Genomic DNA, 142,897 nt, shown 5'->3' with positions numbered 1-142,897 from the left:
GCAGCAGGTGGTTCATGGTTAGGCCTGCAGAATCTATGGGTATAAAATGCTGGTTGAGAAAGCTCAGGCATCATTTGCACTTTACCAAATAATAGAAATAATGAAGCAAGAGGGGGGGAGCTACCAGAAACCTGTTTTTCAGCAACCTATATGAATATCTAACTCTGCTTGTTTCCCTTTGTGCTTCGTATTCTGTTAAATGTAGCTATGTCCCTTTTATGCTGCTTAGGTGACCTCAAATGACCCCGACCTCTTCATCTTCAGTAGTCCCCCAGTTTCGCCCTCATTTATCAACTCCATTTCATGTCCTCTTCTATCCTCCATTTTTTTTAGTCTGCCTGTATAGCGAGTTACACTAAAGTTTAACTCGCTATTTGATAAATTCTGGAATGTAATTGGCAGCAGGCTAAGATCTCACGACTTCTGCATACCACAGTGGGATCAGTAATCTGCACTGGAAATTGAATGATAATGGGAGATATAGTCATTCATGTGTTTCAGTCTAACCATGATGACTCGACTGACTGACCCTTGTCACAGTAGTGACAGGCAGAGGAATAGCTGAGGTGATGACAGTGATGAGGGAGGTTGGGTTTTACTACTACTGTGAGCATGCAAACATCTTTCTTATTAACTAAAGCTATGACTGTGAAACAAATGATTAAACATTTCAGTTCAAGTTCAAGCATAATTCAAATATGCTTTTCAAGAAATATGTGGATTGACACCGTTCTCATCATGTAAGGTAATTATAGCAGTCAGTGAACTTAGGCCACTGGAAACGGGTAATAAAATCAACCTACCAGCTCTTCTTAAGATCATTAATCTGCAAACGACACTTTGTTTAATCTGTATAAAACCATATAATGTAAAAATGTAATTTTTTGGCTGGCTGTAGTCGGAGTCTTGCTGTTTGCGAGGTTGATAGGTGCTACACAGGGAGTTACACCACTAACTAGGCAGAAGTTAGCAGGCTGTGCTCAGCTAAACTAACTGGCTTCTCACTGTGCCTTAATATTTGCTGTGGCACGAGGGACACACAGATTCTCTCTTCTGTATATACCATCAGCAAGGGAACAACAGTTTGAGGCATTTGATTTTTGTGAGCCACACTGTAAGAGAAGAATGACATAAAATGACTTCTCACCTGAAAGATGTAGTCTCCTGGTCGTACATCTGTCACATCAACCCACTGACAGTCAATATCATGGCGATAGGTATCCCAGCAGCCTACAGAAATGCCTTGATCGCCCATGTTATAACAAGAGAACCGCTTCTGGAGTCCTAACACACATACAAACACATACACCAACAACATTATCCATCACAGTATCAAAATTAATTTAATGCTTGGCACTCCCTGTCATTTTTAAGCGCTTCCTGTATTGTGTTAGACTACATGTGAATGCTGCTTTTTCATATGAGCCATTTCATCCATTATAGAACAAGTTAATGGAGAGTGAACAAACAACAGCAGCGATCTAATACATTAACCACAAAGTAAAAATCCAAATAGGCATAGCTGAAATACTGATATTAATTTCCTTTCCCTAATGAGAAAGAGATTTGCCTGGGATTCATGAATAGTCGTGAACATTACCATCAGGGCAGTATGTGTCCTCCAGACAGAAACTGGCCTTGTGTCCCTCTGCAACCCTCGTTCCATTCAGCGTCAGCAGGTCGTAATGTGTGAACACCTCAATGCTGTGGTAGTGCCTAGGACGACAGAGGGTAAAGTCCGGGTGAGAGTGTGTGTGTGCGCGTGTGTCTGTGTCTGCACATCTATGAGTGTGTTCATTTACATTCACTGAACACTGGCTCCCTATGGCTTGTAGCCTTATGACCTCACTGCTTGGACATGAGTATGGGTGTCACCGTAACACCTCTCACAGAAGCTTGTTTTAGCACCAGCTTGATTGCGCTATGTGCTCATTCTGAGTGAATAGAGGCTTTTGAAACACGCTTCAGTTGCTCTGATGTGTTGTAGAAACAAACTGAGGTGGACTGGATGATGCTTGGGCGACACTGTGAGTTGTATTACAGCCGACGGAGGTAACTGGATTGGTTCAACTGTCACAGACATGCTGTAGGGCGCTTAATGAATTTGGAGAGACGATAACACTTTTAGGCCAGCGTAACTTACTGAGACACATCTCGCACAGCCAATAATGTGGACTTCAAGTCACTCCTTCTTCTCTGATAACGACAGGCTTGAAAGTACCCCCATCACCTGACAAGAAAATAACTAACGGTAGAAAACTACCAGGTAGAGTGGGATGTGTTAAGACTGGACCTGAGAACAATTTCTCATCGCTTCGCAACTAACTGAAAAATCATGCTGAATCTTGGATTTAGACAAAGACTCTTAGATCATGTGGTCATGTTGCATGCTGCCTGCAGACCTCTCATCAAACCATGCATGCTGGGACATAGATAACACTTGAGTATGTTTTCTTTCCTTGAATGCAGTAATTTAAATATAACTTAAATTGCTCAACATAGAGGGAGCTAGGTCATTAATGCACGAACAAGCAATTTTAAACCTAACAGGTGTTTGTCAGAATATTTTTGACACGCTCCAAAAACCACAACTCCCCTGTACCCAGGACACTGTCGACCACATATAGCAAGTATTTCAACTGTTTATATTTAACACTTTTTATTGCAGCAACCCACCAGTCCTAGTAACCAAACACCTCCATAAACTACTCAAGCATACCTGTGACACTGGTGCCACGTCCAGCTATCTCTTGTAGCTTTGGGTCTGAAGTCAGACCGACCAAGGTTCATGATGCGGGAGGAGAAGCGTAGCAGTCGTCGGTGGCCATAAGGCCAGTTCATTCTAGCTGCAGATGAGGACAGACAGTTCTCTTCGTTGGCACAGGTCAGCAGGTGGAGGGGTCGGTCTTCCAGGTAGGCTGTCTCTTGGACGAGCTGGGCATCCAGAACTAGGTCCGGTGCAGCTGAAGCATGTTAGAAATGAGAGGATATGTTAGGATTAAAAAGAAGAACCACAGGAGACGTTGGAGAGCCACAGGAAGAGGGCTCAACTTACTGTCAGAGCAACTGACTCCAGCAGCTTTAGTTCCACCTCCGCGAGGACAATGGACATGGTTGTTGCGACGACACTGTTGAATTGAATGCTCTGTGCCCATACAGTGAGTTCCACTGAGAATCACATCAGCTGCATTTGGGTCACCTGTCCAGTACCAAGTCTCCTATCAAAGGAAGAGCATAGGGTCACGGGGCACAGTAAGCTTGTTGGGTTTTTTGTCAATTACCAGCATCATAGCTCACTGTCTAACACAGTAGTACAGGGGCTGGGACTATGGATTGACCTCCATGTGCTGATTTGTTTAAACATCACTTTGGTTGTTTTTTTTGTCAATAACTCAGATAGTGATGATGGGATTTCGTCAAATCTTAGAGGATTGATGCCTTTGACTACTATAGTCTGACTTTTTCAAAATTAAATCAAAATGGTCCAGTATTTGCTTCTTCAGGGCATAATGCGGATCATTTGACAGTAATGATAAAAGGTTGACAAATTGTTGATGAAAATGTGAAGGCATTTTAAAAATTATCCAGGTTAAAGACCGGCACTATACTCAGACATCAAAATGAAATACTGCCAACTCACATCATCAGTTGGGAATCTGTTGGTCAGGAGATTGTTACCTGATGGGCGCTGGCAGCAAAACCCAGGCCAAGCTGTCTGCATACCACCATGGCCTCATTGATGCTCCAGTTCTCACTGCAGACCGAGCCCCACCGTTTACGACCTCCAATGTCTATCAGCACCTCCACACGTCCTTCTGATGGAACTCTGCCACCAGCCAGTCGTACCTAGATTTAAGTGAAGATTTAAAAGGGTGATGTGTTATCTGTGAAAACTGCTAAGTGTGTGATTTGCAATGGTGTCGTTTTCATACCGTTTTGTCTAAGCCAGTCTTTGGGACATTACAGCGTACAGAGGCATCCTGGCTGTGTTTGAATGTCCATGGTTGAACTTCCTGGAAGTGACAGTCTAGGATAGACAGTTCTGACCCCACGCACTGGACACTGTTCATATGAATTGGTCCTGTACCTGGAGAAGAAGGTTGTGAAAGGTTGTGTTTGAAGTAATAAAAGCAATCAAATAAGGAAACCACGGCGCATGCTAATAACTTCAGAGTAACATCTTTGTGTATTGTTTGAGGCCACCCACTGTAGTTAGCAGGTTTTAGCACACTTATCGCACAAAGGCGTGCACCCACATTTAAGTGTGGTTCTGTATTCCCTTCACATGAATAAGCTTTCTCTACTTTGGCGTAAATCAACAATGAAAAGTTCCTATCTGTCATGACAAAATGTTCCTGCAAGCAAAGCAGCAGCACCACCAACATCTACTTTGGACATCTGTCATACCTCATTACCGCCATTATGTTGCTTCTGGCGCAACAACAACAACACTGTGTGTAGTCCACCACCCTGGGTGAGCAAATAAGGCCAAATCTGTGTCAACAAAAGAAAACATTTTCTCTAGGAATCATTTGTTGTACAAAACTAGACAATCTCAAAACAACATGGATGATGGTCGAGACAAAAAGAAAAAAAGAAAAAAAAAAAAAAGCCTTTTGAAAAATGTTCTTGAAACAAACCGCCATAATGCTGGAAACATTGAATGAACTATGGCTTGATTATTTAAACCTAAAGTCACAAACAGCAAACTTAGAATTATGTTAGTATTGAAATACACAACCAAAACCACAAAGTGGGGAAAAGAAAGAAAAACCAAGGAGGACGAATGAAAGGAAGATAACTAAAAAGGATAAAAACCAGACTTCAGCCAAACCCAATGTTTCTGTGTTGGGATGGTAGATTGTAGGCCTGCCACCATACTGGTCACCATGCGTGGGTTCATATGTATGCGAAAGACACATCTAGACCACTTCTGCCTCTATCTAAATGGTAAAGGCCACAACCTTGATCCAAACTTCCACAGTTTAAGTTATCAAGACAAACAGTGGGCCTTGAGGGATGCTCAAAATGGCGACATGCTGTATTTAAACTTTAGTTTGGGAAATCCACAAAAGCCTGATGTAATTTCCAAGAAACTGGCCACACATGCACAAACACACATGGTCATTCAGGGTGCTTTAGTCTCCAATATATGTATAGTACACTATAGTGAAATACTGTATGAGTACTTCACAGGCAAAATTACATAGTAAAATAACAATGTTGGTCAAAAAAGGAATGGAAACATTGTCCCTGTAATTTAATACATTGATGGTGATAAATGTAACGATGATGAGAGTTAAAGCGCTGGCAGATGAAGAAACAGAGCTAAACTTCAGTATAAAATGTCTAAGATGAGAGCATAAACAGCTACAAGAGAAATAATGGGTCACCATTCAAATGTGGCATTTTAAATTTAGTATTTACAAGACATAGGTTGTAGTTTGATTACTGTATAATTAGAATTGGCAGATGCTACAGATCATTTGGACACATTAGAGAATTTGCTTTAGAGGATGGAAACAGGGCAAGATGGTTCACATTCTTGGTGAGAATAGCACAAATAGTTGGTTCGTGGTTACAAGGGAAACCCTTCTCTTTTCCTCTCTGAAATTACATTCTGTTTTAAGCACATTAATGTAGTGCGAGTAGTGTTTTTCCTTCTGTGGAACATGTTTTTCAAATGTCCCTTACAACAATGTTGTCATTCAGTAGCTCGGTTTCTTAACCAAACACTAAATCACATCAGTTTGTCAATTGTTGTACTTCATCATGTATCATAGCCAACTATTATAAAAATAATGTTGCCTTTGTCAATGGGATTTTAAAATCATCTTTGACTATGTTATTTTTCACTAATTAAAGCAGTAAATGTGTTGCAAATCTAATGCGAGACAACATTTGAAGCTAAAATAAGTGCAGACTGTCTACTACTTGGCAAAGGGTCCGAGCCAGACCTCAGACACATGCAGCGGCAAACTGAGCCTAAATGGTATGTGCTCTAAAAGATGAGCCACTGGGATGTCCAGAGATAATCATTTAAAGAAAAAATCAGTGTAAATTAAACAACTGTTAAAAATTTTTGGAAACAATTTACTCTTTTAGACTGTTATCCTGAGTGACAGTGTGTTCAATCAAAGAATCTAATTTTGGCCTTTTCCAACCAAATCTAAAGGTCCGTGTTTATGTGGCCTTCGAGCACATGGAAAATTATATGTCCCAGTAAAATGTAAAACAAAATGCATGTTATAGAAAGGAAACTGTGAGAGAGCTTTGAAGTCCAATCATCCTGAAATGGCAGCACATATGTAAGTGTGAGACAAAAAGGGAGAGTACTGCATGGTGAGTGTCTGGGAGGAAAGAGAATATGTACACAGTATATGTATGTAAGGTGTGTTAGGGCCCTATTTTAATCATGCAAGTCCAACAACAAACTCAAAGCGGTAGGTCTCACACGGACTGTGTGGTCGTCTTCAAGTTCACTCTCTATTTTTGTTCATTTATTTCCAGCAGCTAAAAGTGGAAATGGACACTGCTTCTGGGCATTCATCAGACAGTGCGTGAATTAATCTATGTGCCCACACTGATTAGATTGATTAGATGACATTGATTAGTACAAAGGGCATATAAGCAAATAACTGTTGAGTAAAGTTGTGTATACAAATGCATCAATCCGAAGTTTTCTAAAATGTTACACACCAGCATTTGTTTTATAATGCACTTCAAATATCCATCATAAACGGCTGAATTCTTATTTTTTTAAGCATTGAAACCAACTAGAGATTTGCACTCTAACCTCCAAGAACAGGCATCATTCATATCACAAGTCAGGAAACGGGCAGAAAAGCCATGGTAGACCCTCCTGACACAACCTGTTCCAAATCCTCCACTGTCAGTTATACAACACAACCAGGCCTTTTCTTTTCACACAGCAACAGGTACTGATCATCATCATTACAGAGGTATAAGATGAAGTGGAGGGTAAATCTGCCATTTGTCAAACCAAACTACATCTTAATGTTTTAATACCGAGACTGATTTTATTACTTACATATTCACATAACCATATATGATATAGACATGCCAGCACTTGCACGCTTGCGACACATGTCGCTTTGTGGTTTGATCTGTGGAGGAAACTATTCTAGGTACAAAAGTGAAAGTTTTTCAGTTACTGTTGAAAATTATATGCCTTCAAACCTTAATCCTGGTCCAGCAACAAGGTTGCTGATTGAAACCAGATGTTGAGTGCAATATAAGTCGTCTTTAAAGAGCCAACCAAATTAGAGTTTAGCTCTGTTAGACTCATCACAATGAAAGGTAGCATACGTGACATCATCTACAGTAAACCTAATTTAAGTGGTCAAAAGGTAGAAAAGTAACTAACACAAGACAGATAAAAATATCCGATATACCATCCATGGAGAACAAACCAGCAGACTATCCTCCCTCATTTCACTCAATCAGCATGATTACAGACTTGATTCTAGTCTGAGCTATGGGGAAACCGGTCTCACAGTTCATAAGGGAGGGGACACCATTGGTATAGCAACTAACTGAACCTCTTTGTCACCAATGCTGAAATTTGGAATTTGAAGGAAAAATTACTCAAGCACTCAGTTAGTGAGTGAGAGATTTGCTTTAAGTTAGCAAGATTATGTTGTGGTTTTTCTTCCCAAATGCCAAACCGCCATGGAGAACCACCATAGCTTATAGTGTTACCCTTTGTGTGTGAGTATTTGTGTGCATATGTGTGGTGTTTATGCAGCTGGTAGCCCTGGCACATGACTCATATAATCACATTGGGAGAAACTGCAATCAACACATTTGAAGCCTCACAAGGTAATATACACAAAAAAACAAGCACATGGCCACATATTATCTAATCAGCTTGGTCCGACGGGTGTGGCATTTCAGATAAGCAAAACACTGGAAAAGTGTCCCCATCCTCTGTGGAATATGGCATGACGGCGACGCGTGATAAACACATTCAATCATCTAAATTGCAGACTCAAAACAACCACATTAAATGTGGAGTTTTGCAGAATTTCCAGCCTATATGTATATCTGCCTCTTACCTTGGCCCATGTAGGCTCCATGCAGGGCATCCCTGGCTGTACCAAAGCCCAGTTCTCTGCACACCACACTAGCTGCAGTTAGATCCCACACATGGTCCACAATTGTACCCCATTTACCGTCTCGGAGTACCTCCACACGACCTTCACCCAGCCGGGGGCCTGCCTTCAGACGCACAGGCTGCACAGAGCAGCAAAGGAAATATAACTCAGACTATTCTTATGGGAAGTTTCTAAATACTTTATTGCGTTGTGCTTGTTTAACCTGAACTTTATTAAGCTTACCACAACTGGATAAGGGGCCTGGGGTCTTCCTGAGGAGATGCGAGCAAACTGGGGTCCTGGTACACACTTGACTACTGCATGTCTCCCATTCTTACAAGGGGAAGGACTACGGGGGATTGACAGCTGAGCATGACACTCTGACAGACTGTTCTCTGTGCCCAGGCAATGAACTTTTTCTACCCAGAATCCCTTCTTCCTTGCCATGACGCTTAATCTGGAAAGAAGAGAAATTATATTTGTGCACTTAAATACTTGAAAGTTTATGATTTATAATCCAAGTTGAGAGAAAACTAAGTTTGTATGAAGAATTTAAAACTCAAATCTGAGTTAATCTTTGACATTAGGACTGCATGGTTTCCATTTGTAACACAAACAAACCCACATTCAAATGTAGCTAAACTGAACTGATGATTTTACACGAGATCATCTGTTATTCTTGGAAACCAAATGATAAAATAATATGAAAGCCTTAAATCAGGTTGAAGCTTTTCTGTCAGTTATGAAACATAGCTAAGAAATATTTCATTACCTTGTTGAGGGGTCTAAAACCTTGGTATCCCATATTTTCCTGCAAGACAACAAAAGAAAGAGATGAATGGCAGTTCTGTCAGGTTGCAGTTTTTACCACAAGAAGAATGACTCATGGTAAAGTTAACTACAGTGATGGTGGCAACTGATACAGTTTGAAAAAGAGTTCAATGTTCTTTCCTTTCAGCATTTTCTGTCTCTCTTTATTACCTCATAGTCTCAGCTGTATGTGGTATACATCCATTTTGAACATGGGTTGCTTGCTGTTTGCGATGCTAATGTTTAGAAAAGTGGCCATTGTAACTTGTTCCTAAATTGTTCAACTTCAATGTGACAATTTTATCCAAATTACCCACCTTTATGGTGTATAAACTAACAAGGCTTTTAATATAAAATATTTGTATTGGTTGTTGGAATACAAGAAAAACTGAGTAAAAGGACTGTAAATGGATAAAAAAAAAATAGAATAACAACAAAAAGTTAAATAAATAATATTTTAAACTATGCACTAACCCTCCAAACCACTCACAGTCCAAAAAATCCTAACATTCAACACGAGTTATGTACAACATTTCTGGGAAAGCAGGGTTTGCCCAAACACGATATGCAAACAAAACCTCTGGCAAAATGCTGCTCTTCACATCTAAGAAATACAAGAGACCAAGTAGTCAGGCTGACTCAAGAGCGACAGAGGGGAAAGCCTTCTGTTCTCTTGGCAGACATGCACAGCAGATGTGCCAGACCATGCAAGACGTCCTCAAACCACGGCAAAGTGCATGCATCATCACCGACATTCACATCAATTACATCTAAACACTCACTAGCGGATACACACAAGCGCAGACACACAGCTTTAAAGGTTTCATTTAGACAGAGCTTTACTTCCAGCATTGCATCACAGGTGTGGCATGCTCAAATGGTTACTGGCTTTTTTTGGCTTCAGTGAAGAAATGTTAATTAAAATAGACCCCATGTATGAACGCCCAGGCAGGTCAATATTTGTATTTCTAACATGAGCTCTAAACATTGCCATAAAGTTAAGGCAGGGAACATTGAAAACAAAGTGATCCGTAGTGTTGGAATCAAGAGATTCATTGTCACTGCCATGTTGTTATGTCAATGGTTGCATGAAGAAATGGGTAAACTGACGGTGTATTTTCCCAAATCATATAACAAGTTGTTTCCTGATTCTCTGCATCACCAGAAGAGACCTTTCATCAAAAATATTTCATTTGGAAAAAGAAAGTACTTGAATTACGACTTGTTGAAAATAAGTATACTTTCATTTCATCAATCATTTCGTAGGTAGAGGAGGTTTGCAAATTGCACATGATATTTGCTTGTCAAATGGACTTCAGGTCATATCTCTCGGCCATTTGAAACACAAATACAGCTCGGTACAGTAGTTTAAATTATAAACATCTGTAAAAGAAATCTCAACAGTTTAAACAGGCTTGCCTGCTACCTTTCAAAGCTATGTCAAACATTCATCTCGACGAGGCAGAAAAATCCCATAATTTTATAACGTGCTTGGTTCTAAATAAAGAGACATCTCGAGACCAGCTGTAAATTGTCACTGACGCATTGTATAGAATTCAACATTTATTCTTTAATGTGTCTCGAATTACACTTGTAAACTATCTGAGATGTGTCTACCATATGGGCCTGCAGTAGCATGCCACTGAAGAGTATGCACACACACTTCCATTTTCTCATAAGGCAAAGAATGTCTGTGACTTGTTTGTGACCTTACCACAAACCAACAAGTTAACCATTTTCCCTCTTGAGAAACCAACTGCTACTACACAGACTATAAATGACAGCGTCAGATCTTTCATTTGACTGAATCACATCAATGTTTGTTAATGGTGGACTTCATTCATATGGCAGTAAGGCCACTTTTGTTATTTTGTTAACAATTGAGTATCCTTTGATATTTCTCTTAATTATGGGGTATAAATAATGCCATGTCAGTTTAAAGTGCGTCAGTAATAGTTTGTTTTCCACATCCATAGCATTCATGAGTCTTGCTTTAGCAAAGAGCATATGCAGCACTTGCTGTGGAGCCAAAAAAACAGGCTAATGATAGGGAGTCCCACCCAGCTGTTTAAAGACAAGCATTACACCACTGTTTGGGGTTTGTCACACTCACATTACTCACTGGTGTTGTTAGTAGGTCTTTTGTTTTAATGTTAAAAACTAAATAAATGTATATTTTTACTGATATAATTTTTTTTTTTTTATTTTAATCAGCGTTCAAATCAAATAAACAAATAATTTACAATGCTAACATAAACAGCATCCATTTGCAGCATACATAAAAAAATCTAACAGTGCGTACCAACACTCAATTACATAAAGAAGAAAGGTACAGATAATTCTTCTAAGGTGTCTTCCACATTCTGTTACCAACCAAAAAAACAGCTGGCATGCAAGCACACACTGAAATATGGAAAAATAAATTAGAGAGAAGGTCACTGAGGAAGATCAAAAGGTTTCAGACAGGAAAACCAGACTTGGTCACAAGTGTCGCCCAAAAGCCTAGAAATGATACCTTCATAAGAAATTTTTCAGCTGAATCATAATTAAACATAAAATGCTGTTTGACTCCCTAAATCACTATGGTGACAGAGGAAGACAGACAGCTGCTGACACAGCAGGCTGTGCAGCAAACGGCAGCTGTAATTGAACATATTTCACACAAGCAAGCGAAAATCTGGCTCGTCTAACTGCTGTTCATGTTCTTCTCCATCTCCTCTGTCTTTCCTTACGCTCTTCCTACTCATACCACACTCCATCTTACTCTCACTCACACAGCTATAATTGGGGGTGTTTTTTTTCACTCTCTGCAGAAACCCTAGAGAGCCATCGTCCTGACCAACCTATAATTACGGCATCTTCAGAGTCTCATCCAAGAAACACAGAGCTGAGAGACATGGCATGGTCTACGATATCCAAGAATGGACTGAGAAACATATAGTAAGGTGGAGAAACAGTGGGAGTGTCACCAACTAAATTTGGTCAAACCACGCAATGCAGTCCTAAACTGTATTGGCAAGTGGTAAAGTGAAAGATGTTACATGACAGCTGAACACTATACTGTCTCAAACGTAATTGTTTCTCTGTGACTTTGCTCACATTTAGTAATTATAATTACAGTGACAATTCAGTCAGAGTGCAATCCTGACAATTACCCATAAGTCCAGGCTGAAACAAAATGCACTGCTGTTCAGATAGTTTTCGTGTTAATGTTGGTTGCATGTAAACATCTAATTTACAGCAACGCAGCATCCTGATTTGGAGACCAAATGCTATATAATAACTGAAGTATATCACTGGCAGCATATAGACATATGTTCATTTTGAAACAGGCTCAGGAAAAACATAGTGAGAGATAACAAATATGCATTTGTCAGGATAGAAAACAACCACCATTGTGGTTTAGACCAGTATGGCGCCGGATGTTTCACCAAAACACCGGGTCATACACAGGGCGGGCCAGACCAAGATGTATAAAGTCACAACCGCCTCAATGCTAGTGTCTTTCATTTTACATACACAATACAGAAATCAACATAATGGCCTGCCCAAACTTTTCATTTTACATCTAAAAGCAGATACATCTCAAGTTAATAGAATCATCCATTCTGTTGCGGCTTAGGTCAAGGACTGAACAAGTAGATCTGCTATTGTTTGAGTGTCTTTTCCTCAACCTTAGAGGGAGATTTAAAAACAGCATCCTGAAATAGCCAGTGAGCAGCTTCCCTACAGGCTTCACTCCAAGTCCTTCAAGCTACAGCAGCCCTGTCCTTTGTCATATCTTTCTTCTTGGTGAGCTGCCAAATCCCTTGTTGTAGCTATTCAAATCCACCCATCTAATTCCTCACTCGACTGTTACTTTTACCTCTCGTCTCCCCTTCTTTGCATTAAATGTCAAATCTCTAATATTACCAAAAAAAAAAAAACAAAGAGGGCATGGAGAACATCCCACCTGCAGTGCAGGGAAGCCTTGTTTTAAATGATCCCACACAGCACATGAACAGAGTCAGGCCACGCTCATTCTCAGGACGTTTTATTACAGAAGATATAATGCCTGATGATGTGCTCCTACAACAATAGAATCCAGTTATTGACTCACTGTGTTCCCAATAACAGTCCAGCAAAGACAGCTCCATTCAAGGTTAACGCAAAAATGCTTTTAGTGGGGGAGAGTGATCAAATAGGACTGGTTTTTAAGGTCATGTAAAAAATATATATGACAAATATGTTACCCTCTCAACATTTAAAATCTGTTCAGTAGCTTGAGGAATCTAGCACATTTAGAACAAAGCAGATGTTGTGGTTTGTCGCCAGTTGAGTCAGAATGACTCTGGCAATGAGAGCGAGGTAATAGCTAAACTGTGAATCACCGAGCGCCAGCAGCTCTCTCTGAACAAGATCCAACTGGGTCTCCCTTCCACTGATGACAGCAAGTGGTCAGTCACTAATCATTCTTTTAAAAGAAACTGAGTAATCCTCTGCTAATTTGTGGTCCTCCTGTGGTTTAAGATCAGCTCCAGATCAGAAGCATTTTATTACTTTCAAACAGGCTTTTTCTTTCTCCTTATTTCCAGTCTATATCCTAAGCTCCATATTTATCACATAGAGTCAGATCCATCAGTAATAATTGGTTTTCCACCTCCCAGTGCAATGGGAGGTGTGTGTGACACACACACTAGTAGAGTAGCACTCACAAACATTGGAAAATTTACAGTACCGAACCTGGGAATTCAACGTGTCTTGTATGAGTGTTTGTGTTTCACTCAAAACAGTTGTTTAATTGTTACTTTGTGTAAAGACAAACTGTAACACCGCTAAATCAGTTAACTAAAAAAGAAAAAAATTCTATGTTCCCTACTGAAAGTGTTGAAATACGTATTGTCGTATTGTTGAAATACGTATTATTGTGCAAAAACCACTGTGTTTGTTTGGCACTGGTATGAAACAAGCTCAGAGATATGTCAAGAGATGTATGGATGATTCAGGCCTGTCAAGACCAGTCACATCACAAAAACCCTCATCCAACTCTCCAATAGCAAACTCTGTTCCACATATGGCATTGATGGGACAGTTAAAGTAAGCAGGGATATTACACCTAGGCATAGGAATCTAAAAGCTAAAGTGGGCCTGTTTGTCTGGGACTTGCAAGCTGAAGATAGCATCAGAGAGACACAGGGAGGGAGAATGAGAGTGAGGCAATGAGGTGAGAAGAGGTGATTTGCCTAGAGAGAGGTGTAGAGAAAGGGCAGTAGAGAGGTGAGAGAGATTCCTTTATCATCGTCGTGAGGCTGAGGATGGGAGGGGGAGCACAAAGGGACAGGAGCTGGGGGAGGAAGATAAAGCCAATGAAAGGCCTTTATTCAAAGTTGCTTTAAATGGGATAGCACTGATGTATTTTTTATTTGTCAGGATATGTTCTTATTTATTCAACAATGGGAGTAATGGCATAACATGGTGCAGTTCTTAATTACAGTCATCGGATGTATGTTTTGGAATCTAATAACTTTAGTTCATAAAGGCAGGCTGTGCTGTTCCCAGTGGAGCAGAGCAGTAAAAGATATTGATACTCACTTGTATGTTCTAACATTGTGTTGTGTAGCCTCAGGAAAGCCAAGCATCCCGCACACAACCCGGCTGCTATTGAGGCTCCAACCAAGGTCGCACACCTGTCTCCATCTCCCAGCATGCTTCACCTCCACCACACCCTCTGTTATCAGGTTCTTCTTCTTGGTCGCCATAAGGATGGGACGAAGACGCACCTCTTCAATTCGCACCTTACTTTGACCCTGGGGAAAGATGCATATCACATCTACTGTTAATATGTCTTCCCAAGAACAACATAGAAATGCATCAGAGTTAAAATGTTGTACCGGGTAGAGGGGGTTTCGATAGAACCTCGCAACATCAGATGGATGTCCGTTTCCTTGGTAGACATGTCCCGGATGTCTGCGGTTGTTCACAAGACCCTGCCACTGAGGTGCAGGGCTGCCATTGGGCCTGGCGGCAGTGGTGTGGCCTCTGCTAGCTGTCTGATCCAGCCTGCGTTCAGAGGTGCACACCACCCCCAAGTCTTCGGAGTGCTTACAGTCATTCACGCCCCAACCATTGTGTTTGCAGTCTTTCAGGGACTTCTCTGTGCCCTCACAGCGTACATTATCCATCCATATTGGACCTTGTAAAAGGATAAACAATTAATTACTTAATTCATTGTGATTTTCATTGCTTGTTCAATAGGAAACTTGGCAATGCATCTGCACAAGAGTCTGAATCAGTTCCTAAGGACCTAACTCTTGACTTTTACTGGCAGGTTGATTTAGGTTGCACCTTAGCGGTGTGTTTAGCACTAGATACACAGTATTTTACAAGGCATGGTGCTGTAGATCCTGCTCCTTGAATCCATTCAACCTTCTCTGTAATTTGGATTTAAAAGCAGCAGTAAAGTATGTCCATGAACCACAGCAAGTGTTGCATAACTCTGGCAAGTGAATGCTATTATTATTGTAAAACAAATGCCCATTTTCGACCCACATATTTGCGCTGCCAGCCTGCCAGGCGACCTTAACAAGATGTAGACTCTGGGGAAAGTTATCTTTGTCACTTTATGATGTTAGTTATGCCTTAATTGGTGGTCTTTTCATGAAGCCACACATACACTTAATGAGTTGTGGGACAAGCAGACTGTAGCATTTGAGTTTTGGGGGAGATAGGATGGTATAAAATGGCCCCGTAAGGATGGATGCCATTAAATCCAAGACAAAATAAATAAATAAATAAATCTATCAACTATATTAATCTCAATGTTCCTTTTCATGAAGATTTTTTTTAGCTGTCATAGCAGTAAAGGTACATGCGTAAATTTACTATGATGAAGTAGGCTAAGTTGGTCTTGTGCTGACCCCCAGTAGTCTCACTAGTCAGCAGCTACTAAATGGACTGCAGCCTTACATGTGTTGAGTCATGTCAAAATGTGGAGACCTAAAATTAGACTAAGTTTGGCCTTTATTCGGTACATTTCTGATTCCCAGAACTGGCCTAATTGTATTAAAAACAGGAAAAGCTCTCACCCTGTCCTTCTCCATACTTGGCGCTGTGTGCCCACGTTATGCCGCCCTGGAAGCCGAGCTCCCGGCACACCACGTTCGCCAGCTTGATGTTTACCTCGTCGTCGCACACCGTCCCCCAGGTGTTGTTGTGCAGTACCTCCACGCGCCCCTCGTGCGGCTCTCGCGCGTAATTGCCCGCCAAGCGCACCTTGGCGAGGGGCGCGCGAGCCGACCTGAGCTGCGAGGGGGTGGTCCGCCGAGGATCGGCGCGAGCGGCCCGGAAGAGGGACAGCGAGAGGAGGAGGAGGATGCTGAGGCAAAGGATGCGGGTCATGGTGGCTGAGAGGAAGGTAGACACAGGCCGTGTGATGCTTTTGTTCAGCTAAACGCACATCGTTTGTCTGATTTATTATCGTTATTTTTACTTTATTGGAAACCCAATAGTCCATTTAAAGACGCATACTAATTTCCCTGCAGTAAAAAGCCCCTTATGATCAATTTCAGGAACCAGAGACTGAAACAATTATTCCTCAAACGGCCCAGCCAGCAGGGAGCCGGAGAGAGCCGCTGATTAAACGGACCAACGCTGACATCCGCTGGACACCACACTTCAGGTAGTGTGCTCCGTGGAAAAACACATCCTGACACACACACACACACACACACAGGTCCTTCCCTCGCTTTGCATTGTTAGTTCACGTTTTATTATAGTCACTGTTGCAACATCGTGTGGCGGTGATTCAATGGATGCCAAACCGCGAAAAGCGAATAATTTTCTCCCCCTAAGTCAAACGCAGGCGTATAATTAGAGACAAAGCAGTAGCACGTTTCTGTCCCAATTCACCTGAATAAGCACACCCCACGGCAAAATGCCCAGACAGAGCTGGGGGTGGGAGAGCAGACAGTGAGACACTATATTACTGAAGGTCACAGGTCAACACGACAGAAAATACCCCAAATCTATTGATGCTGCTCTGATGATAAAATTATACAAAGAAAAAAACCATCAACAAGCAAATATTCTATCTGGGGTAAATGTTAAGATGTATCTTTCATTTTTATATCTCATGTTGCTGCCGAAAAATTAGTCCTCTAAAATGTTTAACTATGGCAACATTACAGCTTACTGATTTTTAAAGTAAAGAATTAAAAGCACACAAGTGGCTGTGTCTAAACCTCTTAAAACACCTGTTACCCTTTTACACAGATGCCTGTATTTAATAAGAATAAAGGATAAAAAAAAAATAATAGGAAAATCTATCTAAATCAGTAAGGTGAAAGTTCACTCACCTGGCAGGCAGGAAATGTATGCACTGGGGGAGAGTGCCTGAGGAAGGAGTGTGTCTACTAAATGCTCTCCTTAGTCAATCCTCCCTTCTTCCCTCCTTCTCCCTATATCCCTCCCTGCCTCCCTCCCACCCTTCCTCCCCCCTCCTGTTCTCTCCTTCTCTCCAGGTCTCCTTTTGCTCATAAAGAAGTATTAATTCATGTTCAAATGCAAAGCTGGTTTATGAGATAATACTCCATCAATTGTCATAATAAATCTTAAAATATCATCGGAGTAGACTCCACTAGGTGATTTGTAATTTTAGCTTATTCTCATTCTCTTTCTTTACAGACGTGTATAATTGTCTCTTTAAGTGTCTAAGATTGTTTCTAAGGACAGGTGTTCCATACAAAACAACAAATCAGATGGGGTTAGGGTGAAAAACTGAGAAATCAGCAGCCACAGACCCATCGGTTTCAGGACGGGATGTTTAGTACCTTTGCAGAAATAGATTTCAAACATAATGGAACCCATTTTCATCATCAAATCAAGTAATTTACTCTGATTGGGCTTCTCTACATTTCTCGTCTCTGATAGGCTGATGATGCTTTACACAACTGTGCGTTTAGAGAGTTACACAACTTTAGGTCTAAAGTGTGTAAAAGTAACCAACAGGAAGGACTCTGGTTCCAGAATAGTTTCAAACATCACGTTCCAAGTGTCTTAAAGAAGCTCCCTATACCACAGGGTAGATATTTCCTTGTTGAGACGGCCACAAACCACAAAGTCTAAAATAGGCTTAGCCTCACCGTAGTCATGGTGAACGTGACCGATGAGAATATACCATACCACCCCTGCCCAGGAGAGTGTTACTACAGTCCGCCCTATCATCATGGCTTCACAAACATACAGGTTTAACTTATCAGTGTAGATCTAAATAAAATAGAGGAGAAAAAGCCCTGTTTATGGATTATGTATTTCTAGATGGGGTCAATTCAGTGTTCAGCCCTAATCCACTTTCCTCCAGATGTCTCCAAACACCTCTCATCTTGGTTTAAACTTGTTTATTTATTTTTTAGAAATTTCTGGAGGATTCGGGACAAATTTAGCTTCAAGAAAATTTTTGGCCTCAGGGTTGTTGTGTTGATAAACTGTATTTCAGCTTTCAAGCAAACCTCAGTGGGCACCTTTTTATGGCACCAACATTTATTCATAGACATGAAAAATGACAATCGTGAGTCATGAAAGGAGAAGTAAGTAACTGAAACATCCACAGGAATGAAATGGCTGATTCCAAACATGGAGAGCAAAAACTCTCCTTAAGCAGATTTTTCATATTAGGCTTATATGAAGAATCATACCTTACATACAGTATGTGCGTATATGTGTGCATATGAATTTTGAAGTTGTAATTGAAATGTTTGTGTGTGCCAGTGATGGTGCAACTGGGTGGCAGGATGGTGATCCCTCCCTGACTGGTAAACCCGAACAGGAACAGCAGACCCCCTATTAGTGGGGCCAACAGTGAGAAGAAAGAGAGAGGTAAGAAAAAAAATGAAAAAGAGGGGTGGTGCTAAGGTTAGAGGTATAAATATCATTGCTGTGTGTGACATATTATCATTATAACTTGTGTTGTACATGTAGGCAATTATACTAGGCTAGACAGGTACTGGAACCCAGGTTAGGGGCAACACTAATTCAGAGGGTATGTGTGCAAGAGAGAGTGCGTTACAGGGCTCATGGAAGGCTCACAAGGCTTAGAGTATCTGTGGCAGTGTTCTCCCTCTTTCTACCTCTCCACCTCTCTAATTACACCGACCAAGTCGGCTCTGCCCTTACCCACAATCTGTAGAGGCATGAAATAAATACACGCTTTCCAACAATAAACAAGTGCCTTTTCAAACGACAGCACCTCCTCATGCTCACCCCCACTGACATCCCTCCAGGCTTTAATACTGCTTTTACTTTCAGCCTGACTTCAGGAATATGCTTGCACATACTGTAGAGGATATTGTCTACAGGTTGTGAGCTCTTTCTGGTGGTTGACCTCATTAAATTGAGCATCAGAGGTCAATGTTGCCCTAACCTGAACATGGACTGGAATTTGACTACAATAAAATTACTGTTAACAGGACTAAATGTAAAATGTTGGCAATTTTCTTGAATTTGGTATGTAAAGACAGAGAAATTAGCCAATATGTGGAAGGACTAGAATAATTAACCTTGTATGCACTTTGTGCCCATCAATATTACACTTAAATACAAAGAAAATGAAAAGCCAAGATAGCAGCAGAGGCCAAAATATCTGGATTTTAGTCCCCCTTTTTAGTTGAAAAGCCAAAGAGAAGACAACATTATCGTTTCACACACAGATTTTTTTTTTATTAAAATTTTTATTTATTTCTATTTTCTATGGATCACCGAGCTGTCTTTAATAAAGTATAACTACTACTTAATACAGTTGTTTTCACAGTAGGTTAATACTCACTTTGCTGAGCATGCAAAATGAATATTCAAAATCAGTTGAATATATCTTTAATTCTACAGCATCCCTTCATCTTAATCTTTCGTATGGCACGGCATCACGTCTCAGTTTCTGTTCATAATGGTTGCTTTCCCCACACATTTTCAGTAATGTTAAGTCATGCCTCCATCTCCCACTGGTCTGGGTGGTTCAAGATTTCCTAACTCCTCTTTCATGCTGGGCACGCAAGTGTCGCCTACTGATGACAGGGTTACAATATTCCCCACACAACATGGGTGAAGCCTGGCCTCCTTTGATTTACCTCTTCTAGATTTTGAGCATGAGGATTACTCATTGATTTAGAGCGATGTCTTGGTTCTTAAAGATAAAAAAAAAGATAAGTGTACAGTGGGGTCGGGAGTCTTCGCATAAACTGGTTGACCGGGTGGCATAATTTAGTAAAAACCTTTCAAGAGCAACACTGCCACCTTGTGGAAATCAGGAAAATTCAGCTCCACTCAAAGTAGAAGTCAAGTTAGTATTTAGACAAAGTAAATGCATACATTAGACAACTTTCATTCAGTTTGTGACAGTACGCATGTAACGAGTCAGAAATAGGTGGGATAGTTGGTTCATTTATTAAAAATAAAATACTCTTTTTTGCAGTGTGATAATACAAAATAGTTGGGGGATTAACAGGATTGCAGTGCTCTGATTATCATTATGTACATCAAGATTATAAATTCATTTTCCTGAAATTTTTTGAAAGTGGATAAAAAAAAATAAAAAAAAATTAGAACACACCAAATGGTTGACATTAGATAGAGGGGAATCTTTAGTCCAAATTGAATTTTCTATTTATCTATAAATGAAATTAAAATCCCACTTTAAATGTCCAACAAACTTCAAGTCTGTATGAAATACATTGTTCACCCATAGTTAACAGCACCAGTCTTTTACAAAAGTTCAATCTGCGAATGCGTCTGAAGTTTTGGTCTCCAATTCCTTTTTTTTTTTTTTTTTTTTTTTTTCAAGTTTCAGCAACAGGACAGAAAGTACTATGAGAAAAGCAGAAGTGCGGCATGTGACAGTATTTGTACCAAAGGGTTTTCAACAATGTTAACTTCTCAAGACAGAAATAGAGTGTGGCCTTGTCTTTCACCTGGCTTAAAATTAAAGACAAATAATCAGTGATTTAGAATTCAACTCTCAAAGTATGCTTAAAAAAAAGAAGAAATAAACTGGTATAAATAACTAACATAAATACTATTCTAGTGAATGTAGTGTGAACTTAATCCAAATGTTCTAGCAGTAACTGTTGTTTTGTGGACAATACAGACACATGGTGATAGGTCTTAATGCACCGTTTAGTGTTGAAACTCATGAAAGAATTTGTTTGCTGTCAGTGCAGAGAAATGACATGAGGCATTATTTGTTTCATTGAAATACTGGAACGGAGGACAGATGATCAAAAACACTGCTTGTCTAGTTTTAAAAGGTCTCTTGATGGATTGTGTCATACACATGGCCACATATGTGTATGTGCACTAATTCTGTCAGAGATGTGTTGAACTTTTCTTTTGCATAAACATGAAGCACTAATGTTTTCAACTGTCTTTGCTAATGCTAAGCTAAATGAATAAATGAAGGCTGTTTGCACGTGGTAAAGAGATCAGTGTCTGAACTAAATTACTTATACGTCACAAAAGAGTAAAAAACTTCACATCTGGCACTTCATGTAATGCAACACAAGAAAACCCCAACATTTCCTTTGAGTTAAAACAACACATCTCAGGCAGAATCTCACCTAAAAAGTCATCTTCAAAGATTGCATGATATTGTCAGGTGTTTCTATCACTCTTCATACAACCAACAAACACTATTATAAGGGGCATTAAGGCCTCCAAAACATGTCATGACAACTTAACAGACTTGCATGTTCCCTCTTTCTCAAGTAATGCAGACAGTAAGTAAAAGTGAAATATATCTAACTTAATACACCTGACTCATGCATTATACATCCTGCAATCCCTCAATTTCCATTTGATCATCTAAACTAAGGCTACATAGGGTGTTATAAAGGCACCTCTTTGGGTCTCTGTGACCTATTGGCTAGAATAAAAACCTCATTATGCATAGGGGAAGTACTGAAATTACGTTGTACATCTTTGGTCAGATGAATAATGTGCTGGCACACAAGCAGTAAGTAGGAAATGGCCCCCCCACATGAACGTCACACTGACATGAGCAGTTGTGACCTGCTGATAAACTTAAAATGTTACAAAATAAAGTTTACAAACTACAAGTTAAAGGATAAAGGTTACTTTACTAAAAAATGTTGAGGAACACTGCTTTTTGATGGAATTTCTAAAATAGGAAAGTCCCCAAAATAATCACTGAGAAAAAAAAAAAACAAAAAAAAAAAAACCCCAAAACAAAATCCTTTCTATCACTTCTTTATATGACAGTGTCATTACTTTTTTTTGATCTCAGGTAGTTTCACTTCCTCTTCTGTTGGGAACCTGTCAAGGTCTTCTCTTTAAAGCAGGAGTAAAACACCATGTATCATTAAGGATTGCAAATGTGAAGGTTTTCAATTGAAACTGTAAAAAATGTATCTGCTGATTTTGTTCCTCCCATCTAGTTTATATTTTAGGTTTAAGTAACGAAATCCAGAACAGCCTTTGGTTGAAACAAAAACCTCTATACTTCAAGTCCTCTGTGGCACATGTGTCCCTATCTCGTCTTTAGAGTCCAACTGTTAGTTCTGTTCCTTTGGCAATTTGGGTCCATTCTACCATTAATATTAACTCGGAAAACCAGGTTCAGTAAGTGCTGGCTCCTTTGGCTCAGTCTGTGTATCCAAATTTCCTGCATATGACTCAGGCAGGGTGTAAACTGGGTTCAAGGCTGCCAGGGCTTCCTATCCTTGCCTTTCTGATCAGGAATGTGTTTGTAGCGACATTTGTCTCCAAAATGGCAGCCAGTAGTTCTCCAGAAGTAACACTCGTCTCCATTCACTGGGCCACGTCGTCGAGGTCTGAGAAGAGAGGATAGTAACATAAGTGGAGAAAGAGTAGAGGAATTACAGAAATCATAACTTTTGAGCCAGATGTTCTTCATTAAGGCTAAAGTGGTTCTTACCCAGCAGCTGCCCCTGCCTGTTGTGTGACAGGGAGACAGTTCTTTAGTGGAATGGGAAGGACTCTCTGAGTGCGGCGGTCAGGATAACGAACCACTAAACGGGTGTTCTCAATACAATAACCCTGTGAGAGGAAAATGACACACAACTGTAAACCTATAACCTTGTTGTTTAAAAACAGACACAACATTGAAGACCCACTAACTCACATTTAATTTCTCCATGGCACGTGTTGCCATGTTTGCATTCTTAAAGTTGACAAAGGCACAGAATCTCTCATGCAGCACACGTATGCTATCTATCTCGCCATACCTAAAATGGAAAGCAAACAACTTAACAGAAAAGTCAATAAGGGCCCTGGTTAAATATTAGATTTTCATGTTGCTGTTCATAAAGATCACAACAATGATTGCTGAAGTGTCTATGTACTTAATAAATCATCTTATTTCAAGTCATTAGTAAGCATTACTAATTCATACATTTTAAAAAGGTCCCACAGATGTTTCTCAGTTAGCTCAGTTGTCACATTTCCCACCCACAAAGATGGGCAAGGGCTTCTGAAAGGAAAGAGAAAGAGGCAGAATATGATCTAAAGCAGAATAACAGAATAACAGTCCCATTACATTTATCCTTTTCAAAAGACCACTTAAAGTTTGACAGATACGCATACTAACGCTATGGTTACTTACCCTGGTTGCACAACTGATGGATCTTGGCACCCAGCTGGAAAAAGATGGGTTTCATCAATAGAATGTACCAATAAAATCTGATGTATGATTTTGGCAGTCAGTCTATTCTTTCAATTTTTATATATATATATAGATAGATTTTTTTTTTTTATCAAATATGCACATGCAATCTTACCCCTCGCAGCATCAGAACAAGCTGCCAGAACTGCCTGCACAGTTGAAAACTTCTCCAGAAGATGGACACTTTGCATTTCTTCGAAACCAAGTTCCTTAAAGAGGAACAGAGAGAAGAAAAAAAAAGAAAGAAAACCAATTCAGCCATAAAAATTCAAACCAGGCCTTCATATCAAGATCACTAATTCGTCAACATGATGTAATTTCTAAACATAAAGTTTGCATATGTATGTGTGAGGTGTATTTACCATTAATTGCAGTACTTTACAGTTAAAAAGATCAGTCATAGCCTCCTCACAGTCTTTGTCCAGTCTCAACACCTGCTCCATGGCCTTCTCTGCCTCATTGTACCGCTATAACACGTACGAGAAGAATTAGCACATGCTAACCTTACCACATGAAGCTATTAAACAGACATTTCTTTGATTATATGCTGTATCTCGAGACCGCAGTAGCCTGTATCCACCTTCATGCCCATGAGAGCACTGCCTTTGCGAAAGTGTCCTTTGGGCCAGTCTGGGGCTAGCTGAATAGAGCGTTCAGCATCTGCCAGAGCTTCAGGGTAATGCTCCAAACAGTAATAGCAATAGGACCGATTCCCAAAGAACCTACAGGATTAAAGCAAAAGGATCATGTAACATGTGGCTAATACCATTTTGTTAAACTACTGAGGATCACAGATGACATACCTGTTATCCTTTGGATCACATTGTATGGCCTCTGTAAACATAATGACTGCTTGTTCATATTGCCCCTCTTGTACCAGCTTTATACCTTTTTCTGCAAGAAAATGAATAAATAAAAACTTTTACATAGTGGTGTGGCAGTAGCCAAGGGCTCAACTGAATGGTGCTACATGCTGAAATACTTGTATAAAGAAACATGTAATTGATAATTCCCTCCCATGAATAAAAAGTCTGATTATCTAATCTGCTATTCAGAAATAAGTCCTTACCTGTCAGTGCTGCACTCTTCTTGGTTATGCTATCAGTTCCATTTGTCTGCAATAATAACAAGTGGATTTTAAATTGTTATTGCATGTGGAAAACACATGACTCCAACAACAATAAAGAAGATTCCGTCAGCTTGTTGATTATAGTCTTAGGCATCTACTCTATCTGTTGTTGATAAATGCAAGTATATGGTAATCAGACATACAGCATGCATTTTGTCAACCAACTCAGTGGCTTAATTCAAGAACTATCACAAAGGCCAAAGAGTCCTCCTAAGTCAACACACACAAAATCAGTAAAAGTGACCAGAGGCAGAGAAAAGTTTCCAAAAGTTCACTTTTCCACACATCAGAGTTTGGAACTACCTGAGGAACACAATACAATAAAAGCAGTGGACATGGTTCATGGTGGTACATGACAGCTAGATCACCTCTCTCCTGGCCTCATTCTCTTTGTTTTCTTTGGACTTGCGACTTGATCCTTTGGGTTTGATATGACTAGCAGCATTAGCAAAGAAGGCACTGCTCACATCCCACTCAGGGTCCTGTGGGACACAAAAAGTCACAGCCTTCGCTGCTCAGTTTTTGTGCCTTCAAAAACTACAAAAATACAGGCTCTCATTTTAAGCAACTACCACACCAACAAGCGATTTACTTTCGCTAGAGATGTGATATGTAATTGTGATATTTTCTACAGGATATGTCCTATTGAGCACCAATGGCAGCACACTGTTACCTCTTCTGTGGATCTGGCTTGGCCCTTCTGCTGTCCTCTGATTCCTGGAGGAGCCACTGGAGTGGCAACACATTTGTGTGAGGCAGATTGTTTTGCTTCCTTTTTTTCTTCTTTTTGGACTCTTTGTTTCTCCTCCTCAGTACCAGCTTCTGCTTCCGACTCGCTTTCATCTAGTTCAGACTCTGCACCTCCATCCTCATCCTCCTCATCCTAATGTAGCGGAGTAAAAAAATTATTCAGCCATCCATAGCATCGAGGGTTAGGGTTTGATTGATTCTTGGATGGAGTAATATGACTGTTACCTGTTCAGCACTCTCATTTTGCTTAACCTGCTCTTGCTTCTTGCGTTTTCGACGGCGCTAAAACAGATGCAGCATTTCACACATCATCATCATATGGAGTTTTAATTGACTTATAAAACTCCAACATATGGCTCTTTACTGAGTAATGGATTTGTAAACTCACCTTCCTCTTGGCTTTGCGTCGCTCAGCCCTCCGTCTGGCCTTCTCCTCCTCGCTCAAATCCTCCTCGCCATTTAATGCATCCTAAGAAAACACACAACATTGCCTGTTGTGCTTTCATTTTCTCAGTGCTGACATTGTCACTGTGAGACAGGCACCATTTGCTTACCGGTAACAGAGTGGCATCATCACTTGGGTCAAGGGTTGCAGCACCACAGTCCATCTGCTCCTCTTGCTGTTGGACTGTGGGCCCTGTGGGGAAATGCGCAGCACAGAAAACGGCTTAGTGTGGCTCTTGTTCTTATGAGGATGCAGCTTATAAAGCTGTGCCTGAAAAACAAGTCTATATTTACATTTATTTACTATTGGATGTTCGTGTGCTGTGTCGCAAGTTTGAATACATCATTTCCAGATTAATTTCCCTACACAGTGAAAGTATTCGATGCCTGTGAACACTAAAATAAGATGGACAGCATTACAATTTGATATAACGACTCTCTTCCCTTTGCACCTAAATCCAATGCTAATCTTCCACCCACCATCAGCTATAGAGGCTAAATATAAAATTACAAAGAAAAACAATTATGCTTGTAAAAAATATTGAAAAAAAATCTCCAAATTTACAAGCAAGCGTCCTAACCTGACAAGCAAAAATATTAATGATGGTATGGATAGCAAATGAATTCCTCCTTCCTCATTCACTTTGAAGTCAAACGTGTATGACCTTTAGTTAGAAAAAGCTAAGATCTAAATGTGGAGACAAGAAATGGGATGTAACGCTGTCTTGAAAGGGAACCCAGGAAGTTCAATGGGAGACTAATCTGCACACATCAGAAAACTGCACAGAGAGATTGAATCAAGCTGTTTTTATTTGGTTTTGAGAGCGATATTTTTCCATCCTTTCCCTTGCCACAGGGCTAATGTGCAACACAGTTGCCTCTGGCACTGCTGTTTCCAGAACATCTTATCTATTTGTTGAAACTTCTGAAAAATAACAGAAAACAACCCACTGCCCTGACTGTCAGGTTGAGCACGTGTGTGTGTGTGTGTGTGTGTGTGTGTGTGTGTGTGTGTGTGTGTGTGTGTGTGTGTGTGTGTGTCCACCTGTCTATCTTTATGCTGGGGCAACATAGATAAGGTCAAACCAGAACTCAGTGGCAGACTCACACCAAATGACAGTAGACTAATCGGAAGACAAAGGGAAACCTATCACTAGCTCATACAGAACCCGATGTGGTGTCATATTTCCATTTGTCCAGCAAAGATTTTCAAAGCAGTGGCACATTCAAACTGTGACTCATGCTGTGACTCATGAGGTAGCGATGGGAGGGACTGTGTCTCTCCTACCATGCAGTGAGGTTTTACATACACTGTATCGTTCATATTATATGGAGGAAAAGTGGCTCCACACGTACATTGAACGCGGAAGGAACTCCAGTCTGACCCAAAGAGTTTTCTCTTTCTCAAGGAGATTGCCTAAATTTGTGTTGAACTGAGAGGTGAGCTCTATCCACAGGAATGCAAAATACTGGTGTTTATCAACTTAAGTTTTAACCAAGAAAAATCTGTTTCCCATCTCTTATTCTCTCTTGATCAGTTCTTCAATGCATCATTACTGAGAGAAATACTCAAGCCACATCTCTGATGTACAGAACTAACCCATTGTTGTGTAACCTCGCCTGGAAGCTGCATCAGAAGGTTGGCTTCTTCCACAGAAACTAATCCAGTTTCCCCATGTTCTGCACAATGCCAAAAGAATTGTGGAAGCAACTCGTCTTTCTGCTCTGAACTATGGTGATATCATTTCTAGGCATGCAGCATTGTCAACATTAAAACCCCTGGACTCAGCTTATCACTCCACCCATAGATTTCTCCTAAGTACCAACTATGACACTCACCATTGTTTACATGAAAAAAATTGGTTTGGCATCACTTGCAATGAGGCAAGAGGCTCGTTGGTTATCGTTCCTTTTTACAGCACTTCTTAGTAAATCACCAGACTACATTTCTTCGTTGTTAGCCTAAAGTACCCACCACTTTTTCATTCGTCATGACGCGTGGCTTTTACTTGAGGTGTCTCACACAGATCTTGGCAAGACTGCCTTTTCACTTGCTCACTCCTGAAATTTCCACCTCTTAACCAGTTTAAGGCAGCATTCAGTAAATTCTGTGGATCCGCATGTTTTTGTCCTGAATGATGTTTTATTTGTTATAATTGCACACCCTGCCCCTTTTAAAATGAGGGTCTCCCTCAGGAGGCCTCCAGTTGTAAATTAGGGTTTGAAATGAAAAATTTCAAAAGGGAATAGATATCCTTTCGTTACTAACATAAGTTTTCCTATAGGAGGTGTTAAAGCAGATTTTTTTTTTCCCCCTTCTCCTTCTTCTTGGATTCTGGACTCCCAGAGGAGGTTTTTATGAAGTCAATAAACTGGCCTGCTCGGCCTATTAATGGGAAACTAAACACACGCAGAACAAAGAAGAGGAACAACATATGCGCACATGATTCATCAAAAACTTGATGCTCATGTCCAGATGTAGCTACCAAGTAGCATGTCGCAGGCTGCAGGGCTGCTGGCTCCTCTGAGCCATTGTTACCATCCCAACATGTACCAGGAAAAGCTTTCCCTTCGTTCGCGTTCAGTTTTAGGCTTTGAAACGCACTCGCAGTCAAACAAAGCGCCGTTGAACTCGTTAGTTGTGTGGCAGCTTTATGAGTGCATGTATTTTATGAGTAAATAAACGACATGTTACATCAACTTTACGGCTCCAACAGCGCAAACTTGGAAGTGGTGCAAGTCTGGGTGTAGCAGGCAGGAGAGGAACTTTCAATGTCTTACCAAGGACTCAGCAACAAAGACGACCACCAGCTACTGTCACAAATCTACACTTTAATGCTCAAGTGTCAGATATTAGCCACTATTTCGCTGTCTCACACGGCTCAGCGTGACTTAGGCGATCGGTTTAAGATGGCAATGAGTTTAGAAAGTTTTTGAAAAGTGGGACGCTTCTTACCGCTCCCGAGTCCCAAGAGTCTGCAGATATTACTGGTGAATTTCATGAGCGCGACCATCCAGCATTATTATCTCAGATACCCGACACGGGAAACGATGGAAATGAATGTTTAATTCAGCCTGGGCACGTTTGTTACCATCGGGTCAGCCGCTATCGGATCTGCGGGAATCTTTGGTGGTTTAGTCCACTTCCTGAGCGTCAGGCGCCGACGCTGGGTCCACCCTGAGCGGCGTCTTAAAGGCACAGTACCCCGTCATCTGTCACCAGGAAGCAGGCAGGGCTGTCATTCATCATTCAGTAAAAAAAAATCATTAGATAATATTAATATCAGTAGTGTCTGAGACACATATCAGCATGTTGGGCCTTGGACTGGTTGTTTCATTAAAAGAAATATATGAATGGTTTTCTGTCAGGGCAAGTACCACACCCATTAAGCCAAAATCACTGAAATGGAAATCTAACATGAATTCATCGAGTGTAAACTATACATTAAAAAAAAAAAAGGCTTCCTGACTGTCAGAATCCGGGCACTTAGCATGAGTGGAGAGAAAAAAGTATAAACCACACTCGTAACAACAGTTATGGATAGTTTAAATGAAAAATTAACCACTTTTGTTTGAATTTATTCATATAAAATTTCAAAAAAACAAAAGTCCATCATCACATGATTGCACTAAGAGTTCCAGTTATCCTTGTGATGTCATCCTAAAATTGAGTTTGTATTTGACCAGCATGTTGTGCTGTGTCCGTTTCCATTACTTTCTTTTGGCTCAGTGTAACGATTTCATAAAGATGTCACACCAGAATTTGTGTGATGCTATTGCACTAACTGCAAAACAGATACACAGCATACGGCTGATCAAATACACACATGGAGTGAGCGTAGAAATGCATTGCTCAAACTAGTCATATTCACATCCGTCACACAAAATGGAGGTTTCAACTTGTTAAGGTGACAACACCATGATCCTGTCTGATGTTTTAGCGCTGTTTCAGGTCTCCCATGACAGTGAGCGCTGCATTCCATCCAGGTGAACCCATCACACCACCACCTAAAGAAATATTAATCATACAAAATGGTTAGAATTAGTCCATTTCATTCCATGGAGATCAATAACTGTTTATTCAGCCGCCTATCATCATCAAGTGATTCTGTTTCTTTATTGTCAGCAATAAGGATAAGATTTAATCGAAACGGTCAAAGGTTCATTAACTGCGCTTGTAAAATTACACAACAAAACATTAACAATCATACTTACAATATAATACGCAACAGGCAACAAATAACCACATTTAAAAATAAGTACTCATCTGAGGGTTGAACATTAAAAGCAAACCTGGATGACAGCCACTTCCACACAGATATAGCCCTTTAACTGGTGAGCGGTAGTCTGAGAGGAAGGGCAAAGGTCGTGCTAGATAGAGCTGGTCAAGTGACATCGATCCATGAAAGATATTCTGTAAAGAGGATACCAATATTTACGTTTCCTGTTGTTTCCTGGTGTAATTTTGTTTTAATAAGAAAGTGAGTCTATCATTTCCTGTATAATAAACAGACAGAAATACCATGTAGTGAGTTACTCGTTCCATTACACAGTGAGTCGTGGGTTTTGATAAAACTGACTGTAACCATTAACTGCTTATATAACACATCTGTGCCTCAGTGGATGGTGAATTATTTCTTTCTCATCCAGTGAACAGGTGTTTGTGTTCAGCAAAGAAGATGGGTATCAAAATTGGTGGCTCAGTTCCTCAATATATTTACTGTAGTGCACGCACCCCTCCAGTCAGCCCAAAGATCTTCTCCAGATCAGGCGGGGCCAGGATGTCTCTTCCAACAACTGACTTTTTAAAACCAGGGGCATATTTTTCCACCCAGTCAAAAGCTAAAGAGACACACAAACACATGCTTTATCAATGAAAACAGGTTAATCAGCATACATTTAAAAAGTACAATTCACTTATATGCTGTTTATTCAAACTATATTGAGTTAAGTTCTTGAGTAATAACTGTAGTATCAGTATACACTTTTTTAATCCTGTATTTTAAGAACTCCTTAATTATTGTGTGTGTGTGTGTCCAACCAGTGTCTGCGAAGGCCTCTCGGTCCTGGTCAGTCCACGTCCTGCCCTCGATGTGGTAGGGGGTGAATTGGGTGAACAGTGACACAACGTGGCCGCCAGGGGGAGCCAGAGTCGGATCCAACACAGATGGGATGGTCATCTCCAGCATGGGTCTGCAGGAGCAGAGACTCATGATGGATTAAGATGGAGGTGAGCAGAAGGGTGAGTGAGTTACTGATATGACTAGCTCTTATCTGACTCAGAAGAATATATCAACAGCAGGTCTGGGTGTGCAACTGTACACAAGGAGGTGAAAGCAATGTCAATGTGTAAAAATGCTTGATTATGTTCGTGTGTGAGGACACACCTACCTTACTGAGGGACGTCCATTCATGGCCTCTTTGTATGCAGTCTCCAGTACCTCTACGGTCTCACAGTTGAGATGAATGGAGCACTGGTGGTGGGGCCCAGGTTTACCATCAGGTGTGGGAGCTGCGAGGAAGTTTGGTAACCTGTCCACTGCCACTGTAGAAGCAACAAAGATAATGACATGTGTTTGCTTTGAGATAATATATCACTCCAGAAATGCCTTTATTGGTGTAGTAAAGAGCATGCTTAAGTTTAAATTAATCTTTTAATTCCATATGGAGCTACTAATGCAATATATTGTGCTCACCTCCACTCAATCCCTTACCCTTAAATCTAAGATTGTTAAAGTAATGTCTACAAAACACAGTAGACTATAATTAAGTTTAAGAGGCAACTCACTACAAAGGATCAGTTGGCAGTAAAGACTTCCTGAATAATAAAGGCCTGCAGCTCACGGTCTACTGTAATTAACAAGCTGGAGCTACAAATGGCAACACACTCCAAACAACTTAGTTCTGCACGCTTTACACTGTTTTTAATACCCCAAACTTTGTTTTCAGTAATATAATATACACTTGTCAATATTGGAGGATTATAAGATGATCCCCCCAATACGCTACACATGTTTGTGCCTCTTTGACTATTGGTGTATTATCTGTAGATACACATACCAGAATTAAGCTTTTTTTTTTTAAGACTTTAATGTGACAGTCAGCAATCTTTACATCTAACATCTTAGACACAATGGATATTTTCTTCTTTTCTTTACCTGTCAAAAGTGAGCAGCGAATGAATCTCTTTTCATTCAGGATTTGCATTCGTCACAGGAGAAGCAGAACAGGCTTACCGTTGATCTTGGTGACAGGGGATGTGTAGTCTATCTGGTCTACAGCTTTGATGAACTCTGGAGACAGGGCAGCCTTCAAGGGCATTAGGAAACTAGAGTAAACCATACTATCTTCTGCCATGATCATATGTGGTATGTATATTTCTCTGTTACCTGCGGCGTGAGGTCCTTGAAGGTGACGTATGGAGTAGCATTTGATAAAACAACTTTACTATGTATCTCTGTACCATCCTTTAGCACCACTCCCTTGGCAGCCCCATCTGAACCGACCAGGACCTGTCCTACATCCTGACAAGGATACAAATATATGTCTGAATGCATATTTACAGATGGAAGTATATGATTTCTACTGATTTCATTTCAAATTAATATAATGAATCAAACTGCACTACCTTCTCAGTGAAAATGTCTACACCATAGGACCGAGCAGCACTAGCAATAGCCTGAGACACACCTCCCATGCCTCCCTCCACATAACCCCATGCTCCTTTCTCCTTTTCCAACTCTCCCATCACATGGTGTAAGAGCACATACCTTTGAGGGAAGACCATACAGTTTTAGACTGTTGTTTATTTCTACAAATCTGTTGCAAAGAGTGTTTGTGTAGCGCAGGGTGCCCTAAAACACGTCTCACCCACTACCAGGATTACTTGGGCTGGTCATGGCTCCAATTACAGCATCAGTGGCCAGGGTTGCTCTGAGTGGCTCAGATTCAAACCACCTATTGAGAATCTATTACAGGAAACACAAGTCAGTCACAATGCGGTGAATACAAAAAGAAGTTAACAACAAACTTTGTGTACGTTGTAACAAACCTTCATTATTGGTGCCGTTATTATCTCGTAAAAATCTGGAATGTGTCTGCCCAGTTTCAGACCTTAAATTCAAAAACATAAATCAGCTCATTGTCAATTAGCTACTGCAAAAAAAACCAAAAAAAAAACAACTGAATCAGCATATGTCCTAAAATTACTTCTTTTAATGTATTTGATAGAGCTCCCAACACTTCATCCATTTACGCACCACATTTGACAACAGGCATCAGTGTTTTAGCTGCACCCATCCTCTTCCTCAATGATCCCGCAGTGATGCCTGGAATGTCAACAGGAGGAGCATCCAGCAGAGGGTGAATAGCTGCTGCTAGCTTCTCCAGGTGCTCAACAAAATCTGGAAAAGCCTGAGCACATTGGAAAAAATAACAGATAAAAGTCAAGAAACGGTGAAGAAGTGTTTTAGCTTTTTTTGCGCTGGGGTGTAAAATGTTCAGTACAGCCAACCATTTGCTGAGGATGTCATACTGTTTATATCACCTTTGCATCCTTCTGGGAGAACTTGCCAATTTCCCTTTGGTTCATAGTCAGATCTGAGCCCAGGGTGAGAGACCTTGGTGGAGCACCTTTCACCCCCTCTTCCAACATGGGGGTGAAAGCATGAGGATCTCTCATGTACACCTTCAGCCCATGTTTCTGAATTTTAATCCAAAGAAAATGAAACAATTAAGAGTTGCACATAAGGTCACTTCCTAAACTCAACTAATTCGAATAAAATTGTACAAATTTCTTTGGAAATTTTTCGCCAACCACCTGCATTTACCTTGAGCTCCAGGTCTTCATATATGTGGGGTCTTAACAAACTGAGCAAGTAGGAGCACCTGGAGAAGCGGAAACCTGTATCCAATGCAAATTTATTGACTTTTACAGGAATAAATCTTGATTATGTACATGAACCTGGAAATTTGGTAATTACAAAGCAATTTAATACCAAACGTTTTTGGTTTCATTTGGGGGAGTTGTGTGCATTTCATTACTCTATAAAACCATTAAAAATAATTTAAAAAATGTCAGCTGCTCAATTTGACCTTTGGTTGGTTCGAAATTAATTCCAGGATACAGTATCTGTATCAAAGGGAGTAAGAAAAGGATGCAATTTGTGAAGACTGAACTTCTAGAACTGAGCTCAGACTTTTCCAGGCAGAGGCCATCCTACCAGGGAAGATCTCCTCTGAGACAGCTGCTCCTCCCAGCACGTGTCTGCGCTCCAACACTGCTGTCTGCAGCCCTCCCTTCTGGAGATATGCAGCCTGCACGAGCACGCACGCACGCACGCACGCACGCACGCACACACACACACACACACACACACACACACACACACACCACCTTTACCCTGTTGCACACCTATAGAGTGTATTATAGGATATAACAAATGCATGAACTCACTGCCACCAGTCCATTGTGTCCTGCAAAAGAAATACAAAAAATGTCACACAGTTTTTATTCATGTTAATTCTCCATCGAAATTGCTAGAAATCACAAGATTTAGCTTTTTGCTGACATTTGTAAGTGTCAACAAATTTTTTCTTGAAGCTTCTTAGTGTTTTATAGAGTCCAAAGTTGAACCATATGGATCAAACTGTGGCCCTGCAGACAAAGAACAAAACACCTTTTGCTACTTTCAGAAACTCTTTCTCATTACTTTTGCAAACTTAGCTGAACCCTTCATGTGAAATAAATGTGGCGATGCATGTTTGAGACAGCTGCTTGGATCTGTGCAGGTTCTCGGCCAGCGATCGGCGGATCTCACCTCCTCCGATGACCAGAGCGTCATACTGGGCTCTTAACGCGGTGTGACCGGACCTGGTCACCGTCCGCACCGAAGCCACGGCCCGCCGGGCTCCGGCAGTCCACACCGCTGCAGCCATGGCTGCACTCCGAGGCTGCTCCCGCAAAGGTCCCTCCCTGCAGAAACTAGATCCGGGTCTCCTGGAAAATCCTGCACCGCAATCCAGGGGGTGGGAAAACGTTGGTTAAAGTTCAAAGTGCATGTTTCTGTGTGGATTAACTGACAGTGGTGTGTTAAATGCTGACTGTTGGATCTTAAAACACAACAACTCTGGCTCACTGTGTCACCATGATCTGTCCGTCTATGTTGTGAAACAAAGGCCCATTGGGTGGCAGTGTTATTCCATTTTTGTCAAACTTTAACGTCAATTTTGGATCATGTATGCGGCAGTGAGGTCAATCAACACCCACATTATATTTGCATTTGGTGTTATAGTATGAAATATATTTATACGAGGAAAATATATAAGAGGTGAGCAACCAGGAAATGAATGATTAGTGGAATAACTATTTATATGTGGCCATTATTTGTTTGTCTGGAGTCTCTTTTCCAGGTTTCTCACACATTAACTATGTATGGTATGATACAAACACACACACACACACACACACACACACACACGTGTGCGTATATGTATATACATGTATTTTATCATCAAGAGCAGTTCAAGACATCCTCTCTGAGCTGGGTCAGGGGTTGGATACAACTCATCTCACAGTAAGGGCCTGCCTTAAGAGTTTTAAGATGAGCTCTTACACAGATTGTTTTTTTAGTGCTGCTTTTGAATGTGTCACATCAGCCTAGTGCTTCACTTATCATGCATTAATAAGATAAGAGGCCATAGATCGCAGTGGGTCTGAGCAGCAGTCCAGGGAATAGACATGAGACACTGCTGTGATCTAAGGAAGGAAGTGTGTTAATTGGCAGAAAAACAACTAAACACAGCAGAATATAAATAAGTTATCTTCTCATCTTGTCTATATAATGTAAATTTTGACTTTGTTTTGCTTAGACAGTGTAAAATAATTCCTAGGGTCTGTATAGATTGTGCACTCTCTTAGTTGAGGGAATGAAATGAGGTGTTATAGTGATCTAGGGTTTCCTGCTAGAGCTAACATCGCTCTCCCTTGGTGTATTAGAGCATTAGTTTCAGGGAAGAGAAATGATCTTGATATGCAGTCTCCTAGGTTTTCCTTTAAGGAACATCTGCAGACAACAGCCAATCAACCATAACTAGATCAGAAGCAGAGATTTTGTTCTTGTAAGCAGAAATTTACACTTCATTTCCCTTTGTCGGCAGAAATTCAACACTGCAGCCCTTGAAGGCTCTCCTAAGCAATAAAGAAGAAAATTCAATTATGCCATAACAGTGCCGCACCAAAACACAATTATCTCATTTTCTGGAAAAAAATGTGATCCTTTGCCTCCAGGCAAAGAGGCTCACTAGTGGCCTTTCAGCATTTATAATTATTAAATCATTAGCTACTGTCTCACAGCAGAATAGAGGTGTTACAGTGTAGGATCCTAACTCGTAATACACTTGGTCAATTCTTGTGACCTAATAAATTCAGAATAGTTTTTTATGCTTTCAAAATTTTGAAAAAAACAAGGAGGACAAGTAATGCAAATAAACTGTATGGAAACATTATATAGATAAATAGATGCTTTATTGTGATTTGGAAATACGATGTAGTGAATTTTGGTTTAGCAGCAGTCCCTCTTACCAGTTCTTAACTATAAAGTATTAGATGGCAAGATAAATAAAAATTAGACAAGTGGTTGAAAAGGCGACATTAATCCCGGCAGCTATAAAATGGGAATACATTAAATTAAAGCAATACTCATACACTTAACAGTTTTCCATAGACTGACCTACACTGACCTGTAAGTGTGTGTTTGATATCTTTCACAGATGTTATTATCGGGCTCTAATATCTCCTGACGGGAGCCACATGACAGGGTTAGTCTTCACCCGCACACAGTCATGATTGACATGTGAGCCATCCAATGGCGGGGCAGGTTTAGGCTTCAGCAACCAATCAGAGTGGAGCTTATCGGCGCGGCCTGCGGAGAGCTCCGGTGTGTGTGTCCGCCTCGGCCTGCCCTGCTGGACGCTGGCCGGGAAGGAGAGAGGCGGGGAGGGCACGCTTTAGGAGTCAGCAACCACCCAACCCGGAGGGAATGTAAAAAGTTAAGGGCCGGAATTATCCACCAGGACGCCGCGTCTTCGCTTGTGAACACTTCCCGATTTCGCCCGGTTTCTCATGGAAGCGGATGGATTTGTGAGAAGGCGTCGGATGACAGCGGAGACTACAGGCAGCGATACCGGGGTTGCTGGTGCCTCTGCCGGGGCAGAAGTTCGATGGTTCGGGGGCAGATTCTGGGGAGTTTCGGAAAGTATCGTGGGGAGCCTGTCGCCCCGGATCGGAGGCGAGGCAGAAGTACAGACTGTTGATTTTATCCGAAGTGCTCAGGATGCAGAAACAGAGGACTCTGAACCAGACTATGAGGGTTTGCCACAGGGAGCCTCCACCAGCACCCACATGTTGGCTGGAGCCGTGGCCGGGATCATGGAGCACTGCCTCATGTTCCCCATCGACTGTGTCAAGGTAGCATAGCTCACAGGCTAACCCGCCGACCCACAACTTTGTAATGAAGGTCTTAAGCGCTTTCACGGTCCGCTCTTCCCCGTGTTATGTGGATGTCTTTGGTGTAGCCAACGTGTTTGGGTGGTAGCCTAGCTTATTAGCTAAACACGCTGCAGAGCTGTCGGCTGAAGACAAGGTCAGTTAGCGCCCCACATCCCTGCTAGCTAACCCGTTAGCATGCTCTAATAAGTCAGACACGTTACTTTAGCTAACTATTATGAATCATGGTACTGTAGCGGGGGGGTCAAACACTGATGTCCATCTGGACACGTTGACCTAAACTGCTAATTGTCATCAAAACAATCTGCAGTGAAAACCCTCAACTAATGTTACATAACTAACTTACGTGTAAGGAAAAGGAAAGGGATGAGATTGAGGGACTGCAAAGGCTAATGAGAGTAACTTCAAAATCAATTTAAAAGTTTAGAAAGACCAATGCTGGGGATTTCTGTCAGTAACACAGGACCTGTTTCAACGCTGTTGTTTCCTGCTCCATGAATACAAGGCACGGGAATGAATCACACTGCCGTATTTAAGACAGTCTGGCCCTTTCAGTAAACACAGTTGCCACTTTCCCAGCAAACAGTGTGGTAATTGAACTTACCAGCAGGCTCACTGCTTCACAGACTATGAACAAGTGTTTGCAAAGGTCATTTGTGAGTCAGACAACTTCACTGGGCCAATTCCTATCATCTGGTCACTGTTGAGCAGGAGAGTTCAATTGTGTTGTTACTATCAACACATCTAAGGAGACACAACCTTCGTCCCAAGAGGTCAACTAGCTGTGATCATCTTACATGTGGGTTTTGTGCAACAGAGGGCCAGATAGATAGAACAACTGACAATGAGGTCATTATGGTCAGCTGTCAATGTCAGGCTGAAAAACTGTTCATGTGCCTTATTCACGTCTCTTCCATCTGTAGTCTACCTCTGGTGCATCCCTGAACTCGGACCAGACCAGTGTCTGCAGCTGAGAGTGTTTGCAACACTGCTAATGGGGCTCAGCATCTTGCCAAGCAAACCGCATGATATTTGGAGATTTGAGGGATTGTGACTCAGTAACATGAAGTTTACTAACTATAAACACCATAATACATGATTTCAGCAACATAAACACAGATAAATATTTCAGAATCTCTTGATACACACTCCTTTGTTTTTATACAAAGTTAATGCCCTTTGCTCTTCAAAGCTCCATCTAGACCATAATAAAGCTTTTCCTCCTCTCCCATAAGCTTCTCACTTAAGAGATTGGTGTTTGATTATAGTTTAGAATAGACTGACATTCCCCCTTAAAGTATTCTAAATCCTAGTAATTGGTTGTGGATTGGAAACTGTTGCATTTGTAGGTGTCTTAGACTGTATGAATGGAATTTCCAGTCTTTTTTTTTTTTTTTTTTTTTTTTAAATCAAATAAGTTGTGAAAATTGTATTTACATTGCGCTAAAAGGTCATTACTGTCTGGATATGCAAATGCATGCTGAAGTTAAACACACCAGGCCTATAGCTGGTAAGGCTTCCATGCATGTGTATGTATTGGAAAGACATGAATGAATGAGGAGCAGAGTACTGACAGCGTGGGAGTTTGTGTCTGATAACTGGCTAATATTCGAGCCTTGAATCCCACAGCTTTTGTATAGAGTGACATGAGGGCTTTTGCACATTTTTCTAGTGCACCACTTCCACATACACAGTGGGGTGTAATATTGTCCATTCAGCTAAAAGTTTTTTTTATTTAGGGATTGAGTTGCTGCTTGTTTCTCACAGACAGACCCACTTACCCAGTCCATCCAAGCGCAGTCCTCTTTAAATACCAAACGGCATCTGAGTGAAACACTGATCCCTCACTTGCGTCCTGTAGATAATGGTGAAATAATCCATCGTTTATCTTAGTGTGTGTGTGTTTACCAAGAAGAGAGAAAGGTATGTTTGAGGGTTAGTGGGAAATGAGGCTTACAGGAAGTCAGTTTATGTCCCCTTGTGACCTTGGAGCTTGTAACACCAAACTTCCTTCCTTTTCTTTATGCATTTACACCAACACACAGAATGTAAAACAACACTTTTTCCTAATTTTATTCTTTATGCACGCTGCAGGATTGTTGTGCTGTAATAGGCAGACACATTGTAAGATTTAAATTATGCATTACATATTATTTTCATACCAAATTCAGGTCAAACACACTGAATATATTATGAATCTTAATACAGAGCTAATACAGAGCTCTGATGGATTGGAAGCGAGCACACAGTTAACTTTGAACTTTGGCATTCTCCCTTTTACTCTTTTCCAGACACGAATGCAGAGCCTCCAGCCTGACCCCGCAGCCCGCTACAGAAATGTAATGGATGCTCTTCGCCGAATTGTAGCCACAGAGGGAGTCTGGCGACCAATGAGAGGGCTCAATGCAACAGCAGTCGGGGCGGGACCTGCCCATGCCCTCTATTTTGCCAGCTATGAGAAACTAAAAAAGACTCTAAGTGATGTCATTCACCCAGGGGCTAACAGTCATTTGGCTAATGGTATCGCAAAACATGCATATATACACATACACGTATGGCAGATATGTAGGACTTGAGCAACTCCATGGCTAATGCAAAGCACCCTCAGTGCAAAGATGCTGACTCAGCCTAATCCATAAACAGAGCAGGCATGGGCTGACTGGTCATGGATACGCCTGGCAGGCCATCAAATCCTACATAGATCCAAACCTAAGCTACAGTAGTTCACTCTAAGAAGGTGCCACTTCTTTTGCAGGCTTTTATGAAAGTTGAACATTTTGTCTTATTTGGTTCAACTACAGTTGCAGAAATGGAAAGATTCAATTTAGAAACCTTACTCTGAATGTCAACCTTTTCCTTATTTCCTGTTCTCCCTACTCTCTCTCTTCCTTCTTTTCCAGTTTAGTGGGAGGCTGGGTAAGTCCTCTTTCTCCCATCTCATCTGCTCTCCTCTGTTGGTCCTGTCTTTGAAAGCGTTTGGTTTTAAACCTTCAAACAGAACAGTGAATGGCCTTGACCACTAGGTGTCTCTCTTTGCTCAGGTTTGGCCTCCTGACTTTTGTCAGGAGGGGCTACTACTTATGACCTCTGTAAATTGCTGAATTTGCAGAAGTTCTTCTCTGATATGTTGTTTTGAGCATGAGATGTGCAAATTTTAGGAATAAGTCGCTGAGCGCTCTGACACCAGAAAAGGGGATTCTTGCTTTTGCATTTCGGTTCAATGCCTCTTCACAACATTCCTTTTTGGTTTCCTCCATATTTATTTCAGTCTTAAGTAATTTCCAAGGTGTGTTTATTCCAGGAGCCGCTGGGTGTGTGGCCACACTGCTTCATGATGCTGCCATGAACCCAGCTGAAGGTAAGAGCAAACTATGGACGATGCCATTCGCCTTTGATACCAGATAACTAGCAGTGCCAAGATGTTTACTTCTTCTCAGAAAAAAAAGATTTCATTCACAGAAATTTCACAGAACTAACTTGCAGGTGCTACATCTGAGCTAACCCCCTTCACATGTTGGCCTTAACCCTGCAGCCTCGCATCTCAGCTTTAACAGCTGCCTCTAATCCACCTGCCCAAACATGTCAGTAGAAGGACACTGGTCATAGTCTTCATGTGCAGCAGATAGATGGGGCACAGCTGTCTGAGCAAATGCTATTTAAATAAAACTTAACATTTCTTCTGTGTTTATTAAAAGGGTCTTTGGTCTTGGTAATGGCTCGCTAATTTCTTTTCTCGTTTTCCATCTTTTCCACATTTGCACTGGCCAACCCTGGTCACATTTGGTCTTCTCCACCGTGTGCCTCCAGTTGTGAAGCAGCGCATGCAGATGTATAATTCGCCCTACCGCGGCGTGTTGGACTGTGTACGCGCTATATGCCAGAAAGAGGGCCCTGCTGCATTCTACCGCAGTTACACCACCCAGCTCACCATGAACGTGCCCTTCCAAGCGCTCCACTTCATGACCTATGAGTACCTTCAGGAGAAGTTCAACCCCCACAGAACTTACAATCCCTCATCCCACATGTTGTCTGGAGCATTGGCTGGAGCCATTGCAGCTGCAGCCACCACACCTCTAGACGTCTGCAAGACCCTGCTCAATACCCAGGAGTCTTTAGCCCTCAGCTCCCTGCCTTCTGGCCAAGGTCCCAGCAAAGGCCAAGGAGCCCACAGACACATCTCAGGCCTGGCCCATGCCTTCCGGACTGTTTATAGGCTGGGCGGCCTGCAGGGCTTCTTCAAGGGAGTCCAGGCAAGGGTCATCTACCAGATGCCCTCCACAGCCATCAGCTGGTCAGTGTATGAGTTCTTCAAGTATGGACTCACCAAGCACCAACACAACAAAAGGAGAGCACAGCACATGGAGGCTGAGATCTAGATATCTCCTCAATTTAATCCCATCTAATACTTTCCATGTGCAAAGGAAACAAAGTTAATACGCACATAGAATCTGACTAAAGTCCACCTCAGTTGTCCCTTCGCTTTCAGACATAGCAAATAACAAAGACAGCTGTATTAGTTTCATTTCAGCTCCACTAGCTATGATTTGAGTTACGTTGATTTTTTTTTTTTTTCTTCTAGGAGAGACTATTTACACAGTATTGTAGAAATATGGATTGATCTGAGACATTTTAAAACCTTTCTAGTCTGTCCCAGCTAAGGATAAATGTGAACGCACAAAATTTTCATTAAAGTTACTCAGCAGAGGGCAGTAGTGTTTTTTTTTTTTTGTTGTTGTTGTTGTTGTTTGTTTTTTTTTTTTTTTTTTTTTTTTGTTTGTTTGTTTGTTTTGGTCTGTGTGTTAATTATTGAAGTTTCCTAAGTGTTGCTTTTGAAGCACTACATTTTTATTTTCACCCACTGAAAACTTGAGTTTATAACTATTAAAACAAAGAAGCTTTAGAATTCGTGACCTGTCTCCAGATTCAAGACCTCATTAAAGACAATTGCAATTAGTAATCCTAGACAAGTTCATTTTGCTGTCTAATACAGGCTACACTTAGCAATTCAGTCAAAAAATATTGTTTTGATTCAACACAAGTTTTTCAGCTATTTAACATCAAAAGAAAACTGATGCTTTCATTTTCTGACACAAAGCAGTACAAAAATAAAAGATGAAATATTCTGTGTTAAAAGGCCATAGATCAGATTTTTTTCCTTGTTCTTTGACAGTAAAAGGAATAAATAGAATTAATCAACTAGTTCCCCTTCATTCAAAAGTTTTCCCAATGATGTCATAGACAAATAAAGGACCAGTTCTCAGTAGGGCCAAGGTAACTCAACTGTGTGTAATTTATTTTTAACTACATTGACTCATTATTTCCATCAAATGTATTATTTCAGACTTTTGTTTGTTTTGCCCCTTCAATTGATTTATTGGTTATTTGATCATTCAACAAAAAAAAAGAAACTAAATCCAAACAGAGCAGACATTTGAACAGCCATTTCCTGTGCATCAACTGTAGCTATGAGCCTGTTTCCAGCTTGTGAACTACTGAGTTTTGATGTCTGTGCTTGACAGCTAAGGTTGTGTACAATGCACTGTGCCCATAAGAATAATTTGATTCTCCCCGATAAGAAAGCTGTCATTCTTATTGATTGATGTCTGATTGTTTCTGGCACTGAATTGCACTCATTGAATAAAGACAGTGGGACACTACTCACTGAAAATAAATGATAATGGCCCTCGCTTGTTTTTTTTTTTTTTTTTTTTAAATGTACCTATTTAAATATAGACTGACTTATGAGTAAATTCATGCATAATATAATTTTGATCTGGGTGTGTAAAAGACTTAAAGTCTTTGTTTTCTTGGTGAATGGAAGCCAAAGAAAGAGATGGATAAAAAGGCGGCAGTGCCCCAAGCCACATCTGTACTGCCAGAAACACATGGTGAGTTTGTATGTGTGTTTTCAGGTATTTATTTTTAGTTTGAGGCAGGTACAGTTGTTTAGTCTTGAACACAGGTGCAGATTTCAACTCTGACCCTGAAGAGAGAAAACACAATTTGAACTTGTGGACACATAGCTTGTGTTTGAGACATACAAAGAGAAGTTTTGTAATTCAGAAAATCATGTGCAACACACTAAACTTTAATTACTATTTAAAGCTAAATTTCTCTTTGGTGTTGAACTGAGGGACAGGATAAATGGAAGAACTATTTTGATTGTGTAACTTAAAACATAAAAACTAAAGCCATTCATTAGAGCTGGGACTACTGGGGGGATTTGCCCACTGGTGTCTGACAGTTTGCTTAAAATTTTCATCTTTCATCCTCAAGATTATAAAATTTTGCAGCGAAATTGTGTCTACAACTTGTACTAACTGAATGTAACATGATAACTGTATCAGGATTTTTTTTTTCCTAAAAGTTACTGTCTCTCACGCTATTTGATATTCTCATATTTTTGCTCAAAGTAATATGTATATATGGAAACTGTATGTAAACAGAAATATTTTGGTTAGAATCTATGCACACATCATGCATATTGTTGTGACTGCTCCCTCACCCCAGCCTTGACATATACACACACAGAGATCCACATGAGGCACCTGTTCAAACAGGGAGTGTTAATGAACCATATCTGCCACTCTCTTCGATCATTACATCCACTGCATACAATATGTGTGGCCACTCATACTTAATACTGATGATCCATTTTTGGATGTGTGCCTGTGTTCTCTCTTATATCACTGGTTGTCAAGTCAGCTAGATCATGGACACTGTTGATTCTTTCCACATGTAGCCATGAAGATCTTGAGGTACAGATTGATTGACAGATATTATGAAGGTTATGGGTTGAAATGGCAGATGTGAAACAACTGTGGTGAAACTACAGAGAGTAACTGAGCCTGTGAGCTCCAAATCTCAGCAGTCTGATAAAAGTAAAGTATTTAGTCTGGTCCTTTGCATCTTTCTTTACAGTGAGGAAACCAATTAGACTTTGAGATGAGGAAGTTTTACATTCTGTATCACTGTCCGCAACAGCAAAGAGATGCAAGCTTAACGGTCGGAAATATATCTAATCGTTGGGCTCTGACAATTAAGTGGTTCAAATTGTTTACTCTTCTGCATATTGGTGTCAGGTGGTTGAAAAGCTGTTGGACAATGTGTAAAAAATACGGCATGTCAAACGGGCAACCTTAACTTATTAGTGACTTTGAGGCAGCAGTCAGTGCTTCCTCAGTGTTGACATAGTTTCTGTGAATGCCAACAAAGTTTACTACAGCTGTTAGTTGGGTTGGGATAAGTCATGGCATGAAAACACACAGATCTAATTAAAAACATTAAACATTAAGACTGGCTGCTTTCCATGTAAGCATGCCATTATCTGAGGACTGATCTAGACTTGTCATTGGCTTTAAACGTTATTACATTCATGTGCTTTTCCTGCTAAAACAAGTTGAAAAAGTTTTGTGCATTGTCTCTAAGGTATATTTAAACAATAGCTCACAAAAGGCCATGGTACATAGTGGGAGCTATCACTTTTATAAAAGGGTTATAAAGTACAGCAAAAAGGTTGAGCTATCAGACATACTATTTGATTTTTTTTATTTAATCCATAAACATTTTTAACTAACACAAAAAGTAGGCCCACCTATATGCCTTATGTGCAAGGCAGCCAATTAGTTTGTGTGTCTAGCTACCACACATTTCATTTCAACATTTCAGATTTTTCCCCAGTTTGTCATTTGTTTTTTAATTTCCTTTAGCCTACTTCCCTAATGTTGCTCAAGAACAGCTATCTAAACCCGTTTGTGTTTCTTTCTATGCTGCTTTCTCAGTCGCAGAGTAATTCTTATTGTTAACAGCTATCAACCAATCAGATTGCGTGATTTGAGCTACCAGAGTTTAGATTTTTAGTCATCTGACCTTGTAATTGTTTCACTGACGGGCCTTAATAGCTTCCGCTGCCTCCTAAACTGACCAATCACAGACCACTGTCAGTTTAGCGCAAACAACCAACTCCGCCCACTTTTTAGTTGTGTCGATGAAAAAAGACGAAGAAGAAGAAGAAAAAAGAAAATGGCGTCGGATTTTTGGCGTTTCCGTCATGTCAGTTTGACCCGGGGGAAAAATGGTGGAATATTTTTTTGGAGGAAGATAAAGCCAGAGCCAGAACCTGCTGGTTGGAAGGAGCAAAATTGTGCCCGTCATGGAGTTTTTTGTCAGTGGACGGTGTTGGAATAAAGGATTATAAAAAAATGACGAATGGATGAACTTCACATGCTGAAAAGGTAGGGAGACGCCAGGACTTGCAGAGTTGCTGTTTTGTGATTCAAACCTGTATTAGCTATTCCTGTTTGCTTATAGCAATGGGTGAAAAAAAACTAAACTAAATAGTTAAATTGTGGATAGTTTGTCCAAACTAGCTCGTCCTGTGTTCCTATCAGAGCAGCGCCTTCCTGTCCATCTTCACCCATATCCCGAGAGGCCTTGCTCTTCTCAAAACCTAGCATGTCCTACTAAAACATACTTGACACGTTTGCTCCTTTTTCTTATACCACTGCCTGCACATATCTGACAGTAACAGTAAGATGCAGGCACTGAATACTTCCACAAAGTCATTCTCCTGTGCTTAAGCAGTAGTGATGTCCTTCAACAGTAATGTTGTCTTTCAAGTCTCTCAAAAGTCCTCTGGATGTGTGTGTGTACCAAATTCATGAATTTAAACCGAAATGTCAAATTTGATAAAGATTAACTCTAATTATCTTTGTGCTGGTTGAAACGCTGCTTTAGCTTGATCAGACCACCAGCGTTCTGTTTAAACATCATCACAAGTCTTAATGATATCCATAATTCAGACCTATGCCAGCTCCCAGTTTTTTAAGCAAATGGCACTTAAATACTGTACTGTTGGTAGAAAATACAAAATGCTTTTATTGATTTAGGTCTTAGTGTCTCCGTTACTAAACTCCCTGGCTCTGCTTTACAGTAGTTGTGTGCAGTGCTGCTTGCCAAGTGGGATGTTGTGCTGTTTATCTTGCAGTGAAGGACATACTGATATCAGTAGGTGTAGCAAGTCGGCACGGACACCTTTACATGCAGTGTACAACAAAAGTGTTGTCGTCCATTTTAATTTATTCCCAAGGCTTGTTGTCCGCAGACAAATCATGGAAATTGGTGTATCTTGTTGACACAAAATCTTCCATAAACGTTGGCTGCTTTGCTCTCGTTTTCCGTCTAGTTGTGTCCCCTGACCCTTAATGGGATTTCAGTCTGGAGATTCTGCTGCTTTTCCATCTGAGGAAGCTGCTATCGTATTTTGGGTCATTATCTTTGCTGTAGTATGAGCACAGAACCAACCAGTTTGTCTTCCTTTTGTTACTTGGCTTCTTCTCACCATTATTAAAGCTGCTTCCTGTGGTTAAGCATTAGCCTTATAATCCATCAGAGGATGGAAGTTTTTCAAGTTTGTAAATCCTCAACATTGGTTGGGGTACCTGCAGGGACATCTCTGTATATATGCTGAATTGATCTGTGAAGTTTAACTATATTGTAGAATGTTATTTGTAATGAATATAGTTTTATTTGAAAGCTTTAACGAAGACTTATCACTCCCATGTGCTTATTTTGGGTTCTACTGGGCATACATTGTTTTTCTGTATTATCTACAACATTTATTTTTGGAATTCAACCAGTGCTTTCCTTTCCATCACAATGTGCACATGATTACTTTGGTGAATAGATAACATAAATTCTCGGTTATTTGATTTCTCTCATGTTAATTCTCTTCCTAACCTGTATTTTCATACATGCCCTTCTGTCTGTTGATTGATTGATTCGACAACTGCTCATCTGACTAATTTTGAAACTGCAGTATGTCAAAACAGCAATTCCATCCAGTAAAAAGTTTACAATTCAAAGTCCAAATAGAGACGTAGTTGTCAAAGAGTGGATAGTGGCACCATTTATATTGTCAGTTATAATCACCCAGAGTATGACCAGAGGGGGTTTACTATGTGTGTCAGTGCTTAGATCTTAACAAAGACTGAACACTTTCTTTTCTCAACTGAATATTAGCAGTATTGCAGCACCATCTCAGCTGACTTTAGTTGGACAATAAGACACGCACACTTTGTGTGGAAAAGACCCTTACAGGTTGATGAAGGCCTGGCAGAAACACGCACACATACACTTCCTTGTGTATGTGTGTATGGGTGTAAACCCATGTTTTGGAAACTCAAGCCTTTGGTCAAAGTCCCTTACAGCAAGCACCTGTGAAAGGGTGTATTTCACACACATGCTCACAAACACACACTCCAAAAGTACTTAGGAATGTGAATGCCTGAAGGACTCAGGTCCTCTAAAACAACTCTCCCTTAGACACTCGCCTTCTCTCGCTCTCTCTCTACATATTTATGGCTCTTTTGTTGCTCCTCTTGTCAGCTCTCTCTCCATATATTAGGCTAAATCATGACTTGCCCACTCAGCATGAATTACAAAGTGATACAGGATTATGCCATAATATCCACTTTATTCCATCCTTGCCAGCAGTTAATGGATGAGGTGTGATTACAGGCTCTTGGTCTAACTCACTGAGATACACACATGCGGGCTGTGATCTCACGCTCCTTGGGGTGCTGCTGGATAAAGGAGCTGTCGTAATCCGTTTGGCTGCTGCAGTCTCTCCCACTCTGGGTAGATAGAGAAGGTTTCAGAGGAGGAGAACAGTAAAGCCAAGACAAGAAGAGAGTCAAGAAAGTGAAGCAGACATACCTTATTGACTAATGAGTGTACACCAAACAAGGTTCTTAGTGCATGTATTCAGCAAATAAGGGAACATGAGAGACACATTCATGGAATGCTAGGATAATTTTTTTTTAACTTGCATTCTGTAAAATATGATCTTGTAAAACGGTCTGCAGGTGATATAAGCAAGATGAGATGTTGTCTCTTGTCATCCTGTTGCTTTCCCATTATTGACCAGTGGCAAAGTGCTGATTGGATTTATACAATCTGATATTAACTGTATTTCTGAGAAAAGGGGGCTTTTCTTTTGTTGAGGTGATGCTGAAATAATATCCTTCAGCCAACCCCCTCACTTAGGGCTTCATTGACCAGCTATGGGGATATCATGGTAGAAATGGGCACAGTTGCTCTTAGTTCTATATTTGAGAATATACACTATTTATGAAAAATGCATGATACTTAGCCAAGACTTCCTTTCCTGTAGTATTCCTGCTACCATGACTGGAATAATGCATGGTAACAGTTTTGCCTTTGAGTTGGTAAATGATGCAACAGCTACAATTTGAAGTTACAGTTTGGTAGGATATCATTACATATCTTTTAATATGATTTAGGGATGTGTGAATCTATATTTTAACTTGAGTATACTTCTGCATTGAATTTATGGAGCTCTGGTGTACCTAGATCATGGGAGAGCCATCAATCCAGCTCGCCCTCATTAACTGTTCATGACCATGATCTACTTTCTCTGCCATAGTCTTGGCCATATCATTAGGCCAAATGGTCTAACGATAGACTTAACAATCTCTTTATTTTTTTGTTAACTATGGCATGAAGCAGACAGTGTCAGATTGAATAATGAGGCATGGTAAAATGCAAGTTCCAGTTCAGGGCTAATCAAACAATTTAAGGTTTATCAACTTATTGCACCATTTTGGCTTGAATCTCTCTTGTGGTGCTGTGCTGTGGAAAATTAGGATGCGGGGGAGATATGGCCCCTGTCATCACTTAAGAGAACAAGTTTGAGATGAGAAATTCTTCCCACCAGCACCACCAAGGATACAAGATGATCATTAACACACAGTAAGTACGTACACAAGCTCACTTGCACAGCAGTTCTTTTGTGGGAGAAAGTTGCAACAGAAGAGCTGGGAGGAGCAGCAACAGCTGTTATGACAGAATTTCTGTGTGATGTTAAGCCTGCAGAGGACAACGTTAAGATGTGCGTGTGAGTTTGAAACACAATCCTTCTCTCTTCTCATGCAATAAAACATGTCATGCAAGACCGGTATTGAATGGAAGGCTCCTCAATGAATCTCAAGTGTTTACATTAAGATGTCATTGCTAATGAGCCAGAATAGGTAGAAGGTGAAAGGAGGAATAATAATGCTAATATTTTTACATGAACAAACAAAAAACATACAATCAGTGATTACATGAAAATCAGTTATGGAGGTTTTGTACAAAATGTCTGCAGTGTTTTTATAGCGGAAATATTTCAAATTTGTGGCCTAAGGAAAGATCCCCAATTGAAAAGTTAGGCTACCACAATACTTTCATGATCAAAGCAAAAAGCAATACACATGCACACACACACTTACCATCCCTTGGGCCTTTGGGAGTAAAGCTTTGGCAGGATCTGATGAACTGCAGCATTGTTACGGATGATTGCCCTCTACCCCAAACCCTCCCCCAAGTCTCAAATGTTGTGACAAATTCTTCTAAAAGCTAAGCGAGGTCATAAAATCTTCTTAGGAACACTTTACTAAGAGGCAATTTAAGACAATGCAAAAAGAAGCAGCCGCAGTTCAGACACTGCCTGAGACCAAAACTGAAGTTGTCTGTCAGTGCCGTGGCCAAGATTCCTTTGTTTGTGTGTGTGTGTGTGTGTGTGTGTGTGTGTGTATTGAAGCGACACAGGTGCAGTCAGGGACGTGGAGGAAGAAACAGGCCTCCTGCCCTTTGAACTTGATCTTGAAAAGAAAGCCGTCTTCCCCTCCTGTCAAATAAGCTTAACTGCTGTGCCTCGGAGCTGTACTCAGCACAAACTGGTCTGGCAAAAACTATGAGCCCTTCATTTATTCACCAAGAGCATTCATATGTTACCAGTTCAAAACCTTTCATCACACACTTGTCTGAAATAACTTCAATGACAGATGCTGACAGCAGCAAGCCATTTTTTCCATGCATGTTGATACTTCATTTCATTTCTGTTCTGCACAGTTCTTGTGTCAGTCCAGCTGAATACTATGTATTTGTCCTCAACACATCCAAGAAATTTGCTTCTTTGGCAGCCAGTTCAGGGAGGATGTGTCCAATTCATATTGGGTTTTTTTTTTTTTTTGATTCTCTGTCCTGATCCTGTAGCCCTATGAATTTTTTTTTACTGTTTCATTAATGATATGGTAAAAAATATAAAAAATAAAAATATGCCTAAAATTAAAAAAGAGAGAATGAGACAGATGTGTGAGAGAAAACAGGACAGCCCAAGCAGGGGTGAATTTAAACTGTTGAAGGCTAAAAGTGTAGCTTTAATTGGAGTTGTGACATTAACTAAGAGATGACACCTGGCCTCAGTGGTTCCCACATCAGTGATGTGCGTCTCAGGGTGAAGAGGAGGAGGGAAGTTTGAGAGGCCGTAAGTGGGGCCTGAGTAGTTCCTTTATCAGCCCTGTGATAGGAGAATGCTCAATGTTCTCCTTGTCTCTGCTTATCACTGCTAATTAAAACATTTGGATTCCTCCGGCTGGCTCTGGAGGAGTGTGTGTCTGTCTTAGCATGTGTGTGGGAGACACGAGTGGAGAGGAGTCAGAGGAAGGAAATGTAGCTGCTTGGAAGACTTCCTGTCCATCTATGGACAGAGGAACCCAGAGTATACACTCCCATTGACGAGCAGACAAGCTGCTTCTACAGATGCATACATCAGTCTGCTGCGGCTCCACTTTTATTTCACATAATTTTGATACATTCAACTTAATATATAGTATAACAAAAATGCCAAAGTATTGAAACCCCTTGTGAGCTTTTCCCTTATTTCACTTGGTGTTCAGACACGGTTAATCTCTTAGCCCTGAACATTGTGTATTTGCTCCTAATGGACACAGAAACACACACACACACACACACACACACACACACACTATGTGTACCAGACCTGTGCTACTTGCATTAAAAACGAGCCTGTCCTTTCTAAATCCTGGGTGGGCTCATCTTTCTATCCTTTCTAATCCTCGTCTCGACCCCTGCCCCTGCTCCTGACAAACACAGACCTGGCATCACGCATTTTATGTACACAATAATTTGACCACTAGGCCACTACACTAGTGGGTCCTTCTTACTCTGCTCAGCTTAAAATAAAAGGCATTTGGTAGCAAAATATTTTTATGAAATAAATTGCAGTGTGATCACACGAGACAGAACAATGTGAGTTGATTAGACTGAACAGTTCAAATTGTGCGCAAAGGTGTGATGTCTAATTCAGTTTGAAACTGGGGGGCTTGTGAAAGCTGATGCTGTTGCCATGTGATGGATGTGTCTCCCCCAGGGGGAGTTGATGTCTTATAGCTTTACTGTAAATGTTTACATTCCTACATGCACTGATGCTATCTGCTAATAGTTTCTGGGACAAGCCTGAAGAGTCCTCTGGGTGGGATTATTGACTTGTGTGTATGTGAGTGTGAGTGTAAGAGAGACAGAGACAGAGAGCGAGAGAGAGAGAGACTGGGTCAAAAGGAGCAGATCTGTCTTTAAACAGAGTTATATTAGCCATGACCTCTCTCCTTCCTGATTCCTGCATTATGTCTGCAAATGGCCAACACATTAAGGGCAACAAAACACACAGCCCTATTCTCCCTGAAGCAGACGTTCGTCTGGTTTAGTTGTCTGATAGAACAACCAACAACTGGCAGGATCTGTGTAATTTTCACAGACGGAGGCCTCTCCCAGTTAAAGATTTGTGTGTGCTTGAAATCTGTTCAATATTGCATTCAGATGTTGGTGCCAGCAGTTGATACGTGAAAATTTATATTGTTTAAATAAACAAGGCCCTTGAGGAATTTATTCCTCTAACAATAGATGCATCGGAAATGCATGTGTAATTGCACTTCAGAGCCCTGTGAGAACTCTGTCAATGGATCTGTATCTGAAAAGTGCAGCCAAGCGCGGATTAGGTGAGCACTGCCATTCCCATGTTGCTCACCGTAGCTCAGCCCCACCCTCAGTGCATTCCTCCCAGCTGAGAAATCAGCAGCAACATAAAATACAAAAGGAAATGACCTGTTAGCACTGGTTGTAATGACTCCCATTTACATTTGCCATTTAATGCTTTGTTAAGTCGTGGAAGCTGCTGCTGATTGTTCAGAGAGGCAGACAAATATATTATTCTGTCTGGCTCCTTTCATTCTGTCTGCTTTGTGAGCTAATTCATGCGGAGAGACAGCTCAAAATGTTTACATACTTTAGCATTACAAATTTACACATACAGTAATGCTTGACGGCTCAGTGGTCAACTGGCTAGAGCACATTCCCTACCAGAAAGGCAGCTAAAGGACTCCCATGAGTGTGACATGACTGAGGGTCAACATGAGACATTGTTGTGTTACATCTCTGATGTAACTTTGTTATGATTTGGTGTTATATAAATAAATCTGATTTGATTTGATGAATCTCTGAAGTGCATGCTTTAGTGTTAAGATTGTATTATAGATAAAAGGAACAAGTGTTTTAAATTACACCCACTCAACACTTTTTAACGGCCACTTGATAATTGTAATAGAAAGTGCAGTTTAGACACAGAGTTTAAAGCTGAAACTCGCGGTAGTAATCCTCGACACTCATATGTGAACATTGCTGGAGTAAAATTGGATTCTTTATGGACTTTTATTTTCAGGTTTTTTATTCCTTAATCCTCTGTCATAATAAAACTGTACTTCCAGTAGCTGAGAGGACAAGTTGAGACCTACAAGTCAAAAAATCAGGTCTCTAAACTTGATTGCTGATATATAATTTGATTATAAAGCTGCATAAAAAAAATCATATTATATTTTATCAATATCTATGTTTGTGAGTGAACATACTTGCATTGATATTTATTCATGGATGTTTGGCTGGAGATGTTGAGCCCTTTGACACATTAATTAAGTCATTACACAAATGAGCTGCAGAGTGTTTGTCGGTCATCTGTCATAGGATATCCTTGTTTTCAGTTTTAATCTGTGATTGTGTTAGTGCTTGTGTGTCTTGCCCAGTTAGACTTTTCAAAACAGTGCTGGAGTTTTCCTACACTTAATCAGTTATACTGATCATTTTACCATATGAAAAGAATAATGCCAACAACACCACCACCAACAAAAAAACTAAACAAAACAACAATAATAATAATAGCAATTAGCCATAGTTGTAATTTTAGTTATCTAATGTAAACTAAGAATCAACATTTGACTTTGTAGATTTGGCCATTAGTTATCTTGATTTTTTTTTTTTTTTTCCAAGTAGTTGAAACCATAATTGAAGAAGAAATTGAAACTAAGGAGGAGTGATGGGTTGATCTGTGCTTTATCCTGATTTTTAGGCAGGTTGCAGTGTTTGCTACAGCCAGTCTTTTCCTCTACATGTAACCATTTTTAAAAAATGTTTAGTGTTTAGTTCATGTTGAGTGAAGAAGATCTGAAATGAGTTTGAAAAAATAAGCTCTTTAGGACAATGTTTAGTGATGCTATTCTCAGGTGAGAAGAGGGACCATTTTCCCATCGAGTTCAACTGGCCTTCTTTTTGTATCCGGGGTCTAAACTCAACTCTTCGTGGTTGTGTTGCTCTCTGCTTTTCTTGTCTTTGTCTTTCTTTCTTCTCTATAGTTTCACATCAGTGTGACATCAGCTTGGATGTTGGAAAAGAAAAAGGCTTATCTAGTCACGGGAGACAGGAATGACAAGAGCAGTAATGCTGCAGCACAATGTGAATAATGAGAGCTCATAGAAAGTGAAATACTTGGAGCCTCAATGCAATGGCCTTTTATGTCACGGTCTTAGTCATCAATGTTTTGAATAGCAAATATAACTTGAGCCAATACAAAATAATTACTTGATTGTGGCCTGCTAACTTAGATTCAAGAGGTGATGTGTTATTTCTTCCGCCCAGAAACTTTTTGTGCACAATGCCAACCACTTAGGACAACTTGAAGTGTTGTTTTGATGTTGAGAGATAAATGAGGTTTGGGTTGGTGCCAGTATGTGGCAGACGGCGATCTTGTCGACCAAAGTAGCTTGTTGTGGGAACTGGGAAGTTGAAGTACTTATTTCAGATCGCATTTCTTTGATGTCACAGCCTCTTCAGTATTGTAATATTGTAACAATATGTTCTAGGTTTATACAGCCATATTTTCCTTATTGTTGATGCACACTGGCACACGCTTCGTACATAACATTTTTGTGTCAAAGTGATGTCACAGAACATGCTGGACAAGTATAGTATTTGTGTTTTTTAAGATTCCTAAACGTATGCAAAACATGTTTTATCTCTAGTGCATCAGTCGAGGCAAAGTATTTTCTGCAGGCTCCATTTCTGCCACACAACCCTGACAGTTCATGCCAACTAGCTGGTGAGTGCAATCAGTTAAGAGCAGTCACCTCATTGAAGAGTTATGCTTTTATTTTCCTATCAAGTGTGGCTATTGTGTTTTTTACTTTGGGATGAGGGCACAGTCTTTTCAGTAGGGTATGATTAATGTGCGCTGTCTTGTGCAGGCCAGCTGGATGGTGCAACATCTCCACAGTCTACTGGCACTCTATGACTCATGCAGCACACAGAGGGTAAAGGCAGATGCAGCAGGACGTGCTACACACAATAAGAGAATTCATCTTACAAAAAAAAGGAAGCAGTAAATACTCACCTTCTGTATTAGTCAGTTAAGTAGGTATTATGTTCTTTGCTTGATGAATATCACATCTCCTTCCGCACAAACACACACACACAATTTTTAAAGAACATATAGTAAATTATGCGTTCGTGCTTCCTTAAGGCAACCTGGTGACTTCTTAAGCTGTCACTTTGCTTTTGTGTACACACGGACAGACCTGTGAAACCTGAGTAATAAACCTCATGTAAAGACTGTCTTTGAGGAGTACTGTTAAGCTTCATGATCAATAAAGATGTCCCATAAATGAAATTAATACCCACTAAAAATGTCATACTTCTTACACTTTGAGAAAAGTAACTTGATGGGTGTATATAAATGTAGGATTCCTCTCAGCTCTGTCTGGTTGTTACACTGTATTCACATACTCTGTGTAAAATTAACAGTTTAATTTAACGTACCTAATCATCAAAGCACATACTTACATTTAACAAGAGGTTATTTTTCATTTTCATTTCATTTGATATTTAAGGATGGTACAAAAATCTGTGTGGGGGAATACATCTTAAATCTTTAAAACTGAAAAGGTTTATCCTAGAAGAGAATGCTAAAATATAAATCTTAGCTGATTAAGTAGAAATATAACACAATGAAATATAAAGTGTCATTGATTATGAGAATATGACCCAGAAGACCAGAGTTTTAACTTTTTAAATTATTCTGTTGTCGTAGTAAAACATTGCAAAATAATGTCCACATTCAAAACTTGGCATTTTAAGCTAGAGAGTTCCTTACACAGAAATAATTAATTCAGCTGACCCTAAAGAGCTTCCTGACACGCCTATGTCATGACATATAATATATGAACACCTTTTTTTTAAATAGTTTTACTGATTTATAATAATTATCAAAGATTAAATTTAACTATCAGATGAAAAAATCTTGTATTTTAGGAACCAATCAAAAGCTCTGATATTGTTTTGCTTCAAAAAGGAACAAAAACACCAAACAGACAAACTATGTCGTCAACCAGTCAGAAAGCGAAGGTGACAGAAATGTGCCAAGAAAGATTCTTCCTACCCAAACGTCCCCTGTGGCGCATGGTTAGTGCCTGAATGGAGACCAGTTCAAACATTCAGACAGTATCTGGAGTGTGTTTGACCTCAGAGCAGCCCTCCACAGGGAATGCTGTTGATGCTGCAGGGCTGGCAGCAGTAGTACAGGTGGGGGTGGTGGTGGTGGTGGTACTGGTAGGCCTGGTACAGCGGCACAGTCACCGGGATGTGCAGCCCGTTCTCCGGGTGGTGGTACTGCGTTTGGCTGTCCCTCACCAGCACTTTGACTGCCACTTTCCCCGGCGAGCTGCACGCCGCCATCTGTCGGCGTTTAGTCTTATATCTCCGGTTCTGGAACCAGATCTTGACCTGGGTCTCTGTCAGTTTCAGGGCTCCGGCCAGGTCGGCCCTCTCGGGGCCCGACAGGTACCGCTGCGCGTTGAAGCGGCGTTCCAGCTCGTGGACCTGCGCGTGGGAGAAGGCCGCTCTGGAGCGCTTCTTGGTGCCGGGCCTGGACTGCTGCTCATCGGATGAACAGCTGACCGTCTCCCCGCTGTCAGGACATCCATCCTCAATCTCCCCTTCCTCCACCTTCTGTGTTTTATCCCGCTCCACACACCGTGAATGCTGCTCCGCGTCTATAGGAAATACAATCATAATGTCTAAAGTCAATGAGTTTTTTTTTTGTTTTTTTTTTGCGCCAGGTTCAGAGTGGGGGCTGCAACATGGCGCTGATAATGAGCAATTTCTCGTTTATCACCTTCACAAAGTTAGAGGATATTCTGAAACAAATTCAGACACTGGCGACTTTTCTCATAACTACAAAACTTAATCTGACGCAGCATGTATACAAATGCATAAAATAAAAATAGACCCAAATTTGATCTTTTTTTCCAGAGCTAAATTTTAAAGTTTCAAGACAGACCTGCTAAATTAAGTTATTTCAAGATGTTACTGTGTGCAAATATACTCTAAATTTAGAAAAGCATCGTCCTGCTGTCACATGAAGCCGCAGACTCTTTACCATCCCAGATAACATCACCTTTTCCGGGCTCAGTTTCCTCTGTGGCCTTCTCGCTGCAGGTATCAGACCGGAGCTTTCCAACAGACACACTTAGGTCTGAATCAAGTCTTTGCGGCTGGAGGCGGTTCTCCTCCACATTGAGTGATATTACAGGAACTCTGGTGCAATCTTGGGTGGTGCAGGTGTTTCGCTTCGGTGCGCAGACCGTCTCCGGACTACTGCCATCACGTCCGGTGAGGATGTTTTTGATGGAGAAGGACGAAAAAGTTAATGTCATGATTGAAGTAAATGTACACAAACTCCGTCAAGATCTTAGTAGGAGGCATCAAGAGTCGAGCTGCTCTACAGCAAACGTCCCTGCAGATTCGATCTTGTCACCGTTCTCTTTAATTGCTTCATTTAATTGTGGGTAACAAACCTCGGTCTCCTAATGAACAGCCTGTAGCAGGTCCTGTCAAGTGTATTACAGCAGCAGCAGCCCCAGTTGATTTGTGATAGGCTGTTTTCTCTGCCCGGTCCCTCCCATGCACCGCCCAGCTTCATCCTGGAGTCTGCTCCAATTCAAACTCAGGACGGGCAGCTGTGATTTGGAAGAAGAGCTATTTCACTTTGGAAAATGTGATTTTTCTTTATTACTACGTCACTTCACTAATACGAAGAGCAGCTTAAATTGGCTGATCGCTCCTTATGGCTACACTTATTTAAGTCTTTGCAGTATGTGGAGGGAAGTGGTGAGCAAACATGAACATTACCATGCACATTAGACTTTAAACAGTCAAACCGGATGCTCGGTGTGAAGTATTTTTACAAAACGGAGTTGATCTGCCTCCTTGTGTTTTGTCAGACATTTATCATATGTGGATTGTGCTAAGAAAAGAAGATGCGTGAAGATCCTCATGCGTGCGTAAAAAAACAACGTTGTGACAAGGTTGTTTTAAATCCCCGCACTATAATGTGCCAGTCAGCTTTACATTTGTTATACAGGCTAAACTATAGTTATTTAACTTTGATTTTAGCCTCCATTTAATTCTGCAGCGCTTTAAACATGACGGTATCGACCGATCTAAAATTTGCTTCGCAATTCTCCAGATTCATTGATTATTATTATTTATTTTTTTTAGGCTAAAGCCAAAACCCATGTTAGAAATATGACTGAATGACTTAAGAGTCCTCATAGGTGGTGGACTTTATTGTGAAAAGGGACTTATAGTCCTGTTGCTCACACAGGGGGTCAGCGCCACCATGTGGTGACCAGGCATCATTTCTAAAGTAAGGTAAGGACTAAAGATGACAACTATGATCCTCTCTTTCTCTCCCTCTCTGTCGGCTCTTACTCAACAGCAGGCCTATCCCTCGGTGAGAGGACGTGATGACAGATGCGGTGATCTTCCTCCTCCGTGTTGTTTTGTTTGCGTTCTCTGACTAAACACGGGAATCTCTGTGCTGGCCACAGAGCTGCACGGCTCCAGGGTGTCAACATAGCTGGGTGGAAGAATGGAAGTTAACACAGTTGGTATGATAAACTATCTTACTGTTTATTTCTGAATGGATCAGAGTCTTCTTCACCTGTGATCACTCAGTTATTCATATCGGATTTACAATCAGAGGCCAAACACATGCATATTTTAAACTCCCGTCTTTTGTCCTCTAAATGGCTTCCTCCCACTCGTGGCCTCTGAACCAGTCACTAAAACTGCAGATCACAGATCAGTGAAAATTTGTTAAACCGCGAGGATGAAGAAGGAAATAAAGTATTTATAATATTACACACACAAGACAAATTCATGTTTAAATCTTGCTTCCACGCTCAAGTGAAATCTTTTATGTTTAGAAACTCAAAACACTTCTTTCCGTTTTTTTTTTTTTTTTTTTTTTTTTACGGCCTGAAAAAAATTCTATCCTTAAACCACCCCAAATCTAATTTTAACAGAAATACAATTAAACTCGTGGTGTGTAAATGTAACGAATTGAAGTAAGAAGTTGTAGTTTTCACTGTCAGATATGCTCTAAATTAGCTGAATCATTGAAGATCTTTTTCCTTAACCACCCTGAGCCCTGCTGGCAGCTGGGTGCTTCTTTGGAGGCCCGCCTAATGGAAGAGCCTTAACTCCAACTTATCCACTTCTTCTTCTTCTTCTTCTTCTTCTCTATATTTGGACCCTGGCTCTTTTGTGAGCTCATTGAGTGGTTGCCGTTGGCGACCTTGTTTTGGGAAACTCCAACGATGAGCCCAGCTGCTATCTTTGGAAACAGCAGATAGCGATCGCAGCGCCTGTCAGAGCAGCCGTGGCCCGGCCGCGTCCTCAGGCATCGCCGCCCTGTCGCCAGCTCTATTTACACTTGTGACTGTGCAGCACTTAGAGCTGACACCAGGTATGTCCTACCGGCAGTGCGGTAGCCAGGGGAAGTGGCCAGTGAGGCTATCAGAGGAGACAAACACTGGCTTTATGCTGCCATTCATCTCCATTAATAGTGTCTGCGCACTCGACCGTGTCTGGGAGGTGAAGGTGTTTGTATAATCTCCAATTTGTGTGTGTTCGTGTGTGTCTGCGCGCGTGCGCGCGTTTGCTCGCATATGCAAACCTGAGTGTCCGAGATGAGGATAATTATGATGTAATTATTATATAAAGTTAGCCAAGGCGCAATAATAATCCAGGGTAATTCATTTATTTGGATATTTTGGGTGTAGTTAGAACATACTCATATTTCATTAAAAATATGAAGGCTGTATTTTAGGCTAATGCATCAACCAAGAGAAGATTTTTTTCCTTGAGTATTTATCATCCGCAGCTCTGTGGGTCCCGGGATGTTGGCTGTCTGGTTAATGTCCATTTGTGAATACTGACCGGACATTAACTTGCCTCTAAATTCTCTCTGTTTCTGGTTCTTGTCTTGACAGACTTACGTCTCCTACAAGCTTTCTCTCAAGAAAAAACTAAACTAAACTAAAAAACAAAACAAAACTTTAGGCATTAGAAACGCTTTGAGACGATGGAAAACTATACGTTTTATAAATAAGCGCAACTCAACATAAATTAATTTTCCACATTCATATGAATATTGTAATTTACTGGGCACAGCTGTCACACCACTTTAAAAATATAAATAACGTCATTTTTAATTTTTGTATTTACCTGATGTGTATTTGCTGAGGTGCCGCGCTTTTCTGTATGTTCATAAACTAACAAAGAAACACACCTAAAACACAACACAGTAAAATCACTTTTATCATTTAATTACATCAACATTGATACGTTTATAAAAAAAGTTTTTCTTAAGTAAAAACAATAGCTACTGGTCAAACACAAAAAAATATGAACACTTTATGAGGTTGCATTATCTGGTAATTGCGGTCTACTTTTTATAATTTGCCATTTATTTTGAGATCTAACTGGAATAGGCCAATAATATGTTGTGGGCTGAGTGTGTGTGTTTGTGAGAAAGAGAGAGAAAATGTCCATACTATTTCCCTTTTCTCTATTTCTGAAGCACAAGAGGCCACATTATGCGCACACTTTGTACAGACAGTCAGCGGGTTGGAGTGTCCTTACAGGCCAGCCTTGAGTTACAGCCACCTGGCCTATACTCTGCCATCTTATTGTTATAAATTGTGCTCCTTTTGCACAGTTAATCAGATTTGCATGTTTCAGTCAGTTCCGCCGTCCAAATGAGTCCCTTTCAGATGAGGTTGCTCCTGAGGACTGCGCTACCAGGCTCGGATGCCCTGCAGAGTCCCTTGGCAGGGCGTGACCACTGCTCCTTGTGGAGTCTGGCTTTGCGTCTGTGCGCCAAGGTTTCCCAAATTCATGTTCATAAAAGCATTGGCGGTGTTGTTGCTGGGCGGCAGAGCAGGTAAACTGGAGTATGTACAGGAATAGGTGTTGGTATACACTGAGCTGTTGTAGCTGTAGGCCGGATAGCCGTTGTAGCTGTACGGGTTTGGAGCCGCGACCGTGTAAGACGGGTTATAGTTCTGTGATCCAGTCAGACAAGGCCTCCCGTCCCGGACCAGCACCGGCACGGCCACCCTCCTGGGAGGAGGCGGCGGTGGGTGGTGGTGGTGGTGGTGATGATGGTGATGACCCGCCATCTCCAGGGTCTTGTCCTGCCGCTGCCTCTTACATTTGTACCTCCTGTTCTGGAACCAGATCTTGACCTGGGTGGAGGTGAGCTTCAGGGAGCTGGCCAGGTGCTCTCTCTCCGGGGCCGACAGGTAACGCTGCTGCTTGAAGCGCCGCTCCAGCTCGAACACCTGAGCCTGGGAGAAGAGGACGCGGGGTTTCCTCCTGGTCCTCTGCTGCTTGGTGGCTGGTTTCTCCGGGTCTGGATCCTCACACTCACCCTGCAGGGCCCCGCAGCTGTCTGCACAGAGGAGGAAATTCTGTTTCTCAAAGCTGGAAAAAATACTTAACCAACAGTCTTCTAAATTCATCACTCTATCTAGATTTTTATATTTATGAAAAACAATAACAACAACACACAATTTATTTCTCTATTAATTTCAAATTGTTTTGTTGCGGATTTTATATAATAGGTATTCCCTACATCACACACACACACACACACACACACACACACACACACATACATGCATACATAGATAATGTGTGTGTAAAATATATACCTATATTTATTTATTAGGAAATAAAAGTTGGTTTCACAAGAGTTAACTGAAAAGTTTAATTTGGACAATTCATTCTGAATTTAAATCAAGAATTAATTTTTACTTGTATGAAATTTAAAATTAAATACATTTTAGATTGACGTTTTTAATTGAATATACATGAAATTAGATTAACTTTATACACTGCTGAGCTGTAATTAACAGTCAGCTGCTTAGTATATTTCATCCAGAGGAGTGTTTTAAGATATAAATAACAAATCGGTTTTTAATTGTAATCATTTAAAACGTGTTTGGCAATTTTTTTGTACAGCAATGAAATTGGAGCTTATCAACAGAAAAGAACAACCCTTGTGCGTCCAGCATGTTCAAGGTGTGGTTCAGTCAGTGTTTATGTTGGAAGTTACAGGCAATATGAAGTTAACGCCTTTATATTTAATTTGAATGCTTTATTCTTTGTGTTAAATCGTGTGATGTTTATATTTACCTCACATTAGCTAGTTAACAGGAATTCCCCCTGAAGAGAAACGAGGACCCGTTCTTTCTTTCTTTCTTTGCTTTATTCTTTATTCTACACCTATAATTGAATCAACAATTGATATCTACTCAGTTTCTCTGTTAATATCTGTTGAAGGCTTTGGCAGAAAAAGAGCTACCCGTACAAGAAAACCGAGTTTTTAGACGCCAATTGTTTTTCCCAGTTTCTCTGTCAGAGCTTTTAGTGGTGCAGTTGGGACTCAAACGTCCCCCCTCTTTGGATGGAGCCGGACTCAGCCTCAGTACTCACTGCTGTCTTGCCCCTCTTGCTCGGTCTCCAGACGGAGCTCTGCCGAGTGGCTCTCCGCCGGGTTGCCGAACATCTCCACCTGCAGGCCGGAACCCGCCAGCCGGTCAGTCATCGTGTTGAGATAAGACATCCTCTCCTCGCTCTCCGAGAGGCCGGAGCTGATGGGGCTCGGACTGTCCCTACGGGCCAGCATGCAGGAGGGGGGTGAACGGGAGCGCAGGGGTTTGTTGGGGAAAGCTCCACCGGAGAGACCAAAGCAGGAGATGAACTGGAACTGGTGCTGCTGAGACTGCTGCTGCAACTCCAACTTCAATATGTCCTTCACAGAAAAAGGCGTGGTGGAAGAAGTTATGACAGGACTCGGAAGCATTATTACCACCGACGGAGGGGTGACGGATTAATAGATCCAAAATTGGACCCGTTTATCTTCGAATGGTGCGTAAAAGATGGAAATGGCCTGCGTGTCAGGAGCGTTGTCGTGCCGCTTGTTTTCCGAGCACACGGAGGAGGAGGACTGTCCTTCCCTCAGCTGGGACATCCCTTTCTTCGGAGACAGAGAGTGGCTGCTTCTGTAGGAAAGCTAAGATGCTGTCCTCTCTCTTTCAGTGACGTTCTGAGTCTGGGAGGGAGTCTCCCTCTCTCTCTCTCTCTCTCTCTCTCTCTCTCTCTCTCTCTCTACGAGTGTGTGTGTGTTTGTCAGGAAGACATATGGGATGGGCCCAATTTATGGGATAATTTTGGTACCATCGACTCCCCTCAGACTGTTAAAGGTGTCACAGGTAAGGAGGTTTTTATTGTATGTAAAGAAAATTAGAATCGGTCCAAATTGCTTCCAAAAATGTTGACAATGCAAACTCCTTCAGTCGGTCCAGCACCTGAAGGTGGATTGATAGCTTTTTAATGCCCGGTGATTCCAATAATATTACATTTCCTCTTGTCTCTGCTAAAAACTCCCAGGAAATCACAACTCTTTAAATCATCACTAAGGTGGCTTTAAAACGACTCATATCTTCGTTTCCTGTCTCGGGAATCCACGGATAAGATAATATGCAGCGACTGTGGGAAATGAGATAAAGTTGGCAGCCCAAGAAGACTTGAATATAAATTTAGCGCTATGTCGTTTATTTATAATTCTCTAATTTGAGAAAGTTTTCGGATTTTTTTCCCAACAAAATTCCGCTTTCCCTTGACATTAGTAGATCACCATTTCCTGAATAAGACATGGATAGCCTATACTGTTAGAAGCTTAATTGAAATTTTGTTTTTTGTTTTTTTTTTTCCAAAAATAGTTCTAATTCAAATTCATTACCACCACTACTAGACCTACTAATAATAAAGGTTATATGTATAAACACATACACACACACACACTAAATTAACATATAGGTTTAGCCTGCTGTTTTAATGGATTTACCTCGTTATTTTAATTGATCAGGAAATGCTCTCTGGCATAAGACTCCAACAGACGAAGGCACAGCTTCATCTTGATGTAAATTGCGTTTGTTTTTCATTAGATATTTGAAATGTGTGTACTTTCTATTTCTTTCTTTGTACCTTTGCTTGCTGAAACGGGACACCTTTTTCCTATCTGTGTCCAAGTGCAGGCGCCAGGGCTTGAAGGCCCGTGGCTCCTAAAACCGCGTGGAGAGAGAAGGAGGGCATGCAGACATAATCTCATCCGCTCGCCATCAACAAGAGGCTGTTTAGATTAGGGCACCCCCCCCCAACCCCCACTTTCTGCTGATCTCGGTCTTTGAAATGGTCCATTTAGCTGAGGCGGGAAGCCATGGAAAGGAGTTAAATCTGCGGAATAAATGTACGTTTTCCAACATGAAAACGTATCAGTTCCAAACGTTTCAAGAAAATTGACATGGAGGCCTGAAACGTGTCTTCGTAGTCAGATTTACTTATTAGGACAAATGCTGGCGGTTGTGCAGAAATTAGGTGGAATTTATTGGTTTCAAAATATTTACCCAGCTATGTTTATTGTGCAGTGATTCAACGGGACAACAGACCAAACACAGTGATCAATGCACGTATCGTAATGACTTGTTTGACATGTGAAGTGTTTGCATGTGAAGAAGACCGAGGTCGAGAATCAGAAGCCAGCAGTCTCCCACTCGTCTTGTTTTTGTTCCCTCCGTGTCAGTTTAAAGCGTCAGCGGGTCAGAGCTGCAGGTTTCACTTCATTCAGCCTCTTCACGCAGAGCACGCACGCACCCGCGCGCGCATGCACGCGAGCCCCCAGCTGACCATCAGCCGCGGCCTTCGCGTGCTACCAGCAGCGCCGAGAGTGGCCAAGCCGAGGAGCGTGTTTACTGAGCGGAAGAGTGTGTTTCCTGCCTGTAACAAAACCCAGACTCCCAGTTAGTGTCAGTGCTGAGTGCGACTCTGCAATTCATCACCTTCATCTCTGAGAATTATCGCGATAAGTCGGCTGAGGTCAGGCCCTCCGCACGGACAGTGCTGCACACCTCTGGACACAAGACCAAGACACTTAGAAAAAAATATGTAATAATAATAAAAATGGATCGGTCATAAAGAAATAGTACTATTGGGCAGCAGTCACATTTCAATCATTCCTCGCAGCTGACTTTCTATGAAGTTGGTGTGTTGCCAGGCAGTTCTGAACATGTTTCTTCTTGTTCCTCTTCTCTCCACATCTCGGCCTAGCTAACCTGTTGAAGCAGTGTTCCCTGTAGAGTGGCAGGTGTACAGTCATATCCGAGGTTGCAGGCCCATGAAAACCAGCCCTTCTGGGAAATGTACCTCAGAGACAGCAGAACCCCGATGGTTTGGTAATGACTGCAATTATCTTTGTCCTGTGGTCTTTGCTCCTGTAAAGTTGGTACCGCACAAGTAAACTCCGAGTAAAGGAAGCGTCGACACCTCGTCTGTCTATGGGTGCACAGGCTGAGTGCATGTATGTATGTATGTGTGTGTGTTTGTGCTATTATGACATGACAGAGCTTCGTAAAGTAGCACTTAACATCCTTCTACAAAAGAAATTGTTGTTTATAGGTGTTACCATAACAGCCTGGATGTGTGATGAGGAACTGAAGTGTGATTACCCAATTGTCTTACAGTGCTCAAGATAAGCTAATAACAACAATAGATTGTTACTTTAGGAAAATAGATTAGCTCAAGTGTGTCTGCACGATCTGTTTTCTTCGTAGCTGAATCCAAGAGAAGGTCATTTAATTGGGTGTGATCACTTTTCCCCTGCATCTTGCCTTTGGAGAGCATGTTGCAATATCGAAGTGATGAGGCCATAAAGGTTAGAGGACTTGTATAGAAGAAAGCACAATGACATGTAGAGTGTGGTTGCCTCACATAGCTCATATTGTGCTTTCCTTTTTCCTTTTAATTCATGGTCATTAGTAAGAATGGCAAAGGACCAAACTGTTGTGTCTCAGTAATGGCTCAGTTCTTCTAGGTCCCGGAAGGTGAGTCTTATCAGCAGCCCATGTGATGGTGTCAGTAGCCAGGACCTAGACTGTGCTATTGTGCCCCTGCCTGGGTCCAAGTGACGGATGACAGCGCCTTCTCACTGGAGGAAATGAAGAGGCCAGAGTCAAGCCCGGGGCCAGATTTTTTACCAAAACCTTGTTCTCACCCACTTACATTCGGGTCCGTAAGTGCCAAGTATTCTACAATAGCAGGCCGAAGGTGATAGCTAACATGCATGTTGCAACAGTCCCTCACAGGCTCATTGTGTTAACTCGGTCAGAAAGATTGTGAGAGGGTGATGTGTTTGAAGACCAAAACCTTGTTTAGTGTATCAAGGGTCTAACTTGGAGACCATGAGAGGAGGAAGTGAAGTTGGGCCAGTCTGGGTTCCCTGCCCTTTGGCCTCCCCTGGGTCTCATAAATTAGCCTGCTGTAATTCTCTCCCAGACGGCCTTGCCTCAGCAGGTGTGTGTTTGTATATATCGGCACTAACAGGGGGATGTAAGGGCTGTAATGTCCATGATCTACGGTGTTGGGAATGTAGTTTGAGAGGAAACATGCAATATAAATATGCTTATCCTCTCTGCTGCCACACAGCATATGGAGATAAAGACGCTGTAGAGGCGGACTTTTGCTGAGTAGGATGCATGGGCTTCGAATGTTCCTTCTTTCAGCTTGTATGTTCTGTCCCACTTGGTCAGAGTGAGTGAAAAAATCTTAAAAATATCAAAAGGTTGAATGAAGTTCATCTTCTTACTGCAGGGACTTTCTCTAAATTGCTAAGGCAGTAATGGCTCTCTTGGGATAGACAATGTTGCTGTAAAATAGAAGTATGCATGCATCCTGGCCTCAAGAGGTAAACATCCTTGAGGGGAAAATGCTACTGTCTCTCCAGCAACCACAGTGGAATCTTTATCAATGTGACAGCTTGTTTTGGCGAAACTGCCTCTTTCTGAATTAGGTTTTATTTTTTTGTAAACTGTTACTGTATAAAATACGAAACAATGAATTTTCAGTGTCCAGTAATGCTGCTAGAGTCATAACAATGGCAGTTGATATTGCTGTACTGGCATTCATTGTCAGTGTAAACAGGGAGACTGTCCTTCAACTGGACGACAAAGGTCCAAGCCACAGCATTGGCAGGAATCTGCTTTCAAAAGATATTGAGTGCTGGTTCTGTGGCTGAACCTGGACTCTGACCTCTCTGCTCTCTGTAAATGGGATAATGAAATCAGATAATTTCCTCTAAGAAATAATAAAATGTCACATTGTTAGAAATCATGAGAGACACATTGGTGTTTCTTGTCACCAGTCATTTTTGTGTCAGTTTGCTTTATACAAACAAACAAAAAAAAAAAAAAAAATAGTCAGGGTAAAATTTCTGACATGAGTCTTCCACTTCCTGGCTTTGTTTCTTAACATGCATATTTGTATAAAGCTGAGGTCTGGAGAGCCTAAGCTGGCCAAAAGACAACATCAATCAAATGGAATAGCACGGTCTAGAATAGTAGACCTTGTATTTGAGGCTCCACCCAGCCTTGTGGGGTAAAGGCCAGAACTGTAAAAGGCTGTGAGTGACAAGCAGACATTTACAGATTTTGCCATCCTGTCAAAAAGGATGACAAAATAAAATCTTCGTTGATATATATGAACGGTATCCATTTATAATTATACATGATAGAATTTCTATGTTGGTGACTTAAAGCAGAAATTTTCACTTCCGATTTACTCCTGTGTTTACTGGATGCATGTTGTACCTTTTTTATGAAAAGAAATATTGATTATTCAGGTTTTTATTATTATTATTAGAATTAATTTATTCATTGTTGCTCTCAAGTTTGTTCAAAGACTATAAGGGCATCTCTATCGATAATAATATCATATAAAATCTCATTGAAGGAGCTAACTTTAGAAGGGCAAATAGATGGATTTAGTTTTTTAGATACGAGGCTTGCTCTTTTCAGTTTTTGTGCTCTGTATATCCTTCTACGTTTATGGGGCGCGTGAAAATTATTGATTGTCTCATTCAACTCATGGTGAGAAAACAAAAACACTTAATTTCAAAATGTCAAGCTATTCCTTCAGTGGAACATATAATAGAATTGTCAAGATTCATCTCAGACCATCTCAAACCATCTCAGCTGTTGTGTTTGGTTGTGTTAAGTTTTTTTTTTTTTAGCTGTGCAAACAATGTGGTTTCAACTTTGAAAATCAAAAATTAGCCCTCCTATCAGAGCAATAGCAAATGGTGTGCTACTGAGGAAAAAAAAGAGAAACTAAGAAAATAATTGTAAGTTTTATTTGGAAAACTACATTTGTGTGTAATATGATTACGCTCAACCAAGCAACTGTTGTCACTTAGATGGTTATCTTTTCTCATGCCGGTGCTAATACATAAAGATCAGGCCTGCAGAATGCAGAAAGTTCTTGGCCTTTTGTCAGATGTGTTTGACTGCAGAAAAACAAAACTGATGTTGTGTCATGATATCAAATGAAGCACATAAAGGTATGTACACATACACAAACTTGCACAGACACACACAAATACATGACAGAATGTAGTCAGATGTACAACAGCCCTGATGTCTGTTATTGTATGCACACTCCATCAGTCACTGGACGATGCAAGGCGTAACAGGGAGGTCCTGTGCTCTTTGTTGTTGCTATGTCTAGTCCCTTGTTAGAGAATTGATGACACTGTCTTTGGAAAACAAACAAAGCGGGAAGCTAAAAAGGTGGTCACTCACCAGAGCTCTGTGACCCAGAGACGCAGAGGCCATTGCAACATGTAAGCAACGCTGCAACAGCCCCCTTGGAATGTGCTGCACTGTGTGTGTGCACACGCTGCTGTTTTTGTTTCACTGATACCACTGCTGGAATGTGACTGTCTTGTGGCTCAATGTGTGCCTTTGTGTGTTTCAGTGACAGCGTCCTACAGTGGCAATGATTTCCTGAATGCAAAATGAAAACACTACATGGAATTAGGAAAAAGCCTTTTTGGCTCAACTCTTTTCTGTTAGATTTGCATTATAGTGCTAGACGCCAAAATAAATGTTCCACATATCGACATCAAGGAAATGAAGAGGAAGGGAGAAGGTACCTGTGAATGTTTGGCTGACTAATTCATTCATCTAGATGTGACACACTTCTCCTTTAGGCACTGTCTTGCTAGAGGCTACTGCTGTCACTCTCTGCTGTGACTCACACTTCACATCAGTCCAGACTATTGCCCAAGGACCTCCCCACTACACACACACAAACCTCGAACTAGGCCCCCAAGTGTTGTTCTGGGAGCTCAAATCCCATAATTGCAGGGCTGACAGTGATAGCTAACATGCTAGACACCCTCACCTGGTTGGAAAGAATGAAAACATCTACTGTCAAAGTGAAGTGAAGAGATGGGTGGGGGTGGTAACAGGTAAGGGGAAAGTGAGTAACATCTGGCACAAAACAGGTGAGAAACATAGTAACTTAGTAGGCTATGATAGCTGGCATTAGAATGACCTGTGCCACATTTGTAAACGATTTTTGAAGGCATAACTGATTCTTTTTTTAAAAATGGATGATAAAACTGATTCACGGATTCCTTAATCCCAAATCAATATTCTAATATTCTACTAACTGCTGGATGGTGGGGCTAATGGATTTTTCGTGAAGAAGCATGAACAAAACTTTAAGTATTTTCTGACTTGATAACTAAAAATTTAATAGTTCTAATTATAAGTTCTCACTTTTTTTTATTCTGCCAGTTTCCACCAAACTAGTGAGTAAAAATATGCCTCTTTAGTACATATTGCTAGCAATGGTTGTTGCTTACTTTGAACACAGTTTTTTAAAAAATCTTTTTCACAAATTTTTATACTCTTCACTCAAATCTGATGCTTTGTGGTGGGTCTTTTAAACTAAAACAAACAGCTGAAAGATGCTAAAACACGGAGTATAGCAAAGTTGGTTAATTTAACAAAATAAACAATATATTTCAAAGTATATGTAGTCAATTAATCCATTATTAGCCAAAAATGGTTAGTACAGTTGTAACTACATAAAGATCCATATCATGGTCTAATTTTTTACAAGGGCAGAAAAATCCACAGCAATCACAAACTTAAAACTGATTTATAAACCATCATACATCGTCTCTAGGCGACCCTAACTCTAGGACAATAGATTTTCAAATTTTGCTTAATTGAAAAATCTAGTTTACGTGAACATGACGATTTCGTTTTTAATATAACTTGGACAAAAATGTTCACCAATTGTCTATTCTAAGTTAACGTTAGTACGCGGAGGATTCCAGATTCCACACTGGATTTATGTAAGTTGTATATATGACAACAGCCGGTTTCCACACTTCGTCACAGCATGCTCATACATTCAGCTGAGATTTAACAATAGAGCGGGGAACTTTTGCCCCTTTCAGCAGATGAATGGGAAAACCGCATTCCAGTGTAAGTTTGATACTCTGCATAGTGAAAGTCAGACATCCAGATGACATGACAATCCACAAAACATGCTTGTTTTTGAGTTGACAGCACCTTTAAATTATATTTCCTAACTATTATAAAAGATATTAGCTGCAACTTATAAGAGCCTTATAAAGAAGGTGTATACTTAACTAGGTTGGTTATGCAAACTCAATAAATGCAACTTAGTGACAGTGTAATAAGATGCATGTAAGAACTTTCATCAGTGTTATCAGGGCAATGTATTTGATATCAAATGTAAACAAGCTTTTCTATTTAAATGTACGTTGTAGTTGTATATGGAAAGGGGAGATAATTCAAATTACATTTTGTTAATGAATGCATTAATCAATACTCCAAAAACAGTTTAAATATTTTTTGTGTAAAATCTGCAAATCAACTGCTAACTACAGCTATAATAATTGCACTGGTATCACACTGTAATCCAAAAAGCAGTAGAAATTAAAGTATATTATTACGTACATGCACTTAAAAACTAAACAACCGAAAGGATGTGCTTTGTTACATTTACTGCTCCTCTAAGAACGCGTGGCTGTTTTAACATTTTGCAGCATTTGAGTTTAATCACACAGACTAGCTTAAGCCAAGCTGCAGCCCCTTCTTCACCAGACAGAGACATTAAGACCCACCAGTGAGGCTGTAAACACACTGAGCTCGGCCTCCTGTGGAGCTGAAAAGCCTTCCAAGACAGTCACGCTCCTGCTAGATGTGGAGCAGACTGGAGTGCCCTTCATTTCTCAAGCACTCCTGCTTCTGTAGACAGCTGTGGGGAGAGTTCAGAGGAACCAGCATGTTTACACCATAGCTCAGCAGAGGCCCTCAGCACAGAATAGATGGAAATCCTTGGATATAGTCATTTGAACAAGCTTACGTGCAGTCACTGAAATAATGTGGAGCCAAAGCAAAGTCATTGTTCAGTTCGAGTTCATATGTGATGACGTGCAGATTCTTTTTATCCGACTGGTGAAGATGAAGCAATGTGAGACAATTATCTCTGAGTAATTTCACCTATACATGTATTATTATATCATAAATGGAAGTTGAAATACTGCAGGAAAAAAAAAAAAACAGCAAAAATAGTTTTATCCCGTTCCTGATGGGCAGTTGTTTCCTTGAATAGGGTTGTGGCACCATCTTGTGCTGAAATCTTTTACTGCAGCCAAGTCCAGAGCCACCCATTTTCAGCGCTCACACATTTGTTGTGACGTTTGTCAGTCAAGCTTCGCCGGCGTTCATTACGCACTGCGCGTGTTTTCTTGACCTTTGACCCCAGGGAGATCAGTGCGGTGATTGGCTCGCCCCCCTGCACTCAGATTTCTATTGGTCGATCCCGACACACCCATTTTCCTTTTACCCAAATCCACGCTGACAGTGGAGTCCTCTTCCATCCCGGCCGCTGCCCGTAGCTCTTCGTGTGTCGGTAAACCGAATATCAGCCATGTCACTGTTCTCTGAGGTTCCTCAGGCGGCCCCCGTAGCTGTCTTCAAGCTGACTCAGGACTTTAACAACGACCAATTCCCCAACAAGGTCAACCTCGGAGTGGGAGGTAAGCAGTCCACATAAAGTCTGATCCGCGGCCATGTCCTTATCCATGGCAACGGTATCCCCGAGCAACCATCCGATACCTGTTTGCCCGGAGCTAACGAAGCTAGCTGCACAGAAATAACAGACTATTAATATTCATTTACTGCCCATCTTGTCTTATTTTGAAAGCGGTGGCTCAAATAGGCCCCTTTTTATCATTCAGATAGGGAAAAGCCTGATATATTGATGTATTAATTCAAAGTTTTGTCCCTCAACATTAATATTTATCGCCCTTTGTGTCCGGTGCAGGACTGGCTGAAACGTTTGTGTTTCAATAGTGTGACTGAATGGAGTTGGTGAATACTAATTTCTTGTGAACTCACTCATTCATGAGAGTAAATAGAAATGAGCAGTGCATTCATTACACAGTTACGTTGTTGGTAACGTTTCATTCTTATGTAACTCCTTCTCCCACTTGTTGCCTTTCTGCACAATAACCTCCCCTGCGGTGGACTATGGAGTTGATTGGATTACTGCTTCATCATAGCGCAAGAACAAGCAGGCCAAGCTTAGTCCTGTTTCTCCTTAGAAGCTAGCAAATGGTGCCTTTCAGTTCTCAGTATAACTGTTTCGTGTGTTAATCTCTTTTAATCTAGTAATCCTTGCATCAGATATTGCAAAGAAACACGTAAAGGAATATTGCTTAACTCTGTTGTGGCTGCATAGTAATTGAGGCTACCTGTGTCCCATGATCAAGTACACTAGGCTGAGGCCTGATAATCCCCTTCTCTCTGCAGGACACAGTACACCACAGATGGTGATCTGCCACTGGGCAGTTGGGAAATGTAGGCCACACAATGTCTAGTGGTACATTTTGTAAAACTTGTGTTTCATGAATCAGCAGCTGTAAAACAGGGGGTTTCTTATGAACATTGATATTGTATATTTAAGCCCCTATCAGGTGGTGAAATGGAGTACACCCAGCAAACATGCACAAGAGGTGAAAGTGCATGTTTGTGACACTACCTTTGAAATTATCTTTCCAAGGTCAGTTCTGCACATGCTCAAATGCATCAAGCTTCTTAAAATGAAAAAAGCCATGCAGACTTTTTGGCTAAGTGTCAACAAACATACAGCGAGTCAAGAGGCTGAAGAAGGCAAATATTAATTCCTTCAATTGTTGCAGCCTACCGGACAGATGACGGTCAACCGTGGGTTTTGCCAGTGGTGAAAAAGGTGGAAAAGATCATTGTTCATGATGACAGGCTAAACCACGAGTACCTGCCTATCCTGGGACTGCCTGAATTCAGATCTGCAGCCTCAAAGATTGCACTGGGGGATGACAGTCCTGCCATCCAGGAGAACAGGGTTTGTGCTCTGCAAGAACATGTACCGTTTCTGTTTCTAACCTAACAATTGAGCTAACTCTCCATCTGTCTCTGTCACCTGCAGGTGGGAGCTGTCCAGTGCCTGGGAGGTACAGGTGCTTTGAAGATGGGTGCTGAATTTCTCAGGCGTTTCTACAATGGAAACAACAACACTAAAACACCTGTCTATGTGTCGGCGCCTACCTGGGGTACACTCAAGTGAACACACAAGCAAACAGTGACGTATCAGAGTGTGAAAATAAACTAATAATCCAGAGACTTTGGTCTTTGAATAAATTACATACCTCCATTGACTATCTCTAGACTTTATAAGCTGGATGTTAGTGGATTGTTTTATTAAAACTTGTCAGCAAGCTGGATTTGTTATTAGTTCAGTTGTGAGAGGCATTAATTAAACAGTGTTCACCCTTGTGTGGAGAGGAAATATAAACAATGAAATGAGAACTTTCCGTTTCAGAAAATCACAATGGTGTATTTGCCAATGCTGGCTTTGAGGATGTCCGTCCATACAAGTACTGGGACGCTGAAAAGAGGGGTCTGGATTTGGCTGGTTTCCTTAGTGACTTGGAGGTAAGTGGTGTGGGTTGGTCATTTTGGCCATCAGTGCATTTCATTAGGATATTACAGTACCTCTTTATCTCATCCTGGTTTCCTGCAGAGTTGTCCAGAGCACTCCATCTTTGTCCTGCATGCCTGTGCCCATAATCCAACTGGCACAGACCCCACTCAGGGGCAATGGCAGCAGATTGCAGAAGTTATGATGGTATCATACACGCACACTTATGGATACGAACTACCACACTGTTTTCTTAAATCCGCTGTCACTATAATGCACGTGCCAATCACATGATGATTGCTTGTCCTTTTTTCAGAGAAGGAAGCTGTTTGTCTTCTTTGACTCAGCTTATCAGGGCTTCGCCTCAGGCAGTCTAGAGAATGATGCCTGGGCGGTGCGATACTTCGTCTCCTTGGGCTTTGAAATGTTTTGTGCTCAATCATTCTCCAAGAACTTTGGTCTCTACAGTGAGTGACTCCTGGGTGCAATCAAGTTGAACCTTATATACTTGCATAAGAGTGATACAGAGTGACATTGTTTATGACTAATTGTGATTAAGGACATATCAAAGTGCCTTTTTAACAGCACAATACAAAGGTAAGACATTAAATTGGAAATGCAAATCATTCTATGTAGTGGCTATACTGGCCAATTATGACAAGTGAAGTCACATATATTTACTGGAGAAAAGAAACTGCATAAATCATCTTAATCAATACCAGTGTCTTATTTTCCAGAGGGGGAGCAGTTTAGGCATTGTCCCTCCTGTCAGCCTTTATGTTCTATAGTAAAGGTTGTAGTACTAGTTTAGACAGGTCTGTTGTATTTGTGTGTGTGTGTGTGTGTGTATATATATATAAAGAAATAAAAAATTGTTATATTGTTTTATGTGTGATCTGTTTGCTCCAACAGATGAGCGTGTGGGCAACTTGACCATTGTGGCTCGTGATGCAGACAATCTGAAGCGAGTTCTGTCCCAAATGGAGAAGATTGTTAGGACCACGTGGTCCAACCCGCCCTCTCAAGGAGCTCGCATCATTGCCAACACTCTTAACTCACCTGAGCTCTTCATTGAATGGTCAGCAGAAAAACACAATTCAAAGCACTCCATGGGGAGTAACTCTAAAAATACAATGTACTTTTTTATGTAAAATGACTTGAATCTTATTTATGTGACACCAGGAAGGACAATGTGAAGACCATGGCTGACAGAGTCTTATTGATGAGGGCTCAGCTAAAAGCTAAACTCCAAGCTCTGGGGACACCAGGGACATGGGAACACATCACAGAGCAGATCGGCATGTTCAGTTTCACAGGTCTCAACCGTAAGTGCAAAGACCACATGCAGAGAATGAACCTTTTCTCACACACATGCGCATCTCAGCACAACTACCACGCACACATCCCCTCAGGAACATGTAGATTTCAGACTACATGCTCCTGCAATTACGCACAAATGCTGAACATTGCTGTGTCTCTCTGGTTTTTAACAATCATGGGATTTTAGCATTTGTTGATAATATGAAACACAATGTTACCTTCTAACACTTTCATATTTACAGGATTGATAATGTATCAAATCTGGTTCTGATGTATTTCCTGCAGCCAAACAAGTGGAATTTTTGGTGCAGGAGAAACACATTTACTTAATGGCCAGTGGTCGCATCAACATGTGCGGTTTGACGACCAAAAACATCGACTATGTGGCTCAGTCCATCCACGAGGCTGTCACCAAGGTCCAGTAGAAGACAACACTACCCACATTTCATGGCACTTCCTGCCTGAGCTATTATGATCCCGGGGACAGTGAGTGTAAACACACTATGCATAAGTATGCAGAAAGCTCATTAGCCCCATTCTCCTCTCCCTTTGTGCTGTGTTTGTGCTGAGCCTGGCTAAACACACCCTGAAACTATTTCTGCAATGGACACACAAACAGTTTAGCTATATGTTCTCATTTATCTCATATTAAGACACCATTTAAATAAGATATGGAAATCATTTCCTTAAGTAATTGTGTTCATAATTTATCCTAAAGTTTTCTTTATATTAGTCATCTTCTTACACTTTCTCCCTCTTGTTGTGTAGTTTTAGTATGTGTCATTATCAGGACCTTAGCAAAGATTAAAGCATTGCATTATGATTACCTCAGTGACACAGATTTATATAACTGTTAAATTTTTTTTAACCATTCCAAGTGTTGATCACACTTTTAAAATTTTATTTAATATTCAGTAAAAAGGAGGTTTGTGTTCTCAGGAAGATATTTTTAACCTTAAGGAAGTAATTTATTAATGCTACTGTCTTGCCCAAAGGGGTTCTGATAATTACCTCATTTTTAATATGTATTTATGGAGTGTTTTGTCTTCCAGTTGTATTTGGAGTAGAAATGGTACAGAGCTATCCTAATAAGTGTCCAGATTCCAGAGTAATGTCAGTGTTTTGTGTGCTCCCAGCTGAATGGGGAGAGGTTTCTGGTTCAGTCAGGCATCTGCCGGTTAAAGTTTGCACAGAGTCTGCACAATTATGTAAGAACTTCATGTCAATGGCACAAACACACTAATGATCAAGCGGTTTGCTATTGCATCACTGTGCACAGTACAGTTAGATGAAAATGTCCTCATCAGACTGTAACATCACACAAATTGACTACTCGAATAAAATAAACTATAAAGAGAATGTTTTGTGTTCTTGTCATACATTACGGTGTTTATATGCGTTTAAAGTGAGTGACCTGAAATATTAGTAATAATCCAGTGTACACAGTTTGTGTTTAAATGGGACAGTTAAAAACAAGAAAAGCACAAAATAGACAAATATTAATAGTTCAGTCTATTTATTCATGATTGAAATCTCTTGTGTTGAGCATACGGTCTATCTCTTGATATCTTTGGGTATCTTATATAATCATCTCAATTTTACATTACAAAATACAACTGCTTGCTTGGTACAGTATACCATTCTTTACAAATATAAATATAAATAAGTGTAAAACCAAATTTCTCAATTCAGCTGTGGGAGTTTTGATACACACTCGCTCTCAATCAAAGACTTCCTGTCGTGAGCTTTGAGTGTGTAGGGGGCTCATTGTGAGTAGCTCAGCAGTGCACCATCCTTTGTACTTCTACAGCCTTACCAGGAAAAATGAATATTATCACTGTGAGTGTCCTCAAACACCACCTGTGTGTGCGTTTGAAGGGGTGGTGGCCTGACGTCAGTATGCGTCATATTGCTTTCCTCATTCATATCTCTTTCGCTTGTGTAGAGCAGATTACGTGCCGATTTCACAATGCAGAGCAGGTCGGTTCAACCTGTGCTTGTACTGGCTGCAGCTGCTACTTAGAGATACAAAGGATCAAATCATTTCATTATTGCAACCATATCTAATTTCATAAGAACAGCTTTAAAACTACCCTCAGTGAAAAGCATTATATGGCCTCCTCCAACCACTTAGTATGTTCAGTTACCTTTGACTTCACTCTTCCGAAAACCCCCACCCCTGTGTATGTGTGTGTCTGTGTGTCCAAGTTAAAACACTTATAAAAACAGCTATCAGTATCCACTCCACTGTAGAGTAAGATTTTTTTGAACTGTTGTGTGGAGGAGTTAATGCGGATTGGTATCATCCTATTCATGCGTCCTTGTAAGCATGCACATGGAAAAAAACAGATCTCTACAGTAATTCTAAGATCAAAGCAGCATAAACAAACATGCAAGTAGTAACTACCTTTCTTTAAGGATACTCAGAATACCCATTTAGACTCAAGTTACTGGAGACACCCCCCCACCCACCACCCCTAGCTTATTTTTACATGGTGTATGCAGCTTTAGTGACTCACCCTGTGGCAGATAGACTACATAGAAAAGTGACTAATAATGTGGAGAAAAGTAAAAAGTCAATGAAATACTGAAACATTGAAGCTGACTTTACGTTCACGTATGCAGAGAGAAAGAAAATTTCCATGAGATGCACTGAAGTTAAGAACAATACACTACAAAGAATGTAGCTGATTGTGTTGTGATGAATTCAAGCCATTTCGAGTATATAAGATGACTTATATTGCTATCTTCAGATTATAAAAATCATCTGTATTTAAATATTTTTTTCTGTCAGGTTGTGTTTTTCTTGCGCATACCTCTCTAGACTTGTTGAGAGGTCAGTGTATACAAAAAGTTGTCATTTAGGCTGGGTATTCATGTATGGCTTTTTGAAAGCACTAGTGATCTTTTACCTGGTGTAAAAATTGTGCTTTTGTTGAGTGACTACTGATGGTTAGTGTGTTGGTTTGTGTCAGCAGTTGGTGGCACCATTATGGCAACATTAGGACAATTCCCCTGCAGGTCTTTTTCCCTATGTGGGAAGTGCCTCATAATAATGAATAAATTATTAATACCTTTGCATTTGTTGTTGGATTAAGTGAAACAAAGCTCACAAGTCAGACATTATTAAAGGACTATTTTGGGCTTGAATGAAAGTTAAGCTGCTGATTCAGTAACACGTTGTGGCTAAAATTGGATGATTAAATGTTAACATACAGAGTCAGCATACAAAGGTAACATGGAGATGTTTTGCCCCATGAACTACAAAACGTAATTAAAACCTGCTGGGATCCACAGTCCAGTGTAAGGCAGGATAAATCCAATACTATACTATTTAGATTTGTCCAATCAAGTGTTTTTCAGACCAGTCCCTCTAATACTCAGGAATCACTTTAAGGATGTGAATTCAGGCAGAGGTGGGACCTGAGTTTTTTTATCAGTGGCTACAGCAGATAGGATGGCTCAGTCTCCTGTGAGAGTTGTATTGGAGCATGGAGGGAGTCTATTAGGGTTTTGTCGTTTGGTGAGGATACCCAGCGGTTGATGAAGAGGAAGAAGGTTGTGTGCGTCATCCCTCTTCCTCCGTGTCACTGTGCTAGCTGGTTACCGGTGGTTGCTCTGGGCTTTCTTCCAAACACTTCTCTCCCTCCCGAGACTTTTTCCTCCTCTTGTTACCTGGAGATGAGTGTGATAAAATTCAGGTCACCACTGATTAAAGTATTCGCCTGAAACTGCAGCTAAGCTGAACAGAAGTCTGTTGCATATTTTTCATTAAAAAGGGTCAGCTCTACCACGCAGCACAGCAACTGTCTCAAATGATTAAACAAAAAGTAAATGAGTCATATCGTATGTGAGCCAATGGGGAATGTGCAGGAAGGAGTAGGTTGCAGCAAGGGACACAACACATCACCTGTTGCTAAGATACACCAGTCACAGCAAAGGTTTAGCACCTCTGACTGTGTGTGTGGGGGCATGCTGTCACGCCAGCATTCATGACAAGTGGCTCACTCACTCAATTTACGCAACAGCTTCTTTCCAATGTTCTCCTCAGAGCTGGACAGAGACAGAGAGCTGATGAAGGGAGAGGACAACGGCTGAGACTCTGTAGGCACATCTGAAAGAGGGATGCAGCAGAAATGACAGGTAGAGTAGGTGCAGCACATAAACAGTGTAACTACGTAGCTATGCAGCCAACATGACAGGTTTTACTGCAGATGGTCAAATTCATAAAGCCGAACATATGTACATTTTGAGTAAACTATGAAGCCATTAATTAACGATGCAATGACGCAATTTTTTCTCCATTCTCTAAGACTGTCAATAATCAGTTGCTTTAAAGATGCTATTATTAGACAAACCAAATAATAAATCTGCAACTGGAATTGTACATTTCAGGATGCATGGAGCAGTACTCACCATAAGTTTCCGGTCGGTCCTCGTGGATGTAGGGAATCTCATCCATGCGAAGGAACACAGTGTCATTGGGACTCCTCTGTCCATCAGATTTACTGCCTGTGACCAGAGAATCAGGCCAATCAGCTTCACAGCAGCAGTCAGTGTGCCACTCTGCCCATAGAGGGAGGCAGAGAGGTTGCTATTCATCTATCAGTAAGAAGTTCAATTCAACGTTGGTGACCAGTTCCAAATAACGGTCAACCAGCGCAGGGGACTGAAGTGGTGAACTCTGAGCTGCAAACAGAAACTCGGACCTTAATTAAATAAACACTGTTTTGTTGACACCCAACAGAACCGTCTGTCAACACTAATGTAAACAGACAAACTGCGGTGTGTTACTCTCAGCATAAGACAGATGGTATGTGGGAAATCCTTTAAGCCAGTACAGATTGGTTGCTGCCACATTTGCACCAGTTTTGTGAGTGCATCATTGTGAGCAAGCATCTTGTAGGATCCATTCTTTACTGATATGGCTTTATAGTAAAAATTATCAAATGCTATTTGTCTTGAATGATTATTATGTAGTGTGAAGCACTTTGATTTCTCATCTTAATCTGAATTCTTTTACTGACAGGGTTGATCATTAATGCTGTGGCTTTTTATAGGATTTATTTTCACTGGACTCGCAGTTGTAAGAGTATAAATTTTCAAGTTGCTCCTGACAATTCAGGCAGTTACATTAGCCATGCATTGGTCCTCTCAGACGAGCTTTTGGCTCTCAGCCATCAAAGCACTTCAATCCACGTGTTTCATCCTTTCAACTTCCTCCTCTTTATTCTCCTCTACCAGGCAGATGAATTGTGAAAATCAAATAAAACAGTTCAAAGTTTGGTCAAGAAAAAAAAAATGCAAAAATAAAATTGCATCAGTGTTATTTTCAGTGGACTCGCTGACTGAAAGCGTGTGCACTACTTACGAACGATGCGGTTTCTTTCATTGAGCCGGGAGGTGTTGTGTAGGCCACCGTGGGGATGGAGGTGTGCGAGACGTGCCAGTCCCAGACGAGTGTGAGTGTGTGTCAGGGGGAGGGCGATGCTGTGTGAGCGAGCCTCCGTGGCTGGAGGCCTTCCTTTAGCATTCGGATCCACTGGGTCGGGCGTCTGAGGCAAGCTGTCCATCCTTGTTGCCGTTAGGGCGTTCTGGTAGTGGTTCCTGCTGATCTGTGGGACACACACTGCTGGTGTTACCACCTGCATTGACTGCCTTTACACTGACTTTATGAAATCCCAGTGGACAGAAGAAAACATGCTCTGTATTGGAAAGAACCATCCATCATTTGAGGCTGAAATATTCATAGCTGAAATGGAGCACAATTACCCCCAGTGATTAAAGGAAAGCCAGTGAATGGAGGAAAGGGAGCAAGAGAGAGAGACAGGATGTCTGCGTTCAGTCAGAATCACAGATTGGGACATTTCAAAGGCAAACGCTACAGAAATTTCTGAATTATGGGGGGATTTTGAAGATTGTGCACTTGCTTGTGCTCACTATGTTTCCCTTCAGTTTGCCGGAAATTATTCATTTAATTGGAGCTTATAATAATTAGATGTTTCCATGTGTTGCAGTATTGTGTACTTGTGTATGTGACCTTGATGATCTGCAGGTCTGTGAGCTGTCGGACTGAGTAGTCTGGCAGGTAGATGCCTCCTCCTGTAGTAAGCTGACCCACACTTCCTCCGCTCAGTAATGAATCTGATTGGTTCAGGCTGCTGCCTCGGGAGCTGAACCTGTGAGCTGCACAGAAAAGAGGACGAGAACATACATTGGTTGTGGATTTCATACATGCGTCATAACTTTTGTGTGAAAGCGTAAATTTAAAACAGCAATGTTTTTTTGCGCACTAATGCAAATTCATCCGCACTCTACTTATACAATAGTTAGATACATTCAGCTCTCTTCGTCCTTCGTCCTCTTTGCATATTTCCAAAATCATTTAAACCACTAAAATAAATGAATCTTCTCCAAGATTCATCACTATAATAAATTTGACACTGTTCTCCTTTTTCAGGGAACAAAAATTTTAACAGTTTCTTTCAAACCTGTTCCTTATGTTAAGATTATTAACTACAATCTTCTGTATGGTGCCTACTCCCTTTATTTACATTACATTAAGAGACGAGAGAAGTTGGCAGCAATTATATATTCATATATGAAAGCTTTTTTAAAGGTTCTGATGTTAGACGTTAGTCCTTCCTGTGTTTTGGAGTTGTTAAGCACTGTCTCAGCACTGTGACCCAGAGGGATTTTTAGAGATGTGATACTTCTGCAGTTGCTTAGGAGAAAATTGTGCCATGCAAATTCCCCAGAGCTATTCAACTATTTAATGATCTTCCAAATTGCTTTAAACTCGCCATAAACATCACACATGCAAAACATGCACAGAGTGAGAGAGAGGAAGGCAGAGACCGAGGCCCTCCGCCTGCTCTGTAATCTTAGTTGGATTTCACATAATCCTTTGCAGGTTATGTCCTTCCACTGGGAAATTCTCTGAAATCTTCTTTTAATTACTTACTTCACACTGCTGCTGCCACACAGCCGCAGGGTTTGATTTAGAAGGTAAAGTCACATCCACCACTTGCACTGCATGAGAGTAATATGGCTGAACCGTCCCTGTTGTCATCATTACCATCAGTCTCACTGTTGGTTCCCCAGAGTTATTGATTGATATCGCTTGGTGTGTGCACTTACTTACCAATAGGCAGTGTTGGGACGAGTGCTGGCATTCCATAATAGGAAAATGCTCCATTTTCAAAGCGCAGAGCCTCCTTTCCTATCTCCACCTCTACTCGTCCCTGCAATGTCAACACAGCTGTTTACAGTCATGTGGCCTAAGGTCTGTGCTCTGGGTGTGAGCACTGAATCACTCATCTGATGGAGCCCTCACAAGAGATATACAGAATGTAGGAATTACAACAATGCAGGGCACATTCGTTTTTTTACTTGGTTTGATAATGCAAAGTTCACTGCATATGTACCTGCAGGATGAGAACAAAGTAGTCGACTGGTTTGTTTCTCTGGAAGAGGTAGTGCTGAGAAGCATGCTTATTCTTGGGGTTAAACTTTAGTTCCAGCACAACGCTGGGATGTTTAATGAGACGCAGCAAGATCTTCTCTGACAGGTGGCATGGCCTAAAAAGCTCTACCTCTGCAAGATAGATGCACAAAGACATGCACGCACACCAAAACAAGAGTTAAAGAAAGAACAACGGATTCCCTGTCACATGTTCTTACATCGATTTATCCCAAAATACTTTCTAAAGTCTCCTCCAAACACTCTCCATACATTAACACACATACAATGTTACCTGTAGCCAAGAAGCGGTGTGTTGCCAGCAAGAGCTGTGGAGAGATCTTCACCTTCAGCTCATTTTCTCCCAGTTTGAAGATAGAGAAATCTTGCTGCTTCCTCTCGTGGTTGGACACTCTCCTTTTGGTCCGATTGTCAGCTGTGAACACACAGATTGCAAATCATGCAAAGTGCGAGTGTGTGGTGTGATAGGTGTGATAATGGACTGATAAAAGCTGGGGGGGGGGGGAGTGTGTTACTCTTTTCACTGAATTTGTTCACAAGGCATTAGCAATTACTTTGAGGTGCCATTGACCCCATTAGTTGATGCAGCTTTATATGGCAAATGCTGACAGATGGTACAGATGGGTTTCTGGATAGGATTTTGTTTCATTGGTTTATTTACATCAACAGATAACTTGAGATTATCCTGTGCCATGTAAACAGATTTCAGATAGATAAATTGAGTTAGCCTCTGCAGTGTGATAAGTATTAATATAATATATACCCTGCTAGCTGCAGTAGAAACAGCTGGTGCTTTAAATGCCTAAAGGGCAGAGTCTGGGGAGATTACCTCCCTTTTGCTATATACATACATACATATATATATATATATATATATATATATAGTGTATACACACACACACACACCCTCACCCACCCACATAATTATGCACACAGACACACAAAACCCCAGCGTTTATGAACAGCCACACACAAGTGCCCCATGAAAGAGACTGCTTCACACACTCAGGCAGGTAATTAAAAGTGCTGCACTCTTCAGCATATTATTCTTTGGAAGCAGGAATTTTTGTGGAAGTGTATAATGAGTTTTTTTTTTTTTTTTAAATCCCAACTGTGGTATAAAAATAGTAAGAATTTGGTGTGTGACAGGAAAATAGAGACCAGTTTAGATATGAAATGAATTATACAGTGCTTGGCATTTGAATATCGCTTTGTGGAGCCTTTCAAGCCAATTAAAGATGAGAGGATTATGGTGATTATCTGTGACGCTGGGCCATTTATTCACATTATTTAATTATGCATCAGCAAGGAGCTGGAAGTACCAGGGGAGAGAAGGTGGGATCAATAATCCAATGAAAAAAAATAGCAGAGTAGAGAGAGCTCATTAAAATGTACTATTTATGCTGCAATTCCACCAGTAGTGTAAATGTATGCTACTGCACATTGTTAAGAACAAGCTGTCAGCTGCTGTGACAAACTGAGAGAGAATCCATTCAGTATGGAAACTGATTTGTTGCTAATTCATGATAATGTGTCGCACATACTGTACAGGTCTGTCTCATCCACAATCTCAGACTTGATGATCTCCTCTATGACGTCCTCCAGCGTGACGATGCCCATCACTTCATAGAAGGGGTCTCCCTCCCCCTCATTGTTCACCCTCTGCACCACGGCCAGGTGGGATTTACCTGCATCCATCAGAAAGGTACAGTAAACAAGATGAGTTTCAGTGCTTTCCAAATCAGAGACTGCTAAAAACAAAAAACAAATGGGCCGAGAGGCAACGTCACTGGATTAAAAATAACATGAGTCATCAGCCGCCAACTGGATCCGTGCAGTCAAGATGAAAATCAGCATTAATGCACCAACTGGAGATGAGAGAGTCCAAAGACAGGCTAGATCTATCTCAGAGTGCACATATGAAATCATTTCAATGTTTGGGCTGCCTGCCTGTCTGCGTGCGTGCGTGTGCGTTTGTGTGTAATTTTGGCAAAAAGTAAGTGGACATTGCGGGATTAGTCTGCAGACACTTTGACAGTTTGGAAGACTTGGCCTTACGTAAACACTGACATTACACAACCAGGTTAGGGATGCCTGCATCTGCTGACCAAACTGCCTATGCTGCTTCCACTTCCGTAAAGAATCATCATACAGCGCACAAAAAAAAGCACCTCACGCGTGCACACTTACACATCCAAGAGCAGACACGGCACTCACTGAGTGTTTGGCTGAACATGACAAGCCTGCTAGACATAATGACACAGCCCGCCAACAGCATCTCTGGAATGAGTTGATAAAGCAAATGTGACAAGAAATCATTGTGGACAGCAAACTCAAACAGCACAAGGAGAGAAAAATAGGAGGAGAGAGAAAAATAACCCTGACTGCTGCACTCAATGCAGCCAAAACTAGTTGTACATGCGTTTCTTTCATTTTAAAGTATATTTCAAATCAACTATTCTAAACTAATATTTATTAAATGCCACTGTCGTGCACCAAAAAAAGTTATCTAACCAAATTTATGATGTCATTAGAGATTTCAGATTTCATCAGATAATCTCCAACCTTATTTCTAACAAAAATCAGGGACTCATATGAGAGGGGCCGATCTAGGGGGATCACTGCCATGGGATAAAATGGATCAAATGCTTTAATCCACTGCAACAAGAAAAAAAAAATCCTGATTGGCTGACAGACAGCAACCTCCAAATATGAAACTCTTGACTGTGTGAGATTGGCTGAGGTGGCCAGGTTGTACTCAGCACTTAGGTCAGCTTGTCTGTCGAGCTCAGGTGAGTCAGAGGTGGATTTGCCCTCAGCTGCTGATGTGCCCTGGCATAGCATTACATCATTCATACGTTACATAACACTCTTGCAGAAGGGCACACGCACACAGACACACACGCCTGAAGCGAAACTGGGTCTACCACGGATGTCCCTTTTGCGAATGTTTCTGCTTCGTCGGTTTCCAAGGCTCCTCGTTTTGCTGTTTAAATTACATGTGTGGTTGCAAGTCATCCATGCAGTTCTGTGTGCAGTTGCTGCCCATGCTTTCTGTCAACATTATAGGACAATAGAACAAATTCACACATTGATCATATCTAGCAGTCTTTTTTGTCTCTTGTTTTACACACATGCATACAATAATTTATGCACAAAATTTAGTTTATAAAACCTCCACAGCCACCTTCTATGATTGATTGATGTGTTCGCAAGAGTTGAGATTGATTTTGTCTATTGAACTTGTTTATTTAGCAGAATTATATGAACTGTGGAAAGTAACGAAATATATTAACTCATATTGTGTAATTCATTAGTTTTGAGACTCTTCCTTCAGTTTATACTCTCTATGCTGCATGTCAGGAATAAACTCCACTGAAGTTATTTAGCCCTATAGTTCAAAATGCTTTCCAGATTATACATACACATATGGAAAAAGCAGATGATCAATTACAAGCACCTTTTACATGTTAAAGCATTGATAAAAAATGATTCATCACATTTAGATAACATCACTGTACTGAAGTAAAATTTAAAGGCAGGACCTTATACTTTTGTTGGAGTGTTTCTATATAGTGGGGTGTTCTTTGTTACTTGTCCCAATGAATAAAAACTCTTCCACCACATTTTGTGCCCTCATAAAAATTTCAGGCCTTAAAAGCACAAATGTGTAATATACATATAAATATAAATAACTTGCTTTACATATTTTTTTCCACCTCATCCTATGCTTATAGTCTGCCTTTATGTTTCACATAGTGACATTTCCATCCTTTCCCCTACCAACCCCCCGCCTACTGCCCATTCTCCCTGAGACATCCTCACAGCTTCCAGCCAGGCTTCCTGAACAGCAGGAGTCTTTAATCCATGAGAGCAAAGTAGGAAAGACAGGAAGAGAAAGGTTAGAGCTGAATTTTTCATAGTTGCTCTGCAGGCTTGGATGGCGCGGCCCCACAGAGCAGGAGACCCTTCAAAGTCACAGAAGGCCCACAATTAGGTGCACACAAACCTTCTAAAGGTGAAATCTGACTTCACCTTTCCACTTATTATATATATCACTGTAACCCACACAAACACAGGCTCAGGCTCAAGGATCACAAAGCATTATGAATAAATGCCTCCATCCAACAATAACCGCCATGTGACCTTTCACAGCTGCTGACACCGATAAAGTTTTCTTTATCAATGAAACAGATTTACATCTTAACCCCCATCACATGAACCAATGTCAGTGAAATCTTTGCATAACATTTAATCCCCCTCGCCTCTCATATGTCTCCATTTTACCAAATGATCCTGTCAGGGGAGCAGTTTGAGCTGCCCCACAGATCATCGATTCAGTCGTATTCAGTGTTATCAAGACTGAATGGGCTCCCTGGAGGGAGGCGACACACTTTTGCTCGGCAGTGAACAGATGCTATCACTGCCTGTGTATGAGAGGCAGAGTGTGTAACACTGTGAATGCACTTATCAGCAAAGATGCTTATCAGGTTCAACATGTCTGAGTCAGAGAGAGAGAGAAGGCAGTGACCTTCTTTGCCTCTGCTTCCTTTCCTGTGAAGGCCAACTCCTGCTAAATTCCTGCTGAAACAGTTGATCATTACATTTAAGTGTGGAGCTGATAACTGATGCACATGTGGAAAGAGAAAACAAGGAGGGGCGGTTGGGAGCAGATCAAGTTCACGGAGTCGTTGTCATGGGAAAATTACTTTTACAACATAAATCCTTAAGATAACTCCACTCTGGTGCTTGGTAGCCTTTAGCCCCTGGCTGAACCGCGCTCACTGTGAGACGCTGTATCAGATTTCACATATGGCTCTTAGTGCTTTCAAAGGGCTTTAGTGGCAGGCCCACTGTGAGCCCGTGGACTGATGTTTACAATGACCTCTGAAATCTCAGGTCTTAAGCACACAGTCAGTTCAAAGGACATTTAATTCTCCAGGTGTAATGTTATTTTCTTCTTGTTTTTTTTTTTTTTTTTTAACCCTTTCATTCATTTGTACATCACAACAGAACCTAAGCTTTGCAACGTGATAGAAATTAAAACCTAACCTCTCTTAAATTCCTCCAGCATCACATCCAGCTTGGTGTCGTTGAACACACAGTGCATGGGGTGCTTGTAAAACTGAGTGATGGTTTTCAGAGGGGTGCAGTCATCAGGATCCACGAAGGCCAGGTCTTTGACAAACAGGATGTCCACGATGTTGGACCTCTCGTTCTCGTAGACCGGGATGCGGGTGAATCCGCTCTGCATCACGTCGGACATGGTGCAGAAGTCCAGCACGGCATCCGACGACAGCATGTAGCAGTCTGACAGCGGAGTCAGCACGTCCTCCACAGTCTTGGTCCTGAGCTCCAGGGCTCCCTGGATGATGTTGAGCTCCTCCTTGACCAGGTCGTGGTACGGGTCTGTGACGCGCAGCATGGCCACCAACTTCTCCCTGGTGTAAAAGTTGCTGATCTCTTGGTGCAGCATGATGTCCAGGATCTTGGAGACCGGGTAGGCGATGGGGAAAAACACCAGCATCAGGAGCCGGGTGGCGCACAGGGTCTTGGAGGCGATGGCCAGGCTGTGCCTGGACGCCACGGAGTGAGGTAAAATCTCGCCAATAAAGAAAATCCCCAAAGTACAGAAAGCCGTTGAGGGAGCAGTCATTCCTAAAATCTGGCACATCCACACCACGAAGCATGTATTTGTCAGCACGTTGCCCAGCACCACAGTGCAGAGGATGTAGTTTCCGTGTTTACGCACTGACTCTATTTTCCGTGCGTATTTCTGCTCTTTCTCCGTGCCACTGTTCTGCAGGACCCGCAGCTCCACCGGGTCCAGAGCGAGCATGCTGATGTTCAGACCGCTGCAGAGAGCAGACAGCCCCAACAGGAGCACCGAGACAGCCGCCTGGAGCCAAACATCAGCCTCTGGAGGTCTCTCCACCACCGCCAGCCAGAAATCTTTGGTGCTGAAATGTTCCCATTTCACTCCATCAAACGCGCACATTGAGTAGTATTTGATCGCCTCCCCCCTGCGCAGGTCTTTAGCGAGCAACTCAACCAGAATCGAGTTGTGACTTGACGTGGATCTGAAAGAGCCCAGGAGCTGGATATCGGAGCTCCGGGCGTTCTCCTCTTCACACGGGCTCCCTCCGGATCCGAGCCGCCTGTCCGCCTCCTTGTCGTCCTCACCCGGCTCCTCTATGAACGCGATCCACGGAGCGGCAGGACCGGCGTCCAGCCTGCCGCTGACGTTCAGGCTGTTGGGATGCTCTGCTGTCGGGGATGCGGAGTAGTAAACCCTCAGCATGAAGCGGGTCCCCTCGGTCGCCCTCAGCATCCCATCCTGCACGGACAGCTCCCCGCTCTGCGTGTCTTCTGGCCGGACGCCGAGCAGCGCTGCCGCCGGGGCCGGAAGAGAGGAGAGGGTGACGGTGAGGAAGAGGAGAGAGAGCCGCTGCGGATGCAGGATGAGGCAGAGAGCATCCGCAGCATCCGCAGCCATCATGCTGAATGAACCGCTGAAGGACGTGGGAGAAGAGGTCACGTGGTCCTAGGACGGCGTGGATGGAGCTGCTGGGTGGCCATCTCTATGGAGCAGAGGATGGGTATGTGACAGAGGAGAGAGAGGGATGTGTGTGCGCGCAACCACTCTTAAATATGCATGACTATCCGTGACGTAGGCCTGTCTTATTTGCTTTTTGCTTTCTGACGCTTACTAAAAATAGAAGGTATGAAATGCCCATCATGAATGATTCATGCGATGCATCCCGGATCAAACAGCACTTTAAAAACTCCAGATAATCCACAGCAGCCTGGAAATGATTTTCTATAAGTATGGAGGGGAAGGTTTTGACCAAAACTACGCACAGATGTATTACACAAAGCCTTACTACAAACCTAGCAAAAGCCTGCTTTGGAGAAAATTCCGTCAAATTCCACAAGCTTAGTAACATCATCAACATCAACACAAGATGCCTTTTACCTGTTTGTTGTAAAGGTCCACTAGATGGCAGTATCATCACCTGCTTCTGTTCAGCCTCTGAAAAGTTGTGTTTGTGTCGCCTGGTAGACTTCAGACTGCAGTAACACACGGGCCAGCGCGCAGGAGTAACTTCACTGCCACAGAAAACTAACTAACAAAAAAAAAAAAAAAACACAAAACAAACAACCAACAAATGCTGTGGCTTTTTTTTTAGAAGGTGTTACCTTTAGCACCCGATTACCTGTTGTCATCATTTGTAAGCTGTCACATATGGTTTAGTGTCCTATGAATTATATTAAACAAAACCGAGTTTAATAGGACTTTTGCACATTAAGCGTAAATGTTGAACACAAAAAGATAAAATATTAATTAAGTGCAACAAAACCAGAAAAATCTTCTTAGTGCATTGTAATGATTTCCAATCATAAAAGCACGAATAGGCTTCTTTTATTATTATTTTCTATTATTATTACTATTATTAATGTTGTTATTATTATTAATATTATAATTTGTGTAATTGTTGTTGTAATTATTATTATTATTATTACTATGAGTTGACTGAACAGCTGCTGTTAAAACATCACCCAGTTCATTTACAGTGGATCAACTTTATGAGGTGGAAAACTTTAGGTAAGTTCTGCTCAGTGTTAAACACTCTGTTTTCCATCAGTCACACATCCACCGTAAAATGTGGAGAACTCGGTTTTCACACATAAACATAAAACAATCTCGGATCGGAAGCTCCTCGGTGATTTCTTTCATTTCGTTTTTCCTCTCTATCGCGTCAGATATTCACCCGATTTGATCTAATTTCTGCGTGTTCTAAAATATTTGTTAAAAAAAATGACACGAGAGCTGAAATCTGGGTGTGTTATTAATGACAGAAAGAGAAGAGTCCATTTGATTGTGTTCGTGTTAAATTGATCACATTATTTTTACCCTAAAACCTGTTGTGGGATGATCCGGTCCCTGAACACCTCTCCTGCCCGGCAGGTTGACAGACAGCCGGAAAAACTAAAACATCCTTCGACGGTGATCGATGCTGCTGCTCGCTGTTTTTGTCCCAGTGGCCTCTAAACTCTGTCACTGACACCTGATCAGTTGTCTCTTTGCTGATTAAGATATTTCCACATATTTACACCGCGATGGTCTCTTATTATATCATTTTAGAAACTGTATACTGGGCCGATAAAATAATTAAAAAATATGCGTGGTTGCCCCTAAAAGTAAAAGCACAAAGAAAGTTAAAAACAAACAAACAAAAAAACAAAACCCCTCACTTCTCCATGAATTAAGTAATAATAAAAAAATACATAATAATAATGGTGATGATAATAATAATAACAACAACAACATCAATAATAATAATAACAACAACAACAATAATAATAATAACAATAATAATAATGATAATAATAATAATAAACAAAAATACTAAAAGTTCCCCTACAGTCCCTCCCAGACCGGCTCATTTCCTCCATGACAGTGCTGCTTTCACCGTAACGAGAAAATCTACTCCGTTATTAAGACCATACTTAGTAACTGATTGTGTTTTTCTCCACCGATCGCAGCCACTAAAGCAATTACTATTTAATGAAAGAATTTAATTTAGAACAGACTGCCTGAACCTGCAGCCCAAAATCACACGTTTAAAGTAATGGGAATGGCACAGGCGCGCATTTAATTTCCTTTTGAAATATTACACAATTAAATAACTGGCTATAAAAACACACCCAATATTGTATGACATGTTTCAAAAGATATCATTTAATATTTCAGAGTTAAATGGAGAACTGTAAGCCTCAGTGAATATACAATAGTGAAATGCCTTTGAGGAAAACAAAAACTGTTATTATATTAAAACCACATGCAAACTATGACGTCTTACTGCGCCAAAACGTCAACAGGAGGTGGTTGATTTGCGTTTTGTGCTGGTGCTCTGCTGTTTACACCTCTGCTTATAATAGGATGGGTGGAAAAGAGAAATATGATGCTTGGCTATCGACTCATAGCTGTTGGACGTGTCGGCTTCACCTCTGTAACGCCAAAGTGTGGGACGCTGAGACGAGTGACCCCAAAAGTGTGCGTCTCATGTGCGTCAGCAGGGAAGTTGGCGCTTATTTCTTTTCTCTCCTCTCTTTTAATTATTTTTTTTAATAGAGGCGTCGTTGCAAAACACAGGCAGCTCGGCAACTTTAATGAAATCCTTTGGTGTGTGGAAGCTCAGATGTTAACACCTCAGATAATTTGGAGTTTTAATGAATTCGTGACTAGAAGTTGTAGGCCGGGTTGAAAAAATGTAACTCCCACTTCCATTTTCTTCACATGTCCTTCACATGTCTGTGAGACAGCGGTGACCTTAAAAGACCACATCTCGCTCCCCTGGGCGCCCGGGGAGACGTTTGGACCACAATGGGCCAGTGCCCTCAGAACATCTGGAGTGAAAAGTCATGTAGTGGATTTATAGGTGAGTTCCATGTGCAAGACCTTAAACCCAAGATTGGTTTTGGATGTTCTTGTAAAAGGGGCCAAAATACTCATGCTGTCATCTCCAAATGTCATTGGTCTTTAAAATGTGCAATCAATCGGGTGTTTGTCAAAACAACTTAAGCATCTGCAGCACCCAGAGACATGAAATGTACTGTTGACAAGATTGCATATTGTCTTGTTTTGAATCAGTCCTCCTTTTGTTCTTTTGAATTGTGCAGTCTGGAGATTATTGTAAAACCAACAAAAGACATGTTCTGCTGGAACATCCAATCCACCGTGTGCAACCAGCGATGGAGTGTGGAAAATGGGCTCCGGTGATCTTCAGTTATCACCTCTGAGTCTGATCTGTGGTTATGTCATCAAAATGATCTGAGCTCCCTCCCCGGTGAGGCCCATATTCTGGACATCATTTTTTCCTAAGAGGCTGTTGTACATTTTGGCCCCACCGAAGCCTTTTATCAAATTAATAATAATCTGTCGACTAGTTATAGATTCTTGTGTTTATATCTCATTTGTATAAAAGGGATAATCAGCATCAGCCAGCTTGGAGTACCAGAAGGCTCGCCTCATAATGTCACTGTCTTCTCTCCAGGTTTCACTATATAGCTGGATTCAGATCAGCTTTTCAGCAACTTTACAGTGTGGTTGTTGGAGGCTACTATTTAACACGCGATTTAAGGAAAATGTTGGTAATTCTTTAACCAAAAACACGACTTGGAAGCATTTCCAATATTTAAAAGACAAACCACCCTCGTCCTCTCGGATTAAATTGCTTACCATATGAGTTTGGGAAGCTACTTTTAAGCCGTTTGGACTCATACCTCAGAGAACCTTAGAGGGGCGGTGCTGCCTCCTCTCCTCCCAGCCTCTGGCTCTCACAACCGGGAAGGCTGGCTCGGGGCGTGCGCTCTTGTGAGCAGCTCCCAAAAATACTCAGAGGGGCGGGGGGCAGAGGGGGTGAGACAAATAGACAGGAAGACAGACCCAGATCGATGAGACCGAGGTAAAGAGCCGCCATCGAACTTTGCAGCAGCAAAGTCTGTTGTTGTTTTTGTTTTTCCTTCCACATTTAGACCTCATTACGCGCACTGATCCTCCTGCTCTCCAGACCAAGAAGATGCCCACATCCTCCCCGTGTGCGTTCCCAAGGTCCTCCGTGTGGCTGGCATCTTTGGCTACGTTGGTGGTGCAGTCGGTGCTCTCTTCCTCCCCCTCTCCATATCAGGGATCTGCAGCCGGTGGGAAGCGGCCGGGCTTCATGGAGAGGACGCTGGTTCTCCTGGATGTCAACACCCGCAGTCCGATCAGAGTCCTCAACGACAACTTCCTTTCTTTGCAGCTGGACCCCTCGATCATCAAAGACGGCTGGCTGGACTTTCTGAGGTACCAAAAAGCCTTTCAGTTAGACCATAACTCCGATCTGTATGGCTGTCCACCTCTGAAGTGTTTGGCTGCCTCTTTATTCATTACGCACTCAGCCACGTTGTCTAAATTGTCATCAAGTGAGCCAACATATTTCCTCCTCAGTCGGGGCACTATGTGGTCTCATGATCCACTGACCAAATGATTTGGACCAGGACCGGACCGGACCGGTCCAGGCCTTTCAGATAGGAATGTAAGCCGAGGGACGGCTGCTAAAAGTCTGTCACTGACGGGCTTGTTGTCCCACAACAGCACTCTGACTGTACGGTGAGTCCCTAACAGTGGACATGTGTGTCCCATGCCCGTTCAGTCTACAGCGAAGAATGCCACTTTCCCAAGTTAATTAATTTATTTTTCAGCCTTTATTTTTTCCATAAAACCACAACAAGAGAAAAGAAATCCAATTAGTCTCCAATCCAAAGCCAGCCATATTGTTTCAATATGTTTTTATACAGCAGGATGAACGCTTGACTGACTTTCACTCGCTTACGTGCCTTTTCAATTGAGTCTGTTTCTCAGATCCGCTAAATTTTAACGTATTGCATAGCCTATAACTGACACATGAAACAAAATATTTTCAAATAAAAAAACCAACAAAAACAAAACGTCAACTCAAGTAATTTGTTTGCCTTAAATTACCGCATTGCCAGTAACATGGGTCGTGCCAGCCTGGATTTAGTTCAGCTTCATGCCATCGCTGTCAGAGATGGTCTCCACTGAAGATGATCCATAAATTATTAACAGTACATTTTATGAACACAAAACTGTTACAAAGCCATTTCATCATTGTGTGACACGGGGGAACATTTTTATTTGTCGATTTAATCCCATCTCATTCACGATTGCTCTCTTGGACAGCAGCTCTCATTTCTTTATTCAGTGTTTTCATCATTAATATCGGTTCCGCTGCTTTCCTTATCCAGGTCCATAAACACGTGCCTCCACCAGCTACCAGTTCGTTGATCAGCACGTCTGACGCCTGAGCGGAAAAACAAATATGTCGCCCTTTTGTTTTCAGACTATTTCACCATTTACGCACAAAGAAAAACCACATATAACACACAGACATATTATGGCATACACATCATGCAAATAGTCTTTCGCAACATGTTTTCAAAATGTCAACAATATTAAAGTATAGATCTAGTTGATGCCATATGGGCACATTTTACATTTTTTTTAATTATTAATAATAATATTTCTTACACGGCAACAAGCAGACCCGAGTATAACCCCAACAACCTGAATCTAACATATTTCACTACTAATAAGATTCCATCTCCTCAAACTGAACAACACCAGTTCAACTCTTTCCAAACTGGAAACCAATTTGTCATGCGCATAAAGCACACAGGAGCTGAATTTGCCCTTTAAAATTCAAAATTGACTTTAATTTTAACGCTTCTCTCGTTTACTTTGACCGCGCGGTGCTTTCGATGTCTCCTGCTTTTACAGTCACACCCACAACTTTTGGGAAAGCTTGTCCTCCGCCGTGGAACCAGCATGAATTCATTTACTTTTGGATTATTTGGACCCTGGTTGGCCCTCATGTGGCCTCCTTGGCTTGGAGCTGGCGGTAAGGACAGGCCGGTGCGGTGGGAGGCTGACACACACTCCACTGTCAACAACTGCACTGATATCTACAGGCTTGTTGGCTGAGACTTCTCACATCTCCCGACATTTAATTTGATGCTCGTGGGCTTTCACGATAAATCCGAAATAAAAGCCTTTTATTTGACTCCTTGCACCCTCTTCGTCACAAAAATACGAAAACGTAATTTAAACTGTGCATTCGTGTTTTTGTCAACCACTATTTAACTTGTATTCATGATATTTAAGTTTAGAGCCCAGTTGCTTTCCACTAAACACTCCCAAGATTAGTTTTCATAACACTGTATTATTATCAGTGGCTGTAAGTTAGGACGTACACTACAAAGGCACACGTAACGCACACACCTTGTCCATTTATGTATTTGTTTATTTTTGTTTAGATTCATATTTTTTATGTTTATTTTTTAACTTTTGCATTGGTGGAGATCAGTCAATTTACGGCTTAAACCTTTGCTCATGACCCGGAAACCGTGAGTATCAGTCCGTGCTGAGGTGTGTCAGGACGACGTTGGGAGGAAAATGGGACGAGGTGGAAAAAACTGTTTGGTCAGGGATTCATCTTACGGCGGCAGAAAGAAGCGAAACATGACGGTGAGGGTCAGGGCACTGAACCAACGCAAAGTCTTAGTAAAACAATATCAAAACGTCTGTGGGAACTTTGGCAATGGTGTTAAGGCCAACTATCCAAACAGTTTTTCATTTCCTCTGTAGGAGGAAGAACCTTCGCCAGCTGGATATGTATTTATGTATTTATATATATATATATATATATATATATATATATAAATAAAAATAAAAACATACTTTTGGGGGTTAGGATTGCGTGATAAAATTGTGATTTGTTTTTTTCTCATTTATTTTTCCAATAATTTGCCTGAATTTCAGAAGCGCCGGGACAGTATAAACTTTTCTAAAACTTTTGCCCCCAAGTTAATATGAAGCAACAACAACAACAACAACAACAACAACAAAAAAAAAAAACACTCGTCGGTCCTTGATGAAAGCAAACGTAGCAGCTACAGATTCTTAGATTTATATTTCAGTGTAGTCCGTCTTAGATGAGCCTCCACCCTGTTACCCACACATTACGTGTTACATGATTGCCCCCCCTGTCTGACACTGGACACGTGTTGAAGCCGCAGCGTGTTTCTTGGGCCTGCTGATGTCAGACACAAACACATGGCAGATGTGTTGTTTCATCAGCCAGACAAAGCCAAGTGTCGGTTTTGTGTTTTAACGTATGAACTCATGTTACAGGTGTTTAATGAAGGTAACGTTGTCACCCTACCTGCCCTGAAGTCGCCCCCCTCTCTCTCTCTCTCTCTCTCCGCAGCTCCAAGCGGCTCGTGACCATGGCGCGCGGCCTCTCGCCTGCCTTCCTGCGCTTCGGCGGAAAGCGGACGGACTTCCTGCAGTTCAACAACCAGAAGAACTTGGCTAAGTTCAGAGGCCCCGGGCCCGACTACTACCTGAAGAACTACGAAGACGGTGATTAGACACGACGTTTCCCCCCGTTTTCTCCTCTCCTGTGTGTTTGTGAAGAGCTTATTATTATTATTATTATTATTATTATTATTAGCCTATATATTATGTTATACGGCTGGTCTTAGGCTGTCCCAGTTTTTCTTTTTCTCTCCGTCTGTCAGACACCGAGTTCACTGCTTTTATTTACCGTCCATTTATTACAAGTGTCAGTTTATTAAGGACGCCGAGCTTTATAGTCGCCCTGCAGCGAATCCCACCTTCATTGATGTTAATTTGTTTGACAAACAAAACAAACAAACAAAAAACAAACAAACGCTTTATAGAGCTGCATTTCCGACATTTATCCTCCCCCCGTCAAAGAAAGAGGACTTATGGTGAGAAACAGCTCTAGTTCAACACAGGAGGGTGAAATGTCGCCGAACGTCAGTGCTGTGAAACTGAGTCAACACCTCCTAAAACCGCTTAAACTAAAGCGCAACAACTTCAGACAAAAAACAACTTATTTTAGCTCTTTTATGAGATGTGCTGGTTTTTCTAAGTGTGTCTAATAAAAATACCAACTGGGTGTGAATACGACTTCTGCAACACTTCTAAAGATAAATATAACACACTTATTTTTCTTTCTTACTTACTTTTCAATTTACCATGTGTTACTACTATCACTGGCAGTTCATTCAAAAAGTCCCTGTGAGTTACAACAGGACGGTATGTAACAAACAAAGCAGTCCTATCGAAACTTGATATATCAAAATAGGAAGCGTAGCTATGATATTGTTAATCAATGATAACATAAATAATAGTTGTATAAATTTTTTGCTGTGTCTATGCTGGCTTGCAGACATAGTGCGCAGTGACATTGCATTGGATAAACAGAAGGGTTGCAAACTCGCCAACCATCCTGACATCATGCTGGAGCTGCAGAGGGAGAAGGCTGCCACCACTCAGCTCGTCCTGCTTAAAGAACAACTCTCCAACATCTACAGCAACATAACAATAACAGGTAGGAGATCACACACACACACACACACACACATACACAGCGGATTTTTTTGGGCACGTGTTCATATTCACAAAGCATAGTTTGTAGTTTGCGTGTCATACACACTCCTATGTGCACATGCACTCACATAAGGTTCAAAGCATGCCAATGTAAACTATCAGCTTTCAGAATGACAAATGTAATTTGTAAAGGAGGAATGCGGGGATGGATAGAGGGGTGCAGCAGTGCAGGCTAGTAAACAGAGCACTGACATTTTCACTGGTAACAGTTAATGCAACCTGACTGCACAATGAACTTTAAAGTCCCGCTTTTGGGTGGGCTGCATTTCTTATCTGTTAATATGATTGACTAGGACAAAAATGAGGAACTGCTCGAGAATATAATTTTGTCAGTTAACATTTCTGTTGTGTCTTGTTTTTTGGATACAGATTTGAATTGGTAGGATTGGGTAGTAAAAACAAAACTACAGAGACTCTGTTTACCATTGAATAATCTTTAACTTGACCTCTGACCAATGCAAAATAGATCAATAGCAGTGGCATTATAAGCCTTTAATACTGTGTTGCTTTCTAATACTGTCGTCTTTGGTTTCTTGAAAAGACAGTGGGTTGGTAGAGTTCTCACTGTCAGTCAGATAACAGCTCAGGATGTGGGTCTTGACAGCCAACAAACTCCTGGAAAAATTATTGTTCACTTGGGATTTAGATGGTTAAAAGTCTGGAGGTCATATTGTGCACAACCCACTGTTCAGGATGGCACCAGATGTATGTATATATATATATATATATATATATATATATGTATATATATATATATATATATGTATATATATATACATCAAAGTACTTAGCCATGTGCTTTGAAGGGGGGGATGGGTTAAATTCAACAAAACAAAGTATATAAATCTTCAATATATCACAAAATCGCTGGGTCATTATACGCGCAACCAGTGGCCTTGCATGAGAGGGTTGGTAATGTGCTTTGCATATTTTTAGTAGGTCTCCCCTCATTGGAACAGTAAACCTCTGCGTGTTGCCTCGTGAGTGATAGAGGGTGATATGAACAACATGTTTGAGCTGCATATTTTCAGATAGTCTCAAGTGCAACATTCAAAACATCGACTTGTTGAATTCATTGATGATGAACTTTGAACTATGTGCGAGGAATTGGTTCAGAAGTTGAGGTCAGGAGTTTAGCACAGCACCATATCATTAGACTTTTGTTGTTGCAAATGAGCTACAACGTACAGACACTTCCCAACATAAGAACAAGTTACGTTCTGAACGGCCATTCTTATCCTGAACTGTTAGTAAGTTGTTTGTTCATAACAGAGCATGTCTTAGCGCTAACACAAGTACGACGAACTGTGATCCTGGGGTGGCATAGGCTACGGTGCCGCGCGCAATGGGTAGCAGTGAATTTGTACTTTGTAAGTAGAAAAGGTACGCAGAACAAAATTGGAGCTCACATTGAGCAAAGGGAGCATCAATTTAAAACAATTTTAACTTGCGGCTATGTCTGTTCATATCTCTTAATGTTGATAAAACTAATCCTTGTAAGTGCAGTAGTGACTGTACTTGTAGTGTAAAATTTTGTAATTTAAAACTTTTGGATTTGTCCTATGTAGACTCAATAAATAATAAATTTCTTAATTACATATTAGTCATGGGCAAATCCAAGCAAAATTTTAACTTTTGGTGAATATATGTCTTTTTTTTTTAATAGTATTTATATGCACAGATTTTTTGAATCTTTTCAATCTGCCATAGTCTTATCTAAGTGTTTGTGGGGACATTACCTCACCGACAGTGCGCCTGTGTATTTCTCTCTTTGCTGTGTCGGTGTGTTTTATAACACACCAACAAAATACTGAGTGTCCCGTCTGCTTGTACAGGTGGCTCACTTTAAGTGCATGCTTGTAAAGTTGCTATTGCAAAGGCTCATTGTTGCAGTTTCGTATTTATCTGTAAGAGAGTTAAAAACTATTAGTCAACAGTAATAGTATGAAAATTTTTAGTTAGGGGAAGTGAATAATGAAATGTTCTTGTCTTCATATATTCTGCAGTTCTACATCATCACACTATAATAATGTGTATAGTTACATCTTGCTAAAAATAACTCTAAACTAATAATCAATGGTCCAAACTACTAGCGTCAACTGGGGTTCGGCAAGATTTTGCTTATTCTGATTCCCTCTTTTAATTCCAAAGTGGTTAAAGAAAAAGGAGGTCAGATCTTTATTTGTTTGAACATTAACTGCACAGAGAAGAATTGAATAAACTTTAAATTTGTATTCATTATTTACAGTTTTGCAGTACTAGTATTTACAAACATAGTAATGATTTACTGATGATAAAATATACAAAGCTCTTTTAATTCTGCTGTTGTGCTGACTGAATTACTTTTGTTAAATACCTGAAATGTAAATATTGAGAATAGAATGAAATAGAATGAAATAATATTGATGGTATAAAAGTTGCAGTGACGAGAGGTGCTGTTGGTGAAGTGGATAGAGTGCGTAAACGCCATAAACAGGAGGCCACAAGATACTTGTTGGCGTTGGTTTAGTTCCATTCAGCGTCATTTGCTGCATGACATTCCCCTCACTCCCCCGTTTCCTTTAACTTTTCAAGCTGTCATCTCTAATAAAACAAACAAAAAAAGTTGAGGTGACAATAAATCACCACTGAATTTTATTTTCCCCCACATCAGCCAGTTTGCATTATTTTAGTGATTGATCAGGGCCCTGTGGAGGATTTTGTCTTTAAATGTGAACTCCAGACCTCAAGGCAGAAAGAGCGATGCTGTGTTACTTTTGGTGCAGGAGTCATAGTTGTGATCAAACTGTTTGGCAGGGAGAATGGTTTGGGATAGAGAGTGTGTGTGTGTGCGGGTGGTGGGTGAGGGGGGTTGCTGTATTTTCCCAAAGCTGATGTGTGCTCACTGAAATTCTTATTCTTCCAGGCACAGACAAAAACTGCAGCTGTGCCCCTTGGGAATATTTAGCAAAAGTCTGAAAGATATTTTTCAAACCCTGTGTAGGTGAAGCTGCTATATTGTGCAGTTTAGCTTCCACCAAGTGTTAAAGTCGTAGAAATAACTTGCCAAAATAAGCACATATTATGCTAAAAAAAGTGCTTTAAGGGTGACTATGAACTCCAAGTACGTTGTGTAAACTTGAATCTGTGCAAAGGCCTCATCTTTGCGGTGGAGAAGCACAGGGTCCAGGCATTTGTTTAAATATGGTCTGGTAACAATCAGCCAAGATTCACTGTGTGTGTGTGTGTGTGTGTGTGTGTGTGTGTATGTATATGTGTGTGTGTATGTGTGTGTGTGTATGTGTGTATATGTGCGTGCGTGTGTGTATGTGTGTGTGTGTGTGTGTATGTGTGTGTGTGTGTGTGTGTGTGTGTCTCTCTCTCTCTAGGCAGGTGGTGTTTAAATGACCTTTAACAGTCTTGCTCCATCCTTTTCCACTCACCACTGTCTGACTTTTGACCCAGGCTTGTTAGAGCTATCAATAATGGGGCCAGTCCAAGCTAACACACACAACACACATTTGCACACACACACACACACACACTCAGCAAAAGAGTTAGCTGAGAAAATACCCTGAACTCAGATAAGGTCAGCATCATCTCATGTCTCCATATAGGAATATATCCCTCCATCATAAGCCACTTCTTCAGTTCTCTCTTCCCCTGCTTCCATCAGCTCCCTCCTCTCCACAACTTAACACCTGTCCTCATTTTCTTTTTATATGTTTACTATAGCTTAGCTCTGTATACTGAGACTGAATGTGAAATCCTGTGTTTATTTGATACTTCAGAGAATGAGGCAGTAGATCGGTTCAACTTGTGACCTCTAAGGCCTCTTTTGTGTGTTTAGGATTCATAGAATAAACGTAACTCAAATTAGGAATTCCTGCACTGTGTTATTCATATCATCTGAGGTGGGGTGATCAATATTTTTGAACACGGGCAAAAAGAAAATCTTTCCAAAAGAGAGAAACTGGAGAAGCAAGACCCAAACATCGGATGTTATCAGTTATGAGGTCTGCTCTGTGAGAAAGCGAATTGCAAACTTGCTTTGCTATTTGTACTGGAAGAATGAAGCCTTCTAGCTGGAGTTCCTTTACAAATCTACTCTAAGGGACAAAAAATATATATAATTTTTTTTTTTATATAAATAACCTCACAAATAAGGGGAGAAAGCAGTGCTTTAAATTATGTTTGCAATTATGTATATATATATAAAAAAAAAAAAGCTGCAAAGCTGTTTTTGGGATTTTTATTGTCGTTTGAATCACATGTTGATGGGCCAGTTATTTTTTGGAAACAGGCGGCCACTGGACATCAGTGTAGAGAGTCAGCAGTGTTTCTTGTTAGAGGAGCTGCTTGGATGAGACAGAGGCGCAAAGTAGGACATCACCTCAGGAAAGAGCAGGAGTAATGTAGATGGGAGACAAGCAGAAATGAGGACACGGAATAGCCAATAATTGGATACCACACCACATGATCCACGAGGTCATATATTATTGATATAAAATGAATAAATAAACCATCAGATTAAAGAGCACAATTTTAATGTTGAAAGTTGGCTTCAGGATGTGGTTGGAGGTATACAGAGTAACACATGACTGAGGCTTTCCTCTTTCTTTCTTAGTCTGATCTCACAGGTGTAGTATCCAGTGACATGAATGTTTACAGTGACTAATCAGTTGTTAGTTTAAAGTAAACACTGTTGAGAGCACATTGGACACTAATACTTGAGAGCCTCTCTTTGAACTGACAGAGAGGTGAGGCCATCAGAGCCAGGAGCCTCTCACTTAAAGCTGCAGGCCTCCGTTGAAAGGAAACATGAGAGCAGTGAAAGTATAGCAAAGACATTGGAACCAATAATAAAGTTACCCTGCTTTCACAACACGTGCAAGTGAGGAAAAAGGCCATTACTCTCAGCTGAGGTAGTGGCCACTTGGCGCTGGCGCCATCTTTGGGCTTTCATAGCTTCTCTAAAAACGATACACGTGAAGAAAGAAGCCTCGGCCACTGTGCTTGTCGACTGATTTTGTAGTCGAGGACGGTTTGTCTTAAATGAAAATCGGCTTTCTTTTGAACTTCCACCTTTGGGCTCCTGTAGTTCAGAGGCAGCAGAGCCTCTCCCTACCTGATGTTGATAGGCAGTCGGGCTGCCATCTTGGAGGTTTAGGTACGGCAATTCCACATGGACAAAAATGGCGCCGGACTCAATTGCTATCCACAATGAAATCCAAATGTCACTGTCCCACGGTGCTGGTAATGATGACAGCTGTGAGTCATAAACCTATTAGTAAGATTAAATGTCCTTGTTTCAGGATACTTGATAGTAATTCATGATGATGCGTGCCCATTAATGTCCTGATTTTTTTTCTCTGAAGTTTAATGGGCCAGTGCATAGGATTTAAAGATAGTTGTGAGATTGTTACCAACTAACTACTCCTCCATTTCCGTGTATGTAAGAGAACTTGTCTGTCCATTATTGACTACTGTTTAAATATAGGGGATGGGTTCTGTCTAAGAGGACTCTCTCTCTCTTAATATATATATATATATATATATATATATATATATATATATATATATATATATATATATATATATATATATATATATATGTTCAGTTTTAGGTGATTGAAAACACACAAATAAGACATAGTTAAGAATATTATACCGAATACACAGTGGTCCTTTAACTCATCTACACATTTTCTGACAGCCATAATGCTCAGCTCACATTGATCGATGGGCATGTAGCATAATTTATCTCACCGTGCAGTAAACTGGAGTTTGCATCTCAACCCAGACCTACAATTAAACCCTCCCCCTTCATTAAGATGAACCCCAGCCATTCTGAAATCATATAACCAGCTTCTGCCTAACCATAACTATAACTGAAAGCTTTGTCTATCCAGCATATTTTTTGAAATGGGCCAGGCCAATTTTGGAAATATTGCTGTTTTGTATTGTGCTGGAGTTGCGTTTGGGTTGGGGTTAGGGTTACTGAACAGAGATGAACTGAGATTTTTCAGAATTGTTTTGTGCTGATGTTCTTGAAATGCTACAGAGAGAAAATATATCATAAGATAAAAATCCACTTTTGTGCACTTCTGAAATATTCTCTTATGTTATCAGGATAAAAAATTGTGTGATTGTACATTTTAACGCAGTTTGTAGCTGTTTGTAGTTCGTTAGTATAAAGGACGGAGAATGTGTGGAGCTTTGCCAGTGTGTTTATGTTGTGAGAATTACAGTGTGTACACATATTGCAATATTTTATTATTGCTTTGTCTCAATTATCACATCAGAATTTCAATTTGCAAACCCGGTACTGAAAAACAATGGAGAAGACAGAAGTGTAATTTATTTCCCTGACAAAAAGCATTGTGAGTCACAAAACAGGACATACAAAAAGGCAGAAGGTTAGAAATCTGGAAAGACAAACATTACGAGCAGGCACAGAAAGGGGAATTTACTAAACATCTGTGAATGGCTTTAAAATGTTTTCATCAAAACAAACTGGCACAGCTGTCTACAGTCAGAGGGCCTCTAGTTATAACTTTCTGTTTTTACTCATTTGAGAATCAAAACATATTTTCTTGCAACAGTGGGAAACATCCTCCATCTTTCCTATTAGTTCTGCTATATGACTCCTCCCAGGCTTTTATCTACTTTTCCTTAATCTAATGTTTTAATCTGTGCACTGTCTGCCTTATCTTTTTGTTTAACATCCCTTCACTGAATGTGCACATTCACACTCACACACGAGGTGTAAATTGTGATGGACTCAGCATTTGGTGTTGCAGCTGCTTCAATACCTTTTCCATCTCCAGCACGATGCTGAATTCAGATTTATGTGCCCTTAATGCCAAATTCCATGCTGCCATGACGGCAGTAAAATGAATTTTATCTGCCTTGACTTGTTGATATTCAAAACTTTATTATTGATTTCAGTAGTTAGTGTGAATGTTGGAAGGACCATGGGTAAAACAAATAATATTAAAGGTTATATGTAAGTTTTCCAATATTAGACTATTTGCTTTACTACATTACTAAAAGAAAATTACCTGGAACTCTCCACTACTACCAACAATTAGGGAGTTGGAATCGTGTTTTGGCTGTTGGCGGTATTAAAATACATTAAGTTTCACAGCATTGTCAGATACATCTATGAATCCAAACATATATTTAACAGTTTCTTTTCCTATGTTTTTATATGATATTAAACGCCACACACTGCAATAAATCATTCACATTTCATTTCCATTCATTTCTTCATTCATTTCTCATTCACTTCAATGGGAAAGTGGTCTCAGACGCTTGGACTCCTCTTTAAGTCAGGTCTTTTATCTACATTTTAAAGGTTGGAGGGAATTTGTCTTTTTATTCAAGCAAAAGGCTAAAACTCTAAACAGAAGCTAAAACAGATGCTGAAGCTCATATTTTTGTCTTGCAACTAAGCCATATATCTTGCAAACCCACTTCAAATACTGCTGTAGCAGTTGATGTTTCTGTAGACACTTCTACAACATCTGAAAAGTGTTGAAATTCTCATTGCCTGAAACGTTTTATTTTTGGAGAAAATCAAAACATGTGTGAAAAGGTGGTGTCCATGTATCAGTAACACAAAGAAAACTTCGCTATCTCATTCTAAGTGTACCTGAATGTAAGTCAGGGAGATAACCTGCAAGACTAGCTGCATCAATCTCATGTAATGTGGACACCCTGTGGTTAAACAATGAGGACAAATGCAGATTAAAAAAAAAAGTTAGAGATAACACAGGATAACAGGATATAGATGGAGGGAGGGGGTATAGATAAATACAGAGAGATAGTCCACAGTGTCAACACGGCCACTGTAGCTAGCCTTAATGCACTTAAGGGTTTTTGGTTGTCTTACATAAATCCTTATATAAATATGTGTACCTCTATATTTTAGTGGAATTAAATGAAGCTGGACTATTTTAACCAACCCATATTGCATGGATTTAGCCAATGGTGGTACTCACTGCTTTCTCATCCTTCAAGTTCTTAATAATTGCAGAAGGTAGAGACCCAAAAAGAGGAGGAGACATATTAATGGTTGATGGTCAAATTTACAAAGAAATTGCTGGTACAAACAGGTTAGAAAACTGATCTATGTTTCTTTAAAAAAAAAAAGGAAAGAAAAACCAAAATATAACAAACAAGACTTGGCTTCCTATACATAAATGGCTTTGGATTCTGGCCGCTTTGGTTGTAGTGTTTCACGCCTAATTATTTGTGGCATTAGATTACACAGTACCAACAAGCAACACACTTGATTATATAACACTTGATGATTATGTATTAGAACCAGACCAAGGAGTGCATTGAACGATGCTGTTGGCATGAACCAGGGACAGCAAATTGAAATCTTGCCATGTTGAAATTGCAGGGAACACCGAAGCCAATGATTGTCTACGTCTGGCCACCAGAGACTAACCTAGCCGCTAGCTGAAGTAGTGCAGTTAAATTAAAAGAAAAGAACAAACACTCGGGTTCATAAATTTGATCAATATATTTATTGTCAGAGCTTTTTTATTTCCAAGTCCAAAGAAGTTTTCTGAACTAAATAAACTTGCTAATAGTTGTCTGTTCAAAACAAGATGGGCTCATTTGTTTTGTGGTTTACTTAAATCTATCTCTGCAAGAAAATTTTAATTCATGTTTGTGGTTTTCAGGGGTTTAGCCCACTACATTTGCCCTTTTAGTGACCATGTGCATGTCAGTACAGATGTGTTTTATGTCATGTTTTGTTTTTAAGTACATCTTCAATATGAAATTATTTTTCAATAACCCCAGTAAATTATTAATGGTAGACATTGGAAAAGCACAGCCCTGCAACACTCAATTGTAACTGCTTGAGTTTCACACAAGGTGGAGTTTTTTACAATCTAACACGTAAGACTATCTACAGATAGAGGAACTTTGTTACAACAAGAATACTTCGTCTTGATTTATTTCACGTTATTTTCCAGCCTAACTTGTCGGTTTATAAGTATCTGCAGTGATGTCACCTCAGTGTGACAAACTCTTGATTGCCATATTGTCTGTTGCTTTTTCTCTTTACACTTTCCACATGGCCTGCACAGACCCAGAAGTCTCTCGTTTTTTTTTTTTTTTTTGATTGAGAGAATACCTACACTGTTTAAATCACGGATGGATGTAACATGCAATTCCATGTGCTTGCAATATGCCCTGAGACAAGTGCCAGCAACCTGCAAATGAATGTCAATTTAATAGCCTGATGCATGGAAAATGTTTGAAAGCAGTCCTTTCTTTCCTATGATTGTTTTGCATGACATCCAACCTCCACATTTTTCCTCAGAACTGTACAAAACATACGTTTAATATCAAATTTCAAATCACGGAACTATGTTACTGTGTACTGAGCCAGTTTGTAAAAAACGGGATGGACGTGTAGTAGAAATCCTCCTATATCTTGAGCGTGTGTGAGTGTAAGCGCGCGCACGCCTGTGTGTCAGCTTTGTATGGATCCAGATGAAGTTGTTATCCTGAGGGGAAACATGCCTCCTTCATTACCAGTGAGACACATTTTATTTCCTTAATTTGACTCTCAAGCTGTCATTTGTTGTTTATGAGATTGCCCTGTGTGTATGTGCACGTGTGTTTGTGTCTGTGTGTGCCTCTGTATATATTTGTTATTAAAGTTTTCCCTGGAAGAAGGGGCTAGTAATTGGTTAGGTGTTGTAGCCACTGTTTAGAGAGGTGATTTGACCTGGTTTAAAGAATGTTACACTTCTTTCAGCCTTTTACACAGGAATTTAACACACTCATTAGTGTTACACAAATGTTTGCGGCATTTCTGTACACATGTGTGAATGTGTGTGTTCAAAGTAAGTGGATCCTTTCCTTTTCTGGTACTTGTAGAGTGTAATCAAGACCTGATCTGTCATCATCATCATTGCTTTGGCCCTAATCCAAGAACCTAAGCCACTTAGTGCCATAATATCTCGTTCTGGCACATGTTCCACTGTAGGGGAAGGCTTGAGCAAGGGTTTATTTCCAAAAAGAAAAATGTGTCGCAGCAAGTGAATCAATTGTCTATCTGACCATCTGGCACCAAATCCATTACACTTAACACATTCAAAGACTTTTATCGATTGATAATTCCACAGACTTCACATTCTTACCCTCCAACATACCATAAAAAAGTCTGTGTTTTACAGTACATGTATAGCAGTACATTCAATAAACAAACTAATAATAGAAACTGCATATTTTATCAATATCAATGATAAGAAACTTAATTCGCACTTACAAGTATATATCACAGTTGTCCATCCAATTTTAGCATTAATTTCCGATGTTAAATCTCTTTTCATAAATGACTTGTTAGCTATTTTTCCAGTGATTTAGTGGGACATATGTAAATGAAATTGCACTCCTCTTGTATGTTGCCTTAAGAATAAGCAATTTCTCTTATAGTTATATATTGAAATTGACTTTCTACCACAGCTTGAATAGTTTGTTTTTGAGAAATTGATTGTTTCTCCTCTTTATAACATATCCCTGAATGTGTGGGTTTGCCTACTGAGGAAATGCCTGCCAGTGTTTGTTCTCCAGCTCCAGTGACATTAATCTCAGTGTGAAAAAAAAATCCCCACGTATAATATTCTAATTCCAGAAACAGTTTCTTGCATAAGAGTTTGGTGTGTTTTCACTTCTGGCCACTTGTGAATCCTCTTTAATTCCTTTTTTTTTTTTTTTTTTTTTACTTGGAGCATATGGCTGGTTGGATTGTGTTGAACCTTGTCAGAGGCCATCTATCACACCATGGTGTCCTGCTGTGTTGGAGATTCACAGCACAGCTCTGAGCCCTCAGAATGAGAAAACAAGAGCAAGAGAGACCAAAGTTAGATTAAGAGCGAGAAGAGAGGGAAGGGGAAGGGGGATGGAGGGAGTGAAAAGTGAAATAACAGCAAGAGACAGATGGAAAAGAGAGAAGGAGGGAGGAGAGCAAAGAAATAAGAACATTTTAAGAAGAATAACATTTTCCAGTGTAAGACATACAAAGGTTTTTCACTTCTGCTCAGAGTGAAAAGTATTTACTATCCCAGGAAGTGTAAAGATGCACCAAGCTGACACCTGTGGTGTAAATCTTTGCCTTCAAGGTTGAGTAAGCGTGTTCTCAGGGTGCAGTACCTTCAGCATTGACTCCATAACAGCCTCAGAGCACACAAATGAAAAAAAAAATTAATAAAAAAGGGTGTTTCTAAAAACCTTTTATAAGCTACTTCAAAACTGGCGTCAATTTCTGCTTATCTCTGACACTTACAGATGGAAAACAGATCCTTAAGTGTTTCTTTTTTTCATGTGCTTCAAAAAAATACATATTTCAAATATAGCTGGCAATGCCATATATTATACCATATGAAATCAATCATTATTGAATTTAGATTGAATGTACAATTACATTTTGTCTTTACAACTGCTAAATAACGTTCACATTGTTTTGTAAGAGAAAACAACAAGAAGAAGTGGCACAGTAATTGAGAAAACATGTCTTTCCTTGTTGAAGTGTTGAGAAAGAGACTAAGCTGTACCTGCTCCAGAGGCATCGCTGCTGGCTGTATTTGTCCTCTGACCCTCACATGAAAAGACAACATGCATTTTACTCAGAGCAATGGGATGTGAGAAGACGCTACTTCCTAATTTTCCTGTCTGGAAGGCGCTGTTGGTGGTGGTCAGAAAATCTGTCTGGTACTTGCTAAAAACAAAGGAAAGTTAAAAATATTAAAATGAGATTGATGAGAATAATGTTTTTTCCCTTCTCTTGTCCTCTGTCGCTCTAAGTTCTTGAAATTTCCTGAAATAATTACTAATATAATTATAAATAATTATATTTCAGAATCTCAGTAGTGAGATTAGAGTGGATGACAAAGGGAAAAATGTGAACACTACTTTGTTCTTCAGCGAAGCTGCATTTAAATTCAAATGAAGGACAAGAATGTCTTTCCTCTACTGGAACTAAAATTTGTACCCGACTGTGATAATTAAATTGTAAATTGTTGACTTGATGGAAAATCTCCTGCCACAACCACAAGGTTTCTTTGTTGGTAAAGAGTTGTCTATTAAATAAGACCAATGAGTGTCAAACTGACATATTTCCTGTCTCCAATTCCCATTTAGCAACAAAAAAAATTTAACATCCTGCTCAGCTGAAGAGGAACTGCACTGTTAGTTCTTGAGAACAGATGAGATTCGACAACTAATTACCCATCAGCTTTTATTCTTTTTTGCTCAGCACCGACATCAAACCAATTGCAAGCATGCCTGCATCTGTACAAAAATCCAGACAAGGGCCTGATTTCCTGTTTTCATCTTGAAACCTCAACCCTACAGGTGCCCAGCTATCCTCCAAAACAATGATTCATACGGCAAACAAACAACTAAATAACAAACAACCTGGTAACCAGACAACATAATCCAGAGCTCCAGGAAACAGTCTGACAGTGAAATATTTCCATTTCTTTTTGTTGTGAAAGATGATGATTACTCAACAGCTTTGGGTACTAATGGACTGCGTAGATTTTTGCTTAAACCTGAATTCAGTTAACATAAGTGATATACTGAAATTAAAGAAGCATGATTGGCTATGTGTTTTTAGGTTAAATAGACTTTTGAATAAATCCTTCAGCCAGAAACTCAGTTGTTGGATATATTGTGTGGTCCAACACATATGGAAGGTTGTTTAGATTCAGCTGTTCGGATGGTAACCTACTTTTACTGAGATCAGCAACAGATAGCGGTTTGGCAATGTCTTAAGATCAGACACCTTCGACTAGTTTATTGTCTCATTAGAGAAGTAATGGAAGCTTAATGTTATATGTGTAACCAAATTGGTTTCTTTCTCAATTGCCAAAGTCTCTCTTTGTTTCTGTTTTTGTGAATTGGCATAAGTATCCCATAATTGGTAACTTGGGTTTTTATTTGGAGGTTTTATTAGATGCCAGCTGATGGTTTGGTTACAAGATGACAGAGAAAATATGTAAACAATTTTATGGCCTTTCATCACTTTAAGCACTGTTGTCCATTTAAAACAAATGTAATTATTTTAGTCTAATATAGAGCTGTTTATGTGTTGTAGAGAAATTAAAAAAAACTAAACAAAACAGCACATCAAAACAGTCAGAAAGAAAGACATGGATGAGACCCATGATCAGATAATGGCTGGGTGCCCTCCAAGCTTTTTTCTCTGAAGCTGTTTGATTTTGAGGAAACTCTGGCCTGCAGGACACAGCTCTATATTATTGAAAAAATTTTATGAGTCCATAAGTGTGTAATGAAATTTGCCTTGGTTGGAGGGGTGAAGCAAGAAAAGGTAAAATGGAATTGAATTTTCTGTGTTATTTTCCTTCGAGCCATATTCCCTTAGGGAGCATACAGGCTTCTTGCAGTGGCCCAGGAGAAGAGGCCAAGTGAAACCTTTCCCTGAAGTTTTGAACCTCTACTGTGAATGGCAGGAGCCGACACCTCTAACCAGGAGCAGATGTTTTGCTTGGCTTGGTCTTTTCCCTGGCAGAGGAGGAAACATGGGATCTGATTTAGCCGGCATGCCCCACTCATAGCACTAATAGCCTGGCTCTACATGGTTTGTTTAATCCTTGCCGAGCACTGCTGCCCTCAAAATCCTTCACTGTGTGTCCAGAAAAGATGCTGAAATAGAGCCAAGCCAAAAACAGCTTTTTCACACTCACTCCAGCATCTGAACTCTGCTAAAAGGAAGCTGCAGGTGATTGTGTTTTTATGTTGGCAACTGATGTCCACAATACTTTTTTTAGTATACCATTATATTAGTTTAGGATGAACTCAGATGAAAGTTAGTATTTATTAAATAGGGTTAGGGTTATTTATTTTAAAAAGGATAAAATGATGCATCTGTCTCCTGTAATTGAGCAGTAAGGGTAGACATTAAAAATATTACCCCACATCTTTCATATTTCATCTTCTCCTCCCAACATGAAACACTTTCAAATGCTCCAGATGTAACCTAAACATCCTTGTCACACCAGATGTGAACTGCTTGCTCTGCACTGGCCTAATCCCTTTTAAAAGCCACCTTATTCTACTTAAGATGACTTGCGTATGAATTCTTGTCACCTGTAATGTTTCAAATTACCAGATGGCCGTTTTGTCCTCTTTCGTTTTCAGGATCAGCTCATTGCTTTACAAAGTAAAACAACAAGGATGTGTTTAGATTTACGTATATCGGTAGAATATAAGTTTAAATCATTGATATTTTTTTTCCATATAAAAACTTACATTTCAGCAGCGTGACTTAAAAGAAAAGCGCTACATTAATATTAGGTTAGACATTTTACTCTACTTCATTTACTTTGACTAGTTTCTCTTGTTTTTTTTTACTTAGAAAATAACTGCAATAAATAAATACTAAAAGTGTTATTCAAATGCCTGAGTCCACTGTAACAATTTGATATATCTCTAAAATTGTTTAGGTTTCCTTCAGCCTTTGTAAATAAGTAAGCATTTATTTGTAAAACTGTGGGAGGTGTGTGTGATTAATTAAGCGTGTGCTTTATTCATTATTGGACATTACTGTTTGTGCATCTCTTGAAAGCACCACTGCAAGAGAGTGTGAAAGTTAAAGCTAAATCAGGCTATTATCCAAACCTCAAATCTTAACTGACCAGTTAAACAAAACAGAATTGTAAAACAAATAAAACTTCTGCTCACACTTTCACAAATTACAAATAGAGAAAAAATGTTTTCAAATGTGGAAAAGCAGTTAGATATTTATAATCAGTAGACAGACTCAGAGGTATGCAGCTGGACAATGAGACTGATGAAAAGATGTTTTGAGACTTTGGGAGATATTTGTTGAGGTGAAAGGTTGGAAAAAGTTTCATCCTTTCTCCCCAAACATCTGGCAGGAATATCCATCAGAGTGCTGGGACAAGTCCCAGCCTTGTTATAGCAGGTTTCTGCAGAAAGTCAACTGGGACTGAAAACCTTAGAGTTATGGGAAGAGAGGCTGTCAGGCTGGCTGAGGCAGGTACCCCCTGTAGTGTCATCCTATACTTGTGAGGGTTTTGGAGAACTATGATGATTTGTTTCTCTCTTTTACATGAAGCTACATTTCTGTAGCTCAGCGTCATTATTTTATCACAGTAATAAAACTAATGGCACTCCTGCACAGCGTGTGCCTCGGCAAAAACCAGATAATACTGTATGTCTGTGATTATTATCGCAATCTGCACTAAATTGTACAAGCCATAGATCTTTTTTTTTTTTTTTTTAAACAGTCCTAAACATACAGTCAAATCAACGTACTATTTTATTATTTCCCAACCTTGTAATATGTCGGAATTAAAATTTCGTAATATATCTTTTGAATTGAAATATGCTTATGAAAATTAATTCCTTTATTCAAACACTCATTGGCAAAGATTTGGTCACATTTTTACAGGTAAATATCTGAAAATAATTATCACATAATTGACTAGATTTTTAAAGTTGTTATCGTGTCATTTATTCAATTAGGTTAATTATACATTATTATATTTGGACAGAATAACAAATATAGCAAATGAAATCATGACGCTATAATTACCTATAAAACTTCTGCAGTGAGATATAAGATGGTGAGTATGCGACTGTTTAGTCTGGCTCTACTCATTGAGCTGAAGACAGAACCTCCAGTTTAATTGAAGCATAAGTAATGTGTGTGGATATAGTTTTGGATTGGAAGATGATTGCTCTGATTATGGCGATTATTCTAGCAGTGAAACAGTCTGGGATACCCTGTGTTTTCTTTGCTGCCCAGCCTGGGATCTGGTCTCCATAACCCTCATCCATCAAATACTGTGGGATCAAAGGTACCCTTGCTGATCTGGGAATGTAGCAATACTCCTAAATACTCCAAACAAATGTTTTGTTTTTCCTTGGTTTTCCTCGTCTTTCAATTTTTAAACATAATGAATTTCCAGGTGGCCCACAGAGGCATTTGCTAAGAGCTTAAAAACCCTCTTCCCATAGATGAGTAATCAACGAACACCAGCCTGAGCAGGTGTTTCATGGAAAGGCCCGCAGACATAATTTTACATCCAAACTCTTTGATGGTTCAGGGGCGGTAAAGCTCTGGTCAAACCTCCCTTTTGTTTCACTCTATCTGCCCAGAGGAATCTTGTTTCTCTGCAATTACAGAGTAATCTGTGCTCAATTATAGTATCAGCAGAGGTGTGCGACAAGATGGCTAACCAGATAAGAAGCAGAAACTTCACAACCATCCTATTTGGAGGTGACAGCGTTACTAATCTCCGGGAGTAAAAATGTCAGGTATGGCTGTGATGCAAATATCTTTGTCTTATCGCCAACGTTCAAAGAGATGCTGCACAGAACTAAAGCCTCCTGGGCCTGTTGGCAGTTTTTGTACCATGTGATATGTTTAATTTTGAAAGCCCTCTCTTTAAATCAAGCCTGGCCTTTCAGAGCCCTGTCATCCAACAGAGATTAAATAACATGCTTTATTTGAGTACATAAAACTGCATATCATGGCTCTTCTTCATTGTCTATATATATTGTCCTTTACTTGTCATAATGTCATCAAGCTGTCCTCGTTCATAATTGTCAGTGACAGTATCAGTCAGACTCAGTGGGTGACAGAACACAACATGCTGTGACACGCCTTCAAAGGGGAAGGTTAGCTCTCGAACATCTCCCTCCTTTTTACAAACATGGACACATGTCAGACATGTTGGCTGCATATTAGACTTTGGCTTGTTGAAGAAGCCACCGAACAAATTTACACCAGAGAAAATGTCATGATTAATGTAATTTTTCATGCAAGACAGCTACTAAGCTACTCACATGTAGCACTGTGAACATCTTGAAAATGTAAAAGCTTTTAGGGTTTGTTTTTTTTTTTTTGTTTATTTGTTTTGTTTTTTTATTTCACGTAATTGAAAATGTTAAAATGTTAAAAACAGGAATAATAAAAGATGCTATTAAGCTGTGTAGTGAGAAAACGAAAGAGGAGCTGGATAATTATGGATGAGTCAAGATCAGTTGTTGATGTAAAAAATGGATTAGTGGAGCTTTGAGATTGGTCAGTGTGATTGGTAAACGGTGTTGTCCTTATTCTTTACACAACTTCTAGCAGGATGCTGTTTTCTTTGGCTGCAGTTACGCAAGTTTGCTTACATTTGGTCTACAACTGCCAGTTTAGCTGTCAGTAAGACACACTGGACCACCCACTGATAGGCTTGAATACTTGAGGATTTCTGATGAGTTTCAAAAGATGATTTTTTTCCCCACATGCCTTTAAGACAATTATATAACACTAACTTTTAAAATCACTTCAACATCATTTTTGACTGTGAAAGGAGTTGACTGCTGTGACTTCACTTTGGCCTCAGGGTTTCAAAAACTACTCAAAACATCTTGTAATTAAGAGATTTATTTGTTGACGACAGAGACGGACCTTCATTCAGATACAAGAACTAGTGAACGGACTGTGATTTCATAGCAGTGGGATGATTGATAGCATTTTTAGCTCATGGATGTTCAATTCTTTCTCCTTTGGTTGTGGTTACTTGGTAGCTCCAGTGCAAACACAAAGAGGGGACCTGAAAATGTCTCACACACCTTGTTTCGGTACAAGCCAAACATGGTGAGGTCATTAGTATTAAAAAAATCAGATTTTTCCCATTAGGGAATGATAGACAGTGGCCATTGCCAAACACATGGGAAAACCACTCACACCCCATACACATTTCCCTCACACCCTGTTCCCCCAACAAGTGGTTTGAGTTACATGACCCAAAGCCAATGAAAGGCGGCTGATGTTATTTTGTCCACATCTCTGTCTTTGATTTGTTGTATAATGCAGCCTGTTGCCTGGGCTGGAGCACACACAGAGGTGCTGAGAGTGGATGTTCTTTACATTGAGAACAGTGTGTGTTAACATACCACTCATCTTACTCACCAGCTCAGCCAACTTGCTCTGCATCTCCTTACACTTAGTTACAGAGGAGGGCCACACACAGGTCTAGTCACAGCAAATTCACAGATTGAGGTAATCTCTTTCTCTCTCACACTGTTGTTTCCACACACACATGCACGCTCACACACGTGCACACAAACACATCAGTCCCCCTCTACCAACAGAATTGAAAACAGGTGCCCTCCACATATCTAACATTCTTCCAAAATAGAAAAGTGGTTTGACCTGGATGGTTTTTGCTGGAGTGGAGCCACCCTGTATGAAAGAAGAGTCCATGTGGAGATGTGTGTGTGTGTGTGTGTGTGTGTGTGTGTGTAAACATGGAGGCGTTGGGTTCTGTGCAACACACTGGTGGAGCAGCACAGACTCGAACTATATTGGAACCATATTTCTCCCTCTGCGCAACCCTAACATGCAGTGTCAAGTTAACATCAGGATAAATCGCAGATACACCATGCGAACATAGCAAACTACCACATTTAATAGCTTTCGATACAGCGACCGTAACAGTATCCTTGTCTGGCTTTCACCAATTTGGATGAATGATCAAACTGCATTGGTAGCTGTTCTTCAACTTTTGACTATCCTTTTTTAAAATTGTGAATCGGAAACGTCAGTCTTCAGATGACCTTGCTCCATTCACATAGTCTTTTTCTGTAGCCACAGAGGGTCTGGTTAGTGGAGGATCTGATCCAATAAGAAACATAAGCCAGGGAACTGTGAGACCAACCAATGGAGCTGGTGGAGAAAAGCGAAGCCATGATGGAGGAGCCGATGATAAATGCAGCACACTTGGGTCTTCCTGGATTTTTTAGCAGTTTACTTCCAAATCTGTCACGACTGGTATGTGGCTAAATGTGTGCACGTGGTGTGTGTTAGGAATAAATGTTAAATGACTTTGCAGTCCATCTGGTTAAACCCCAACTACTGTCATCAACAATTGTCCCCAGCATGATAAGGACAATTTGAAGGATGCGCAGTTTGAGAGTGGCTGCATCCATTGTGCTTTTCCCCACTGAGCTTTTAATGCCAATTTAGTGTTTGTTTTAGCGTGTGTGTGTGTGTGTGTGTGTCTAGCTGCACACTTCAAGCTGATGCTAATTGTTACAGCTGACAGGGAAATTACTGACATGTCTGCACTTGCATGTGCGTATGTGATGTAATTTCATGCACATGTATTTTTGAGTATTCTATGATAATCAATAATGGAAATCCTTTGTCTGCATTTTAAACTCTGATGAGATTGTGTTCAAGGACACTTAAGATTCTTTTTTAAGTGCACTAGAGTGCAAGATGTGCATCTTTAGATATGGAAAAACACATTGTATCCATAAACGGGAAAAAAGGCTCAGAATTAATTTCTCTAAACAGCCTTCTCCCCTGTCTGCACATGTCTCTTGAGGATTTGGTTTGTATTTGGCTTTTAAAGCAAGCCAGAACTCAGCTCAAGTCTTCTTTTGTGTGTATGTGTGTGTGCTGTATGTTCCAGGCTGACTTTGATGGGACTAAACATTCAAATTGACATTTGATGTGGCAGTAAGCTGTGCTTTGCAGCAAGTCATTATATATCTATACTGAACGAAACCAGAGATAGAAAACAAGGTTTTCTGTTAAGGAAATACAAACAAGGAAATGCAAATGATGGTAGGAACGTGTCTACGTTTCTGAAGTCCAAAACAGGAGTTGTTGCTACAAATCAGCTGGATTGAAATATTAAGGGAGCAAATGAGGGAAGATGCTGCTTGTTCCCTCTGAATAAATCATGGGTACAGGCTGTTAACATGACTTCAATCCAAACCCGGACTGCTTTGGCCGGCTTTGGCCTTCTTTGGCCTTCTTTGTGAAATATGAACGTTTCAGATGTTGGGAGAATTCCCTAAATAGTTTTTTATTGCTCGTTCCTGTCTGCTACAATTTTTAAATATTTCTTTGTCTTCTCAAGTTTTGTTTTTATAACTTGGTTAAGTGAACCTGTTTTTCAGGACTCAGAAGCTGATACGTCTTACAAACCTATCCGACAGTATTTTGTATTTCCTTGTGCAGGGCAAGTACTGAATGTAAATAAAGTGATCGTCAGTATAATGTAAAGAGGATGTAACTCTCATCAGCTGACAGTGACTCACTAATGATGGGGTTTCATTGGAGAGTTCAGATGGTTGTCTGGTTCATGTGTGTGGTATATAAACCAGCAAACACTGTTTGTGTGAGTGCTTAGAGAGTGTACACAAACCTATGTGTACTTCAGAGTTTGAGGGAATATGCAGGGCTGCAGAAATGAGGCATAGCGCTGACTGATGCTGCCGGCCTCTCTGCTTCAATGAGCTGGCTTTTCTATCAGATAGACAGCTTGACAATATCCAGACCCCGCTCTTTCCGTTACATACAAATACACAAAGGCACGCCAACACATGCATACACGCGGGCACATGCATACACATGCAGGCACACACAGCTTTCTTGGGTTTGTTCTGCTTGTTTCTAGCTGGACTGTTTCAAAGATAAAAGAGAAGTTTGTAGCTGAGTGAGTCCGCTGAAGTCCGACCTCTCAGACAGGCCTTCATTGTGTTACGTGTAACTGAGAATTCTGAGACTCACTTGAAACCATATTACAACATAAGAAACTACCATTCTTACAAAAACAGCAAATTGAATAATGATGTTGACTTTAAGAGATCATTCGGTGTCACAGCGTTGTGCAGCATTTGTTATTGGTTTGATACGTCCAACAGAAGTAATGGCAGTTTCACGTTTGCCTGATTTATTGGGAATGTCTGTGTTTGTGAAACAGTAGATCATTTGTACTGTTTCCATTTGAGACACTCCAATAACAATAAGTGCTGCTATTTCACCCTAACCTCAGCATTCATCTCAATATTTCAATGATTCTTAATGTATTTCTCCTCTTCAGCATTATGCAGCTGTGATAGTGAGTGCTTGCATGTGCGCACACACCCCCACAGTCTCTTGGTAATGTCATTACTTTGACCAACTAAAATCACATATTTGTAGTTCAAGGACTGTATAGGAGCTCTTTCATGTTTTGTCCAAGTGATCTGCCGCTTTCCTGACACCAGTAGGGTGGAGCTACCCGACATCCTTTTCTCTTTTGAGGAAAACGATGAATGAGGACTTTGCTATGCTGGCCAGTAACACTAAAGTTAGAGCTGAGGCTGGTAGCCATTGTTGTCATGCGCAAACCAACAGAAGTGTTGGCATCTGGTCACCAGGTTTGATTGAGAATGTCCACAATTAAAGGGATATGCTCTTCTATAGTCTGTCCTGTTTACCTAGAATAAGAAAATGTATGGCTAACTGTAGTGATACATGTTAGGTAACACAGTTAAAATGCTCCAATGCAAGTAGAGCTGCAGTTAAACATTATTTTCATGATCGATATTTGTTCCAATTATTATTTACTTTAATTAGGATAAACGTGTTAAATGTGGTCCATGAAACACAAATACATTTTTTATAGAATGTTTTTTTTTTACATATATGGTTGCACATTTTGTTATCATGTCACTTACAGAAGAAATCTGAGTGAAAATAAATAAAAGCACCATTCAAACTCTTCACTGGGCACAGATTGGCTTTTGTCTTCACATGATGATTAAAACCTTCCAACGCTGAATGCAGGTGTAAAAGCGGCACAGCATGCACAGTACAGACAACATTTTTTCCTTATATATTTCCAGTGTGAAAAAAGTGACTGCATAGAAGATGTTTAACGCTCCTGCTTGCTTGTATGATTAATTCTTTAGAAAGGGGATGAACAGGATTACAACCAATTTGTTGAGTTCTCGGTTTCACCTGCACTCCATTTGTTTGTAATCCCTTTCAGTCTGTTTCTGTTCTTTGACCCCAGGTGTTCATAGCATACTAAAAGTTAAAAGATTTCTGTAAACAGTCTGTAAAAGCTCGTTGCTTAGATCAATTCCAGTTTCAGAGTCTTATTTGCTGATTAAATAGAAGAGCTGCTTTTAGTTTTTTTATGTTCCAAGCTGGCTGTAAAACTTAATATGCAAGAAAGATACATGGTTCCTAAATACATGAGTTTTTATTCCTGCTGATCATTAAACAAAACAAGTGGAAATAACAGACACAGTGATGCTCCCATTAAGCAGCTTAATCTTATTTTCATGAATAAAAAGGGGAATGTCTTCATGCCACCACTTACTAAGCTCAGGAAAGGTGGTCGCAATACATCTGCTGATAGCTGCAATAGACCACCTTGCACCATCTCATCAGCATAATGATGCAATTGAAGATTGAATTCCTAATTTGTATTTAATATGTGTAGAAGGACACAGCTTTAATCCGTCAGAGGTAATAGCACTGTCCTCTGCCCTCTGTGCTCGATATGTAACTAAATCTTTAATCCTCTGTTTTTCATCTGATGCGTTTCTGTATACAATCAAAGATTGACCTGAAATCTGGGAGTATAAATGGTTACCTTTTTGCCTGGAAACCCCTGGTAGGATAGACCATACACTGAGAGTCACCGATCTATTACATATGATAACTTAACTCTAATTAATATAAAAAAAAAGTGACATTGATTTTATTCAGCTATCCTTAAGAGTGGAATAAATGACAGAATCATGAAGCATAAAGCTCTTATGATTTGAAAGTCATTTGTTAGCAGAAAATGGAAGGTATTGTGCGCAGCGCATTAAACCTTTGCCTCCCCTTCCCCATCTGCCTTCCCCAGTCAACATGCCCCTTAATTTGCAGAGACACTCTGGTAAAGCCACTGGTTAAATAGCATGAGTAGTAAAATTCTCCAGGAGCCAAACTAACACATTAACACGTAGACATTTATTTGATCGTGCTTGCTGCTCTCAGAGCTTCCAGCAGAAACTGTATTTTTGGTGGCTTAATATACCTCATGATGCCTTTATGATGTGTGTGCTGGTGTTGCATGAGCAAGGCTGGTTGCCTTCTGCTCAGATGTCAGGTGAGGAAAGGCCTGGAATCACTCATCCTGACAGCCACATCTGGCGCTACTTTCTCTCTGCTGTTGCTCCTAACTCTGCTCCTGCAAAGAGACACCACTGATTTAACCACAGAGGGAAGGAGTTATGATAATAACATTATTGGTGGTTATTAATGAGATGGAAAACAGAAAGTTTATTCAGGAGCAATACCCTTCCATACCCTCCCAAAGAATGATGTTGCTAGCTGCAATGGGTGTATTGCAGCTTCATTATGGATGCTTGTTTGTTTGTTTTCAGGCTTTGCCCTTAAATTGATGGAAACTGTTCTGTTCTCTGTGTTTGCTCTGTGGAGTATACATAACCACTGCTCTATTTGAAGGCTTGCAGTAAATGCTGAATCAAAAAACGCATTTGAGCCTACGCGTGACATAATAAGCATTATTAAGTGTTCAAATGTATTCTGTCCCTAAAGTCAGACATTTATGCCTCTCACATCGATTTATTAAATATGATAGTTTTACAGAAGCTTGCATGCATCCAGAATAATGGCCTTGCATGCACACTGGTTTTCTCTCCTTTTTGGAATAGGGTTAGTCCACATTGGACAGAGCAATCAGTTGCTCTGCTTGGCTGGTGCCAAACTCACAGTTGAGAGCAAATTCTAGCAGGAACCAGACCGGCAAACAATCTTCATCTGTTTCCTGTTGAGCCTAGGAAATAAGGGTCGGAGTTCAGGGTAATATTTATGATAATGGAATGACTCCAAACAGATTCAATTTCAAAACAAGAGCCTGAGGTATCCAGCAGGAGCCTGCAGTCACACATAAAAATATAAACAAACACTTTTGGCACTCTTACCATATGCCAACAACTGTGGTGGGCGCTCGTCCCTTTGTGCTCAGTGAAAGAAATGTGTTTTGATGGAGACAGCAGACATAAACGTGAGTGAGCAGTCAGCTGCAGAACAGAACCATCCCGTGTTAGCAGCTTTGAGGAGCACATCACCACAGGAGTCCATGATGGGAAAATCAGTCTGTCTGGATTCTCACTGAATGCTGCTGAAGATGAAACTCAGCTGTCCTCTCAGTGGACAAATGGGCACATGTCACGTGCGCTACAAGTTTAGTACCTGGAGCATGCCAAGTGATTGCATCTGAAATCCCCAGCAGTAGTTTATAGTTTATCCAAAACACAGTACACACAGAAATTCCATACACATTACTGCCGAGAAATGCAATCTTCTTTTGCTAATTGTGTATGTTACAATTTACTGAGGTTGAAGAATTTAGAAGGAGCAACTCTTAAGGGTCACATGGGAAAGAGTTTGTTTGTTTAAATGCACAAACCCAATGTTTTTCCAATCACTTCATTTCATGATGCTTCAATTTTTTTTCTCTTTCTCAGCATTGAGGATTTGCAGAGTTCCTTACAACATGAAATACACAATACTGAAGTTTTAGCCAGAGATGTTAGATATGAACTTGATGACATCCTCATGCTCATTACAGATTTTTTTTATACAAAAATGTTTTCTATATAAATGTTTTAGTTTGTGCTTCTAATTAGAATTAAAGCAGTTTATTGTATAATTGTCAATTACATGAAAGTACAAGTAATCATATTGGGAAAGATAGCTCTAAATGCATGTGGTTTTGGCACAAAGAGCACAAGTGTTGAAGTGGATTCCTACAGTACATGGGCATGGGAAACAGTTGATCAGGGTAGATCAGTGAGTTCCACATGGTCTCCATCATGTTCCCATGTTCACATGACTCCAGTTGCCTCAAAGAATCAAAGTTACAACTGCTTTGTGGGTTTCTCCCAGCCAGGTCTTTAGACAAACTGTACAACTTCGCCGACTGTGCTGGTCTGCACCTGATCCTGGGGCTTAATGCACTGCACAGAAACCCAGACAACTCCTGGAACACTTCCTCCACCCTGAGCCTCCTGAAGTACAGTGCTGGCAAAAAGTACAACATTTCCTGGGAGCTGGGCAATGGTAAGTGCTGCAGTACTCTGCATACTACAGAGACGACAGGTCTCAGTAAAACAGTAAAGCCGTGTGTGTTAGGGCCTTCAGTTTTTACTAATTTACATAATTGAGTTATGTGGGAAAACTTAAGACTCAGAAAAGGTCAATAAAAAAAGGAAATGCTTCATTGGAGATGTGGTCAATTACAGGATATTTACATGATTTGGATGCTTTACCTGTACTAAAATTGTACTAGAGAGGGAAGTTGCATATTTTGTTCACGTAACATTTGCTGGTCAGAGAGATAACAGTCAGTCTGTGTCTAGCAGATTCATGGTCAAAGCGGGGGTTCATTCAGGGATGAAAGGAACTGCTACTCCTCGTGTCATCCAAATCATCTGTGTTCCTGGGGAGCAGCATTTCACACTCTGCTGCCCTATGTTCTCCTGCTGCGCATCGCTTCATATTTTCCTTCCACTTCGCCCATAATGAAGAGGACATAGGAAACTTCACTAGCCTGAGCGAAAAGTACAATACAAAATCCATGGATTTGACTATGTGTAAATTTTAGGAGGCCTTGAACCGTGGTGAACACACAGAGATTTTGCAGTTGAAAGAAAAAGTCAATCCTTTGTTATTTGCAAATAATATTCAGATGATGTTTTTGTAGAAATACAACGTAGATATAGCTGCATACAGATACAGAGTTTTATTTTAAAGCTCAAACAGAAAGCGGATTAGATATAAATACATTGCTCTTCAGTTGTCAAACAGCAGTGGTTCTGCAAAAGCTTAGTTATCCTACTTTTGAGGAAAAAACTCCCTTCCTTCTATAAGGCCACCCTGTGTGCTTGGACCATTCCCCTGACACAGAGTCCATCTGTCTGAATTTATTGCGAATTGCCCAATTATCCCTTTTTCTGCTGCCTGTTGGATACTCTCTAGGAGAGCAAGATCAGACTACAACAACAATAATATTCTCTACCTCCTCCCCACTGTTGCTTGTATAAACGTTATCTCTCTGGCTCACTCTGCTCTGTCTCCTCTTCCAGAGCCGAATGCTTACCGCAGCATGGTGGGTCGAGCAATTAACAGTAGTCAGTTGGCTCAGGACTACACCAAGCTGCGGACCCTGCTGCAATCTGTACGCTACTACCACCGAGCTCACCTCTATGGCCCCAATGCAGGACGCCCCCGGAAGAATGCCATCCTGCTGCTGGACGGGTGAGTCAACCAGCACAGCACTAATTGGGCATGATTCCATTCCTTGTTAGGCTATCCGTAACCTAACAAAGGGTAAAGGTAGTGGAAAGTATGCTGCAGCTGTTTGGAACTTTTTATTCTATTTAATGCACCCACACATACACACACATTGTGTTAGCATTCAGTGTTTATGGATTTCCACGCTCCAGGTTTCAGGGTCTCAGCTCCAGTTATACCGTGTCAGCCTAAATAAAGTGTCATCTGATTGATAATGTGACGGCACAATGTCCCACCTGCTGGTTTTACCCAGGAGCTCCACCAGCTTCAGTTAGACTCTCAAGACTTAGCTAACAGCTCTCTTTTAACTGCAGCCTGTCCCCTCTAGAGATCAGTTTCTTGTCGTAGCTTATATACTTAGTTTAGTATTCTGCTTGTTATTTGTACATCATCTGTACTTTATTATTTTCTGTTATCTAGAGGAAAGAGAAAGGTCAGATAAACTTTTTGACAGTTTCTGATTCAACTTAGGTCGGAATGAAAACTAAAAACCTTCCTGCTGTATTAATGATGTCACAGTGAACATCAAATATCCTTTGAGAGAGCAAAATTATTTCCATATGGTAACGCGGGAAACTATTTAATAATATGTAATCCCCATGCAAGACAGTCTTCTTGTTGATGGTGTTGTGACGCAATTCTCCTGCCCACAGAAATTACATCCAGAGCCTCTGAAGTAAGTCAAAATCACATAACGGATGGTTGCACAAACAAAGATGAATTTTTGTAACACAATAATATGAGCAATTCCTGTTATAATGGCTTTTCTAATTTTTACTGATATTGTCTCTCTAACTATATAAACTAAACATGATGCTAATAATGAATCAATAATAATTAATAATAATTTAATAATAACAATGCTCAGCAACATATTAATGTTTTGTTAAGAATTAGTTCAAAACAATGAAAGCCACTGGTTTTATCCTTTAACTCTCAGATAGAATCATTTTCCATTTGCACTGCAGCATAAATATCTGCTCCGTAGATAACTTGTCGTATGTTCTCCTTGAAGGCAGTTCCTAGTTTTGCTCTGATTCAACTGAGTTTTCTTCTGGTGTCTGTGTCACTGATAGAGTTGATCAAATCGTGAGTCAAGCTGTAATGTTGGCATCAACAATCAAGCAACAAACAAGTGCCTTTTCTTGCACCTTAACTTGCTGACTGAGCAATCAGACAAACAGTTTGGAGGCTGGGTTGGCTGCTCAGTCCTCGTCGATATATTAAATAGCATGCAAAGATGTGTGTGTGGTTCTCAGCCTTCAGTACAAAGAACAACGTACGCATCTGCTCATGACATATAGACTTCAGTTTACTTTGTCTTTACAGATGGAACATCTAACAATGCTTCCCTGTTCTGTTTCGCTTTGTGTAAGTCTGTCATAAAGGACAACAAAATTTGGGATGGATTTTCTCTCTTCACCATGAGCATTTATGCATCAGTCTACAGTTTGCCAGGTGTCAGAGACACAATATGTACTTTCACATGTACTCTCACATCACTGGCAACCAAACTCTGACATATTCTGCTCCAGTTCACCTTAAGTTGAACAGAAAAATGGAGGGATATGGGATAACAGCAAATATAAATATATAAATAAATTTACATTAGATAAACAATCGGCATGAGCCTTACATGATCCAACATGTTCAATTTGGCCATTGATTGTAAATGAATTTTAGCCAAGCAGATGAGGAGGCTGTGTTTGGGTGGTAGAAACTCCCTTTGGAGGAGAAATGCTTTCTCCGTGCTATTGTCCAAATAGATGACGTTATCTCTCATAACACATTCATCACTTCCAAAAAAGTGAAGTCTCTGAGGTTTTCTGTCTGTGGAAATAGAAACAAACCCGTCTAAACTGGATGCCTCAGCACATAAATACTTTAATCCCAGTAGATCTCAGTAGTTAGCAATTGGGCGGTATATAAATGTATATAGACGTGGTTTATAAAACACTAGTTGTTAGATAGATAATAGATAAGGATTAATGAATGTTTGTTATGTAAGGTTTTTTAATGGTACTTTATTAAAAGAATATTTAATACTTTTTTTATCTGTCCATATGCTTTGATCTGTAATTTAATATTTCTGTTTCTAATTTCTAATGAATAACATAAATAAACATCAATGAAACCCCCTTCAAGCAACAGGTTAGATTTGGGTGAGGGTGAAAACTATCAGCATTAAATATCTATTTTCTGCTCTGGCTGTTATTAGCTTTACTCGTCTGTCGTCAAAGATTGAGGATATTGTTTTTACATTTAATTCGAGAGTAAGAGGTGGAATATGTAGCCCTGGATTTAACATCCAGGGCTACATAGCATTGTAGCATTGTAAAATAAGCGTAAAATAAGAGTCCATAAAATTTAAACTAATGTGAGCTAAAATTACAGTACTTTCGCACGCACACAAACACGTGTGTGTATGCAAGTGTGTGTGTAGATTCACGCACAGGAACAGTTTAATGTCTTTGTCTATCTCGGCTGGAATCTGTCTCCAGCTTCACAACACAACCACACACGTTTTGACAGGTAGCTGGAAGACAGAGGAGGAAGAAGAATTGGATGTGGATCTTCCGCCTTGATGTACTTGAGCTACTTACTTCAATGGAACCATTAGGAACTTCTGTTTATCTCACTGAGTGCTGATAGTTTAAATTTACTGATAAATAAAAAGTGTGTGCTTGTGCGCAGCAGCATGTATATGCGTACCGCAAAGTTCAGACTGATTGAGGAGCTGGGGACTCAGAGGGAAGGGAGGATGTAGACGATGGGTGGTGAGAAGAGGAGGAGGACTGGGAGGATGCAGACCAGAGAGTTGGAGTATCCACGGGTCATGGGTGTCATATTTAACAACAGGCTGATTCCTGGGTGTTTGACACTGTTACGAGGGGGGGGGGGGGGCTCTTGTGTTTGACAGCCCAACTACTCTGCTGCTCTCAGGAAATAAGATGGATGAGACACCAAGCTGCTCACCAATCCAAATATAAGATCTGCACAGACTAAACAAGCCAAGCCGGTGAAAGTTGTGTTTCTGTGACATGATGTTTGGAGACATACTTTCGGGCATGTCTAACAATCTGTTAACCCCAAATATGGAGTGATTCAGGTCAGATAGATTAGGAAGCGCACACACATGCACTCACAGATGCAAAACCTTGAGAACAGGAAAGCAGACAGCAGGAGAAACTGTGTATGTGCAAAGTTTGAATTTGTGTACATGACGAGTCCATTAAAAGGTACTCTTTTTTCACAACTGTTTTCTTGACCTCAAGATGTTGGGAGTTTGTACTCAACTAACTGAAATCAACCTTTACAGGCTGCAGAGATAGCTCCAGAAATGCTTGAGCCATGACCTAAAACGTAATCCCCATCCATGTCACATTTATAGTCTTCAGCTTGACATAAAACATTGTGTCCAGTGGATTATTTTAATCTCTTATAGAAATGTTTTTGTTACTGTAACACCACAAATTGGTTGACTAGCTTGTCAAGTAAAATATCACCATATTAATCATGGATATAACTGGCCCGTTTTGAACAATCTGAAGAAAAATTTCCATTTGAGTAAAGATGTTGTTTTTCTGACTTTCAGGTTCATGAAGAATGCCAGCTCGGTCGTAGATGCGGTTACGTGGCAACAGTAGGTATTTTACCCTTTTTTTCATATCCTATTACATCATCTGTAGAGGACCACAGAAACAAACATGAACCTTCTGAAACAACAGCCTACTTTCTCAACTAGCAATAAATCTGCCATTATTACCACACTGTACCCTGTAAATGCAGTAGCCAGTAATAACTGCTATAAATGTTGCGTTTTAGAGAGGCTGTTGCAAAATGAGAAGAACTGCATTCATTTTACAAACAGAACAACGGGGAGAAGAGCCAGTGAGAGAGGCAACACCTGCCTCAAACATATCAGTGACTTGACTTTTTCCAGCACTTATGTGCTCTCTTTACAGACGTGTAAAATGTGTTTAAAGACATTCCTACCCTGAGCTCAGACAAACCTTTTGCGCCTGAGTGAGCAGTCATTCAGGTGCAGGCTAGATCTAATTAGGAGAATTTAGAAGAAACGGCCAGAGGAAGGGCTGTCAGTAAGATTTAGAGAAACACCACCCACACTGTTAAAATCAAACATACGCTGTGGCTCATTCCCTCTATTAGCCCATTTTACACCACAGGTCCAGATGACAGTGCAGAAACTCTGACCTCGACAAAAGAAGCCAACCCAATAAAAAATGGGGACCATTCATTAACACATCTACAACACTTTTTTTTTTTTTTTTAATTAAGTGCATTAAGTTGGAAAGTTAGCATTCATTATGAAGGTCACCGCATCATATCTGTGGCTTCAGTCAGAGGTGGCTCTGTTTTGCTGGAGCTTGCGATTATGAAACACGTTGGTTATGGAGTGAAACATTTGTGTAACTCTGGATAACAAAAAAATTATATGCAGTGCACATTATGTTTTATTTATTTATTAAATTTTTTTTTTTTACTTTTCACAACATTGTACTTTCATAATGGCAGCCTTACTGCTTCTTCATTTTTGGATTCCCCAGCAAAACATTAGTAGAATGTTTAGTTATTCTCGCTAAATATGCTTGTGTTCTCTCTCTGTTTTTCAATTTATCATTATGATTTCAGAGGATGAGTCGCACCCACCTTTGTGATACCCTGACTTTTACTCTAATGCTATGGGAGCATTGCGTTTTAATGCAAGCAGTTGGATGGATTGGTGCAAAATCTGATCTTTTCCTGCTATAATTTATGCAACTGGTACAAGGTCCGAAATTAATTTTGTCCTAATTCTTTATGACATAACTGAGGATATTCCCTGCAGCTTCAGATGTACTTGTAGGTGCTAATTAGCCAATGTTAGCTTGCTACCTGCTGTTTACATGTTCCGCCTTACCTAACGGGTGGCCTCATGAGGCGAGAATTAGTTAGTCAGAAGTGTGTAGTCAGACAGCTGCCAGTTATAACTCAGAAAATGTGAGCAATGGAGCAACGAAAGTGAAAAAAATACATCCTTTTTTCACTGGGTTTGCTGCTTAGATGCCCCTGAGCAATTTGCTTACTGTGAGCCATAATTCTTCCATCAGTGCAGTTGGCACTACCAGCATGAACATCTGTGTGTGCAGCAGCGCGCAAAACACTCCCCCTTCTTCTCATTTACTCTTTCATGATGAACCTATGAAAAATCGGCTTTAATGACCGTTGCTTTTTAAAATGCACACTTCTTGTCCTCAGATAATCATCTTTGCTCTTTGTAGCTCAGCAGCTGCACTTTAAACAGGCCAGGATTAGTGGATGCACACACCTCTCCAGTATCCTGTCAGGCTGACAGAGGTGCTGCATGCCGTAGAGCCTGGGGTGCTGCTTATTTATAGCTGACTGGAACACATTAAAGATTTTCACTCTAGTCTAAAAATCACTGAAGAGCCATAAATTTTCTGATGGCATTCCTCTGGGAATTTACATATCCTTCAACTGTTAAGTTATGATTGATGAAAACCTGATGATAACCTGCACAGTATCAAGGATCACATCCTTGCTCTGCTCTGCTACCCGACCACTAAACCCAATTATCTTGCTCCACGAGATGGTCCTTCCTCGACATTTAAGTGAGTAAACCTGCAATTAAACCTTTTTAGATTGCATTCATGCTTCACTCAGATACGCCCATTTTACTCAACAACAGCTAAAGTCATTAAAAGGATTAGCAAAGGCATCCATGCAGAGGAAGTTACTGTTGCTCATCAAAAAAGTTGACAATGGGATCACTACTTGAAGCAATATTAATGTGAATTCGGATTCTCTTCTGTAGAAACTTACTTTATTAATCCAAGTGAGGTTAAATGCAGCGTTGCCTAATTTTTCATCCAGTGTTGGTATTGATGCTCCCAACCTGACTGATTTGATCACAATCAGTTGTTGAGTCTGCACTTTATTTTAATTATTTGATTTTATTGGAGGTAGTTTTGTCAGTGTTTGCTTTGATGTGGTGCTGGCAGCGAATAAGAGCCGTGTAAAACAAGTTTTGGATCCTCTCCTGAAAACATTTGGACACAGTGTTATTCCTCTTTGCATTTTATTGAATTCCGGCCAGTCTGACTGATGAGATATAATGTCTAATTTTGGATGAACAAAGGAAGAATTCTGGATTCTGATTTAGGAACTTAGACTTGAGCAATTTTAGGAATCCCAAGCTATGATCCCTTCAGTCCTGCATTAAATACTTGAATAGTGTGCATAGTCCCCTCTTTCTGGGGTTTCTGCTATAATGAGCCACCCAACTTGACTTAATCTTCCCTCGTTACCTAGCTGTTGAGAGAATTCTCAGTGGTCCTGATTTGTTGCTGAAGAAACAGCTATAATGACATGTACAGTTTTTATTGTTTCCATATATGAAGTGGAATTTCTTTGCTTGGGATCTGGACTGGATCAGAATTATTGTGAGTGCTCTGGAAAGATGACAGGATAACCAAATAATTTGTGTAAAGCTATGACTTAATCCCAGCATTGTTTACATTTTGAGGCCTGGGACATTTCCAACACTCTTACGAAAATTTCAACGAAGTTAAACTCATATTGCAACACTGGTTCAGCCCACATGAACTAAATGCAGCTTTACTATCAGCGGTTTTGTAGACTTGTCTGTCATTTCCACTATTTTCCATAACAGGTTCAACAGAAGTTTGACACAATCTGCTGCCTTTACAATTTACAATATCATGTTTTGCTGACTGGCCATCTTCAACTTAATAACCTCAATAGTAAATTTCCTTTCATAGTCTTGGAGTGTTCTCTGGCTTATGGAAAGAGGCAAAAAAAGACAAATAATTTCAAAACATTTGTAGCTTTATGCAGAAATTGAATGAGCTGCTCTGGTATGTTACCAATAACACTTCACAGATGTAGGAGAGACATCTGCTCTGCAATGATTGACGGTTTTTTTTGAGGCCCGTAATTAACAGGTCTTGCATCTATTTCTGTTTTCGTTTACACAAAAATCAAACAAATTACATCAAATATTTTTGAAGGATGAAGCAATAACTTTTTCTCATTTCACTTTCCTAAATATTTGGTAGGTTCGGTGTTGCAACTTCATTCGAGCATAAATTACCAATATTATGATGATGATGATGTCATTCTGCATATCCGGAGCACAGCACAGGATCATCCCACAGGGCAGGATATTCACAGGTGGATATTTTAGCATTCAGCAGCCATGAAATTTGCCTTTAAATTTTTGTTCCTGTCTGCCAAAAAGCAACTGATGAGTTTTAAGTGAATCCGGGAGATTAAGATTGAGTCTTGAGCTGACAGCATCTTTGAATGAGAGATTGAAACATATTTCACAGGCACTCTGAGTGATAACAACCTATTAGATCTGCACACACCTGAAGATGCAGATCATTTGGCAAATGATCTGTTAATCTCATTCAGCAGAGGTGAAGTATAGCAAACTCAACCTGCCGATTTTCTTCCAAGCTGGCAGTTTTGATTTGGGACACTGTTTGCTGCTGTGGCTAGTCCAGGGAATGCATTTATAACTCTTTAAAATTCAAACAGTGTTGGGTGTCGTTTTTTTCCTTCTGTTTACAGGTTCTTATTTATAATATAATATAGTTTATACTTTTCATAACTAATTTATCGAAAATAATGTCAACAAAGAGATTAAGCAACCAAAGAGTCATGCAACTTAAATGTTTTCTTCTGCTGTGCAGAAGATATAAATGTGTTTTATAAAATTTGAAACCTGAGTATGTGTTTGTGGATTATGGAGACACTTTTTGTCTGCCCATTTATATATATATATATATATATATATATATATATATATATATATACTTTTTATTTTTGCCAGTTGCTTAAGTTTGAAGTAAAGCCATTTGAGTTAAAGTTAAGTTAAATTTTATTTACATATACAACAACAGAACATTATTATCATTATTATTATTATTTTTAGATATAAATTATAAAAAATCAAACTGAAGAGATATTCAGGTGCTTGGATGGATGGTTTCAATGTGCCTCACAGCATTTTCTCTGGATTCCTCTCACAGCTATTACATGGACGGCAGAGTGAACAAAGTGGAGGACTTCTTAAAAACCCGACTGTTGGACACACTAACAGAGCAGATCACTAAAGTCACTAAGGTAGATCACCTGGTTTTTATTTATTTTTTTTTTTTTTTAATCATTTTAGTATTTCAGATATCTGATAAATGAATATTCACCATGCAATATTTTTGCATTTCTTTTGCCAAGTAATGGCTCATTCAGACCTCTACTATTTTTTTTAATTTATTATTATTGTAAAACCAAATGTTCAAACCACAGGAGTGAACCCTCAGGTTAAAGAGTTGTGTCCACCATGAGATAATAATATTAGCACTGGTTTCTGCAGCTGACTTGCTGAGTTGTCAAAGACGAACAGTGCCAAAGAGCCTCGGGGAAAAAGTAGCAACCATTCCCAAGAACAAAACTTAGAGTAGAAGAGGATTTTTCTGTCAATAACATCAGGTTATTATTTTATTTTTATTAGTGCATTTTATCATGATTTTTCAGTGTCCACATTTACATTTCTGCTTTGTCGTCTTATGATATTAAAACAACTAATTCTTTACAACTTTTACAATTTGTGTGAATTATTGAAAACATATCACCAAGTTATAATGGTCCTTAAATGATGCATTGATTCAAAACCAAAAAAGTGAAGGTTTTACACAGTTGATTTGTGCGGGGTTTAAAGCACCTGTGTTTCCATCATTCATTGCAGGTTGTGAACACACACACTCCTGGTAAGAAGGTGTGGCTTGGTGGATTGGGGCCCGCCTGGGCCGGAGGCATCAGTAATCTCTCTGACACATATGCTGCTGGCTTTCTGTAAGTACTGTGATTACACTGCAGCTGGGCTGTAGATAATAAATTGAATCAGCCGCACAAGTTTTTATTCCCACTTTATGATATATATATTATTGGCACTATGCATCGGTAACAGTTTTTTCTGTGTGTGCGTTGATCTGTATTCCAGGTGGGTGAATACGCTGGGTATGGCTGCTGTGCAGGGGATAGATGTTGTGTTACGTCATTCATTCTTTGACTATGGATACACGCACCTTGTGGACCAGCACTTTAACCCATTGCCTGTAAGTCTCTAATTTTTAATTTCATCTTGGATTGGAATGGCTGTTGGTTCACAACATCAGAGCCTCTATTCACCGTTCCTCATCCGAACAATGTGGATCAGAATTGAGCACTGATTTGCTCTAAACCTTTCTGTGCCAGATCCAGTGGCACCTCTTGCTCTTTCCCGTGGGAGCTATTAGCTGAGATGAAAGGCGTTTAGTGGTGATGAGTGGATAGACGCGGGGGCGAAATGCCATGTAACCTTAGCCCTTTGTCAGTTGCTCAGGACAGTGTCACTGCTCCCCTCAACCCCCATCACTACTGTGTGCTTCTCTGTGCGGGACAGTTGCCCGGTGAGAGATCTGTAACCTGAGATGCTGATACACAGGCAAGTTAGTAAAATAGCCTGCAACACTGTGTGAAATGGAACTGCCCGGCTCCAAGTTCCTTCATGGTTTGGTCTCAATAATACAACAGAAATAAAACAAGCTGGGTTCTATGTTAATCATGTGAAATATATCTGAATTTGAACAAAACATATGTGTAGGAGGCATTCATCTGAGTTTATAATGATCCTTTAAACTCCAAGTTGAAAAAATGTGCTCCTTAGAAATGTATTTCTTGAAAATAAATTAATAGTAAGAGGGACTTTTAAGTGCGAGAGAGCGATAAAATTCTACTACGAGCCAAGAGCATAAAACAGATTTATTCCTGCTTCTTGAGAAAGGATTTATATTTAAGCAGAGGCAAATTGGGGTTATAGGCTTACATTACATGCAAACTATATATTATTGCTTTAATGGCATTAGGATTATAGCATTAATCTTATTTATTTGTTATCATTCCAGTTCTTTTTATTCTTTCTTCTGTCAGCAGTGGGTCGTAGAATTAGTGTAGGCAATCCAAAAATAATACTTTATCCACTAATAAGGTAATCACAAACATCGCATCTGACAGTAATGTTTAGCTTAAACTTTCATGAGTTCTAGTGGACATGCATTTTCTCCTACATCTCTTCAACTATATAACATGAAATAATGGAGATGACTTCATTTTTTCCCATCTTCAATGCCATTATTTTTCTGGGAATGTCGGTCTCCCGCTTGGATCACAATGCTTTTAACATGGCTGGATGTCTGAAAACTGCACCAGCCTACCTGCTGAGAGAATGCACTGCAGGGCCAACCTGTCCTCTGCATGTGAAATTTATGACCTGGCCCCTTCCTCTTTGGGATGACTCCCCCATTGGTACAATCCAGTCAAAGCCCCGGGCCCACTGAAAGGCCTCAAACACCTCACCCTACTCCAAACTGCTCCGTACTCCTTTTTCTTATTTGCTGCGCTTGCTTGCCCCCATCATCTTGTTTTTGGTTTGTTTCGTTTTCTTCCCACTCACATATCAGCTGCACCAGAGGCGGTCTGTAAACTCTTTAACTAAACTGAAGGTTTTTCTTGCCTGTGATTAATTGTTTGAGGAACACAGATGTCAGTATATATTGTGTGTCAGGTGGAATCATATTGCTCCTGTGTAAAAAGATTCCCTTTCAAATGCTCCCTCTCAAAAACACTTATCAAGCCCTCAAAAAAGATGAAAACTTTTCTTTCTCAGATTCAGCACCAGGTTGCACTGTTTAACCCTTATTATAACCCATATTTTCATGACTGTGACATATTTTGTGGATACTTAAAAATATTTTAATGTTTTCTAAGTCTATTTTTTTCACTTTTAACTACTGTTCTCTTTTTAGTTGAAGCTTGTGAAAGAATGTGACCTTCTCAATTGAAAGGTGCTCAGATTTTTTGAGAAATCAAATGGATCCCAACCAGTCAATCTGACTCTCATTTGACCTATTTAGGAAAATGATCACGTTTAACTGTTATAGTCCTTGTTACCATCCTCTGTTCTGTTGACTGTGCAGCTGAGCTTTGATTGGTCTCTGGTGTATTGTTTTACATCTCTGGAGTACTTGTTCAGTTGTGCTCTTTTTGTTTCTCTTTACTTTGTGGTGTGCATCTGGTATTTTGATTTGACATGAAAACAATGGTTGTTTCTAAATTTTATGTCTGTCTGTCTTGTCAACTTTCCCTCTGCCCTGATAAGAAAAGCTGGGGGCAAACAAGAGACAAACAGGCAATTAGACAGGAAATGGGCAGACAGTCAGACTACTGAAGATTTAGGACGCCAGCTGATATTTAAAAAAGTGGTCAAATTCAGACTCAATTCAGATTCAGGTCAGGGAGTGCAACATGCACATAGTTTGAAATATATACATTTATAGTTGTTTCTTTGACTCAAGTTTAAAGTTTCAACACAAAGCAAGAGCATATCACCTCTTCGGCCATCTTGCATAAATAAAACTCAGGACTCAAAGCTGCTCTTTGTTTTATAATATAAGCAATAATCACAGATCCCAGTACCGACCATACATTTGTCCTTCCATCCCTGTGCATGGCCAACACTATACAGTTCCATACTGTGCTCTATTTCTTCGATGCCTTGGCAGCAAATTAAGTTAAAGTCTGCATGGAAAAAAGAAGCTCTTAAATGTTGCCATATGCAGGATTGCATGGGAACTTCCTGAGGAACACATGTTGCTCTGGGTCTCTTGGAGAGGTGTTGAGTCTGTGTAGTCTACAGAGTGAGACACAGTATAGCGGACCCCTCTACAATGATAACAGATTACAGCAATTCATGTTTGAACACAATATTTAGCAAAATTGTCATATTTAAGACTTGTTCATTCTAAACAGGGCAGCAGTTCTGTTCTACAGCATGGCATCTTATGTGGGACAGTCAGCTGTTGCACTTAAACTTTCTTAATCCTCATAGTTTGCAAAACCTAATCTGTTTGCACAATCACCTAAACATTTCATGGCTGAATAGACAAAATCGAGATACTAGCCATTTTCCTTTTTAATCGTGACGCAGAATTCAGCATTACTGTTAGAAAAGGTCTCTTTCAATAAAAATCCTCATGCATTTAAATACAGTGGAGTTGGCAATGTTTTTAAATTATTTTCCAGCTGCTGTAGAGATCAAGTCTTTAAACTGTCCTTTCTACACCTGCTCACTTTGGCATTGCATTGTTTAAGAGCAACCAGGTGAGTCTAGTCCTGGGTAATATGATGCTGATATTAACCCAGAGTGGCATATAAAGTAATGCCAAATGTGTCCAAGTTTTTATGTCCATATTTTAATTTAAACAGCATAAGCTCCACCAAATAGAGCAGTAAGTAGGAAAACATATACAGAAGCTCAGAAAAAAAAAAAAATTCTGTGGCTGAATTCACTGCCATTGATTGTTAAACTCATGAAGTGATAGTGTTGTATCTGAAGTTGCAGTCTTGACAACCCAGACGTTTAGTTTAGGTGTCTGGAAATCAAACTTTACACGAACTTGCACATTATGAATGGCTCCCTTCTTTTTGCCACTTTCCCAGCGACACTAAAGACTGCAGTTATCAAGGTAAAACCAAATTCAGAAAACTGGGTCAGACTTTCAGCAACAGTACTTGGAAGGGAGGGATTGCTTTGTTTGTTTTTCACCTCTGATAATTGTGAAATACATATTTTATGTAAATGATGTGATAATATGTCATACAATATACTTATGCTCACTTGCCTGCAGGATTATTGGTTCTCTCTGGTCTTCAAGCGTCTGGTTGGTCCGAGGGTTTTAGCTGTTCGGGTGGCTGGACTACAGAGAAGGCCGCAACCAGGACGGGTCATACGAGACAAGCTACGCATCTACGCCCATTGTACAAGCTACTACAAGTAAGTACAACAGTTTAAGGGCAGTTTGTAACTGCCCTTAAACACAGTGTTTACATTCTCATTTATACACTGTGATTTGGGGACTTTTTATTGGAAACAGACAGATGACAAGACAAACATGCAATTTGCCTGTAAGTGATTTGCAGTAATACTTTGGGAATGTCCTGGAAGATATTAATGGGAAGTACATGTGTTAACTTTTTCTATGTCTTCTGTCCTCCTGAAAACACCTGAGGCACAGTGTCTGGTGGTGAAGAACAAAATCCCCAGCCAGGCCATTCGGCTTCTCATAAATAAGTAGACCGCAGACACCTGCTCATTCACAGCTCAGAGCCTTTAAAACTTAACGGGTATCACTTATCAGGTGTGTGGGTTCTGTCTCCCTGCCGTCAAAGAGCCGCTGAAAGGTGCGCTAGGCCTTTATCCCATCTCGGATTGGCTGGAGGGGGGTAGTAGAGGGGGAGGGGGAGGGACAATAAGGCGGTCTGTGCCGGGAGGAGATAAAGAGTGCCACCATGTCCTGTTCAAGGTTATCATTTAACCTAGGCCAGTGGCTGTCAGCACCAGCTAGACTTACGCCCGTAGCCTAGACAGAGGCTCATTTACAGGTGGAGTACCTTTTAGAAAAATAGATAAATGGACAGGAGTTGCATAAGCAACACACACAGCCACAGGAAGCCTAATGACATGCATGCACATATTTGAAACATTTCTCAACAAGTGTACTCACTCAGCCACCTGGTATGCATGGTGAGTTTGGAAGTAACGGGTTGCCCATGGCACGTGGTGCTCTGTTCCACTTAACATACCAATCAGACCTGGACTCATATGATCAGTGAGGCACTAAAGCAGCCCCCCTTGAATCCAAAGCCACTTCAGCTGCCATTATTTCTGCCACTTTGTGGTTTTACTCAGTCATCCCAAAAGTGGTTTGACTGTACTCTGTCAGACAACGAAGAGTATAAATACGCTCAGGCAGTCAGTGGTTTGAAAAGTCTTTGCAGATTAGATATTCGACTTTCACTGCCCTTGTTACCCCTTTTAGTGGTTTGCATGGCATTTTTTTTTTTTTCACTTTCAGAAGATGCTCCAACATCAAACGACAGCAACACATGTTTATGTTCCTGGTTTGGATCACTAAGAGCCTCATCATTTAAAAGGCCTGAGAGGTCATTATCTCTCTCTTCCATCTATCCATCTGATCTATCATTTGGAACCATAGTCCATATTTCTCAGAAGTGAGGCCTCACGAGTTTAACACAGAGCTGAACACACAGTGTTCCCATCAACAGCCCTCAACGTTATCTCTCTTGGTAAATACATTGAATATTAGCATTTTTTGCGGTTCACCCTGTACGCAGGAGAACAAAGATAAACATCAAACCAAAAACCAAGATTGCTTTAAAGATATGAGATTTTGGGCTTGGGACGTCATAGAGGTATCTACCAGAGTGTTTGGCCGATGCACAGCCCTGACCTTTAACACCAGGCTCTGACATGCGGAATACGCTACAGCTGTGTTGTTCTTGTCCTCATATCGAGGCCCATATTAGATTTTATCATGTTTGTCTTATCTGTCTCACTTAGTTATTTACCTTTTGGCCATAACCTCATCAAGTTGTGTCCCCAGAGCTTTGCTCTCCGGAGAGGGACTCAAACACTGTTGTCTGTGTAACTCAAGAAGTGCTGCTCGTTGTGTTCACACCCTTCATCTGACCCTGGACCGTACAGCGACGGGTTTTAATATTGGATCCCGTATAAGGGAAACAGATTGCTGCATCAGATAGCTAAAGGCTTTGAAAATCCGGTGTGCCATTCAAACTGAACAGTTGATTGGTTTTATGCTGTAACAAAGGACATCGTCAATGCTTTTCTTTATTATTTTTCTGCGAGCCTTTTGATCTTGATTAGATCAAAGCATAATGAATTGATGCTGTTGCTATATATAATAAAAATATCAAAGACTTTGCTCCCTTTGTAGTCATCTTTAATTATAGAGAATTCTCTTCAAGATGCCAATGTAACATGTAATGATTCCCCTTTAGCAGATGTGGCTCAGGGGTTGTGTCCTGATTATCCTTTCTAAGGATGAAGACAAAATTAATGTAACGGCTTTCATTGTCTCCTTTATGAACAGTCATAACTATGTGCGAGGGTCCATAACGATCTACATCATCAACCTGCATCGGTCACGAAAGAAAATCAAGTTGGCTGGGACGTTACGGAATAAAACGGTCCATCAGTACCTGTTACAACCCTACGGCACTGACGGACTCAGAGCAAAGTTAGTATCACGCTCCCTCAAACAACACTCATGCACATAAACACAATGATGATAATTGTTTTCTATCCAACCAATAATGTGTTTGGTTCCATTTATTCATACGGATCGAGAGAGATAAATACGCTGGTCAAAGACACAGGATTCCTCAGCCACATGGGTCATCTATACAACAAAGAAAAATTTAATTGAAAACTGTTGAGAGTTGGGAGTTTCACAAACAATTTTATTGGTCTTTATTGGTCTATTTTTCCCCAGCTCAGAGTTGTATCATGAAAACACACTGTAAAACATGAAATTGTACAGTAACATGAATTTTGCTTTTTTTTTTTTTTTTTTTTTAATTCAGACCTATGCCTATGACAACGGGAAAACAGCAAATAAAGGCAAACTCGGAACAAAACAGCTAGTAAAAAAACTGTTTAAACACAGACTGATAAGGTTAGCTACTTATATATACTGTAGTACTTCCTTAGTGAAACTTGCCTGCATCAGTATGAAAGGAAACCTTTGCAGAGTCCCGTCCTCACTGGGCTCCAGTATGATTGCGTTTGAGTCTGTTTTTATTGTCTAAAACAGATGCTTTATCAATGCATTTCTTAGTCATTTTCTTTTCATGCCTGTGAGAGCTGTTGCTGTTTTACTGTGACACAGAGCACTTTAACCAGGTAATATAACTCCCATTTCCTTAAAACATACCTTAAAATAAAACGTATATGTTTTCAGTCTCTTCCTCTCTCTGGCCTGTTATTCTGGCCTCAAAGCCTCAAATCCTGGAATAACAGACTAATGACTCAGGACTCTGTGTGTGTGTGTGTGGGTGTGTGCATGTCTTTGTGTTATACAATACCATCAGACAGCCTTAATGGAGGCTAAGCCATGATCCTTCAATAACAGTATAAAGATGGAGGATGTTTTAGGTGCTAGAACATTATTGCAAGGCAATTAATAGGAGGGTGAGCTAACGACGGGCCTTTTTCGGGCCTTAAGTGCTTTCTGTTACCACACACAGTGCTGGGAGACTTTTATGAAATATTTAGCAACACCAGATGTCTATTAAATTGTAGTGGTGGGACTTTCTTTTCTTTAACAGCGATTCAGCATTTGGTCCATGCATCTTGAGGGGAAGCGTTTACCAAAGCAGTTTGATTCATAACTTCTCCTTTTTGAGCAAAATTTTATTTGGTATTTTATTGAATTTGAGGTTCCCATAAAAATATCCACATGACTATTGTGGCTAACTTTACAATATAACAATATAATAAAAAAAGTCACTCTTAAGAGCAGCACATGAAACTTGAAAAGCTTCGGGTTGAAGGGATTACTGCAGAACAAATCCTGCATAAGGACATCATTTCTTTGGAGAACGTGATGATTTACTAACCCTATGACATAATTACTTAATATTACTTACTTAATATGCTAATAAGACTTAATATACGAAAATAACAGCTGACTTTTTACTGTTACATGCCTGTTAATTTTTCTTCTTTACATCAAAATCAATTGTAGTTGAAACTTTTAATGATAATTCCCTTTGTGTTTTGTACATGATCCATTTGTACGTGTCCATAACACAACTTGTACACACTGTGCTGTGTTACAGCTACTCTACCGAAATAAATGAATGAAGTTAATATTGTCTCCAATTCATTCTGTGCAAAGAAAGCGTAGCAAGCTTTTTGTAACTGTAACTGAGGCTCCATGTGAACTTTTTTTTTATCTCTTGTACGCCAAGATTAAAATTAACGACCATGGGATATTCAATAATATATATATATATATATATATATAAAAATATGTTAATAATTAATTTTCAAAGCTTTATCACATAAAGGATATATTTTCTTTGCTCTTCAATGTACAGTTTCAGTGTAGGTGAGAGAGAGGTTACGTCAGGCAGATTTCACTCTAAAATTCAAATTGTACTCATCCCTTTGTGAACTTGTGCATTTGTGTTGTGGTTTTGTAACACCAGCACCCCCAAGTGTACAAATAACAGTATCATAAACCGTAAAGACTGAAGGTTCATGGAAAGATTCAGATTTTATTTTTGGGGATGAAGTGAAAAATGCCATTAATCCCGATGTAATCTTTCACTAACATATTTCTTCTTACATTCTAAATTCCTCTTACCTCTTTGCATCAAAATTCTTTGAGCTGATTCCTAACCATCCAAAGTCCCACTTTCACTTAAAGTAATAAGAAGTTGCTAATTTTATCCTCTCAGCATTACCTTCCAATGAAATTAACTTGGTGCTGGCCTTTAAAGCCTTGACTGGTCACACACCTCAGGATATTGCTGACCTCCTCCTCCTGTGTTTGTCCAATGGCTGTGGCTGGAACCTGCTGTAAAACCAGAGGTTACTCTGCCTCTTAAGCTGTTGGAATGCTTCCCCTTTGTCACTGATTCCTGAGATGCCTGTAAATCTTTATGACACAGCTGAAAACGATTTATTGTTCAAGCTGTCTTTTAGTTTGCAAGTCTGAATAGCCACCCAATTTTATTCCGTTGTCGTCAGTGTGTGGAACCTGTGTACCTGTTTTTGGAGCTCTCTCTCTCCTAATTTGTTCATCATTCCTGTGAATTAACTTGTCACCCCTGTGTTGCATAGGTTGTTGTTGCTATATTTAATAATGTGTTCAATTGTGTATTCGTTTTTATGGACTTAAAACACCTTGTAATTTTGTAGCCACATCTGTACTGTCTAAATAAGCCACTTACATTCTCACATGTTCTTTAAAAACCAAAAGAGGTATGTGATGAAGCTGAAACTGACTACTACAATCTTTTTTTCTGTCTTCTCTTCGCAGACACGTTCAGCTGAACGGGGAGAGGCTGCTAATGTCGGACAATGAAACATTCCCGGAGTTAAAGCCCAAGACGCTGAGGGCTGGGCGGACAATAGCGATGCCTCCCATGACCATAGGCTTTTATGTAATAAAGAACATTAACGCATACGCCTGTCGAAGATAACACTGACCCCTGAAATCTAAACATGATGCTCTGACGTCTGCCACACCCTCTGCCATCTTGACTCAAGGTTTAAAAACAGTGTGCCTCTATAGGAATCAAGATTTCAATGTTTTCGTTGTTCCCATGGCTTGAATAACAACTTCGTCAACCATTATCTTAATGGTAACACTTAAACTGCTCGATGAAATTCAAATACGCCTCGACCTTCCTTTGTTTTCTCTGGTCCAGCAACGAAACACTTGCCCAAAGCACATAAAATGGGCTGCACTGAACACTTTTCAGTTGTCTTTACCAGCAGTTCCTCAGATGCTACAAGTTGTTTGGACTTGGTTGTTTTGCGCCTTTGTATGACGTTTGTTTTGTAGTCACAGAAATGCAATATTATAGAGTTCACATTCTTCATTAAGCTACTTTCTCTTGGATTGTGGAAGCCAGGGTGTGTTATCTCTGGATCTGCAGAGATTTTTTTTTTTCTCTCTTTTTCCTAATCTTTGGTTGTTGGAGGCGAAAACTGGCTGCGTTTCTGAAGCATACACAAGTCAGCTTGAGTTTGACTTGATCTTCTCCACAAAGAGAAAATGCCGAGGTGTGTGTGTGCGATCAGCCTGGACTAACCAAGTGCTGTTAGTGTGTGTGTGTGTGTGTGTGTGTGTTTTATATCCATGTGTTTTATTATTGATAAAGCTACTGATGCGTCTGTCCAACCTTTTTGATGTGCCACTGAAAGTCTGTGTGTCTTCCTTTGCCATATCAAGTGGCTGGAAGGGAAAATCTGTTTCTTCTAAAAGCCGTTTGTGTATGTTTTGTGTCCTTCCTTTTTACTGCAGGTTTCAATTAACTACAGAGTGCGATAGCCATGATGTGATGTTGGC

General features: G+C 40.4%; 9 protein-coding genes across 11 annotated transcripts in view; 3 read left to right on the top strand and 6 right to left on the bottom strand.

Annotated features, from left to right (window-relative positions):
* Nucleotides 1-17,322, bottom strand: part of loxl4 (lysyl oxidase-like 4) — a 21,441-nt gene extending 4,119 nt beyond the window's left edge. Inside the window, exons 1-13 of the mRNA XM_029521227.1 lie at nt 17,261-17,322; nt 15,992-16,309; nt 14,798-15,099; nt 14,499-14,713; nt 8,890-8,928; nt 8,361-8,574; nt 8,079-8,256; nt 3,933-4,087; nt 3,679-3,846; nt 3,056-3,218; nt 2,720-2,963; nt 1,601-1,716; nt 1,148-1,284 (exon numbers count right to left, since the gene is read on the bottom strand). Of these exons, the coding sequence (XP_029377087.1) occupies nt 1,148-1,284; nt 1,601-1,716; nt 2,720-2,963; nt 3,056-3,218; nt 3,679-3,846; nt 3,933-4,087; nt 8,079-8,256; nt 8,361-8,574; nt 8,890-8,928; nt 14,499-14,713; nt 14,798-15,099; nt 15,992-16,304 (2,244 nt within the window). The 5' untranslated portion in view covers nt 16,305-16,309; nt 17,261-17,322. The remainder of the gene's footprint in view (nt 1-1,147; nt 1,285-1,600; nt 1,717-2,719; nt 2,964-3,055; nt 3,219-3,678; nt 3,847-3,932; nt 4,088-8,078; nt 8,257-8,360; nt 8,575-8,889; nt 8,929-14,498; nt 14,714-14,797; nt 15,100-15,991; nt 16,310-17,260) is intronic.
* A 3,375-nt stretch (nt 17,323-20,697) lies between these two features.
* LOC115055352 (hsp70-Hsp90 organizing protein) lies at nt 20,698-29,068 on the bottom strand. 2 transcript variants are annotated; one of them, XM_029521088.1, is made up of 16 exons: nt 28,872-29,068; nt 26,026-26,108; nt 25,860-25,940; nt 25,697-25,753; nt 25,395-25,604; nt 25,090-25,203; nt 24,662-24,707; nt 24,396-24,486; nt 24,173-24,314; nt 23,955-24,059; nt 23,708-23,801; nt 23,533-23,566; nt 23,323-23,400; nt 23,053-23,155; nt 22,846-22,967; nt 20,698-22,741 (listed from the first exon to the last, which is right to left on the bottom strand). In XM_029521088.1, the coding sequence occupies exons 1-16, from the start codon at nt 28,927-28,929 to the stop codon at nt 22,606-22,608; spliced, it is 1,554 nt and encodes a 517-aa protein (XP_029376948.1). In that variant the 5' UTR covers nt 28,930-29,068; the 3' UTR covers nt 20,698-22,605. The 2 variants fall into 2 exon arrangements, with proteins under 2 accessions (XP_029376948.1, XP_029376949.1); XM_029521089.1 differs by lacking the exon at nt 25,090-25,203.
* A 405-nt stretch (nt 29,069-29,473) lies between these two features.
* Nucleotides 29,474-39,319, bottom strand: pyroxd2 (pyridine nucleotide-disulphide oxidoreductase domain 2). Of its 2 annotated transcripts, XM_029521422.1 has the most exons (17): nt 39,203-39,319; nt 34,735-34,923; nt 34,371-34,390; nt 34,138-34,231; nt 33,745-33,818; nt 33,462-33,617; nt 33,175-33,328; nt 32,967-33,028; nt 32,786-32,883; nt 32,544-32,685; nt 32,305-32,439; nt 32,152-32,224; nt 31,307-31,460; nt 30,957-31,108; nt 30,651-30,757; nt 30,209-30,329; nt 29,474-29,923 (listed from the first exon to the last, which is right to left on the bottom strand). In XM_029521422.1, the coding sequence occupies exons 2-17, from the start codon at nt 34,850-34,852 to the stop codon at nt 29,853-29,855; spliced, it is 1,731 nt and encodes a 576-aa protein (XP_029377282.1). In that variant the 5' UTR covers nt 34,853-34,923; nt 39,203-39,319; the 3' UTR covers nt 29,474-29,852. The 2 variants fall into 2 exon arrangements, with proteins under 2 accessions (XP_029377282.1, XP_029377281.1); XM_029521421.1 differs by lacking the exon at nt 39,203-39,319 and having other exon boundaries at nt 34,735-35,056.
* Nucleotides 36,854-42,840, top strand: slc25a28 (solute carrier family 25 member 28). The gene is made up of 4 exons (XM_029521423.1): nt 36,854-37,382; nt 39,713-39,941; nt 40,723-40,779; nt 41,229-42,840. The coding sequence occupies exons 1-4, from the start codon at nt 37,038-37,040 to the stop codon at nt 41,795-41,797; spliced, it is 1,200 nt and encodes a 399-aa protein (XP_029377283.1). The 5' UTR covers nt 36,854-37,037; the 3' UTR covers nt 41,798-42,840.
* A 10,739-nt stretch (nt 42,841-53,579) lies between these two features.
* nkx3.3 (NK3 homeobox 3) lies at nt 53,580-57,483 on the bottom strand. The gene is made up of 2 exons (XM_029521875.1): nt 57,058-57,483; nt 53,580-56,653 (listed from the first exon to the last, which is right to left on the bottom strand). Exons 1-2 carry the CDS (start codon nt 57,314-57,316, stop codon nt 56,124-56,126), a joined length of 789 nt encoding a protein of 262 aa, XP_029377735.1. The 5' UTR covers nt 57,317-57,483; the 3' UTR covers nt 53,580-56,123.
* Nucleotides 57,484-60,248: 2,765 nt separating this feature from the next.
* Nucleotides 60,249-63,036, bottom strand: nkx2.3 (NK2 homeobox 3). The gene is made up of 2 exons (XM_029521296.1): nt 62,448-63,036; nt 60,249-61,401 (listed from the first exon to the last, which is right to left on the bottom strand). The coding sequence occupies exons 1-2, from the start codon at nt 62,815-62,817 to the stop codon at nt 60,746-60,748; spliced, it is 1,026 nt and encodes a 341-aa protein (XP_029377156.1). The 5' UTR covers nt 62,818-63,036; the 3' UTR covers nt 60,249-60,745.
* Nucleotides 63,037-71,718: 8,682 nt separating this feature from the next.
* got1 (glutamic-oxaloacetic transaminase 1, soluble) lies at nt 71,719-76,500 on the top strand. Its single transcript, XM_029521114.1, has 9 exons — nt 71,719-71,928; nt 73,093-73,274; nt 73,359-73,482; nt 73,752-73,864; nt 73,953-74,057; nt 74,167-74,317; nt 74,763-74,928; nt 75,033-75,175; nt 75,456-76,500. Exons 1-9 carry the CDS (start codon nt 71,820-71,822, stop codon nt 75,593-75,595), a joined length of 1,233 nt encoding a protein of 410 aa, XP_029376974.1. The 5' UTR covers nt 71,719-71,819; the 3' UTR covers nt 75,596-76,500.
* Nucleotides 76,501-78,765: 2,265 nt separating this feature from the next.
* On the bottom strand, nt 78,766-89,149 carry cnnm1 (cyclin and CBS domain divalent metal cation transport mediator 1). Its single transcript, XM_029521246.1, has 10 exons — nt 87,706-89,149; nt 84,198-84,341; nt 82,928-83,068; nt 82,598-82,767; nt 82,311-82,414; nt 81,211-81,349; nt 80,542-80,785; nt 79,578-79,682; nt 79,183-79,284; nt 78,766-78,845 (listed from the first exon to the last, which is right to left on the bottom strand). The coding sequence occupies exons 1-10, from the start codon at nt 89,147-89,149 to the stop codon at nt 78,766-78,768; spliced, it is 2,673 nt and encodes an 890-aa protein (XP_029377106.1).
* Nucleotides 89,150-93,236: 4,087 nt separating this feature from the next.
* On the top strand, nt 93,237-142,124 carry hpse2 (heparanase 2). Its single transcript, XM_029521555.1, has 12 exons — nt 93,237-93,502; nt 96,486-96,640; nt 97,476-97,637; nt 122,442-122,615; nt 123,641-123,812; nt 127,444-127,491; nt 131,927-132,020; nt 132,643-132,749; nt 132,898-133,012; nt 136,622-136,767; nt 138,905-139,051; nt 141,863-142,124. The coding sequence occupies exons 1-12, from the start codon at nt 93,237-93,239 to the stop codon at nt 142,023-142,025; spliced, it is 1,749 nt and encodes a 582-aa protein (XP_029377415.1). The 3' UTR covers nt 142,026-142,124.
* Nucleotides 142,125-142,897: the final 773 nt, after the last annotated feature.

Source organism: Echeneis naucrates, chromosome 15 (assembly GCF_900963305.1).
Source record: "Echeneis naucrates chromosome 15, fEcheNa1.1, whole genome shotgun sequence".
Classification (NCBI taxonomy): domain Eukaryota; kingdom Metazoa; phylum Chordata; class Actinopteri; order Carangiformes; family Echeneidae; genus Echeneis; species Echeneis naucrates.
The sequence above is the reverse complement of the archived record's forward strand: the minus strand, read 5'-3'. Positions and strand labels throughout refer to the sequence as shown.

Coding starts and splice junctions, on each gene's coding strand:
- slc25a28 (XM_029521423.1), top strand. CDS start 37,038: ATGGAAGCGGATGGATTTGTGAGAAGGCGTCGGATGACAGCGGAGACT. Junction 37,383..39,712: donor TCCCCATCGACTGTGTCAAG/GTAGCATAGCTC, acceptor ACTCTTTTCCAG/ACACGAATGCAGAGCCTCCA. Junction 40,780..41,228: donor TGCCATGAACCCAGCTGAAG/GTAAGAGCAAAC, acceptor GTGTGCCTCCAG/TTGTGAAGCAGCGCATGCAG.
- LOC115055352 (XM_029521088.1), bottom strand. CDS start 28,929: ATGGTCGCGCTCATGAAATTCACCAGTAATATCTGCAGACTCTTGGGA. Junction 24,487..24,661: donor GAAGAGTGCAGCACTGACAG/GTAAGGACTTAT, acceptor ATTTTCTTGCAG/AAAAAGGTATAAAGCTGGTA. Junction 23,802..23,954: donor GTAAAGTACTGCAATTAATG/GTAAATACACCT, acceptor TTCCTCTTTAAG/GAACTTGGTTTCGAAGAAAT.
- cnnm1 (XM_029521246.1), bottom strand. CDS start 89,149: ATGGCTGCGGATGCTGCGGATGCTCTCTGCCTCATCCTGCATCCGCAG. Junction 79,683..80,541: donor TGAAAGAAACCGCATCGTTC/GTAAGTAGTGCA, acceptor CTCTGGTCACAG/GCAGTAAATCTGATGGACAG. Junction 78,846..79,182: donor GAAGCTGTTGCGTAAATTGA/GTGAGTGAGCCA, acceptor ACTCATCTCCAG/GTAACAAGAGGAGGAAAAAG.
- hpse2 (XM_029521555.1), top strand. CDS start 93,237: ATGCCCACATCCTCCCCGTGTGCGTTCCCAAGGTCCTCCGTGTGGCTG. Junction 93,503..96,485: donor GGCTGGCTGGACTTTCTGAG/GTACCAAAAAGC, acceptor CTCTCTCCGCAG/CTCCAAGCGGCTCGTGACCA. Junction 123,813..127,443: donor GCCATCCTGCTGCTGGACGG/GTGAGTCAACCA, acceptor TCTGACTTTCAG/GTTCATGAAGAATGCCAGCT.
- nkx2.3 (XM_029521296.1), bottom strand. CDS start 62,817: ATGCTTCCGAGTCCTGTCATAACTTCTTCCACCACGCCTTTTTCTGTG. Junction 61,402..62,447: donor GCAAGAGGGGCAAGACAGCA/GTGAGTACTGAG, acceptor TCCTCTGTGCAG/ACAGCTGCGGGGCCCTGCAG.
- got1 (XM_029521114.1), top strand. CDS start 71,820: ATGTCACTGTTCTCTGAGGTTCCTCAGGCGGCCCCCGTAGCTGTCTTC. Junction 73,483..73,751: donor TGTGTCGGCGCCTACCTGGG/GTACACTCAAGT, acceptor TTTCCGTTTCAG/AAAATCACAATGGTGTATTT. Junction 73,865..73,952: donor GTTTCCTTAGTGACTTGGAG/GTAAGTGGTGTG, acceptor GGTTTCCTGCAG/AGTTGTCCAGAGCACTCCAT.
- pyroxd2 (XM_029521422.1), bottom strand. CDS start 34,852: ATGGCTGCAGCGGTGTGGACTGCCGGAGCCCGGCGGGCCGTGGCTTCG. Junction 32,440..32,543: donor TAGACATTTTCACTGAGAAG/GTAGTGCAGTTT, acceptor TATCCTTGTCAG/GATGTAGGACAGGTCCTGGT. Junction 31,109..31,306: donor AATGGACGTCCCTCAGTAAG/GTAGGTGTGTCC, acceptor CTGCTCCTGCAG/ACCCATGCTGGAGATGACCA.
- nkx3.3 (XM_029521875.1), bottom strand. CDS start 57,316: ATGACATTAACTTTTTCGTCCTTCTCCATCAAAAACATCCTCACCGGA. Junction 56,654..57,057: donor GGAAACTGAGCCCGGAAAAG/GTGATGTTATCT, acceptor TATTTCCTATAG/ACGCGGAGCAGCATTCACGG.